Genomic DNA, 121,896 nt, shown 5'->3' on the forward strand with positions numbered 1-121,896 from the left:
TCAGTTCACTGGTAACAGTATTGCTGTCTGTGGGTTCTGTATGCTCACTATACAGCTCAGTTCACTGGTAACAGTATTGCTGTCTGTGGGTTCTGTATGCTCACTATACAGCTCAGTTCACTGGTAACAGTATTGCTGTCTGTGGGTTCTGTATGCTCACTATACAGCTCAGTTCACTGGTAACAGTATTGCTGTCTGTGGGTTCTGTATGCTCACTATACAGGTCAGTTCACTGGTAACAGTATTGCTGTCTGTGGGTTCTGTATGCTCACTATACAGCTCAGTTCACTGGTAACAGTATTGCTGTCTGTGGGTTCTGTATGCTCACTGTACAGGTCAGTTCACTGGTAACAGTATAGCTGTGGGTTCTGTATGCTCACTGTATAGGTCAGTTCACTGGTAACAGTATTGCTGTGGGTTCTGTATGCTCACTGTACAGCTCAGTTCACTGGTAACAGTATTGCTGTGGGTCATGTATGCTCACTATACAGGTCAGTTCACTGGTAACAGTATTGCTGACTGTGGGTTCTGTATGCTCACTGTACAGCTCAGTTCACTGGTAACAGTATTGTTGTGGGTCCTGTATGCTCACTGTACAGGTCAGTTCACTGGTAACAGTATTGCTTTGGGATCTGTATGCTCACTGTACAGCTCAGTTCACTGGTAACGGTATTGCTATAGGTCCTGTGTGCTCACTGTACAGGTCAGTTCACTGGTAACGGTATTGCTGTGGGTCCTGTGTGCTCACTGTACAGCTCAGTTCACTGGTAACGGTATTGCTGTGGGTTCTGTATGCTCACTGTACAGCTCAGTTCACTGGTAACGGTATTGCTGTGGGTTCTGTATGCTCACTGTACAGTTCAGTTCACTGGTAACGGTATTGCTGTGGGTCCCGTATGCTCACTGTACAGCTCAGTTCACTGGTAACGGTATTGCTGTGGGTCCAGTATGCTCACTGTACAGGTCAGTTCACTGGTAACAGCATTGCTGTGGGTCCTGTATGCTCATTGTACAGGTCAGTTCACTGGTAACAGTATAGCTGTGGGTCCTGTATGCTCACTGTACAGGTCAGTTCACTGGTAACAGTATTGCTGTGGGTCATGTATGCTCACTGTACAGGTCAGTTCACTGGTAACAGTATTGCTGTGGGTTCTGTATGCTCACTGTACAGGTCAGTTCACTGGTAACAGTATTGCTGTGGGTCCTGTATGCTCACTATACAGGTCAGTTCACTGGTAACAGTATTGCTGACTGTGGGTTCTGTATGCTCACTGTACAGCTCAGTTCACTGGTAACAGTATTGTTGTGGGTCCTGTATGCTCACTGTACAGGTCAGTTCACTGGTAACAGTATTGCTTTGGGATCTGTATGCTCACTGTACAGCTCAGTTCACTGGTAACGGTATTGCTATAGGTCCTGTGTGCTCACTGTACAGGTCAGTTCACTGGTAACGGTATTGCTGTGGGTCCTGTGTGCTCACTGTACAGCTCAGTTCACTGGTAACGGTATTGCTGTGGGTTCTGTATGCTCACTGTACAGCTCAGTTCACTGGTAACGGTATTGCTGTGGGTTCTGTATGCTCACTGTACAGTTCAGTTCACTGGTAACGGTATTGCTGTGGGTCCCGTATGCTCACTGTACAGCTCAGTTCACTGGTAACGGTATTGCTGTGGGTCCAGTATGCTCACTGTACAGGTCAGTTCACTGGTAACAGCATTGCTGTGGGTCCTGTATGCTCATTGTACAGGTCAGTTCACTGGTAACAGTATAGCTGTGGGTCCTGTATGCTCAATGTACAGGTCAGTTCACTGGTAACAGTATTGCTGTGGGTCATGTATGCTCACTGTACAGGTCAGTTCACTGGTAACAGTATTGCTGTGGGTTCTGTATGCTCACTGTACAGGTCAGTTCACTGGTAACAGTATTGCTGTGGGTCCTGTATGCTCACTGTACAGCTCAGTTCACTGGTAACAGTTCTGTCTCGAGTGCAGCGCACTGTGTTTATTCATTTTTAGAAAGGGAAACTGGAAAGAACAGAAATGCATAACTCTGATTACTGAAACTCTTTACTGCATGGTGATGCAGAGTCGTTATCGGCATGAGATGGGATGTCGGTGTGGTTCAGTTGTGCGGACCATGGGAAAGATTTCTGCATGCGCGCCTGACCCGTATTACTTCAAACATATAATAATAATAATAATAATAATAATAATAAAACGAAGGTTCATTATATTTAACTTGTTAGTTTGTATTCCAGTTAACAAACACAATGGCTCTTCAGTAACAATTAATCACCCTGCGCTCACAGAAAGGTTTCAATAAATATCAGCTACTTGAATAAAAGTGTTTGTAACGAAATAAACCGTTATGTGCTTGCCTCTTACAAATAAGAACTTTTAAGAAGATAGAATTTATTGATAACGCACATCACAAATTGAACATTTAAAATCATTATGACAATTAAATCTGTGAAGAAATGCTTCAATCTTTTTATTTATTTTTTCTCACTTGCAAACACTTTTACCTGGGCGTGACTGATATCGACAGCGCTGATTGGTCGGTTTTGTTCCTGTGATTTCCAGTAAAAGGAACATTTCCATGAAGGAGAGTCTGTAGCGTGCAGGATGACACAGCATTAACAACAAGTCACGTGTGTCTGAAAGCATTCTCCAGTTTTATGTCAGCCCCCCTCCCCCTTAAGTGCTTCCTGCCTCTAATAGCTAGACTCGCTACTGCTCTCTGTTCTTTTGTGTATTTTAGTACAATCATCTGCACTTATGTACAAGACTGTATTAATTTAAATATCGTTTTTGCATTTTAACCTGCTTGTATTACCCTGGAACACTTTGTGTGAGTCACCTTAGATAAAGGAGTCTGCCAAATTAATAATAATAATAATAATAATAATAATAATAATAATAATAATAATAATAATAATAATAGGTGGAGGTGCTGTTGTAAAGTGATCTGCATGTTGTGATCCACAGTTTACAGCCTGGTCTCTGTGAGCAAGCCCCCTTGGATAAAGGAGTCAGCTAAATGAAAATGAATAAACTGTGTGTTTGTAAATAAACACCGGGAACTCTTCTTTTCTCAGATCTGGAAAAGAGATAATATAAAACGGATCAACAAGATCAGAGGTCCGAGCTGATGGCTGGAGTTTCATGCTTTAAGAAAAAGTGCAATAAATATTTGAACTGCAGCATGTAAGTCATTCATTGTACAGACAACCACCTCGGGGTCTGATTAAAACTGAAGAGGGAGGGAGGGAGGGAGGGAGAGGAGGGGGGTTGAAACAGGGATGAGAGGAGAGAAGGGAGAAGAGAGAGAGGTCAAGAGAGAGAAGGGAGAGAGGGAGGGCAGAAATATGTATATTCATTTTATGAATCTGTTCACAAAAATGTCTTATTAAATAAAGTTTGCATTTCAAAACCGTTATTCATTGTGTTCATCAGTCAGACACAGTGAGTATAGAAAATAAAACAACGCTTTCTATCTCTCCTCCTCTTCCTTCTCCCTCTCTCCTCGTTCTCATCTCTCTCTCCCACTTGTCAATCCCCACTCAATTGAATTCAATAAGCTTTATTGGCATGACAAGTATAAACAAGTTTTGCCAAAGCAACGTCTAACAAACATTACAAAACATTAAACATTACTAAACCATTTCCCTCTTTAACATCTTTCACCTTCCCTTTATCCCTCTCTTCTTCCTTCCTCTCTTTCCCTCTTCCTTTTCTCCCTTTCTCCCTTTCGCTCTTTTGCTCTTTCACCCTCCCTTTCTCCCTCTCTTCATCCCTCTCTTTTCCTTCCCTCTTTCACCCTACCTTTCTCCCTTACTCTATTTCCGTCCTTTTCCCACCCTGTATGCTCACTATACAGCTCAGTTCACTGGTAACAGTATTGCTGTCTGTGGGTTCTGTATGCTCACAATACAGGTCAGTTCACTGGTAACAGTATTGCTGTCTGTGGGTTCTGTATGCTCACTATACAGGTCAGTTCACTGGTAACAGTATTGCTGTCTGTGGGTTCTGTATGCTCACTATACAGGTCAGTTCACTGGTAACAGTATTGCTGTCTGTGGGTTCTGTATGCTCACTATACAGGTCAGTTCACTGGTAACAGTATTGCTGTCTGTGGGTTCTGTATGCTCACTATACAGGTCAGTTCACTGGTAACAGTATTGCTGTCTGTGGGTTCTGTATGCTCACTATACAGGTCAGTTCACTGGTAACAGTATTGCTGTCTGTGGGTTCTGTATGCTCACTATACAGGTCAGTTCACTGGTAACAGTATTGCTGTCTGTGGGTTCTGTATGCTCTCTATACAGGTCAGTTCACTGGTAACAGTATTGCTGTCTGTGGGTTCTGTATGCTCTCTATACAGGTCAGTTCACTTTCACTTTCCCTTTCTCCCTTTCCTCCTTCTTCTCTTACCCTGTTCCTTTCCTCCATTTTTTCCTCTCTCCTTCACTCTTTCACCCTCCCTTTCTCCCTCTCCTCTTCCATCCTCTCTTTCCCTCTTCCTTTTCTCCCTTTCTGCCTTTCTCTCCTTCCCTCTTCCACCCTCCCTTTCTCCCTCTCGTCTCCTTTCCTCTTTCACCCTTCCTTTCTCCTAATTGCGTTCTGTCTTTCTCCCACCCTCCCTCACTCTCAGTTGTAGCCCTGTGATGGGATTGTGGTGTGACGTGTTCACTGTGTGTCCCTCAGGCTGGGGCAGGTCTCTACATACTAGCCAGCCAGTAGGGCTGTGATTATGGCCTCCCCCAGCAGGACTGACAGTCTCTGTGTGTCGGGCATGTTTGGGAACTCTGGGACCGAACTGCAGAATTCTGGGGAGAACATGTCCCTTGTTTGGCTGTATTTACTGCAGTGTAATAGAAAGTGCATCTCTTTCTCGACTTGTCCCAGTTCACAGTGACCACATAGCCTCCTGTCTCTGGGCAGCCAGGACTGTCTGTGCCATCCTGTTTTGATGGGCAGGTGGTGGTTACTGAGTCTGTACTTGGTCGGGAACTGCCTCTGCTTTGTGTCTTTCACCCTGACCAGGTATTCTGCCAGGGTGAATTTTCTGTTTAGAGCCGGATAGCACTCCAGTTTGTTTTGTGTTTTAGTGTTTTTATCCCAATGGTCAGACAGGAGTGTTTGAAGTGTTTTACAATTTGGTCAATTCTAATTAGATTTGTTTTAGCAGTGTTTCTTTTTTTGGGTCAAACAAGTCCCCTGGGTCAACATTGTCAATACCTTTTAGGATTTTGAATGTTTGAATCAGATCGCTGCATAGTCTTCTTTGTTCAAGACTGAATAGATTCAATTCTTTTAGCCTGTCTGCATACGACATGCCTTTTAAACCCGGGATAATTCTGGTTGCTCTTCTTTGCACTCTTTCTAGAGCAGCAATATCCTTTTTGTAACGAGTTGACCAGAACTGAACACAATATTCTACCTGAGGTCTTACTTATGCATTGTAAAGTTTTAACATTACTTCCCTTGATTTAAATTCAACACTTCTCACAATATATCCGAGCATCTTGTTGGCCTTTTTTTTATAGCTTCCCCACATTGTCTAGATGAAGACATTTCTGAGTCAACATAAACTCCTAGGTCTTTTTCATAGTTCCCTTCTTCAATTTCAGTATCTCCCATATGATATTTATAATGTACATTTTTATTGCCTGCATGCAATACTTTACACTTTTCTCCATTAAATGTCATTTGCCATGTGTCTGCCCAGTTCTGAATGCTGTCTAGATCATTTTGAATGACCTTTGCTGCTGCAACAGTGTTTGCCACTCCTCCTGTTTTTGTGTTGTCTGCAAATTTAACAAGTTTGCTTACTATACCAGAATCTAAATCATTAATGTAGATTAGGAATAGCAGAGGACCTAATACTAATCCCTGTGGTATTCCACTGGTTATCTCACACAATTTTGAGGTTTCTCCTCTTATCAGTACTTTCTGTTTTCTACATGTTAACCATTCCCTAATCTATGTGCATGCATTTCCTTGAATCCCTACTGCGTTCAGTTTGAGAATTAATCTTTTATGCGTGACTGTCATAAGCTTTCTGGAAATCTAAATAAACCATGCTGTATGCTTTGCAATTATCCATTGTCAATGTTGCATCCTCAAAAAAGTCAAGCAGGTTAGTTAGACACGATCTCCCTTTCCTAAAACCATGCTGACTGTCTCCTAGGATATTGTTACCATATAGGTAATTTTCCATTTTAGATCTTATTATAGTTCCCATAAGTTTACATATAATAGAAGTCAGGCTTATTGGTCTGTAGTTACCTGGTTCGGTTTTGTCTCCCTTTTTGTGGATCGGTATTACGTTTGCAATTTTCCAGTCTGTCGGTACAACCCCTGTGTCAAGAGACTGTTGCATGATCTTGGTTAGCGGTTTGTAAATAACTTCTTTCATTTCTTTGAGTACTATTGGGAGGATCTCATCCGGCCCAGGGGATTTGTTTATTTTAAGAGCTCCTAGTCCCTTTAACACTTCTGCCTCTGTTATGCTAAAGTTATTTAGAACTGGATAGGAACAGGTCGACATGTGGGGCATGTTGTCCGTGTCCTCCTTTGTAAAAACCTGTGAAAAGCAATCATTTAATATATCAGTTTTTTTTTCTTCATCTATGATTTTGCCATTTGTGTCTCTTAGACATTTAACCTCCTCTTTGAATGTTCTCTTGCTATTATAATATTGGAAAAACATTTTGGAATTGGTTTTAGCCCCCTTAGCAATATTGATTTCTATCTCTCTCCTGGTCTTTCTAACTTCCTTTTTGACTTGTGTTTGCAGTTCCAAGTACTCTTTCTGTGTACTTTTGTTTTTGGTCCCTTTTAAACACTCTGTAAAGTGCTTTTTTTGCTGAATATTTTTTTTAATTGATCTATTAAACCATTTTGTCCATTTTGTTTTAGATTTAGATTTGTCTACTTTTGGGATGTAATTGTTTTGCACCTCTAGTACTACATTTTTAAAAAACAGCCATCCTTTTTCTGTGATGTTTTCTCTATTTTACACCAATCTACTTCTGTTAGTCTCTGTTTCATACCTTCATAGTTTGCTTTTCTAAAATTGTAAACCTTAGCTTTAGTCATTACTTTTGGGGTTTTAAAAAAATACTTCAAATGAGACCATGTTGTGGTCTGAGTTTGCCAATGGCTCTCTGACCTCTGTTTTAGTTATTCTGTCTTCGTCATTTGAAAAGACTAAATCAAGGCATGCCTCCCCTCTAGTCGGTGCCTTGACAAATTGCGTTAGGAAGCAGTCATTTATCATTTCCACCATATCAATTTCGTCCATCGTGCTCCCCAACGGGTTCTCCCATTTTATACGGGGGAAGTTGAAATCCCCCATTAGTATGGCTTCTCCTTTTCTACATGCATTTCGAATGTCTCTGTATAACAGATTATTTTGCTCGGCGTCTGAATTTGGCGGTCTATAGCATGATCCTATTATTATGCCCTTTGAATGTTTGTCCATTATTCTGACCCATATGGATTCTGCATTGTTTTCTTTGTCCTGATTTAACACCTGGGCTTCAAGACTATTTCTTATGTATTAGGGTGTGAAGGGTGTAAATATGGTCAGAAGTGTGGTAATTTGGTAGGAATCCAATCTGACTCTTACTGAGGACACTGTGTTCGGTAAGGAAGGCCAGTATTCGAGCATTAATGATACTGCAGAACACCGGTCAAATTTGTCTCCACTTTTATATATGGGTGTTATAAGTCATTGGTTCCAGATCTCAGGGAAATACCCAGCTCTCAATACTAGATTGAGGAGTTTGAGCAGAGCCTCCTGCAGCCTGGGACTGCTGTGTTTCAGCATCTCACTGTTGATGCTGTCGGGCCCGCATGCTTTCCTGGGCTTGAGGGCTTGGAGTTTATCTTTCAGCTCCAGTACAGTTATTGGGAAATCGAGTGGGTTCTGGTTGTCTTTAATTATTGTTTCCAATTGTTTTAGTTTTTTTAAGATTGAATTTTCCTCCGGATTTAGTTCATTTATATTTAATTTTTGGTGGTTTATCACAGTAATCTGTCCAAATATTTCCATTTTTGATTGCCAATTGATTGTCAATTTTTGAAGTATTTGATTTCATCCATAGTTCCCAAACTGTGTTTTGGTCAACGGATTCCTCAATTTGGCTTAATTCTTCTTTTTTCTTATTTAGAATATGTTTCTAATGTGTCAGTGTCTTGCAGTAGCTGAGACGTGATTCTGTATTGTTGGGTTATCAGTTTTTGGTTGTATTGTTGGGTTCTCTGTATTCTGGTTGTATTGTTGGGTTCTCTGTGTTTCTGGTTGTATTGTTGGGTTCTCTGTATTATGGTTGTATTGTTGGGTTCTCTGTGTTTCTGGTTGTATTGCTGGGTTCTCTGTGGTGTAGTTGTATTGTTGGGTTCTCTGTGTTTCTGGTTGTATTGTTGGGTTCTCTGTATTATGGTTGTATTGTTGGGTTCTCTGTGTTCTGGTTGTATTGTTGGGTTCTCTGTGTTTCTGGTTGTATTGCTGGGTTCTCTGTGGTGTAGTTGTATTTTTGGGTTCTCTGTGTTTCTGGTTGTATTGCTGGGTTCTCTGTATTATGGTTGTATTGTTGGGTTATCTGTGTTCTGGTTGTATTGTTGAGTTCTCTGTATTATGGTTGTATTGTTGGGTTCTCTGTGGTGTAGTTGTATTTTTGGGTTCTCTGTGTTTCTGGTTGTATTGTTGGGTTCTCTGTGGTGTAGTTGTATTGTTGGGTTCTCTGTGTTTCTGGTTGTATTGTTGGGTTCTCTGTGTTTCTGGTTGTATTGTTGGGTTCTCTGTATTATGGTTGTATTGTTGGGTTCTCTGTGTTTCTGGTTGTATTGCTGGGTTCTCTGTGGTGTAGTTGTATTTTTGGGTTCTCTGTGTTTCTGGTTGTATTGCTGGGTTCTCTGTATTATGGTTGTATTGTTGGGTTATCTGTGTTCTGGTTGTATTGTTGAGTTCTCTGTATTATGGTTGTATTGTTGGGTTCTCTGTGGTGTAGATGTATTTTTGGGTTCTCTGTGTTTCTGGTTGTATTGTTGGATTCTCTGTGGTGTAGTTGTATTGTTGGGTTCTCTGTATTATGGTTGTATTGTTGGGTTCTCTGTGTTTCTGGTTGTATTGTTGGGTTCTCTGTGGTGTAGTTGTATTGTTGGGTTCTCTGAGGTGTAGTTGTATTGTTGGGTTCTCTGTGTTTCTGGTTGTATTGTTGGGTTCTCTGTATTATGGATGTATTGTTGGGTTATCTGTGTTATGGTTGTATTGTTGGGTTCTCTGTGTTTCTGGTTGTATTGTTGGGTTCTCTCTGGTGTAGTTGTATTGTTGGGTTCTCTGTGGTGTAGTTGTATTGTTGGATTCTCTGTGTTTCTGGTTGTATTGTTGGGTTCTCTGTATTTCTGGTTGTATTGTTGGGTTCTCTGTGTTATGGTTGTATTGTTGGGTTCTCTGTATTATGGTTGTATTGTTGGGTTCTCTGTATTATGGTTGTATTGTTGGGTTCTCTGTATTATGGTTGTATTGTTGGGTTCTCTGTGTTTCTGGTTGTATTGTTGGGTTCTCTGTATTATGGTTGTATTGTTGGGTTCTCTGTATTATGGTTGTATTGTTGTGTTCTCTGTATTATGGTTGTATTGTTGGGTTATCTGTGTTCTGGTTGTATTGTTGGGTTATCTGTATTATTATGCTCTAGAAAGAGTGCAAAGAAGAGCAACCAGAATTATCCCAGGTTTAAAAGGCATGTTGTATGCAGACAGGCTAAAAGAATTGAATCTATTCAGTCTTGAACAAAGAAGACTACGCGGCGATCTGATTCAAACATTCAAAATCCTAAAAGGTATAGACAATGTCAACCCGGGGGACTTCTTTGACTTGAAAAAAGAAAAAAGGACCATGGGTCATAAATGGAGATTAGATAAAGGGGCATTCAGAACAGAAAATAGGAGGCACTTTTTTACACAGAGAATTGTGAGGGTCTGGAACCAACTCCCCAGTAATGTTGTTGAAGCTGACACGCTGGGATCCTTCAAGAAGCTGCTTGATGAGATTCTGGGATCAATAAGCTACTAACAACCAAACGAGCAAGATGGGCTGAATGGCCTCCTCTTGTTTGTAAACTTTCTTATGTTCTTATGTTCTTATTGTTGGGTTCTCTGTGGTGTAGTTGTATTGTTGGGTTCTCTGTGTTTCTGGTTGTATTGTTGGATTCTCTGTATTATGGTTGTATTGTTGGGTTCTCTTTATTATGGCTGCATTGTTGGGTTCTCTGTGGTGTAGTTGTATTGTTGGGTTCTCTGCGGTGTAGTTGTATTGTTGGATTCTCTGTGTTTCTGGTTGAATTGTTGGGTTCTCTGTGGTGTAGTTGTATTGTTGGGTTCTCTGTGTTTCTGGTTGTATTTTTGGGTTCTCTGTATTATGGTTGTATTGTTGGGTTCTCTGCGTTCTGGTTGTATTGTTGGATGCTCTATGTTCTGGTTGTATTGTTGGGTTCTCTGTATTATGGTTGTATTGTTGGGTTCTCTGTATTATGGTTGTATTGTTGGGTTATCTGTGTTTCTGGTTGTATTGTTGGGTTCTCTGTATTATGGTTGTATTGTTGGTTTCTCTATATTATGGTTGTATTGTTGGGTTCTCTGTGTTTCTGGTTGTATTGTTGGATTCTCTGTGTTTCTGGTTGTTTTGCTGGGTTCTCTGTATTATGGTTGTAGCAGTCTTATAGTTGTAATATAGTGATTTCCATTACACGAGAGTAGATGTTAAAACTTCATGCTGATTTGAACTCGGCTCTCGCCAAGATAAGCACCAACTAAGACGTAGCTTTACAGTAAACTAATGTGATCCATATGTGTCTCCATCCATTTCCGTTTCCTTCCATATGATGATGTAGATATCCTTCTGTCTGGTGTTAATGGCTGAAGTGTAATGCTGGCTCCAGAGATCAGCTTATTTTGCCTCCCTGGCGCATCAGCACACACAACGGCTGCGATGCTGGCTCCGGGGATCAACCACAGTGCGGCCTACCCAGCGCATCAGCATGACAACCGTCTGGATTGAGCTAAGTAGGGTACATCTCTGGGGTTTTCAAGTGGGCACCTTCCATCCTCAGTGTTTCGTCGACTAGCCCACGACACCTCAAGAGGGCTCGACGGTGATTCTGGCGTCCCAGCATCACCCCCCTCCGTCCCCCACTCAACTCAGCCCAGCTTACTTACCTGTACATCAGCGTTTCTTTCTTTCTATTGTGCTTGAGATCCCCAGCCAGAATCTTTCCGTCTTAACCACAGCCAGTTGCTGCTCCTCTCTGCTGCTTCAGATAAGTTCTTCACTGTGCGACGCAACTCTTGGCCACTGAATCCGACGTCTCTGAGAAACCGGGTTGTAGAGTGTGCCACAAATCCTCGACAACCCACTTCCACTGGGTAAACCCGGACTCTCCATCCTCGCTGTTCCGCTTCAGTGGCTAGTTGAGCATACCGCAGTTTCTTCCTCTCATACGCCTCATCTACAGCATCCTCCCATGGCACTGTTAACTCTACCAGGTGAACAAGGCGTGCTGATCCAGACCACAAGACAATATCTGGTCGAAGGTTAGTGGTGGCAATCTCAGGTGGAAAAATAAGCTGTTGACCAACATCTGCCAGCATTTTCCAGTCTCTAGCAGCTTCCAGTTGTCCTGGGCGAGGATTGGTTTTAACACCTTTACTTGGTGGTTGCTCTCCTGGGCGGAGGAATGTTGTCTTTTGTGTGTAATGTTTTGATGGAACAGGTGGCAACTTATTGGTCATGTTACGCTTGTCTTCCAATGCTAATATAGTTGTGGCAGTCAACAGCGCCAACAACTCCTTTTATTCCTGCTTTGGTGTAACAGGCTGAGCAGATGTCCCACTGCTCCTCTTCATTTGGCATGGCAACATAAGATTTGTGTAGCGTTGCAATTAGTTTAGTGACCTTATGAAGAGTACGACAAACAGTGTACGCGTTTATTATTATTTTATTATTATTATTTGTTTATTTAGCAGACACCTTTATCCAAGGTGACTTACAGAGACTAGGGTGTGTGAACTATGCATCAGCTGCAGAGTCAGTGACTTGCTCAGGGTCACATAGTGAGTCAGTGGCTGAGGTGGGATTTGAACCGGGGACCTCCTGGTTACAAGCCCTTTACTTTAACCACTGGACCACATTGATCAAATCGCCCCCACAGCGAAAATATAGTTCTAAAAAAATATGAAAAAAAGCAGCCAGACGACCGCTGTAAGATCTCATTCACAGACTTTATTCACAATGTCAGCACACCACAACACAGCACACAGCAATGTGCAAGCTGCCCCTTTATACCCAAAACCCTGCCAAGACATGTAACATTTAGACAAACAAGATACAGGGTGCATGCACGGAGATCATTCGGCACAGAATCTGCACTGAATGATCTCTGTGAATGCACCCACAATGTCGACCCCACAAATCGAACGTGGCACAGACACAACACGACTGGACAACATTAGTAGTAAAGGCGGTACAGCGTCTGTCACTTTTTAAGCCCCGCCCCTTTGATTGATGTATGACCCCCCCCAGCACCACCCCTTTTGATTGAGTTCTGACAGAAGCCCCACCCCTAGTGGTTGATTTATGACCTTGAGCCCCACACCTTTCCACACTTTGATTGATTTATGACCCTTAAGCCCTGCCCCCTTTCCCCACGCTTTTGAGTGATTTATGACCCGTCCCTTTTTACCAGACATTTGTCAAAAATAGCTCTCCCCTAAAAATGGCATCTGTTGTACTCTTAGTTGATAGCCTATTACAAAGAAAAGAAAGTAAGTTGTATTGTAGTGCTTTTTTTATTATTACATTTGAGACTCCCTATAATAATAACTGATTATTAACAAACAGAGCATCTCATAATCCGTACATTATACACATATTACACTGAAAATTAACCCATACTAGCAAGCATCAAATGCGCTGGGCCCTACATTTCGGTTGGATTTCCAGGCCGTGGTAGGTAGCTGTGTCCATTCCATAATACACGTTTCCATCTAATGGTTGATTTTAATATTACAACATATTCTAAAAAACGACTTAAAGTTGTTTTTGAATACAATAAAGGTTAGCACAGGCTGAATTGTAAAGGATTTAGGATTTTTTAGGAGCCTACCCATAATGCACCTGTATTTGCATAATGGTTTCTATTAACATTACAGAGAACTCTAAAAACCTAGTTAATGTTATTTTTGAAGCTAAAAAAATTGACCACCACTTTCTTTGTCTTAATGTGATTATTTTAAGACCATACAAGACGTGGTTAGGTATAAGATTAATATTTTTTCTGTTAAAAAACTGTATAAATGCTGGAGGAACAGCCATACCGCATACTGCCATCTGCTGTTTGATTTTAATATTGCAGCAGACACATATTGAATATGTTGGCTTAATGTGACTATTTTAAGAAGAAAAATACGTGGTTAGGTATAAGAATCCTCTTTTTCTGTTAAAACTGAATATATTTTGGGGGTTCTCAGTACTAGTAAGAAATTATAGAGAAAAGAGTTTGTTTTTTATGTATTTATTTATTTATTTATTTTTTTGACGCATACTGCCATCTGCTGGCTGAATTTAATATTGCCGTGGCCTTGACCTGGATATGTGTAACATACTCTAAAAAAACGATTTAAAGGTATTTTAGACGTTGATAAATGTTACCACTACGTTCTTTGTCTTAATGTGATTATTTTAAGACCATACAAGACGTGGTTAGGTATAAGATTAATATTTTTTATGTTAAAAAACTGTATAACTGCGGTAGGATTAGCCATTCCGCAGATGCCTGTCTGTAGCTCGTTTTTTAATATACTAGCATCGGTTTCTAATTATTTTCAAAAAATATAGTATAGCGCACTTTACCACCGGTAATGAATTAAAAGCCTCTATTGTTGAAAACGAAAACCCTAATGTGTTTAATATAAATAAAGTATTTTCGTCAGCTTCAAATCTCCTACATCCGCGGGCTGTAAAAAAGACGCTGTGTAACGAGATTACCTCTAATTTATCGTTCTGTGTACTGTATTCAAATGCTGCTAGTCGCCTCTTTGAAACAAAGAATCAATCGATGTAAGGGATTTTTATGCCGCCTTCACTTAACAGTATTTTTTTTTTTTTTTTTTAAATCCTGTTATTTTAGACGTTGATAAATGTTACCACTACATTATTTGACTTAATACGAGTATTTTAAGACCATACAAGCCGAGTTTAGGACTAAGAATAATCTTTTTCTGTTAAACTGTATAAACGCGGTAGGAACAGCCATACCTCATAACTTAACATGATATGGCCTGTATGTTATAATGTTTAAGATTTTACTGTATTTAACTAAGTATTTGCATTATTTTAACATATTCATTTTAGATCTTGAAACAAAATGACATACTTAAAATACCTGAAAATCTTATCAAACATCTTAGTGGGATATTTCATCCCTGAAATGTTTTACACTGCGCACCCCTGTTCGAATCTCTGGGCTGTACTTTTATTTTTTTTTGTTACAGTGTGTGTGTGCGCGCTCTTGTTCTTTTAGAAGACCCCTGTTCGAATCTCTGGGCTGTACTTTTTTTTGTTTGTTTCAGTGTGTGTGTGTGCGCTCTTGTTCTTTTAGAAGACCCCTGTTCGAATCTCTGGGCTGTACTTTTTTTTTTTTTGTTACAGTGTGTGTGTGCGCGCTCTTGTTCTTTTAGAAGACCCCTGTTCGAATCTCTGGGCTGTACTTTTTTTTTTTGTTTCAGTGTGTGTGTACGCGCTCTTGTTCTTTTAGAAGACCCCTGTTCGAATCTCTGGGCTGTACTTTTTTTTTTGTTTGTTACAGTGTGTGTGTGCGCGCTCTTGTTCTTTTAGAAGACCCCTGTTCGAATCTCTGGGCTGTACTTTTTTTTTTTTTGTTACGGTGTGTGTGTGTGCGCGCTCTTGTTGTTTTAGAAGACCCCTGTTCGAATCTCTGGGCTGTACTTTTTTTTTTTTTGTCACGGTGTGTGTGTGTGCGCGCTCTTGTTCTTTTAGAAGACCCCTGTTCGAATCTCTGGGCTGTACTTTTTTTTTTTTGTTACAGTGTGTGTGTGCGCGCTCTTGTTCTTTTAGAAGACCCCTGTTCGAATCTCTGGGCTGTACTTTTTTTTTTTTTGTTACAGTGTGTGTGTGCGCGCTCTTGTTCTTTTAGAAGACCCCTGTTCGAATCTCTGGGCTGTACTTTTTTTTTTTTTGTTACGGTGTGTGTGTGCGCGCTCTTGTTCTTTTAGAAGACCCCTGTTCGAATCTCTGGGCTGTACTTTTTTTTTTTTTGTTACAGTGTGTGTGTGTGCGCTCTTGTTCTTTTAGAAGACCCCTGTTCGAATCTCTGGGCTGTACTTTTTTTTTTTTTGTTACAGTGTGTGTGTGCACGCTCTTGTTCTTTGAGAAGACCCCTGTTCGAATCTCTGGGCTGTACTTTTTTTTTTTTTTGTTACAGTGTGTGTGTGCGCTCTCTTGTTCTTTGAGAAGACCCCTGTTAGAATCTCTGGGCTGTACTTTTTTTTTTTTTGTTGTTACAGTGTGTGTGCGCGCTCTTGTTCTTTTAGAAGACCCCTGTTCGAATCTCTGGGCTGTACTTTTTTTTTTTTTGTCACGGTGTGTGTGTGTGCGCGCTCTTGTTCTTTTAGAAGACCCCTGTTCGAATCTCTGGGCTGTACTTTTTTTTTTTTGTTACAGTGTGTGTGTGCGCGCTCTTGTTCTTTTAGAAGACCCCTGTTCGAATCTCTGGGCTGTACTTTTTTTTTTTTGTTACAGTGTGTGTGTGCGCGCTCTTGTTCTTTTAGAAGACCCCTGTTCGAATCTCTGGGCTGTACTTTTTTTTTTTTTGTTACGGTGTGTGTGTGCGCGCTCTTGTTCTTTGAGAAGACCCCTGTTAGAATCTCTGGGCTGTACTTTTTTTTTTTTTGTTGTTACAGTGTGTGTGCGCGCTCTTGTTCTTTTAGAAGACCCCTGTTCGAATCTCTGGGCTGTACTTTTTTTTTTTTTGTTACGGTGTGTGTGTGTGTGCGCTCTTGTTCTTTTAGAAGACCCCTGTTCGAATCTCTGGGCTGTACTTTTTTTTTTTGTTTCAGTGTGTGTGTGCGCGCTCTTGTTCTTTTAGAAGACCCCTGTTCGAATCTCTGGGCTGTACTTTTTTTTTTTTTGTTACGGTGTGTGTGTGCGCGCTCTTGTTCTTTTAGAAGACCCCTGTTCGAATCTCTGGGCCATATATTGTTTTTGTTGCGGTGTGTGTGGGGGGATGTGCGCTTGTGCTTTCGCAGACCCCTGTTTGAAACTCTGGGCAGTAAATTTTTTTTTTTTTATGTTACAGAGTGGGTGTGTCTATTTTATGTTTAAACCCTCGGGTGTTTCTCAGAACTAGTAAAAAATTATAAAGCAAACAAGTTATATTGTAAATGTATTTTTTTTGGACTATGTTTGAGATCCTCTGTAATAATAACTGTAGTTATTATCAAACAAAGAGTCCTTAAACATGTAAAAGAGTTTCATCATCAGTATACTACACAAATATTACACTGAGCTATAACCCACAACAGCATCCAGCAAATGTGCTGGGGGCCCTACATTTCTGTTGGATTTTCAGGCCTTGGTAGGTAACTGTGTCCATTCCATAATATGCATGGTTCTATGTAATGGTTGATTTTAATATTACAACGTATTCTAAAAAACAATTTAAAGTTGTTTTTGAATACAATAAAGGTTAGCACAGGCTGAATTGTAAAGGTTTTAGGTTTTTTTAGGCGCCTACCCATAATGCACCTGTATTTGCATACTGGTTTCTATTAACATTACAGAGAACTCTAAAAACCTAGTTAATGTTATTTTTGAAGCTAAAAAATTTGACCACTACATTCTTTGGCTTAATACGTGATTAGGAGTAAGGGTAATCTTTTCCTGTTAAAACTGAATATATTTTGGGGTTTCTCAGGACTAGTAAGAAATTATAGAGAAAGAAGGAAGAGAGTCTGTTTTTTGACCAAGCAGCAGGGTTATGGGGAACATGGTGAACAGACCATGTCTTTTGGCCAAGAAAAAAAAAGCAGCCCTAGAGAAGAAAAAATAAAAAAATAAAATTAGAAAAAAACAAAAAAAAAAAACAGTTTTTTACTTAGTAAGAGATTTTTCTTAAATAAGAGTCTTAACTACTGTCTTTCAGAAGAATACATCTTACATAAAAGCTTTTTAATCAATATGTAATATTTTAAACTATTACACTGAAAAAGAACCTTATCTAACTGTGAAAAGTCTATTGAGCCTGTTCTTTTTTCGGGGAGGTAAACTTGGGGTGGGCTGTTCACCGTGTAATTATTTATTTTTTTATTATTTATTTCTTAGCAGACGCCCTTATCCAGGACGACTTCCAATTGTTACAAAATATCACATTATTTTTACATACAATTACCCATTTATACAGTTGGGTTTTTACTGGAGCAATCTGAGTAAAGTACCTTGCTCAAGGGTAATGCATGGACTGTTCCCACAAGGCTGTTGGCTGATATTCGAATATGGGATCTTTCTATCTATTGTATACAGGTTCTCTAATTATTTTCAAATTAAAGTTCTAAAAACAAAAAATAAATGAAAATCTTTCAATGTCGGCTGTTTGTTTGTGTGTAAATTCAATTCTTTAATAATTACAATTATTTTAGTTAAGATGAAAACATTTACAAAGCGATGAAATTAATAAATACACAAATAAATAAATACATGTCTGCTGTTCAATTATAGTCTATAATTGTAGACAGTGTTCCAGTTTGTTACAAATATTTTAGTTCAGATGTAAGCAGCAACAAACTATGGACGCTTATCTTTGAATTGATTGAATGGAGGTCAGAAATTGTTTTACAATCACAAATGGTCGGACATTATGTAAAACAAACAAACAAACATGTTTTTAGTACCGTGTTTCTGATTTTACTGGGTGGATAGGCAGCTGCAAATGTGGTTGTCTTTTTATGATACACTTTATATGATCTAACTTAACATGATATTGCCTGTATGTTATAATGTTCAAGATTTTACTGTATTTAACTAAGTATTTGCATTATTTTAACATATTCATTTTAGATCTTGAAACAAAATGACATCCTTAAAATACCTGAAAATCTTATCAAACACCTTTGTGGTATATTTCATACATGTGGATAGAAAAATAATTCTCTACAGAAGTCATTTGGGCCTCATTTATTTTGGAATTGTTTATTTTCTGTCAGATTAAGATTTTTTGCTGTCAAATTATCATAGATATGTTATAAAAGAAGAGAGATTAAACCAAGCATACATTACCTTGTAGAATGACTGGGAATTTACAAACAGTATGAATGAGAACAACAAAGCATATTGCATAAAGAGGATACAAAATACCCTTTACAAAGGGAATCACTTCAACCTTCACCATGGTATGTATAAAGAAAATCAGCATATCTCTAAACTAGCTGTTTTAAAACAGAAAGATTCCTGTTAAATGTAACACCACAGGCAGCATATCTCTAAACTAGCTGTTTCACATTCTTAAAGAATACAACCACCAAAGAATAATATATTTAGAAGCCATGCGAAAAACATAAAATGAAGCAGTACCCATATACACGTGCACTTTATTTTAGGGTTAATAGATTCCTTGTATCGGCTCTTCTGTTTATGTTTGACACGTCTGTGGCGTCGGGTCAGGCAGCCTCAAAACAAGTCCAGAACAGTTGAATAGGGGTGCCGACACCACTTTGAACTATTGAGGATGTTTTCTGTCTTTGTAAAGCAGCGTCATAAAACACCTTTGCTTAATTTACATGTTAAGATCTCGAACAAACCCCCCGGCTGTTTTTGACCCATGACAACGATGTTAATTTTTTTTTTTTTTGAACCCTCCACCCACACCCTAGGTATCTCCACTTGTTCGTTCAGTAACGGGGGTGTACACTTTCAATCGGAGGACTCTTTGAAACGCCATAGGTAATTTAATGTTTTTGTGTTTTCTTTATTTTGTGTTTGTTTTCAGTTGATGTTCATTTGTTTTTAAAAGGCGATCTTTCAGTATAATTTAGTGTATGTTACTTGTATTCATTCTTTCTTTCTTTCTTTCTTTCTTTCTTTCTTTCTTTATTTTAATTAAGTCAATCTATCGTATCTATATATTTTATGTTTTTCAGTGATGCCAGAGACTAACTCCTCGGACATACTAAAAAAATATCAAATTGTTGGTCATTTCTAACTCCGGGGGCAGATTTTCTCTCTTATTTTGCTCAAAAAACTCTTACATACTTTTGTCAACAAACCTTACATTTCTGCAAATGGCATGTAGGTGTGTGGTTACTGTAATCCACGGCTGTACTGGCCACAGGGCGCCCCTGGGGCAAGCCTGGCTTCATTCATTACGCGAGGCAAGCTTCCATATTTATCTCTCTATGACGGCTGCTCGTTCGAGAAGCTCGCCCCTCGCTCCGAAAAACACCTTTTGTACACGGAATTTTTTATTAATAAATTAAGTAAAACAATAAAGATGTTTTTTTGGGGGTTTTTTTATTTAGAAAAGTAAAACTAACTTATTTTTTTTTCGTTTTTGGCTGGGTTATTTTTAGTACTTCAAGTGCGAGTTTGAAGAAAGAAAAAAGGAAGCAAGGCCTCTGTATATGCTTTGCTGTCATGCAAAATCAAATACAGTAGACCTGTTTACTGTAAAATAAATTAGAAGGACGTAATAAAGTGGAGTAGGTTCACGTCTCTATCTTATAGGCCTTCTTCAATTTAGATTTCAGTTTACTAAAGACCCTCTATTTATTATTTATTTTTTTTAAGACATGAGTAGATAGTAGATAATATATTTCCTAAAAACAATCGCTATACTATATTTTTATAAATTAGTAAACGATTACTATAAGCAAGTTTTTTCATTTTAAAATTCTGCGCGTCAGAAGTTTTTACAAGTACTATCACAGACCGTCTTCTGTGTTGAAACTCAATAAGCAAAATAAAATGTCGGATAGTAAACAATTTGTGCACGTAACAAAATGACCTATTTCTCTCTTGCAAAAAGGTATGAAATCATCCATCTGGTGATATTTTAGAAGAGGCTGTTACAGAGCATGCAGGATTCAGGTACACCGTTAGGGTAGGAATACATTTGGCCACCCACGAGTATCACCGTTCCCCTTAATCACTTTTTATCATGATTAAAATACACGTTGTTTTATGTGCATGTAATAGATGATGCTTGCAAACTCTATGCAGGAAGCTTGTATGCAGGAGCACATCGGGGCCAAGTACAGAACTGCATCTAACTTACTTGGTCAAAACAGATTTAACAGGGACAGCTCCATGAACGTTATCCTTCACGTTTATTTATCTATTACCATTTCATTTAAGACTGAGGAGTTTATCAAATGTATTAATAAAGTATCACCAGTACAGAACAGAAATAGTTCACTATGATTATGAATAGTAAATTCAGAGAATCTCTGAAAAACTTTCATAGCCAGTACATAATATAACTCTTTATTTAACATTATTTATAGCATTATCATGTTTCTCAACGGCTATTCTGAACACCATACAGTTCAAATTCAAACTAATGGAACATATTTTGATTTTTGTAGGAAAAATGTAACTACAGTAAGAGCACTTAAATAAACAGTAACATAGCTGTTATAAAACAGAAAGCGTACTGTTAAAAGTAACACCACTTATTTATTTATTTATTTAAATTCATCCAAATATTACTTGGCTACAGTGTATTTATTTAAATAGTAATTTTAAGTATTAATATTTTTGAAGATGCATGACAGCTTTTTTTGTTTAAAAATAAGTTACAAGAAATTACATTTCAGTAATTATTTTTATTTCTGTTGTAATCTGTGCTTCATCTGTTTTAGCCATTTTTTTTATTGTACTCTTATTTATAGTGTACACCATCACTATCCCCTCCTTCATAAACTTTATATTAACAGGCCAAACACACACATACACACACACAGCAATCACTACCCCCAAACGTCATCATTAGAAACAGCCTCATAAATATAAAACTACCCAATTGTAATTACATTTATGTATTTAATCAAAATGCTGGGGCTTTCAAAGTAGTTTAAACTTGTTTAGACTTGTTTATTTTGTCTCTGTACCACAGACGTAACAACACAGTGTGAATATTAGCATAAAAACAGTTGGTGGTGAGGGTGGGTGTAAGGACAGTATGACCTGGTTGATGCAAACAATAGATACGTTAAATCCATTTCTAAGCACAAGCTCCCTGGAAATGTTGTCCCATTGGTTTTCTGTAATTAAATAAAACATAAAATTATCTCCCTGGAAAAAGCAGCCGCGCTCTGTTCAGCAAATAAAACGTTAAAAAATATATTATTATTTATTTCTTAGCAGACGCCCTTACCCAAGGGTGACTTACAGTTGTATACCAAAAATACATATCAAGAATTACAGTATATACCCCTTATGTAGGTTACATTCATGAAACATACAAAAAGACTCTTGTATATATTTATAAAAGAAAGAAAAAATAATGAATTATTTTCAATGTCTAACGTTCGAAATATACACGTCAATTTCACATGTATTACATACATCCTAACTAGTCATATATTTAAAAAACAGCTTTTTAAAAAAAAAAAAAAAAAACTACATCCTTAATGATAACATCTTTACCGCGTCTCTCGAATGCTCTGGCTTCTCTTCAGTTTGAATAAATCTTTCTAAGGACTAAGGCTTAGAGGGCAGTGGCATTGCCCGCTCCCTCCGAGGGTCTGTGAGAGGTTTGTTCAAGGGAGGAGGATCAGACCTTTTTTTATTTTTGACTGGCTTCTCTTCAGCTCGGCAACTTTTTGGAAGACTAATGCTCAGGCTGATTTTGGCTTGCCCAATCCAGGCCGAGGATCTTTCAAGATTTTGTTGACTGTTGAGAGCAGCTTTTCTTTTTCAGGCGGTTCCAGTTTTTTCTTTTTCAGGCGGTTCAAGTTTTTCCAGACGTTCCTGGAGTTCGAGAGAAGGAGGACCTACCATCCAGATGACCTTTGATGACCCTTTGATGACCTAGACGACCTCATCCCCAGCCCTTGATCGTGATCGAGATCCAGACCGAGAGAGCAGCCGGCACCCAGAAGAAAGCGCCATCTGGGAGGAGCAGAGGGTGGCCCCGGACCCCGAGGAGGCGTCACAGCCACGATTCTTCCTGCGTGGTCTCGGTGCCAAGCAGTGCCCCCTATTCTGCCAGGGAAGGACACCAGAAGGGCATTATGGGTAGGCTCCTAAAAAATCCTAAATCCTTTATTATTATTATTATTATTATTATTATTATTATTATTATTATTATTTATTTCTTAGCAGACGCCCTTATCCAGGGCAACTTACAATCGTAAGTAAATACATTTCAAGTGTTACAGTACAAGTAATAATACAATAAGAGCAAGATAAATACAGTGACTTTGGTTCGAGCAAGTACAAGTGTGACAAAATACAATTCAATAATACAGCAGATAACAGTGACAGTGATAATTACATCAGGATATGATTAAATACAAAATACTACAGATTAAACACTTGGCAGATTACAGTACTCTGAAGTACAGGATTAAATGCAGTAAAATAGGGGGCAGATAAGAGCAAATAAAGTGCATTTAAAGAAGGGTGATAAGTGTCCCAGGGGAAAAACAGAGGAGTTCTACAGGTGCTGTCTGAAGAGGTGAGTCTTGAGGAGGCGCCGGAATGTGGTCATGGACTGGGCAGTCCTGACATCTGTAGGAAGGTCATTCCACCACTGCGGAGCGAGGGTGGAGAAGGAGCGGGCTCTGGAGGCAGGGGAGCGTAGAGGAGGTAGAGCCAGTCTTCTAGTGCAGGCGGAGCAGAGAGGTCGAGTGGGGGTGTAGGGAGAGATGAGGGTCTGGAGGTAGCTGGGTGCAGTCTGGTCAAGGCATCTGTAGGCTAGTACAAGAGTCTTGAATTGGATGCGAGCGGTGACCGGTAGCCAGTGGAGTGAGCGGAGTAGTGGAGTTGCGTGGGAGAAGCGAGGCAGAGAGAACACCAGGCGGGCAGCGGAGTTCTGGATGAGCTGGAGCAGACGGGTGGTGGACGCAGGGAGGCCAGCCAGGAGGGAGTTGCAGTAGTCTAGGCGGGAGAGTACCAGGGCCTAGACCAGGAGCTGGGTGGCGTAGTTGGTGAGGAAAGGTCGGATTCTTCGGATGTTGCTCAGGAAGAATCGGCAAGTGCGTGCCAGAGTGGAGATGTGCTGGGAATAAGAGAGGCAGGGGTCCAGGGTGACTCCGAGGTTCTTAGCGGAGGAAGAGGGAGAGAGTGTGGTAGATTCCAGAGCAACAGAGATAGAGAGATCAGAGGAGGGGGAGGAGGAGGGAAAGAAAAGGAGGTCAGATTTAGAGAGGTTGAGTTTGAGGTGATGCGAGTGCATCCAGGAGGAAATAGCAGACAGACAGATAGAGATACGGGATTAGATGGTGGAGTCAGAGGTGGGGAAGGAGAGGAAAATCTGAGCATCATCAGCATAGAAATGGTATGAGAAACCATAGGATGCGATGAGGGGGCCCAGGGAGCGGGTGTAGAGAGAGAACAGGAGAGGACCCAAGATTGGAGAGGGTCGAGCAGAGAGCGGTTGGACAGGAAAGCAGAGAGCTGGCAGTGTACAGCCCGCTCGAGGGTTTTGGAGAGGAAGGGTAGGAGGGAGACAGGATGGTAGTTCTGGAGGGAGGTGGTGTCGAGGGTAGGTTTTTTGAGGATGGGAGTGATAGAGGCTTTTTTGAAGGCAGAGGGAAAGAGACCAGAAAGTAGAGAGGTGTTGAGAAGGGAGGAGATGAAGGGAAGTAGAGCAGGAGCAGCAGCTTGAAAGAGGTGAGTGGGGAGGTGGTCCAGGGCACACGTGGTGGGTTTGTGACCCTGGAGCAGGGAGGAGAGGTCAGAGTCTGAGAGGGGCGAGAAGGTGGAGAAGGAGGATGAGTTAGTAGGGGAGGCTTGGATTACAGATTGGAAATAAGTACATTTAGCAGAAGAGAGAGTAAAGGAGAAGGAGGAGAGTGCAGTAAAGGTCTAGGGCAGCAGGGAGTTTGGTTCTCTTCCATTTCTTTTCAGCAGATCGCAGTGTGATTCTTGCTGAGCGGAGCGCAGAGGAGAGCCAGGGTTGGGGAGGGGAGGGGCGAGCAGGTCAGGAGGTGAGGGGACAGAGGGAGTCGAGGGAGGAGGTGAGGAAGGAGAAGAGGGTGGAGGTAGCAGAGTCTACGGAGAGTTGTGAAAAGGAGTCGATAGGAGGGCGGTGAGAGAGAGCAGTAGAGACAAGGACAGGGGGAGAGAGAGTGGAGGTTACAGCGAGAGGTGACAGTGGGGGTAGGAGGAGCAGGGAGAGAGGGGAGAGACAGAGAAAAAGAGATGAAATAGTGATCAGAGAGGTCAAGGGGGTGACAGAGAGGGTGGAGGGGCAGCAGGCCCTGGAGAAGGTGAGGTCCAGTTGACGGCCAGCTTTGTGGGTAGGAGGGGATGGAGAGAGACAGAAGTCAAAGGAGTGAAGGACAGGGAGGAATCCATCAGAGTGGCTGGGGTTGGAGAGATGGATGTTGAAGTCACCTAACAGGACAGTTGGGGTAGACAGAGAGGGGAAGGAGGAGAGTAGATAGTCGAGTTCATCAAGAAAGTGAGCGAGAGGCCCGGGGGGATGGTACAGTACAATTAGCAGGAGTTGACAGGGAGAGGTTAGTTGGACTGCATGAAATTCAAAGGTATTAACAGAGAGTGAGGAGAGATCTGAGGGGACAGAAAAGAGTAAGGAGGGAGAGAGGAGAAGACCAGTCACACCTCCCCGTCCAGTGAGACGCGGGGTATGGGACAGGACGTAGAGAGAGGACAGGGCAGCAGGAGTTACAGTGTTATCAGGGGACAGCCAGGTTTCAGTGAGAGCAAGGAAATCAAGAGAGAGGTGGGAGGCAAAGGCAGAGATGAAATCAGCATTGTTAGCAGAAGAGTGACAATTCCAGAGTGTACCAGAGAGTGTGCGGGAGGGGGGGAGAGGCAGAGGGATGAGGTTAGTATGGGTTAATTTTCAGTGTAATATGTGTATAATGTACTGATTATGAGACTCTTTTATATGTTTAGGGACTCTGTTTGTTAATAACCTCTGTTATTATTATGGAGGGTCTCAAACATAGTAAAAAAAAAATGCACTACAATACAACTTGCTTTATTTTCTTTCTTTCTGTCTTTTCTTTGTAATAGGCTATAAACTAAGGGTACAACAGACGCCATTTTTAGGGGAGGGCTATTTTTGACGGATGTCCGGTAAAAAGGGATGGGTCATAAATCACTCAAAAGCGTGGGAAAAAGGGGAGAGGCTTAAGGGCCATAAATCAATCAAAGCGTGGGGAAAGGGGAGGGGCTTAATGTTCATAAATCAATCAAAGAGGCTGGGCTTAAAAAGTGACAGATGTTGTACCGCCTTTACTACTAACATTCATAAGCACACTGAGGTCACGACTCGATCACGCTCCCCACCACCCCACAGGTGCACTCACTCACATGCACAGGCACTCAGGACATAGACCAAACACGGAACAGTGTCACAAAACCATATGACACAGAGTGCTACAATATATATATATTGAGAGGAACGGTAGTTCCTCGTACAAGTTAGAAAAACTTGTTTGAAACTACCGAGTCTCTATACAGCTCAAAGAGTTGAGCTGTTTTTACCATGTTGCAGCGGCAAAACTAAATCACTTAGAATTACCATCTGTATCAGTATCAAAAGTCTGAAACTTTCTTACATCAAATGTGAAAAAAAATGTACATACCTCTTATACACAATGAGATATAAGTCATCAAACTAAGGTAAAATTGTTATTCTTCTTCCTCTTCCATCTACTTTTTAAGGATGTGTAGCGACTATTCAAACAGAAAAGCTAAATAACTGGACATCTATCAATCATGTGATTCCACAAGTTGGTCAACGTCAAAATAAACCAGGGAATGCAAGCAGTTTCATACCCACACCATTTATATTAAACCATTTATTTATGTTTTAAAACAGCACATATCGCAGGAAGAAAGAAAAAAAATACTGTGGTTTGAACTTGCAACATGACGTTCTTGAACACACGACCTTAGCCCACTGCACAGTTGTTGAAATGCGTTCATTTTCAGGTGCATTCCAAATTCTAAAATGGGCAGCAGTGTGGAGTAGTTGTTAGGGCTCTGGACTCTTGACCGGAGGGTTGTGGGTTCAATCCGCGGTGGAGGACACTGCTGCTGTACCCTTGAGCAAGGTACTTTACCTAGATTGCTCCAGTAAAAACCCAACTGTATAAATGGGTAACTGTATGTAAAAATAATGTGATATCTTGTAACAATTGTAAGTCGCCCTGGATAAGGGCGTCTGCTAAGAAAGAAATAATAATAAGTGTGTCTGCTAAAATATATATATATATATATAATAATATGTGTGTTTGGTTGGTACTTGGATGGGAGACTGCCTGGCAATACCAGGTACTTCAAACTTTTCTTTGAAGTTTTACTTGTATTATTAACAAATAATAGATTAACTTTTAATTTATTGCTGATTTACTTTTAATTTATTGAAGTGGCTTTTTTGAAGGCAGAGGGAAAGAGACCAGAAAGGAGAGAAGTGTTGAGAAGGGAGGAGATGAAGGCAAGTAGAGCAGGAGCAGCAGCTTGAAAGAGGTGAGTGGGGAGGGTGTCCAGGGCACACATGGTGGGTTTGTGACCCTGGAGCAGGGAGGAGAGGTCAGAGTCTGAGAGGGGCGACAAGGTGGAGAAGGAGGGTGAGTTGGTAGGAGATAGAGGAGGATAGAGAGTTATGTTAGATGCAGATAAGATTTTTTCTTATTTAATTTTGGTTGTTTCACTAAAAAAATATCACATCAATTTCTTTGAGCCCATGAAATGTGCTCATCTTTCTAAACTTTCCACAGTCTTTGATTTTATTTTCTCACTATATTGCATCATATCAATGTACTACATGTTTATAGTCCTGTAAACTGTATTTATTGTCCTATATTGAAAGGCACTGTGTGCAATGGTGTCTTCTGTTATTGATTGTTTTAATCATAAAAAAACACTTTCCGGGCAAGATTCCTGTCATATCAGATTTCAGTGCATTCATTGCTTTAGTGCAAATAACAATGAATGCAAAAACAAATAAAATAATGAAGAAAAAAAAACCCTGTAGGCAGCAGATTTTAATCAAAACCCAAACCAAATGTGTTCCTTATCCCAGGTCTGTAACATATTTCAACATCATTTATTATTCAGCTGTCATGAAACAATGTGATCCAAAAACATTCAAGATTAACCTTTTAATTCATGTTCACCTTTACTGAATTGGTAAGACTAAACTGTGTGTTACTGGAAACTGTGTGTGTGCCATTGTGCTTGACAATGTGTAATGTTGTGTAATATGAATGAGCTGAGGCAAGCAGTTTCCAATGGGATTGGTGTGATTGATGCTGTGACATTGCAGATCCTCATTGATAAATGCTGGACACTAAATAGAGGTCATTTTCAACAGTTTTTGTTGTATGAATGTCTTACCCACTTGTTTACCATAATTTCCCCTCAGCAGTGTCTTTCAGGGCATTAGGGTAAGGAGCTGCTTGAAGGTGTTGAAAGGTGGGGACAGTTTCACTATCAACATGAAATGACGTTGCAAGTGATAGTGTAGCGCTTTCTTTAATCGAGTATAACCTGGAAACGTAAAGAAAGTGGAATATGCGGTTTTAATGTCTCAGACAGACTACAAAAGCCTTGTGTAATATTCTAAAAGGAAAAATGCTTTCAGAAAATTCGAGGAGGGAAATTCATTTTGTATTTCTGCTGGTGTCCTACCTGTGACCTAAAGGATGCTGAATTAATGGGCAGGTCAACAACATACGGTTTATGTTCACCAAGCAAATTAACAAGCACTCAAACTACAATAAATATTTTCCATATATTCAGGTGTTCACATAACTGGTACGCAGGTATGCATGCACTAAATAAGCAGCATACTTCCATGTTGCTTATGCGACGTGGAGGCGTCCATGACGTGGACAGTTTAGGGTAGCAGGATTGTCTTCACTTACTTCCTGTAGGTATGTATCCTTGATAATAATAGTCTGATTTATTTACTTCAATGCCAAAATCGGAAAACATACACAATCGTTGCCTTTCAGACTTAACAATAATAGTAAATGTTGTGGATTATTTAGGCCTACTTAAATATGCCGCTATTTTAGTTAGCTAATTAAAACAGCCTTTGCCTTTATATAATTGTGTTCACCCAAATCTTGTTGATAAAACAAGCGTTTACTACACAGCTGCAAAAACCTTCAGTCATCCAGCGTTTGAAAAACACAGAGAGTGCTGAACACGTAAAAAGTTGTTGAAGTTATGTTGGCTGCAAATCTCAGTCCTGAAGAAAAATCAAGTCGTCCACTCGACCGATGGCAACAAAAAGCAAAAGAAGAACAGAACGTAACTCTTAAGAATATTTTTTTTTTTTGCATTTCATGAGGCCTAACATGCACGTCCTATTCGCAACTATGAAGAAGATGTTGTACTTTTAAAGTGGCTGGGTGTAAACGTTGGAAGTGCTTATCACAGCAATACAGGGGGTGCACAGATACCATTGCAGACGTGATTAATTGTGCATTGCAAGAGAAACTGAAATCCACTGATTTCTGGGGTCTGGTGTTTCGAAAAAAGGGGAATTTTCTTCCGACTTCCTTGGTCTTATTCAACTAGATGAAAAGCGCTCAGGATATTGTGAGTGGAATTGTGAACCTGTTTCATGTTTCAGGATTAGGGGATGCACGGATGGGGCCCGAGTAAATGTTGTACAGAACCTACGCAGCATGGTTGTCATAGGGGATTCCCTTGTTCATATTCTGTGCACTGCACATACGCTAGAAAATTGCTCAAAATCAGCTGATCGTTCAGTTCCATCCTGCGAGATATTCAATCGCTGTGTTGTTAGGCTGCTGAGCTGCTATTTGCAAAAAGACCAGGCAAAAAAAAAAAAAAATAGCAACATAAATATTGTGATAACCGGCAATCCAGATTCCTTCTTAAACATTCATCAGCTATTGTTGTTGTTTCTTACACTGCCATTAAGCAGTGTTGCATCTCAGTTGTTCGAACTGACAGAGGAGGAGGTGGAGCTAGACAGTGACTTGAATGAAGACGCCTAATTTTGCTGAGTACCAAACCACTTCTGCTGGTACTAATGTGAGAACCTAATGAAAAACAAATATGTGAACCCCTGGTAATAGATTATGGAAGCCAAGTTATAGAGGCAGCAATTAAGAGTCAATTAAAGAGTTTAGAAGCAATTCAGGCACAGGCATTAAGAATATGTACAGGAACAATGAGATCATCACCAATTGAGGCTTTGCAAGTAATGACAGGAGAGATGCCACTAAGATTAAGGAGAAAATTACTTAATATAATATATTGGAATAAGATTCAATCTTTTAGTGAGGAACATCCAGTGAGGGGGAGTATTGAAACGAATTGGTATCAAATTGGTAATGGAATATAACATGGGAAAAAGCTGATGGAACATTCACGTTCCATATGACAAACTGACCAAAAGAGATTAAGATTGAGGAAATCAAAAGAATGGAAAATCGAGATAAAATATTGATGCCAAAACAGATGTATAAGAAACCAAAAATATGTAAACTGTTAACCACGATAATTAGCAAGAAAGGAGATACAATGTAAACTAAGATAAAAGGACAGGAATATGTTAGAAATAAGGAAGAGATGTTACATATATACACAGATGGATCAAAAGACCCTAAATCTGGGAAAACAGAATATGCTTACTATATACACACATGTAAAAGGGGAAGATTATCAGATCGTTTATCAGGATTTACTGCAGAGTGTGTGGCAATTCTTATGGCCATAGACAAAATAGAGGAATTTAAAGAAAATGATATTGTGATTTTTACAGATTCTCTAAGCTCGATACAGGCATTAGAATCAGAAACAGGAAATAGGATAGATATTATAAACAAAATTATCCAGAAATTACATACTAACTACAAAAATGGTAAAAAAGATATATATATATTCATTCTGTTAGCCTGGATTCCAAGTCACTCTGGTATCTTAGGAAATTAAATTGTGGATTTTGAAGCAAAAAAAGCATCTCAAATCGATATAACAATACCTTTGAGTCCTGCAGAGATGAATGCTGTGGCTAAATCAAACATAATGAATGTATGGCAAGAACAATGGGAAAACAGTGGAAACAAGATTATATTATAAAAATCACTCAAGTAGGGAAATACAAACAAGAAACTAATATTAATAGACAAAGTTTAGGACACACAGCATTACACCATCATTTCTACAGGACTGGGAGTCATGAGAATGGGTTATGTAGTAATTGTAGTGAACAAGAAACAGTGGAACATATACTCAAGAAATGCAATACATATATTCAGAAGAGACATATTAAACAGAACATTAAGGGAAATAGAAATTGAAGTAACAACAGTAAATGATACTTTGCAGATAGAAGCGAGAGAAAAACAAATGGAGAAAGAGAAATGTATAGTTAAATTTATAAAAGAAACATAGGGAAATGGGAGAAAACATAAGAGAACTAATATATATATATATATATATATATATATATATATATATATAGTGGTTTGCAGAAGTATTCACCCCCCTGCAAAGTTTTCACATTTTGTTGGCACCTGAGCGTACTCCACGACAAATCTACACAAACTACTCCACATTGATAAAGTTAAATAAATGCATATAGAATATAAATAAGCAAGATTTACATAGAAAAACAGATTAATCTCAGTTGCATAAGTATTCAACCCCTTTGCTACTGCAGCCCTAAATCAGCTCAGGTGCAGATGATTTGTTTGAAAGATCATAAAATTAGTGAAATGGTTTTAGCCTGTGTGTACTCAAAGTGGTTTAACTTGTAGATAATTTCCCTCAGGTATATAAAGAATTTCAAGCTACAACTCACATAGTGATCCAATAAAGCAACCATGAAGACCAAGGATCTTTCAAAACAAGTCCGGGATAAAGTGGTAGAGAGGCACAGAGCTGGAGAAGGGTACAAGGATCTTTCAAAACAAGTCCGGGATAAAGTGGTAGAGAGGCACAGAGCTGGAGAAGGGTACAAGAACATTTCAAAGGTGCTGATTATCCCTCTCAGCACAGTGAAGTCCATCAAGTGGAAGATGCATCATACCACCCAGACACTACCCAAATCAGGTTGCCCTCCCAAACTGAGCAGCCGGGCAAGCAGGAAACTGGTTTGGGATGTCACTCTGAAGCCAATAAGGACCTTGAGAAATCTAGAGATCTGCAAAGTTCTGTGTCTGAGATGGGAGTCAGTGTTCACACATCAACAATAAGCCAGTCCCTACACAAAGCTGGGCTGTATGGACAGCTGGCAAGAAAGAAGCCATTACTCAAAAAGCCTCATCTTAAAGCATGTGTGAAGTTTGCGAAAAAGCATGTAGATGAATAGATGAAACTGCAGACATGTGAAAAATGGTTTTGTGGTCAGAAAAGTCGACGAAAATTGAACTTTTCCATCTAAATCCAAGCGTTACGTCTGGTGCAAGCCCAACACATCACCCAGTCAACACCATCCCAACTGTCAAGTATGGTGGTGGCAGCATCATGTTATGGGGATGCTTCTCTTCAGCAGGGACTGGGAAGCTTGTCAGGACAGAGGGGAGAATGGATGGTGCAAAGTTGGAGGCTGTGTGGTCCAGTGGTTAAAGAAAAGGGCTTGTAACCAGGAGGTCCCCGGTTCAAATCCCACCTCAGCCACTGACTCATTGTGTGACCCTGAGCAAGTCACTTAACCTCCTTGTGCTCCGTTTTTCAGGTGAGACGTAATTGTAAGTGACTCTGCAGCTGATGCATAGTTCACACACCCTACTCTCTGTAAGTCGCCTTGGATAAAGGCGTCTGCTAAATAAACAAATAATAATAAATAATAACAGGTGAATCCTTGAGGAAAACCTGTTTGAGTCAGCCAAAACTGAAACTGGGGAGGAAATTCCTTGAAGATTGCAGTCCATCGATGATCCCCAACAAAATTAACAGAACTGGAGCAATTTTTCCATGAAGAATGGGGAAAAATGTCACCATGCTGCAAAAGGTGCTTCTACCAAGTACTGACTTAAGGGACTGAATACTTATGCAACCAATAAATTTCATTTTGTACATTTTCTTTGCAAGTTTTGCTGACATTTAACCTCCTCCTCATATAACAGTGTTCAGTTTAACTACTACAGCTTCGAATAAAAAAGGTTTGTCTGAAAAACTGTGCATACATTATTTGTAATTAAACAAAATGTGACATTATTGGTAGGGGGTGAATACTTCTGCAAATCACTATATATATACATATAAATGCAAAACTTGCTTATAACTAATTTAAGTGCATATTTAATATGGAACACATCTAGTAACCCATATATGCTCAAATGGTACAATATGCTACACAGATTAGTAGAGGACAATGGGCTACTATGCCACGTGTGAAATACGGTCATAGGACACATGGTCTGGCGCTTGGACCCCGGTCATTGCTGCTATATTTATTATTATTATTATTATTATTATTATTATTTTTATGAACAGTGGTAGATACAATTGAGTTTTTCAATGCAGATTCGTTCTTCTGCTTATTTATTTTCCAACGTTTTGCATATCCTTGTTTACAAATCTATAAAAAAAACAAAATGAATACTTTCGTTTTATACTTGGGGGTGTACAATACAATGGGAATTTTGTTCTAAAGTAAAACTTGTTACTTAATACCCGCTGACATACATCCTTTTAACAGTACGTTACTGTAATGCTGTCATTTAGTTATGTCGTTGCTATCAGGTTGTGTGTTAGCAGCTTCATCATGGTTGCATCTCAAGTATTTGAAGATGTTAGTGATCTTACATAATAAACAGCGGGTCTCAAATAGGCGCTGGGGGCTACTGGCAAATATTGTAAATAAACACTGGGGTGTTTAAAGAAGTTTTATGGCATTCAGATGTTTTTCATTAGTAGCTTGAAGTACACTATTAGTATACCTAAATTGTAGGTTGAATTTACTTAAGTATAAAATAATACAACTTTAAGTAAACTAAAACTAAACTATATATATACTGCTGGTATACCTAAAGTGCTCTTGAAACACATTACATAGTAATACTTCAAACAAACAAAAAGCAAACCATATAAATTATAAAATACTATTAGTATTGTGACATTTTTGCTGCTGTGGGTGTACCCAGAAATTACAAGATTGCAACAGACATTGGATCAATCAAGCTCTTTATTCTTCCACCCTGTAACTGCAATGCATAATACAGATAAGGAACCAACATAGTATAGAGAGACACAAACATGTCAATATCAAACTGATTTAAAACAAGGATTATTATTATTAAAAATAAAATGGATTATGGGAAACTATATTACAGTACATGGGAAATGTATGAGATGGGATTTTCAAATACAGTGGTTAGTAATGTGGACATCCTGAAGTTAATACATTTGAAAGGTGTTTGAATGAGCCCCCTTATTAGACAGACTGACCAATACAATACAATACAATACAATACAATACAATACAATACAGTACAATACAATACAATACAATAGCAACAGCAACAGCAAACATGAGTGAAAGTGCTGCATAAATAGGAAACAAAAGCAGATTTTATTTATTTATTTCAAAAAACATCATTCACATTTCATTCATGATTTTCCCCAGTCTTTTACATTATCGCAGAACATTTGTTAGTTTTAGCTTTTTTAGCTGCTATTAATAAGGAACCGGTTAAAGGAACTTCCAACATATAATGCGAAGGTTATAATTCAAAGCCACGTATTGATAATTTGTTTCTGTTTATGCAAAGCTGACGGCAGTAGTGCCCTATAACCTGCTTTGAATACGGGCTATGCCACCGCCTGTCTTCATCGCTCCCAGTCAGTGTAGGGGTTGAATAATAAGAAGTGCCAATTCCAAATTGGGAATAAAAATGGTGAAAAAATGTCTGATTCTAAATTTATTTATATAAATTTAACAAAGAATATACAAGTAGAGGATTCATAATACAAAAAATCATAAATACAAAAGGTAAATCTGTGATAGAGCTGTTTGGGTGTTACTTTTTGTATCTGGGACCACAGCCTTCTCCAACTGGAAATCAATTAAACTTGTGAATGGGCTCAGCGTGCTTCAGGTGTGATATGTGATACTCTACATTCTCTCTTGAAAGGGTTTTGCAGCCATCAGCATTTGACCAACTGCCTCCAACAGCAGTGTTCCTTTTATTTGGTTAATTTTCATCTCCTCAAAGTAGTTTGAAACCACAAGGACGTTGCTCACTGAAATTCTCATGTTCTTTGCTATGTTTTCAATCTGAAAGAGAATGAATAAAGTATTTGTTTAGAAAGAACAGCACATTTCAATGCCTGCTGCATGTGTCGTGTGAAACATGCTGTACTTGATGTCCTCCAGAAATACTGCACAGCGATTTTCAGTTTTATTTTACAGCTTTTTTTCTTTTTATTTCTTTGTTTTATTGCCACACAAACAATCATTGTTGTATTAATAAACACTTGAATATTTGGGTTTACCTTGACCCATCCAAAAAGGATGGCTGTTTTCTGGACGTTTGGGTTTTACCACATTTCACCAAAATCAATCTATGTTTATAAGAAATAATTTTAACTTGTGACAGAGACAGAATGATTCTTGGTGATACATCTCCCTCCTGACCTGTGAGGGCACTGTGTAAAGGGAACAGAGTGCCCTGGACTGGATGGCCAGATAATTCATTCCCAGGGTTGTAAGTCGGCCATCTTAGAAAGGGGGCGGAGCCACAATACTACAAGTCATTGCCCCAAAATGGTCGCCGATGTGTCAATCATTGATTGGAGGAAAAGCGATTGCACTCCTTACCAAAGGAGGCAAGACTGATGGTATAAAAGGGGAAGTGGCCAAGCAATCTGTTCCTTTGTGTGGTTAGATATGCACCAGAAGGAGACCGTAATTTCCATTACACGAGAGTAGATGTTAAACTTCATGCTGATTTGAACTCGGCTCTCGCCAAGATAAGCACCAACTAAGACGTAGCTTTACAGTAAACTAATGTGATCCATCTGTGTCTCCATCCATTTGCGTTTCCTTCCATATGATGATGTAGATATCCTTCTGCCTGGTGTTGATGGCTGAAGTGTAATGCCGGCTCCAGGGATCAGCTTATTTTGCCTCCCTAGCGCATCAGCACACACAACAGCTGCGATGCTGGCTCCGGGGATCAACCACAGTGCGGTCTCCCCAGCGCATCAGCATGACAGCCATCTGGATTGAGCTAAGTAGGGAACATCTCTGGGCTCTTCAAGTGGGCACCTTCCATCCTCTGTGTTTCGTCAACTAGCCCACGACACCTCAAGAGGGCTCGACAGTGATTCTGGTGTCCTAGCATCACTCTCCTCCGTCCCCCACTCAACTCAGCCCAGCTTACTTACCAACACATCAGCGTTTCTTTCTTTCTATTGTGCTTGACATCCCCAACCACAATCTTTCCGTCTCAACCACAGCCAGTTGTTGCTTCTCTCTGCTGCTTCAGATAAGTTCTTCACTGTGCAACGCAACTCTTGGCCACTGAATCCAACGTCTCTGAAAAGCCAGGTTGTAGAGTGTGCCACAAATCCTCGACAACTCACCTCCACTGGGTAAACCCGGACTCTCCATCCTCGCTGTTCCGCTTCAGTGGCTAGTTGAGCATACCGCAATTTCTTCCTCTCATACGCCTCATCTACAGCATCCTCCCATGGCACTGTTAACTATACCAGGTGAACAAGGCGTGCTGATCCAGACCACAAGACAATATCTGGTCGAAGGTTAGTGGTGGCAAAATAAGCCGTTGACCAACATCTGCCAGCATTTTCCAGTCTCTAGCAGCTTCCAGTTGTCGTGGGCGAGGATTGAGTTTAACACCTTTTCTTGGCGGTTGCCCTCCTGGGCGGAGGAATGTTGTCTTTTGTGTGTAATGTTTTGATGGAACTGGTGGCAACTTATTGGTCATGTTACGCTTGTCTTCCAATGCTAAGGCCAAACATCGCAGCACCTGGTCATGGCACCAAGTAAACCGTCCTTGGCTAAGAGCCACATCTGCTAAGAAATGAATAATAATAATAATAATAATAATAATAATAATAATAATAATAATAATAATAATAATAATAATGTTGCAGGTGATGAACACAAAGGACACGAGGGATCCTCTCCTACCCAGAGGTTTAGGTTCTGTGTTAATGGGAGAACATCATATGTTGACCTGATGAGGAAACTGATCCTGCTCTGTTCCATTGACCATAGGTCTTGCCAGCCAATCTTGCCGCTGTATTGCCTGTTAACATTGTTATTATTTACTGCTGTTTCGCCATCAAGCAATTGGATTACAAAATAAAACACCCTTACACCTGGATTATCATTGTCTGTTTGATTATTGATCACCTGCACCTGCACACTGTTAACCACTTTGCCACATAACTTCATACAGTTCTTCTTTCCTGTATCTAGTGTTTACTTGAAAAAAATCACCCATTTATCAGTTCAGGTCTAGTGCTACTTGGACTCTTCTTACTAAATCTTCTTGAATAGCCCTGGATTTTATTAGTGTATGTTACAATCCATGTTGATATTGTTTTGACTCACCTTTTGTTTCATATCTCTTCTCCTGTACAGACTTTTCAAATCCTCAGTTTTCTCAACAAGTTTATCAATGAATGTAACAAGCAGCTGGCATGGTACTCCTGAAAAATGATGAATTAGAAGTGTTGTGTTATAAGTATAGTGTGATGATGGATAGAAAATAAGATCATGTTTCAGGTCAATCACTCACATAACAGACTTGATTAACACTAATCATCAAAAACCTAATGTTCCTTTACCCCTGTAGGTAGCGTTACCCAAGAAAAATGCTTATCAGGATCATTGAAAACAGACCTATTTTTTTTTTTAATTTAGAGTGCCCAACTATTTTACCCCCAATTTGGAATCTCCAACTATCATCGTTTCTCCTCAACAAACAGCGATCTCCACACAGTGCAGCAGATCTGAAGGTTCAGTGAGTATCCTCCTATCCCACAACCAAGCCAACTTCCTTTTTACACCCAACAAACCAAGAGCGGATATCAGCGAGGTACCAACCTCTGGAAGACAAAGACCAGCCCTGCAGATCTCCACCCAGGCTTACCAGCTGTCTGGCCTGTAGAGTTCACTGTGGCTTGATGAGGAGAGACAGTCCCTGACGGCTTTTCCCTCCCTAACCTGCTGGAAGCGTCAGAGCCAATGCAACGCCCCCTTGGACTCCCCAGCGCAGACCGGTTGACTGCGCACAGGCAGGATTTGAACCTGCTCTGTAGGACTCATCCTGCACGCCGCGCGGCACTGCTTTTGCCAGATGAGCCACTCGGGGATTCTTCACCAGACCTATTTTTAAGCAGTCATGTTCAACGCAGCAGTCATTACCAGCTAGATAATCTACCACAGTGAGCTGAAGAAAGGAGCACTTAACCAAACACAAGATACAAATTAGAACATAAGAACATAAGAAAATTTACAAACGAGAGGAGGCCATTCGGCCCATCTTGCTCGTTTGGTTGTTAGTAGCTTATTGATCCCAGAATCTCATCAAGCAGCTTCTTGAAGGATCCCAGGGTGTCAGCTTCAACAACATTACAATTATTTGGGTAAAAAACTGCCTCCTATTTTCTGTTCTGAATGCTCCTTTATCTAATCTCCATTTGTGACCCCTGGTCCTTGTTTCTTTTAGCCTGACTGCATACGACATGCCTTTTAAACCCGGGATAATTCTGGTCGCTCTTCTTTGCACTCTTTTATTATTATTATTATTATTTGTTTATTTAGCAGACGCCTTTATCCAAGGTGACTTACAGAGACTAGGGTGTGTGAACTATACATCAGCTGCAGAGTCACTTACAATTACGTCTCACCCGAAAGACGGAGCACAAGGAGGTTAAGTGACTTGCTCAGGGTCACACAATGAGTCAGTGGCTGAGGTGGGATTTGAACCAGGGACCTCTTGGTTACAAACCTGTTTCTTTAACCACTGGACCACACAGCCTCCTCTTTTTGAGCAGCAATATCCTTTTTGTAACAAGGTGACCAGAACTGAACACAATATTCTAGGTGAGGTCTTACTAATGCATTGTAAAGTTTTAACATTACTTCCCTTGATTTAAATTCAACACTTTTCACAATATATCAGAGCATCTTGTTGGCCTTTTTTATACCTTCCCCACATTGTCTAGATGAAGACATTTCTGAGTCAACATAAACTCCTAGGTCTTTTTCATAGATTTCTTCTTCAATTTCAGTATCTCCCATATGATATTTATAATGCACATTTTTATTGCTTGCATGCAGTACCTTACACTTTTCTCTATTAAATGTCATTTGCCATGTGTCTGCCCAGTTCTGAATGCTGTCTAGATCATTTTGAATGACCTTTGCTGCTGCAACAGTGTTTGCCACTCCTCCTATTTTTGTGTCGTCTGCAAATTTAACAAGTTTGCTTACTGTACCAGAATCTAAATCATTAATGTAGATTAGGAATAGAAGAGGACCTAACACTGATCCCTGTGGTACACCACTGGTTAACTCGCTCCATTTTGAGACTTCTCCTCTAATCAGTACTTTCTGTTTTCTACATGTTAACCACTCCCTAATCCATGCACATTTTAACAGTCTGAAGCTAGCGCACAATATTTATTCTATTCTCAACAGGTGAAGATGTTTACCTGGTGGAGGTGGCAGGGATATATAGTATATACGAGAGAGAGAAAGCAAAAGAAGGAGGAAAAGAAACAAAACAAAATAAAAAAAACAATATTGTATATCGAGCACATAAAGTATATAAATATACACACACACACACACACACACACACACAAGATACAAATTGCACATGATAACAGTCTGAAGCTAGCGCACAGTATTTATTCTATTCTCAACAGGTGAAGGTATATATATGAGTATATAAAGTATATAAATACACACACAGAGAAATTGGCACACACAATGCTAATGATATATTACCAGTCTCTGTGAGCATTCCAATGAATTGTTCATAAAACTGAATCAATGCTGGGTGCATATTTTCAGCGGTATGAAGTGATAGAACCAACACAACACAGTGGATTTTGTCTCCTTCCATTTTTGATTTCAGAATATCGTCAAACTAAAAAATAAAAACAAAAATAAGTTTTAGAAAACAGTTACCATTTCTCAAAAGACACTTAAAATATTACCAAGAAAAGTACCCTTTTTCTGAGATTATTGCATTTTTCTTTTTAATGCCTCCAGTTAGTCATCTATATGCATTGAGAAGCAGAGCAGCTATTCAGAGACTGAGGTCTATTAAAATGACCTGCTGGATATCCAATGAATTTGATGACGATGATTAATAATACATTTTATGTTTGTGATTTATGATTTTTACTGAGAGGGAATGTTTTAACTGACTTATTAAGTATGGTTAATTGCTGTGGTTTTAACTCACACAGTTTTAGTACAATTGAAATAAGCTGTGTTTTCTTTCAGTGTAATAATGGGGAGAATTCCCCACTCCCCCTAAAAAAAAACACGATGCAAAGATGTGTGTGTGTGTGTGTAAAGATCAAGCCTGACATGATACACCTGACATTAAAAAAATAAAAAAGCTAAGGCTGTTTGAAAGTTGTATCTACTTCTGACATGAATTTGAATTTTAAAGGAGCTGAAAGCATTAGTTGTAAATGCATGGTGTTTTTGTATTCACTTGCATTGCATCATACTGTGTGAAAATAGTATTCAATGATGTTACAGCTGCTGAGCCACTCAAAGGAGCCAATGCGCTTTCAAAATGCTTTCTACAAGTCTTTTACACATCACTGCATTAACATTACTTACATACCTTTGTGTCTTCAGCCACTTCACCATCTATGATCTTCTTTAATATTATCGTGGCATTTACTGTTTTCTCCAATTCAAATCCTGCTGTATCAAAGATTTTCATCTTGTCATTGAATGTGTGGCATTTTAGCTGCAAAGAAATTATACAATGATCATATTTATTATGTGTATGCATTGATGTTATGTGTAGCATGCTAAAGGTATAGGTACATTAACACTCAAGCCCAGAAAACCCAATTTACCTGAAGTGCTACAAAACTTACTCGACTGCGCCACCCCCAGGTTAAATATAGAGCAGAAGGAACTCAATCTGGTCTTTTAACAAGAAGTACTTAACCACATTCCGACAACTGCAAACACGTTTCAATTAAATGAAAAGTAGTGAGACATGAATTACAAAAGTGTAGTTTTATTTACAAGTAACAAAATAATGCATTTAGCATAAACAGTTTATTTTTTACTTTTTTTTTTATTTTTTTAAACACATAAATGGTGGATTATGAGTTACAAAATTAAAAAAATCAGAACACATGCAAAACTGTTATGCAGACTCGCTTCAAAACCGTAGACAAAAATGAAAGGAGTGTGTTAGGGACACGTCAGGCACAGATCTCCTATCAACAAAGCAGGGGCGGATCCAGACTGTCATGAAGGGGGAAACCTGATACAAAACATACCATTAAAGTAAACAATATATTGACATTTTTAACGAAAGAGGGGGGTCCGGACCCCCAATAATAATAATAATAATAATAATAATAATAATAATAATAATATACAGTACACATTTTATATAATGCATCAACCTGCAATTAATGGGTTACACATAAATATATATATATATATATATATATATATATATATATATAAAATTATTTTAAACAATACGGTGCATCGACCTGCATAAATCTTATTACAGAGATAAAGATAAACAACATCTGGATAGGCACAGAGTGTGTGGGGGCTTTAGGGCCCGGTCCCAGGGAAAAGTGCGTAACATGTATATTATTTAATTGTGTTGTCAGGTGTATGAAGTGTGTAGCGCTGGCAGAGTTGAAGTTGAAGTATTTGTTTAAACGTGTCATCGCTACACGTACGGTGTACCCTGAAGCCGCCATCGTAAGTCAAAGTCACAAGACGGAATTGTCTGATTCCAGTCAACGCTGAAAATTAAAATAACTACCAGCAGCCGTCGCAGTCTGAATATTTCTGACTGACAAATGAAGAAACCAATAGCGGCAGCTGCAGGACCAATTCTGAGTCTGTACTGGCAGGCAAGATCTGTTTGTTTTTAGATAGATTTTGAGAAGTTGCACCCAGCAGGGAGGTGTAGGACTCTACAGCTCATATCAAGTTCCAGAAAAAGAAGTTAGTTAGCACTGCCCCCATTGACCTACAATGAAAGGTAGGCCTACATAGTATCTAAATATAGACCTCATGGGAACTTACTGTATGTTTCTGGTGCAATAAAAGCATTTAAAAAAATCGTTTTTGTAGTTATTTTTATTGTGAAGTTGAAAATAAATTGTCAAATTTTGTCCTGTCATTTGACGTCATAATTTTTCAACTAAGTTGAAAAAGTCAGTCATATTACTTTACATATTTATATGTGGTATCATATATCTTCTTTTTAATGTTTGTCATTAGTATTTTTAGTGGGTTTTGGCTTTCTTGAAACTCAAATTAACTCTACTTGTCTTGCAATAATTAAGAATGGTTAACCAATTAAAATGGAGAACGCAGTTCATGAAATGTAAAAATGTCTGATGCATTTCCTCGGGTAACTTGACATACACATCTCCTGTTTAGCCAATCATAGCTAACTTTAGTTGGAACCCAAAAGTGACACTCAACAGACGAGTTCTGGATGGGGTCACCGAGCTTTACAGAAGGACCGGGATGAAGTTAGTTACTTATTCCGGATTCAAGGCTGAAGTTAGTTACTGATTCGCACAGTTATGTATGGAATATTAGCTCACATTCTAAGGGGGAAATCACATAGATAGTCTGCATGTGCCACCTCAAGTAAGGTATCATTTTAAAGATTGAGCATTTCTTTTCAACATAAAGTAGATTGCAGAGTGGCACAAGTAGGCATTCACAGGCTATGCTGTGAAATATACACACACACCCTTCTTTTTCTGCATATTAACACACATTGTGAGGGCTTTGCCACCTCAAGCTGGGTGTGATGTTGAAGGTTAAGCAGTTGTCTTGCGAATACAGTATGATGCATAGTGGCATGTACAGTACTATTAAGTGCTGTTTAGTATGAAATTTAGAGCATTTATTACGAATTGTAAGAAAAAAAGGCCTTGTTTAATAGCAGATATTTAATTAAAAAGTCACATGTTGTTTTGAACTAAGCAACAAATACACTATGTGAAACTAACTTCAGCCTCGAATTGGGAATAAGTAACTAACTTCAGCCCTCGAATTGGGAATAAGTAACTAACTTCAACCTCAAATCGGGAATAAGTAACTAACTTCAACCTTTGAATCGGGAATAAGAAACTAACTTCAGCCCTCGAATCGGGAATAAGTAACTAACTTCAGCCTCGAATCCAGAATAAGTAACTAACTTCAGCACTCGAATCGGGAATAAGTAACTAACTTCAGCACTCGAATCAGGAATAAATAACTAACTTCAGCCTTGAATCCGGAATAAGTAACTAACTGCAGCCCTCGAATCGGGAATAAGTAAGTAACTTCATCCCGGTCCTTCTGTAAAGCTCGGTGCCCCCATCCAGAACTCGTCTGTTGAGTGTCAGTTTTGGGTTACAACTAAAGTTAGCTGTGATTGGCTGAACGTGTCGGCAGACAGGAAGAGCAAGCCCCGATTTCCTTAAGTGGAAGTGGGCGAGGCTGAGGGGAATGATTGACACTTTGTGCTTGCACAGTTCAAATAAAACATATTTAAATAAACTGTGGAGCTGAAATACACAGCTCAAATAAAGGTCTTGCGCACCCTAGCGTAAACTGAATTTCAATTTAAGGGAAGCTGTTTTTTGTTCTTGAGTAAACTGAATTTTAAATTGAAGAGAAGCTGTTTTTTGTTCTTGAGTAAATTGAATTTCAATTTAAGGCATGCTGTTTTGTTGTTAATAGATGTATTTTTGTTAATAGATGAGTTTGCATTATATTATTTACTTTTTGTTACTTTCCCCTCTCATATTGTTAGCTCGTAGTTCATGATGACATTCGAACGGGTTTCGTCTGCTTTTCCCTGGAGGAGCATCATCTGCCTGTTACTCCCTGTCTTTAATACAGTTCCTTTGTACAGATGAAATCCTTCACTGACGGATTGCATCAACGGATTTAAGGGGGAATGTGTGGTCACCAAATTGTTTTATTTTAGGGGATTATGTTTGTGTATCACTTGGACTTTCCGACAAAATGGTAAAACATTGCTTCGGTAAAATTTGGTAAAACACACTCAATTACTGATGGTTGAGTATAGAGCCCTATATTTTTCAGGACTTAGGACCCAGGGGAACCCAGTGGCATGCATGCATTCAGGGCGCGGTTCTGGAGCTAGTCGTAGTAGTATACATTACCACGGTCGTCCTAAAACCCGTCCAGAGGCGCCCGGAGGCACCGGAGATGCCTGGCGGAGCCCGGAGACGCCCGGAGTCTATTATTATTATTATTATTATTATTATTATTATTATGCTCCAAGCAGAATGGCTGGAAGCATATTGTTCTTCAAGAGATTATTATTATTATTATTTTCTTTCCTTCTGCCGCAATGGTAAATCTTTAAAGCCCATAAAATGAAACCGTAGGTCAAAACTTATCTCCTCCGAAACCGCTTAAGCTAGAGCTCTGAAACTTGATGTACATGTTTATGAATGGTCAATCTTTAAAAGTTATTCAAAGAAAACGTTTTCGTCAATGACGGCCATGTTTATGACATCAGAGGTCAAAAGTGAAAGTAGTCGATAACTCCTTATAGAATGCAGATAGGGCCACTGTTACAATGGACCACATATAGGAACCCATATGTGTTCTATCAAAAACAGTTATTGCCTGTGACCTTTGACCTCTCTTATGATAGGATTATCACTATTGTTATTTCTTATCGTCTGCCAAGGACTTTAACAACCCATAAAATGAAAACCGTTGCACGAAATCGCTCGCAGTTTGGTACATGACTACTGCTAGTTGACCCTGAAAAAAATGGAGCGAATAGGTCACATGGTTTGGCAGCCATATAGGATTATGTATTTTTGGTAACTCATTTTGAAGACACTAAAACAACAAAAAACATTGCTGCTATTGCCCTCAAACTTCTCACATATGTTGGGGAGGGGTGTGCAATTATACATATCACGTGACGTGACATATAGCCATCATTTTGGAATTCTACATTTAGCTTTAAAATGCAACTCCTCCAGTTACTATGGAACACTTATAACAACCCATGTTTGCTCTATAAAATAATGTTAGCCTGTGACCTCTGACCTTTACTAATGGTCAAATGGCTTGTTACTCATTAGAAAGGGCCATGTTTACTATGGAACACATAGTCTAACGGTTCACTAGTACCTTGGAAGCCTTATAGTTGCTGGCAACTCTAGTTATTATTATTATTATTATTATTATTATTATTATTATTATTATTATTATTATTATTATTATTATTAATGAAAATAATAATCACGTATTTATGTATTAATGTATCGGGAAACAGACAAAGCAAGTACGTTTCACGTTCTTTAGCCTGCAGCAAACCTGCAACCAAACAAAGAACATCAACTTCCTTCTATGTGTTTCATTGCCGCTTACTTTTAATAATGATTTAGGCAACTCGATACAACTTTAACAACAACACACGTGTTGTTATGTCTCTCTGTTCCGTCCACAGCTGTGACCCAGTACAGAAACATCTCAAACAATATCTATATTGACACACTATGTTTCTCCTTCCTGCTTTTACATTCCAGTCAAAAAATCTACAGCACCATGTACTGTGTGTATTATAAATGAAATAACAATACAACACTAACACCCCTTTTAACATTAGGATACTTTTTCCATTAAGAATAGGTCCATTTTTTAAAATGTGTAGACTATTTCTGTACCAGAAATAGTTTTACAATTTAGGATATAGTATGTCACTAAAATGTAAAACCTAGCTAACAATTTTACGTTGTTACGTTTCATTGCCACAGCCCACTTTGTCCGTGACGTCCTGTGTCCTGTGTCCTGTGTACACCGCCAGCTCTCTGCTTTCCTGTCCAACCACTCTCTGCTCGACCCTCTCCAATCTGGCTTCCGCTCTGCTCACTTCAACTGCCCTCCTGGCTGTCATTAACTCACTAAACTCTGCCAGAACTGCCGCTCTCTCCTCTGTCCTAATTCTCCTCGACCTCTCTGCTGTCGATCACTCTATTCTACTATCCTCTCTCGCTGACCTGGGAATCTCTGGCACTGCTCTGGCCTGGATCTCCTTCTACCTCTCCAACCGCACTTACCAGGTAACCTGGCGTGGAGCAACCTCCACACCTCACCCTCTCTCAACAGGAGTCCCCCAAGGGTCAGTCTTGGGTCCTCTCCTGTTCTCTCTCTACACCCGCTCCCTGGGCCCCCTCATCGCATCCTCCAGCTCATCCAGAACTCCGCTGCTCGTCTGGTGTTCTCTCTGCCTCGCTTCTCCCACGCAACTCCACTGCTCCGCTCGCTCCATTGGCTTCCAATCACCACTCGCATCCAGTTCAAGACTCTTGTACTCGCCTACAGATGCCTTGACCAGACTGCACCCAGCTACCTCGAAGCCCTCACCTCTCCCTACACCCCCACTCGACCTCTCCGCTCCGCCTGCACTAGAAGACTGGCTGTACCTCCTCTACACTCCCCTGCCTCCAGAGCCCGCTCCTTCTCCACCCTCGCCCCGCAGTGGTGGAATGACCTTCCTACAGATGTCAGGACTGCCCAGTCCCTGACCACCTTCCGGCACCTCCTCAAGACTCACCTCTTCAGACAGCACCTGTAGAACTCCACTTTTCCCTCTGGACACTATCACTCTTTCTTAAAGGTGCTTCACTTGCTCTTATCTGCCCCCTATTTTACTGCATTTAATCCTGTACTTTAGAGTTCTGTAATCTGTCACAAGTGTTATTTAATCTGTAGTATTTTGTATTTAATTATATCCTAATGTAACTATCACTGACACTGTTATCTGCTCCGTTATTGAATCGTATTTTGTCATACTTGTACTTGCTAGAACCGAAGTCATTGTATTTTATCTTGCTCTTAATTGTATTAATACTTGTACTGTGATTCCTGAAATGTATTTTTGTTTACGACTGTAAGTCACCCAGGATAAGGACGTCTGCTAATAAATAATAATAATAATAAATAAATAAATAAATAAATAAATAAATAAATAAATAAATAAATCAGTGTATTCCAGGAGATACTGTCTCACTGATATATATACGTATATGTATACATATCTACCTAGCCTACCTCACTCGCTCAGAAGCTCAGGAACACAACACATTGAAGTCAATACCCCAGTTAAGGGGAAATGTATCCTTATGTGTTGTGCTTAAATGTAATAGTTCAGGTGTTTTGTGCCCCCTCCAGCCCCTGGAGTTTATTTCAGTTAATCACAGCGCCTTCAGTAGCTTGCAACAGTTTAAGTGACGGTTGTTACACTGACACAAAATAGAAGAAAATAAACGAAAGAACAGATATAAGCAGCTCACAAACCACTAACATAAAGAACAGGATTTATAAGGGGGGTGTAAACTCAACAGATGTGTTTTACAAAGTGTCTGGAAATTGTAAAATGTTTTTATATCTAAGTGTTTGCAGTAGGCTATATTTCCTGTCACGTGTTATGAGGCACTATGATCTATTTTGGGCTAATTGTAGACGAAATAGGCTAAAAAGAAAATATACTAAAATATTTTAAGTCACCTTTTATTATCTATGTGTCAACAATGTGTACAGCGTATCAGCACAATGGATTTGTATTTGATTTATTACTGGTAGCTTATAGACTAAAATAAATAAAACAGAAAGTGTACTATTTGATGTGTAGCTTACTGCCGTACTGTATAAGCCAATAACAGCTTTACATTCGTACATTATGTCATTTTAGCACAATGACTTGTACATTTAAAATAAATACACAAAACGTGCGTGTGTGTGCGGTTTGTTTTAAACTGGACACATCGACATTTCGGAGTTGGACTTATACAGAATCACTTATTTATGTATTAATACATTGGGATACAGTGTTTCTGTACTGGGCCACAGCTGTGGACAGAACAGAGAGACGTAACAGCAGAAGTAAAGTGTTTAGAGAGAAGGAAAAAGAACAGACAGAAGCATGCTAGCAAACCTGTAAGTGAAGCCAACTGCTTCATGAACGTGTGTTGTTGTTAATGTTGTATCGAGTTGCCTAAATCATTATTAAAAGTAAGAGGCAATGAAACACATAGAAGGAAGTTGATGTTCTTTGTTTGGTTGCAGGTTTGTTGCAGGCTAAAGAACGTGAAAGGTACTTGCTTTGTCTGTTTCCCGATACATAAATACATAAATATGTGATTATTATTGTCATTATTATTAATAATAATAATAATAATAATAATAATAATAATAATAATAATAATAATAATAATAATATGCTCCGGGCTCCTCCGGGCACTTCTGGACGGGTTTTAGGATGACCCCACATTACCATTTACAATGGCTTTCTATGTGACAAGTGCAACTGGTCCGGTTAAAAAACACAAGTATTAAATCACGCAAACAGTGGAAGGTAAGCGTTCACAGTTTATATTAAAATTGCAACATGATGGGTTTGAAATAATATCGATTTATATACTTGTGTTCACATAACACTGCAGCTAACTGTAGTTACAGTCCTGATTGGCAGGATATATGTATACAAGAAAAATATCTCCCTTTCTACATTTTTCTATCAACATGTAGACTAGTGTCCCCTCGGCTTAAAGCACCTGAACCTCATGTGCACTTGCTGCTTTTTTTCTCTGCTGTTACTGCCAGTGAGATGACAGGACACAGTAATTAAGCACACTAGATGAGAAGTGTAGGAGGTGTTGGAATTTAAACACTTACATGTTGTGTGACGCTTGTTTGTGCACCTGGTCTCACGGCTTGAATGTTTTGCACTCTGCCGTTGAGTTCTTCTCTCCTGAGTTCTGAGAGCACAGAATTTAGAAAGCTTGACTTTCCGGAACCCACATTGCCCGAAATAAGAATATTTGTTGTGGAAGCCTTAGGGTGTGGTTGGTGGTTTTTTATTTCTTCTTGAAGTTTCATGTAAGCACTGTAAAACAAGTAAAAAATGAAAAGAAATGTCAAACTTTAAAAAGCTCAGTCTTACAAATATTTCAGAAAATACAAAAATAAAAATATAGCTGCAAGCAGCAATGTAGGGGGCCAAGTATGGCAGTATGGCTGTATGGATATGATATATGACTATGGATATGGCTGTATGGATATGATATATGACTATGGATATGGCTGTATGGATATGGTATGGCTGTACAAATATGACATATGGCTGTATGGAAGCAGCAACGTACAAATCTGGTCACATAGTTTGGCAGCCATATTGAAATATTGCCCAATCATCTTAATTCATTCATAGACTTTATTTCTCACAGTCTTCTACTATTCTGTCAAGTTTCATCAGTCTACTATATTCTACCATAAGATTATACTGAAATATATGGATATAGACCATAGCTGATATTTGATTGGATTGTGGCAGCCATGTTTTTTAATGCAGCGACTTACCTTGAACAAAGTGTGCCAATTTATCAGTTATTACTTTCCAGTGGTCTGTGCAATTGTGTTGACATTGAAGTGCAATGGTGTTCTTGTTATGGGTTGCAAAAGTTTTTTTACAATTATCAATATGGCCGCCAAACCATGTGACCAAAATGTGTCATTTTCACCAGTACTTCACGTGAGTCTATATGGTCATATAAAGTTTCATGACTGTAGGGTATTGCACTTTGGATTTATGCACAAATGTATGAAAATAGAGCTGTCAATTATTTGCAAGCCGCGGCCATGTTTTTTAACAAAAAATTTTGCATTGAACAAGCGTAAAAAAGGACCTTGCCGTGAACATGCGTGCCAGTTTAGGTGTCGATTGACGTTGTGGTTTAAGACAAGAAGATTATTGAATATTTGGCGCCAATCCAGCATAGCGGGCAAAGTAATTGTTCAATCGACCTCGATTGAACATATGTTTTTTATAGGCCATTGCTGCACTATCTGCTGCCATTGTCACAGTTCCACCTTAAGTTGTTTTTAACGGCAAGAGTTTTGAAAAATTCACAAAATTTCCACGAGATCCAATATTGCGGTCGAACCATGTGACTTTTTCATTTGGGGACATTATCTGCACATAGCCAGCTACCTACATACCCGATTTCATAAGCCTGCCATGAGGTCTCGGAAGAAAGAAAAATAATAATAATAACTAGAGTTGCAAGCAACTTTACGGCTTCCAAGCAGTTAGCGTGAAATTTAAGCGCATTGGCTGTTATAGATGGAACGTTATCATCACAAATCATTTTGGACACAGCTGACTCTCAATTTTGGCAAAAATATTGGAATCACTGGTTAGATGATCAATACTGAAATCTTACTGGCCCACAACAGCCATGTTTTGTACCATAGCAACTTCCCTTGAACAACTGTAAAAGATAATCATACGTAGATCATTTATGCTAATTTTGGCTTCAATCAGAACTCTGCATGTTATATAACAACCATCTGCAGTCAATAAGAAATGATGGGAAGTTTTAAAGCCAGCTTTAAATTTGACCTTTAGCAGAACTTAACCATACTATATAAACCTATTTATGTATTACACATTACACTACTTGCATTACCTATAGTGCTCATATAAACACACCAGTTTTGTAAAACAACAACAGTCACTTCTAATAAATTACAAACATACAAACCTTGCAATTCTGTTCAATCCACAACAAATCAAAACCAATTGATATCAACACACATCCTATATTAAATGATAAAACATAAATACTATATATAAATAGTGAGTATTTCAAAACTACTATCTGTAAAAATCATACATGCACAACACACTGAGATATTTCAGTATAACGTTTAAAAGGGACAGTATTTAATACAGGGTTATAGTAGGTTTAAGAAAGAGCTGAAGTTAATATTCAGATATAAAAGTAGCATTACTGAACTGCTTTCATGTAACGTTTACATGGGGCAGTATATAATACCAAATTAGTCGTGGGTTTTTAAGAAATGATTACAGTTAAATGCTTTAGCTAAAAAGTATTCACAAGTTAGTCACCATGCATATAAAACAAAGAGGATGGAGAGAGAAATGTGAGATTTGAGAGACAGTCTTACTAAACTCTATAGTTATTGCGTGATCACTTCCAGAATTTGTTTCCGAAGCATGTCTGGGTTTGGTCTGCGGAAAAGGTGGCAACCCTACTTACAGTGTGTGTGTCCGTATGTGTCGCCTACAGTTCTGCATATGCCTGCATGTCCACGAGGATATTTAAAGTAAACAAACAACATTACTCTGGTCAGCTGCAATTATACTAAAATGTCCGCTTTTTGGGGGGATTCTCCGAGGGAGCTTTACCGTTACAAGTGTATTTCATAGCGCAAGCGATTCTGAAGAGTTTTGTGTATACTTTTTTGTTACCTAAAATGACCTATATTATTAATTATAAAAGCCAGTCAATCGAAATTGTTCAAGTGTACAGGTGGAAAATGTGGACGTGAAATGTGTATGTTTTCATCTGCAGTTCACGTTGAGCTGCTAAACAGCGATTAAATAATGATACACAGTGTTTTAGAGAATATTTATAGTAAAATGTCCGTTTTTTGGGAGGATTCTCTGTGAATAGCCGTACGATCTTCACAGATACAATTCTATTTCATAGAGCAAGCGATTCTGAAGAGTTATGTCTATAGTTTTCAGTAGAGATTAGCTCAATGAAAGATGCGCTCACAATGTTGCGCCACCCCGTCTCATGTAGTCTTTTAAATAGGTTACACGCGCGGCTTCGTTACAACACATTCAGGATTTGTGATTGTTTTATTATCAGTTAAGTCAGTAAAAATAATTTTATTTAAACAAACTGTATTAGTGTGACTTGTAAAGCTCATGTATCAGACATGTTATTGTTTCGATTGTCTTTTGGTTTAAAGGATGCATTTTTTTTTCGAGTACCTTCTGTTTAGCTTCAATAGCGTTTCACAAAAAGAAAAAAAAATAATAATAATAATCCTAACAAAAACAATAGGTTTCCCCAGACTACGGCTTGGAAGCCTAATAATAATAATAATAATAATAATAATAATAATAATAATAACAACAATAGATGTCCAGCAACTACGTTGCTTGGCCCCCTAAAAACTGATCACTTACTCATCACTGAATTCAACTTCACGCCATGGATTAGGGAGAAGTGGCTCTGGTCTCGGCGGTTCTGCAAAATAAGGAGAGATACATAAATACGCACAACTGTTTTTTTCTGTGGTAAAGATGAGGCTTTTAATATGATTTACCGCATGATGGTGATCCTCCCATTGCAGCAGATGTTGAGATGAGGATATGTATTGTGGTAGGTGCTCTGAGGTTACAGAAGTAATGATGCTATTAAAGAAAAACAAACTATATATATGGTAGATGAGGTGACACCCCCTGACGAAAGGAAATCTAAATCCAGTCTATATTTGGTTAAATGGGAGGGGCATGGTAAGATTCTTCTAGTAAATGACTGTCTGTTTGCTATATGTAGGATCTGATGCTGTGAACACACAATACATTGTCACCAGAATCCTGTATTTCCAGTTGCAGAGAGGAGCAAGAGAAGAAGGTAGGGCACACTTTATCTACTTATACTTATTGGGTGCTTTGGGTTGGTTGAAATTTGACAGATTGCATTAAAAAAAAAAAAAAAAAAAAACGCTGATAAATTCAGACAAACTACTATTTTGGGATCATCTGATAGCATTTCCACTCAGGTTTTAAGATTTCAGAACTTCTAGGGCTTAGTTGGACAGAAACTGTTTTGTTTTTGAAATGTTAAAGTATTAAGGAAATATTTAGCCTCTGTCAATTCTAGATTCTAGAGAACTTATTTCTGGTATATTTCTTGTTTTTACTAATGACACAAACCCGCTGGTCAGGTCTTTTTGCATGTGTCTGGCTGCTGCTGATTATTATTATTATTATTATTATTATTATTATTATTATTATTATTATTATTATTATTATTATTGTTATTATTAATTAGCTTAGCAGACTTACCGTGGTTGCAAAATATCAGAATACAGTTAAGTGCTAGTACACATGAGAGGTGGCCCTGGTCTCTATAACCAGACAGCTATTTACAGATTTAAAGAGATAGTGTACATTTACAGCTCCCCACAACTCTATCTTTGGTTAGGTGAGTTTAGATAAAAAGGTAATTGGAAAGGGGCTCAGGAGGCTGAGAAATAAAGAATATATAAGTCTGTAATATGCTTTTGCAGAATTCAGCATGCAGGTGTTTCTACTGGATGTTTAGCCCATTTTGTGTAGTCTTGTTGACTGACTGGACTCCACACCTCACTTCCATATAGTACAATGGGCTGGATAACACTGTCAAATATTTGAATCCTAGATTCTAACAGGTGTATTTATTTTATAAAGCCTCATTTCGATGGCATAAAAAGCTCTGCAGGCTTTTTCTTTTAATGCATTCATTGCCGGGTTAAAGCTCCCTGACGCACTGATGGTCATGTCTAGGTTTGTATATTGTGTGGTGTGTTCTAGGGTGGAGTGGTGTAGAGTGAAGGGGTACCTGCTTCCTTGAGATCTGGCCTTTTTTTGGAAGATCATCATTATGGTATTTTTCATGTTTAATGTCAGGGCCCAGGTCTGACAGTACTGCTCTAGCAGTGACAGGCTCTGCTGTAGCTCCTGCTCTGTGGGTGACAGCAGGACCAGGTCATCTGTGTAGAACAGGAATTTCATTTCTGTGTCGTGTAGAGTGAGGCAAGGGGCTGCAGACTGCTCCAACACCGTTGCTAATTCATTGATGTAAATACTGAGCAGTGTTGGACTCCAGCCCTGTCTCACCCCACTACCCTGTTTGAAGAATTCTGTTCTTTTGTTGCAAATTTTTATTCCGCACTTGTTTTCTGAGTACATTGACTTTATTATGTCGTAAACTTAACCCCCTACACCACTTTGTAGAATTTTATAATTTAAACCTTCATGCCAAATGGAATCAAATGCTTTTTTAAAGTCTATAAAACAAGAGAAATGTTCCTTTATATTTTTGTTGTACATGTTTGTTGATTAGGGTGTGTAGGGTGTAAATATGATAAGTGCAGTAATTTGGTAGGAATCCAGTCTGACTCTTACTCAAGACACTGTGTTCGGTAAGGAAGGCCAGTATTCGGGTATTGAAGATACTGCAGAATACCTTCTCCAGAGTACTGCTTGCACAGATGCCTTGGTAGTTGTTGGGGTCGAATTTGTCTCCACTTTTGTAGATTGGGGATATAAGCCCTTGGTTCCAGATGTCAGGGAAGCAGCCTACCTTTAGTACCAGGTTGAATAAATTCAGCAGGGCCTCCTGCAGTTTGGGGCTGGTGTGTGTGTGTGTGTGTTTATATATATATATATATATATATATATATATATATATATATATATATATATATATATATTATATTTTTTCTCAGTTTTTTAAATACAGAAATTTTAAATACAAAACAGTAAATAATGCCAACTGGTTTAAATTTGTGTGTTTTTTAAGCCTTTTATTATATCTATCTATCTATCTATATACTGTATATATATATATATATATATATATATATATATATATATATGATTTTCTTTATATATGTATTCTCTATATGCAATGCCAGAACAGAAGCGCAATCAATCCTTATTGTTAAAAGCTCATTAGCATATGCAAGACGGGCGGATCGGTTGTTAAAAGCTCATTAGCATCTGCAAGACGGGCGGGTCGGTTGTTAAAAGCTCATTAGCATATGCAAGACGGGCGGGTCGGTTGTTAAAAGCTCATTAGCATCTGCAAGACGGGCGGATCGGTTGTTAAAAGCACATTAGCATATGCAAGACGGGCGGGTCGGTTGTTAAAAGCTCATTAGCATCTGCAAGACGGGCGGATCGGTTGTTAAAAGCTCATTAGCATCTGCAGGACGGGCGGATCGGTTGTTAAAAGCTCATTAGCATCTGCAAGACGGGCGGATCGGTTTTTTTCAGCCGGGTGGCGACAGACGCTTTGCTGGGCGGCCAGCCCAGGTGAAAAGGCCTGGGGAGAACCCTGTAATGTTTCCACTGCTGTTCTAGCTTTAGCTGTGGGATGTGTAGCACGGCACTGGAAAATGTGTGTATTTTGTGGGTGTTTAAACTGTGTTTTGGTGTTGTGTGAATTAATTAATTAATTAATTGTTTGAAAGCCGGGCGCTCCGTGGGGACAGCCTAGCTGTTGTGTTTGGTTGCGGAGAAAGGCAGCGTGTGATTGGCTGTGCCGATCCCTAACCAGCAGGTGGCCGTGTATTGGCGGAGTTGCGGTTAGCTTAAAAACAAGCTGCAGAGGTTCTTCTGGGCTGCTGAAAAGCCACAGGACTTGTGACAGTCTGCTGCGCTGCTCCAGAGGGATTGGAATCCCGCTGGTGAAATACAGGAACTGAAGACCGCTGACGGCTGGGTGTTTAACCAGGGTCAGGGTTGCAGTGTTTACAGAAGAAGAAACTGCAACCGCTGGTGAGCGAGTGTATATCTAGGGTCGGGTAAGAGCAGGGAATAGCTCCAGGATATAATGCCCGCCTGTGTAGTGAGATCACAGCAGGACCTCCTGTTTTAGGGAGCAGCGCTAGCCGTCTTCACGTCATCTTTTATTTGTAGTTTTTGTATTGTTTTATTTTTGCCTTCTGTACTGTGTGCTGTATGTCCTCTGCGTGCTATCATTGTTGGTAGCGTCACATGACTCTTCTGTTCATTCATGTATGTATGTATGTATGTCTGAATCAACACCTGTAACAGCTCTCATGATAACATTTCCGCTGCTATTCACTCTTTGGCTGAGGGTTGTCACGGTAACGTTCCCGCTGCTCTTGTCGCTTTGTCTCCAAGTGCCGTTGATCCTGTTTTTGCTGCTTTTGTCTTTGAGAGTGTGGATCCTGATGGCTGTGTTCTAGCTGTTGTCTTTGACAGTGTGGATTCCTGATGGCTGTGTTCTAGCTGTTGTCTTTGACAGTGTGGATTCCTGATGGCTGTATTCTAGCTGTTGTCTTTGAGAGTGTGGATCCTGATGGCTGTGTTCTAGCTGTTGTTGCTTTGACTCTGGGTTCTTACAATGACATTCCTGCTGCTGTTGTTTTTGCTTTGCCTCTGGGTTGTACTGAAACACTGAGGCATGATGGGTGTGCTGTTGTAGTTTCATTTTTTGTGGCTCTGGTTCTTGATAGAGTCGTGCTATCTCCACTCTTTTGTGCTTTTTTGTGTATATTAATGACAATTAGGAAGTTTGTCCTGTGGCTCATGGCTGATCCTGGTGCTGTGTTTGATTGACTGGGTCATGGTAGTACTGCTGAATGGGCTTTGGTCGATCCGGCGGTGAGTTTCTTGTTTTTGGTGACTTACTGTTGGTGTGCAATTATCCTTTCCCTGTTTGTGCTTCATATAATACTCATGGCTTTGTTTTCTTTTGAATTTTAAGGTAAATGGCTGATAGTAGCAGTGTTTCAGACCCTTGGAAAATTAAAAGAAAATATCATAGTTAATATTATGAATATGTCCATATTGTTATTCAAAGTAGTTTAAATCAGCAATTTTATTGGCAATTCCAAAAGAGCGGAGATAGCACGACTCTAATAGAGACAAATAAATACATTTAGAAATAAATTAACTGACAATGTGAGTTGCCGCTCAAAAGATAAAGACAACGAAACTTCATTTTTTACAATACTGCAGAAAACATTGGCTAGTCTTTACAAAAATAAAGAGATGTAGCATTTCATATGAATGGCATCTAGTTTAATTCAGTAGTATTAAGAGTTGTAATGTTCTTACATTAGGGTTGCCACCTTTGAGATACAAAATACCGGACGCCCTATCCCCTCCTATTGTCTTCTTCTTCATTTGTCTCTGCCATTGTGACTAACGTTACAGTATGCTACTTCATAGTTTCGCGCTTAGCGTTACAGTATGCTACTTAATAGTTTCGCGCTTCTTCATTCAAAGGGCTGTCAAACTTAACAGCAGCGCACATGCTCACACCAGATAACACACAGCGGTGAGCACACAAGAAAAACATCACGGTACAGCGTTTTGGTGGCTTACGTTGTTACCTCAATTCATTCTGGTGCATTTACACACCGCTGTGTTATAGTATTTGATTCTTCACTCATACAAGCACAACATGTTATATTAAATTGTTTATTGTAACACATTTTTTTAAGAACATATCCAATACATTAGAATGCTTAGAATTACCGGACATCTTCCAAAATAAACGGACAGGGGTTCAAAGTACATAAAAATACCGGACAGTCCGGTAAAATACCGGCGGGGTGGCAACCCTGTCTTACATATTCTTCATGATTAGCATTGAGGGGAAATGCAGTTTGTGTTTTTTTCTTTATAGGAGAGGAAGAACAAAATGGCATGGGTTCAAACCAGAGAGTTTAAAGGTAATATCATTTATATGTACTTCATAAAATAAAACTATATTGGGTTTGTTTTTGGAGTAGCTGGATTCAGCTCTGTAAATGTTCCCTTCTTGTCTGATCAGAATCAAGCCCAAATTCAAGGGCAGGTGGAGAGCTGACTCAGGAATAGAAACATCCTGGAGATATAATAATAAAACAAGAGTCAATTCTGAGGATGTAGATAATTGACCAATATACATCTCCCTGGCTGAACATAATAGTAAAAAGGAAAGTTATTACAATTAAGAGGAAAGGTGCGGAAAGGAAATTGGCTGTGCTGTAAGAAACTGTTGTACATTTATATCAATCGGCTGTATTTCTTTTTTTTCTGAATTTTAGTGTATGAACATGGAGGACGAAATACAGAGATCTGTGAACAATTTACAAGGAAGATTGAAGAAAAAGGATATTTTAAAGTATCAGTTCGTACTGACATTAAGTCTTTTCTCTATGTTCATGAAGTTACCCGGGTTTTTCATGACATTAAGAGTGCACTGAATAGTGCTGGAAATATCAGTAAGTATATTAGCCATGTTAATTGAACATCTCTTTAATAAAGCTGCAAAATGCATAACCATACCTGTCACATAGCTGAACTGGAAATGGATGAGACTAATATATTACATTTTTTTAAAGTTTCATATCCAAGGCTTTCAAATCCTTGTTATTGCCTCTTATTGGCAAATTATTGCTAGAAAGAGGAAGCAACTGAACACTCGTTTATACTGCCACTTTAAATACCCCAACCTCCCCCCCTGCAGAGAAAATGTAAATTCATTTAAATCTGGCTGGTGCCACTGTTGAGCTGGTACTGAGATTGACTTCAATAGAAATAAATCTATATTAAATCAAATACCCAAGTTAGGTACTGCATTTATATTGGAAAGACAGCCTGGATTGATATAAAACTGCTTTATTTGCTTCATCATACACTATGCTGGTACAGAGCTTTTAAAAAATAAAATGAAATACCAGTACCTGTAATTTAAATAAACTATGCTTTACTGTGTATGTCTATGGGAGGTAAAAGTAACAAATTAAATAATGAATTAATTAAATGTTAAATTTAAGCAAGTATCGAATATTTAATTTTAGCACCATATAATAAATACTAGCATTAAATATTAAAGTCATGTATCAAATGTTAAATTTCAACATCAAATAATAAATTCAACATTGAATATTAAATGCAAGCATTGAATGTTAAATACTACCATCGAATGTTAAATGCAACAGTGAAATGTTAAATACTAGCATCAAACATTAAATATAAGCTTTATACATTCAGTGTGCCTTTCATCCATTCGATGTAGGCTTTATCCAGTCAGTGTGTCTTTTATGCATTTGTTGTGCACTTTGTCGTTCGATGTGGTTTTTATCCATTCGATGCTTGCACTTGCAAACTGTCAATCAATCCCATCCGCCCCACCCGTTCCCACCCCTTCCACATCGGGGAGATCGATGTTCCTCCTTGTTACCTGTTAACCTGTTCAGCCAATGAGAGGCTTCGATTTTCAAACTGAAATACGGTAGCTGTCTTGTGCCGTCTGTAGAAATTAAAAATTGTCTTGTTGTTTAACATTCGACTGTTGCATTTAACATTCAATGGTAGTATTTAACAGTCAATGTTTGCATTTAATATTCAATGTTGAATTTATTATTTTATGTTAAAATGTAAAATTTGATGTTAAAATGTAATATTTGATACATGAATTTAATATTTAATGCTCGTATTTATTATTTGAGGCTAAAATTCAATATTCGATACTTGCTTAAATTTAACATTTCATGAATAGTCATTCATTATTTAATCTTTGTTACTTTCACCTCCCATATATGTCTACCTTTACCAGGATACAGGATTTCTGTGGGGCTCGTAATACAGTAAAACTTTCTGGCATGCAATATCGATCCATGTCTGGTGGTGGCTAGCCATCCTCTGATGAACTAAGCTGTGTGTGCAAGTCCTTTCAAAGCAGAGCTCGCCCTTTAGTACCAAAGCTGAAAGAAGAGAAACAGAAAGATAATGCTTTCTGGGTTAGTTTAAATACTCAGTGAATGGCTAAACTTTTAACAGTAGTAAACCCAACCTGGAGCTTGTAGTATCTAAACTTGACACCACAAATCAGCAAGGAGTGCATGGCAGGAAAAACTATGTCATGTTAATACAGTCAGCACTCGGATATCCGTTACCCAGATACACGTCAGTCACGTTTTACCAGCCTTGTATTAAGAATAAAATCAATCCCATTTATATATATATATATATATAAATATATATATATATATATATATATATATATATATATATATATATATATATATATATATATATACACACAGACATGCTCAAATTTGTTGGTACCCCTTAGAAAAGATAATAAATAATTGGATTATAGTGATATTTCAAACTAATTAGTTTCTTTAATTAGTATCACACATGTCTCCAATCTTGTAATCAGTCATTCAGCCTATTTAAATGGAGAAAAGTAGTCACTGTGCTGTTTGCTATCATTGTGTGCACCACACTGAACATGGACCAGAGAAAGCAAAGGAGAGAGTTGTCTGAGGAGATCAGAAAGAAAATAATAGACAAGCATGGTAAAGGTAAAGGCTACAAGACCATCTCCAAGCAGCTTGATGTTCCTGTGACAACAGTTGCAAATATTATTACAAAGTTTAAGGTCCATGGAACTGTAGCCAACCTCCCTGGGCGCAGCCGCAAGAGGAAAATCGACCCCAGATTGAACAGAAGGATAGTGCGAATGGTAGAAAAAGAACCAAGGATAACTGCCAAAGAGATACAAGCTGAACTCCAAGGTGAAGATACGTCAGTTTCTGATCGCACCATCCGTCACTTTTTGAGCGAAAGTGGGCTCCATGGAAGAAGACCCAGGAGGACTCCACTTTTGACAGAAAAACATAAAAAAGTCAGACTGGAATTTGCTAAAATGCATATTGACAAGCCACAATCCTTCTGGGAGAATGTCCTTTGGACAGATGAGTCAAAACTGGAGCTTTTTGGCAAGTCACATCAGCTCTATGTTCACAGACGAAAAAATGAAGCTTTCAAAGAAAAGAACACCATACCTACAGTGAAACATGGAGGAGGCTCGGTTATGTTTTGGGGCTGCTTTGCTGCGCCTGGCACAGGGTGCCTTGAATCTGTGCAGGGCACAATGAAATCTCAAGACTATCAAGGCATTCTGGAGCGAAACGTACTGCCCAGTGTCAGAAAGCTCTGTCTCAGTCGCAGGTCATGGGTCCTCCAACAGGATAATAACCCAAAACACACAGCTAAAAGCACCCAAGAATGGATAAGAACAAAACATTGGACTATTCTGAAGTGGCCTTCTATGAGTCCTGATCTGAATCCTATCGAACATCTATGGAAAGAGCTGAAACTTGCAGTCTGGAGAAGGCACCCATCAAACCTGAGACAGCTGGAGTAGTTTGCTCAGGAAGAGTGGGCCAAACTACCTGTTAACAGGTGCAGAAGTCTCACTGAGAGCTACAGAAAACGTTTGATTGCAGTGATTGCCTCTAAAGGTTGTGCAACAAAATACTAGGTTAGCGGTCCCATCATTTTTGTCCATGCCATTTTCATTTGTTTTATTATTTACAATATTATGTTGAATAAAAAAATCAAAAGCAAAGTCTGATTTCGATTAAATATGGAATAAACAATGGTGGATGCCAATTACTTTTGTCAGTTTCAAGTTATTTCAGAGAAAATTGTGCATTCTTCGTTTTTTGTGGAGGGGTACCAACAAATTTGAGCACGTCTGTATATATACAGTGCCTTGCAAAAGTATTCAGACCCCTGACCAATTCTCTCATATTACTGAATTACAAATGGTACATTGAAATTTCGTTCTGTTTGATATTTTATTTTAAAACACTGAAACTCAAAATCAATTATTGTAAGGTGACATTGGTTTTATGTTGGGAAATATTTTTAAGAAAAATAAAACTGAAATATCTTGCTTGCATAAGTAATCAACCCCCACACATTAATATTTGGTAGAGCCACCTTTCGCTGCAATAACAGCTTTAAGTCTTTTGAGGTAAGTATGTACCAGCTTTGCACACAGTGTCGGAGTGGTTTTGGCCCATTCTTCTTGGCAGATTTGCTCCAGGTTGTTCAGGTTGGTTGGACGACCCTTGTGGACCGCAATTTTCAAATAGTGCCACAGATTCTCAATGGGATTGAGATCAGGACTTTGACTGGGCCACAGTAGGACGTTCACCTTTTTGTTCTTGAGCCACTCCGATGTTGCTTTGGCCTTGTGCTTGGGATCATTGTCCCGCTGAAAGGTGAATTTCCTCCCAAGCTTCAGTTTTTTAGCGGACTGAAGCAGGTTCTCTTGCAGTATTTCCCTGTATTTTGCTCCATCCATTCTTCCTTCAATTTTAACAAGATGCCCAGTCCCTGCTGATGAGAAGCATCCCCACAGCATGATGCTGCCACCACCATACCTCACTGTAGGGATGGTGTGTCTTGAGGCATGGGCAGTGTTAGGTTTGCGCCACACATAGCGCTTTTGAGTTTTGGCCAAAAAGCTCTATCTTGGTCTCATTTGACCACAAAACCTTTTCCCACATCGCAGCTGGGTCACTCTCATGCTTTCTGGCAAACTCCAGACGTGCCTTCAGATGGTACTTTTTGAGTAACTGCTTCTTTCTTGCCACCCTCCCATACAGGCCAGTGTTATGCAGAGCTGGTGCACCATTTGACTGGTGCACCATTACTCCACTCCCAGCCATTGAACTCTGTAGCTCCTTCAAAGTGATTGTTGGCCTCTCTGTGGCTTCTCTCACAAGTCTCCTTCTTGTTTGAGCGCTGAGTTTTGAGGGACGGCCTTTTCTTGGCAGTGCCTGGGTGGTGTGATGCAGCTTCCACTTCCTGATTATTGATCCAGCTGTGCTCACTGGGATATCCAAACCCTTGGATATTATTTTGTACCCTTTCCCTAATCTATACATTTGTATTACTTTATCTCTAACTTCTGTAGAATGCTCTTTGGTCTTCATTTTCCTTCAGATTCACAGCCTGACCAATGATCCTTCAACAGTGGGGTTTTTATCCAGAAAATGTGACAGCAACTTTAATGGTTCACAGGTGGAGGCCAATGGTGAGTAATTGTGTCCTTGTTAGGACAATTTCTTTCATCGGTATAAACTGGGAGCTTCCACAGCACAGGGGTTGAATACTTATGCAAGCAAGATATTTCAGTGCCACTCAAAATATTTCCCAACATAAAACCAATGTCACCTTACAATAATTGATTTTGAGTTTCAGTGTTTTAAAATAAAATATCAAACAGAACGAAATTTCAATGTACCATTTGTAATTCAGTAATATGAGAGAATTGGTCAGGGGTCTGAATACTTTTGCAAGGCACTGTGTATATATATATATATATATATATATATTGTGACGGCCCGGCACTCACTCGGGTTCGTTGCCCCTTTAAAATTACGACCCAGCACACAGGAAATGGTGAGTAATTGTGTCCTTGTTAGGACAATTTCTTTCATCGGTATAAACTGGGAGCTTCCACAGCACAGGGGTTGAATACTTATGCAAGCAAGATATTTCAGTGCCACTCAAAATATTTCCCAACATAAAACCAATGTCACCTTACAATAATTGATTTTGAGTTTCAGTGTTTTAAAATAAAATATCAAACAAAACGAAATTTCAATGTACCATTTGTAATTCAGTAATATGAGAGAATTGGTCAGGGGTCTGAATACTTTTGCAAGGCACTGTGTATATATATATATATATATATATATATATATTGTGACGGCCCGGCACTCACTCGGGTTCGTTGCCCCTTTAAAATTACGACCCAGCACACAGGAAATGGAGTTTTTAAGCGCAGACGTGCTCTTTTTTAATACACACAAAAATAAACAAACACAAAATAAACACCTAACTCCCACTGGAGCGCTAACTAAACAGGTTTTTCCCTCACTACCTTGCAGGACGGCTAAGCCGTTTACCTGCTAGCAAAAACCAAACGAACTTAACACAGCACTTACTCAGGACTGCTCGGAAACAGAGCACGTCTTCTGTCTCCTTCTACTCAGCAGCCCTGTGCAGACAAGCTGCACGTCTTAAATACCCTGCACCTGGTTTTAATTTACAATCGTACCCAGGTGCGGGTGATAATTAATCAATAAACAAATTAACAAAATAATAAAACAATTAAACCAAATGTGCATTCCGCACATGATTCTCGCGCAGGGAGGTTTTAACCCCCTCCCTGCTGTTTCTCATAACCCGCTACTTCACAATATATATATAACCAATGAATGCTCTTACCCATCACACACGATTTCCAGCTCGTTCACCAGTTTTCTGATACAAAGCCCATCTCTTCAATGTTACAATTAATTTCATTATCCGTCACAACCCGCGTTTTTTTTTGGTCTTTATTATTGTGCAGTTACACAGCGCTTCCTCCAGTTTCACCTGATGAAAATGCAGCCAAAACAAAGTGAATAAGACCAGTAATGTAAAAGTTACTCATTAAACAGTTTTAGAGACTGTGATGCATTTTTTTTAAAATCTGTGATCTTTAGTTGCTTTTGTGCATTTTCATTTGGAAGTGAACTGTGACATTAGGGCCTTATCGAGCACTATATTCTGCAATTTTGAATACTGACTTTGGATACTGTTTTAGTTCTGGAAACTGGTGTTTCTTTTAATCTTTTGCTAAATTGCATTGCCTTTTATGTTTTACGCAGTTATGGTATGGGTAACATTTTAATTTAATTTTGCTGTTGGGTTGCTAATTGGGGAATTTTATATACTGCTACAATACGTACCGGATTTAAAAGTATGTCCTGTATTACAGTCAACGTGTCGTCTCTTTTGGCAAGTGATATTTTCAGAATCATATCGTTCTGAATTAAAATACTTCTGTTTAAAATATAGTACTGTACCAACAAAATTAACTACAGTACATCAAAATACTTACTGTATTTTAAAACACAGTCCTTTCAGTTATGTATTTGACGTTATATCTTTTTTGTGTTCCCTGAAAAAACTGACAAGTCTTTGTCTTTTACTGCTGTGTTATTCCCCCAACTCGTGCGCAAACAAATTTCAATGACAGAATCAGTGAAAGACCCCTCCTGATGAAAAATAAAACTAACAGGAGAACCGTCTTCAGATAGTTAAAGATTCGAGACAGATTGCTGTAAATATCCTGCCTTGACCCTGCTGAATCAAATCTTCCATGAACGATCTACCATCATCATGAGCCATCTCATGTGTTATGTCAGATATAAGAAAAAAATAAGAAAAAGAAAACGGCAACAGTGCCAAAGAAAAGAAGAAAACACACTTCAATATACATCTCCCAGTGCAGTCCTCAAACCCAAGACATATTTTTTCTTTCCATATGAAATGTGTTTGTGTATTTGTGTAGGGCAGGGGGTTGTGGTTACAACGTGCTCACCTACATACATGTCAAATCAGATGAAATGATCAGATATGCGTCACACTCGTTTATTAGTCACTGAAGTCAAAATGTTATAGGGTCGGATATGTGAGTGCTGACTGTAGAAAATGTGGATGGATTGTACATTTTTAAAATTAAAAACAAGTTCTGTTTTGTTTTGTTTTTAAGATTCCTATGCTGCAGTGGTTATATTTAGGAAATTAACACCATATGAAAAACCAGACTCCAGTGATCTCTACTCCACACCCCTGCCCTTGGGGATCCCTAATGAGTTACCCATCGTTGCATGCTACTGGTTTGAAAATGACTGTAAGCAACAACTGTGTGACTGTGAGGAAAACAAGGAGTCTGTGAAGAAGCTTGTTCGCTTAATAAAAAGAGAGCTGCAAACAGTAAGAAGCTTCAAATATAATTGTCATTCTTTATTGTTTGATAGTCTGTGTTTAGGAGCTGCTCTGCTGTTCTAGCTGCCTGCAACAGACATTACATTGTCTGATCTGCTTACTCTGTCTTTGGTTAGGTGAGTTTAGATAAAAGGGTAATTGGAAAGGGGCTCAGGAGGCTGAGAAATAAAGAATATATAATATATCCTGTTTAACACCAGACAGAAAGCAGAGTGACATTTCTTTCATTAACTGCTTTCATGCGATCTGGCTTTCTGTTGTACAAGGTAATGTGCACAGATTCTGGCTGCTTTTCTGTAACATGCTAATCAGACACTAGTGCTACAGTATGTAGATCTTCTCTGTAACTGAGCTGCAGTGACTCACTCAATCGAGGTGTGATAAATACTGCACTGGAAATAGAACACATCTACTGCAGAATATCATCATTGTAATTCTCAAGATGAAATGTACAATATGTTTCTGTGAAAACTTCTTCTGTAAATTAGTGGGTGTTATCCTGTATAGTTAAGGATCAGCAGGCTAAAGGAAGGGTCCTGATGGTGCTGAAGACTGAAGAGTTCTCACATAACAGAAGTCCAAAAACTGTTTTTATTTATTTGAAAAAAAAATCTTTACAAAACAGAGAGAGCTCCTCAGGACCACAGCTAGTGTGGTTTAAAAGCAAGGGACAGTCAAACTATTTACAGGCAAAACAAGAACAAAACAAAAAAATAAAATTAATAAATGCATAGAGCATGCATTCAAACTGGCCTGTAAGAGAAAAAAAAAACTCTAGTAGTCACAGCACCCTTACAGCAGCAGTAGTTCCCAGTCCTATTCATCAATGGGCACACACCCCTGCAGGTCTAAATACCAGGGTGGACACATGCGTGCACACGTTCTTTCTCATGAAGCCATGCAGCCAACAATACGAGAAGCTGCCACTCAAAAGAAAATTAAACTTAACTTTTAAAACACTGCAGAAAACATTGGGCAGTCTTTACAAAAATAAAGAGATACAACATTTCATATCAATGCTACCCTTTTCCCATGCAATATCCCATGGTCTTCAATTTTGTTAAAACACTCAACTTTTCCCCTTTTTTTGTTTCCTATACAAGGACACGGACAGCGGGTCCCCTAGCAGCAAGTCAAGGTAAGTACTATTAGGTTTTACTTACGCTTTACTAACACTGCTCCACAGTACCCTAGAGCAGCAATAGTTCCCAGTCTTTTACAGTAACAATATTATACCCAAAACACCAAATAATATAGTTTTATAATTTAGTAAGTGAATGTCAACAAGTGGCAGCATTTACATTCCAATGATTAGTTTTTGTAGGATATTTATAAGTCAGTGTAATGACAATTTGTTGCATGTGGTAAGTGCAGACCGGTCTGGGAAAGATGCTCTTCCGAGGATTCCTCAGGGAAATATGAAGTAGAGGTGTGTGACGTACTGGAGTTTAATGGCACATTTGAGGGAGTATGCGCCAAGGTCTGGGTGCAATCCATCTGCAACATGTCATAGAGAAGCTGATGAATTCAGAACCTTGCCAGGGATCTACTTCACTCAGAGAGTTTGCTGAGAGAAACGGAGATGAATTTTGCAAAAGATTCATCCTTTTTTTTCTTTTGATGTATCTATATGTTTTAGCCTGTCTAGCAAAGCTTCTTCCACAGGATCTAAACTCTTTTTCTTCTTCCTAGCAGGTGGACCAACTTCTGGAACAGGTGTGTAATCTAGCTGAGCTACAGATGCACTTTCTGTGTTGCTGCAAATACTTTCACTCTCTTCAGCATTGTCTGGTGGTGCTGGGTTCTAAAATAATAATCATAACTTCTTCACAGCATAGGCTACTTGTAATAAAATAATAATCATAAGAAAAAAACATTGGAAACAAAGGTTTCAAACTTCATTGTTATGTCAAAGTATATTACTTTTAACTAAAAATGAATAAGACATTAACATGATTGTATCTATCAAACACATATAACAATAAGATATCTTCAAGTTCATCTGTGAATGTGTAATTATATCTAGCCTATATATACAAACTTATATGTAATATGTCATGAAATAAATATGTCTGTTTTTATTTTGTGACAAAGAAATGAACGCTAGATGGGGTAAAGATTCTGTCAAGCTAGAATTATTTTCTGTTCATGAATATTTAACGTATTTGTTTATTTCTTATTACTCCTACTCCTTATTTCCTTATGGCAAGCCTGCATATACTGTACTTGTTTTATTTATTTATTTCAATACATACCTCATCATCCTACTCTGGCACATTTAAATCTGTGTCCCTGTGTTTGATAAATTCAGTTAGCAGCTCAAAGGTGTTTTTTTACTTCCACCTGCGTCCCCACTCTTTCCCCTCATTTTTTTCTTATTTAACATATCTGTCCTGTATATACATCCATGTCTCCCTACAGAAATGCAAGTAAAAAGTTACAAAATTTCAACTTAACGATTTGATGCTCGCGTCTACACCTTGCGCTTCACACATCTCAAGACGCGCACCAATTATTCTTCGATTGTTCTGCGAGTAGGTTGCGTGTCCTGGACCCTGAATAGCCCTTAATGCTGCTGCTGCTCTGCTGAGCTGTGAGTGCAGACTGTTCCCGCACGCTGCAGACCTGGATGAAACACGAAACCTCTCTGGTTGTCTTTTTAGAGTTTTATTAAGAAGAAACAGCATACAAAGATTACGAACACAAAGTCTAGTTTCAGAGTTGTGAGGCTCTGAACATAACAGTTCACGGGGATTACAGACAGTGTGCCTGGGTTCAAGATGGATGGTAGATTCTGAACAAACTACAGACAAAGAAACCCCCTTTTTATACGGATCCTAAAGAAACCCCCCATGCACATGAGACTCTGGAGACTGACCAGTCATTCTAGAACATCTGGTTCACCTTAACAGGGTACTTGTTTTTCTCCTGCTTTGTCCTGTCAATCCTCTCACCTTAGCTGCTCCTAGCTAAGTATGTCCAATTCAATCTGTTAAACACATCTATCTCATCCGATACTAGTGTTCCAGGGGACCACAGCCATACAGATCCCTATTCTATATGTGCACCACTGGAGATTTGTGCTCCAGGGAACCATAAGCTTAGCGAGCTGAAAGGCCCTATCCTTGTAGGAAAGCAGACTGTCCTGTATCTGCAGCCCCTGCAACTTGCACCAGGAAAACACACAAAAGAAGAAGCTGCTTCCAACCTTAAACACCTGTCTTCTCCTGGCCCCTCCCTCTGGCTAGCCCATTTTACAGGTATTCTTTTTCACATAATTAAACAACAAATAACATTGTTATTTCTTTAAATATATATATGGAGACCAAAGCCACTGAGCACAACAGTTAAAAGGTTTAATGTTGAGACTTGGTGAAGTAGTAATAGCAAAATCATTATTTATTCACTGGATGCCTACGAGGGCTTGAGAGGAGGCGAAATTGGGAGTGAGATATTAAGAATGCGACAAGATGAGAGGATTTCTCCGGTTGGTTAGGAGGCTTGAGAGGGGCGAGAGATTTGAGAGTTTAAGAGTGAAACGAGTTTGAGAGGGATGGCGAGATTGGGGATGGAGTTTGGGAATGGTGCTTAGTAACATTGAGGTTAGATACTGATAGCAGGACGAGATAGGGAACAAAGAGTTTTCCCTTCTCGTCGGGTCAGGCAGCATCCTCTGGCTGCTGGGCGACGTAGAGAGGGAGACACGAGAAGAGCAAAGGATTAGATATAAACACTTTCCGCCGGGTCAGGCAGCATCCTCCGACTGCTGGGTGACATAAAAGTGAGAGAGAGAGAGCAAAGTTTAGACACATAACATACAACAAACTGACTCTCGCTACCGACGGGTCAGGCAGCATCCTCTGGCTGCCGGGCGTTTAGTGGAGCAAGAGACAGGAAGGGGACGAACAGGACAAAAGGACAGATCCTCCGCAACTCAGTGCAGCATCCTCAGGCAGCTAAGCTGGCAGCTGGGTGGCGTGGAGAGCTTAGGAAAAGTGTCTTAGATCCGTTTAGGAGAGACGAAAAACAGAGAAACCCCCCCCCCCCCCCCCCCGGTCGGGGCCCGCTCGGCAGGTGGAGGCACGGCCTACTGCATGAGGGGGCTGAAATGGTCCTGGACCTGAAATGGAAGAGAGGAGATGGGACAACAAGGTTGAGGCCTGGAAGGCTTAGCGCATAAGGAGCAGAAGAATAGGATGTGGCCGGGGGCCCCCTCAGGCCGGCGAGGAACAGCCGTGCGGCAATGGTTGAGACGAGAGGCTCACCCGGACAGCCGGGGGAGTGAGGGAGGAAACCTCAGGTGGGCCTGGCAGAGAGGGCGCCCCCCACTCCGGGCAAGCTAACGAGTGCTTGGTGAGCTGTGGCGATGTCTGCAGAGGATGATCTAATATAAAGTTCAACAGCTAAAGAGATCCAGCACCCCATAGACTTAATCAAGTGTTGATTGATTCCTGCCCTGGCCGTGGAGGTAGCTGCTCCGATCCGGAATGAATGGGGGGAGAAATAGTTTGAAGCCCAATCCGTGACAAGAGGGTGCATAAACGGGATGAGAACCAGTGTCTCGTAAGTATAGATCTGGAGCTGTCGATGAAGAGGGGATCCGATGGAAGACACAGAATCCTTGGCTTAAATGGACCGTTTTTTGAAGATCTGATGTGGAGGATAAAGTGGCTTCCGGGGATTTGAGAGAGATCGGAGCGCTTAAGGCCTAGAGCTGGGAAGCTGGAAGTTGATGGAGTTGAGAATTCTGCACAGCGGAGGAATCCAAAGGCAGCGGTCAGGCACAGGGTTTCCATGACTATGTTGTTGAATAGGTTGAAGCATCCTTGCTGGATAGCAGTGATGAGATAAAGGAGAAGGTCTATAGAGATTGGTTAACTTGATGGAGAGGAGGGGAGCAGGCTTTTCTCCATGCCTCTGAGCATTCTCTCTAGAGATCCGCCATCTCTAGAACGGACGAGAGGAGATAGATTGAAGGCGAAATTGATACTGAATGCCCGCTAGGTAGCATCTAAATAGAGGAGGGGGCTAAATGTAGAGACAGCCTGAGGTGAGTGATGAAGGCAAGGAGGTGCTGTACGTTGAAAGAAGTATGAGAGATCTGTTTTTGCTCGCAAATGTGAGTAACTGAAGACCAGGCAGTTGAGTAGGAGGAAAGGGTAGATGGGGCGAGAGTGTACTCCATGAATCCATGTGGTGATTGAAGGAGGCCGGAGAGAGAGTTATTCAGTTGAATATTGTTTTGCTGAAGGGTGGTACGAGACGAGGGTTGGGGTCTGCTCCTGGGACCAGGTTGCGGAACTTCTGGATCTTGATGTAACTGTCTGTTTTGAGTCCTGATGAATAGGAGGAAGTTATTTCCGGGGACTTGAGTGAGGTCAAAGTGCCGCAGGCTGATGGCTGGGAAACTGGAGATTCCGAGGAGGTTGGTTGTCTTGATGGAGAGGAGGATGCAAGACTCTCAGACGGACCTCCGGGATTGAAAGGAGCAGGGGGGGACGGGGGGGGGACGGGACGGAGGAGGAACTGTTACTGGATACCTGAGAGAATTCCTGATGGAGGAAGGGGCCAGGTTAAGGGATAGCCTGAGGTCTGTCATAAAGGCAAGGAGGTGCTGAAGGTTATAGGTGGTGAGAGAGAGAGATGAATCTGGGCACAGAATTGGTGAAGGAAGACCAGGCAGTAGAATAAGAAGAGCGAGTGGAAGGGGCGAAGGCAATTCTCCCTGAAGCTGCAGGCTGACTGGAGGAGGCTGGAGAGTGTGGAGTTTAGTGGAACACCAGCTGTTTGAAAGGAGGAACTTGCCACGGGTTGGGGTCTGCTTCTGGGACCAGGCTGTGAAACTTGTGGACCATCACACAACCTCCACCATGTTTAACACTGGGCATGGTTAACTTTTTTTTTTTTACTGCAAGGGGTAGTATTCTGTAGTAAAATTACTACAGCTGGCCAAAGTCCAGTATCTGGGTGCACGGAATGGTTCACAAAACCTCATAGTTCAAATGGCTTAATGCTCCGAGTCTATCCATTGTATTCCCCTTGATGTTCTGGTAACTCTTGCTTTTTATTTATTTTTTTTAAACCGGTAAATCACTGGTGTTGTCACAGTAAATTCACAGGGTGCACTCTGTTCCTTCAGGAGTCTTGCAGAGGAAGTGCTTCACAAGAGCAGTTAGACATAATACTTCCATGGTCAGGACATTGCATAGACAGAGCAGCTTTTTCTGAGGGTAGAGATTAAAGAGTGAAGGATGTCTATTGATATAGGGAGCCAGGAGGGAGCAGCTGGGGGGGGGGGGGGGGGCTCTTGAGGATCTCTCCGAGTGTCAGCAAACTGATGGGATGGATAGGAGCGTTGGAGAAGGGACGGAGACGAGGCGGCAGAAATACTGAATTCCGGAGATGTAGGCTTTAACGGTAGTGGGGGCTAAGTGAAGAGAATCCCTTGCATGGGCGATAGAGGCTAGAATCCGCTGCTCATTAAATATGAATGGGATGTATTTTGTTTTGAGTGCAGAAAGTTGTAAATGTTTTCCATCCAGTGGTAAATGAAGATTTGGTCGCTGGGGCTAAGTGTGGCCATGTAGTGATGAGCAGATTGCAGAAGGTTGTTGTATTTAGTTGAACAGCAGATGTTGGTGTTGCAGAGTTTGAGGGCTGAGGTGGCAGCTGGACCTGAAAAAATATATGAAATCGACTGCCGAGTTGTTTCTAAAAACGAAGGCAGAGAGATGAAATGCCGACCGTCCTGTGTTAGTTAATACAGGATTGATCAGCGGTTTGCTACCATCATGTCTGTTTGGAATGGAAAAGGTGAACTCATAAATCAGAGATTAGGGTTTCAATACTCCAATCATTCTCCTTAATTCATAAATGGATTTCCGGTCTTGTACCATGTATTAAAGCTTGTAGTATCTGAGAGGATGAGCGGACATATGACTAAATTGCTGAGGAAGTCAAGCTCTCTGTGTGTGTGTATATATATATATATATATATATATATATATATATATATATATATATATATATATATATATATATATAATATATATATATATATGGGCAGCAGTGTGGCGCAGTGGTTAGGGGCTCTGGACTCTTGACCGGAGGGTTGTGGGTTCAATCCATGGTAGGGGACACTGCTGCTGTACCCTTGAGCAAGGTACTTTACCTAAATTGCTCCAGTAAAAACCCAACTGTATAAATGGGTAATTGTATGTAAAAATAATGTGATATCTTGTAACAATTGTAAGTCGCCCTGGATAAGGGCGTCTGCTAAGAAATAAATAATAATAATAATATATATTATATATATATAGGGCTCTGGACTCTTGACCGGAGGGTTGTGGGTTCAATCCCCAGTGGGGGACACTGCTGTTGTACCCTTGAGCAAGGTACTTTACCTAGATTGCTTCAGTAAAAACCCAACTGTATAAATGGGTAATTGTATGTAAAAATAATGTGATATCTTGTAAGAATTGTAAGTCGCCCTGGATAAGGGCGTCTGCTAAGAAATAAATAATAAATAAATAAATAAATATATATTTGTGATCCAAGTATTGGAGGAAAGCTGGAGCGTTGGAAGCTCTAGAGGAGAGCAGTTGCAGATTTAAACAGTAAACTAAAGCCACTTTTGTATGCTGCAATAGTGAGCAGATCTGAAGAGGGAGCCTAGATTTGCTGTAATGAGGAGATATTAACAGTAGAGGCAATATCTGCTGAACGGGCAGAGATCTGAGGGAGTAGCCGATGGAATGCTGTGAGTAGTGTGCAGCGGCTTGCTGTAGAGAGCAGAGAGCTGCTGAATGCGGTGAAAATTGGTATTTGAGAGTTAAGGCGTTTTTAGATGATGTCGGAGATGGGGCTGCCTTTGGGCAGAGATGAAGAATGCATATATCTAAGGCCGCTGCAGAACCTGAGAGGATGGGAATGCGTTGCTCGGAGGCTGCTGCAAAACCTATTGATATGATCAGGAGCAGTCTAAGAGTGTATTGTCTATTGCGGGGTAGGACGACGCTTGACTGAAATGTTTATAATCGTAGCACATAGTTTCCGTATGTGACTGGTAGCTCAAATTGAATGAAATGGACTTTGAAAGTTATATTAAGTGCCTTGATGAAGTTGGGGGCAAATGAGGAAGTGCAAATCCAGGAACAAGAAGGTTGCAGGAATGGCCTGATGCAGGGAAGCTGGAAATTAATGTGACGGTGGATTCTTAACATCTCAGAAAGCTGATAAGCTTGGCTTCATGACGAGGTCCTCGAGGGGATGGGGTTTGGATTTGAAAAATTCAGGAGGGTACTGAGAATCCCTTGGAATGACAATGAACTGCAGGAATTGATAGAAAGTTTGGAGTGTGCAAGATTCACAGCAATAGCAAATCAGCTTAAATTATATAGAGCTTGTGGTGTTATGCTGCCATCTAGAGGTTGTGATTGGAATTGAAACTATTGGCTTCAGTGAAGCAGGGTAGCATATATTTGGTTATTGCGATTAAAATCCTTGTCTATGTATAAAACATTAGCTTTAGAACAGTTAGTGATGATATAAGTAAGTTAACGTAGGTCTAGAAGAGGAGCCTGCAGTATTTAGATGTCACAATTCGTTGAAGCTCTCATGTTGCAAAAGCGCAGCAGCAGGAGCCAGAAGATTGCAGTAGTGAGGCACAGGCTCGCATTGCCTGTTAAAGCTGCCTGGTCGCCATGGCAACTTACCACTCCCAGTAGTCACTCGATGAGGCGTTGCCGTGGTAACCGTGGTGTGCGAGGCACCAGTGGGAAAGAGTTGCAGTACAGCGGTGACGTTAGAACAGTCTTTCTGATGAAAACGAGGACCAAGTTGAGAATGACGCTGTGTTTTGAACGGCGCAGACTGAGCAGGTAGGAAAATAACTGAAACTATCTTGCGAGCGCTGAGCAAAGAAATGGCCTGCAGTGAAAGGAGTGAACAACAAAAAACAAACACAGACAAGGAAGCGGAAATAGTGCTGGGTTAAAGTAGAAAAAGAGAGAGATAGACAGGAGGGGCAGCCAATAACATACATGCCCTAATAATTGACGAGGCGAGCGCTGCATTGTGTGGTTGGCTGGAAATACTAAATGAGGCTGAACTGGGATCAGCTTCCACCCGGAAGAGATCGGCGGACATTACCGGGAAGGACGCCATGGAGGGAAGGTAAGACAGGCTAAAGAAAAGGATATAGGATAAGAAAAAGCAGCGCAAAGCGGGAGAGAGCCCTCTACGTCATCCCCCGAATTACGCCTAAAGGCTAACATTAAAAAGCACACCACGCAAAAAAAGTCTGGGTTTTCAAATAGATTGCAAATAAAATAGGTCTGGTCATGTAAGAAAAGTTCTATTTGGCTACCAATACAAAAAGGATGAATTGCATTCACAAGGTGAAATTATAAAGGTAAGTCTTGCACATAATTAAACCCATTCCATGAGAGTGAGAGAGAAAGAGAGCAAACAGTGAACATAAAACAGTAAATCAAATAAACAAAACAGCATCAACAAAAATATAGTGTAAACAAAAATAGTGCTGTAACTACTGTTTTATAGCAGTTAACAATGTTTCTCCTAGATTCAGAAATAGACTGGCGGAATACTATAGTTTTAATTATTACTAATTCAATTGCAACACACAAGTGGGATTCGTTCTGGTAACAATTTATTACCTTAAACAAAAAATGAGTGTTGTCAAAAACTAGAATCTATATTCTCATGTGCAGTGTGACGGATTGCTTGGGCGGTGATGTCAGACCAGGAACTAGACAGACAATGGTGATTGAATGCGCCAATGCGTGGATTTAATTATAAATGAACAAATAAAACAGTTGAACAAAACAAAAACACTCAAAATAAACGGCACAATGGCCAAACAAACAGACAAACAAAACACTGACCTCTAACAGGTAGCGGGCGGGTGTAGACCCAGCACGCGTAGCATTTTTGTTAGTAATTTATTTATATTTCTCCTGACTCTCTCCCGTTCTCTCCAACCTCAAGAGTGATTTGTGCATCTATATATACACACACACACATCTGTGCCGGGATTCAATTACTAATTAATCACTCACTTGAATCTCAGCACATGAACTAATGTGTGCACTTCCTGTGCTTCCATACAGTTACCCATTTTAATCAGCATAGCCCCATTATATCCCGTGCAAAAATACATATACACCAACAATAAACACACTACATACAACATATAACACAAATTACACACAGGGGCGGGGCACTCTGCCACATATCCCCCCCCCCCCCCCCCTTTGTGCGCAGCACACATGGCCGGCCACTTCCCCCTTAAAAGCCCAAAAGTCCCATAGTCCTGAGCCAGAGACCTTAAGGGCCCCATGGGCGGCAATGTTCCCCATACCAATGCTGTCAGCGGAAAGGCCGACAGCTTCCAGGCTGGCTCCACCAGCTGCGTTAATTCCTGCAGCAGAAAAGCTGCTAAGGGCACTGCTGTCAGCGAAAATGCTGACGGTTGGGAGAGTTCCTCCTCCCGTGGCACCACTAGCAGTGGAAATGCTGTCAGTGGCAGTGCTGTCAGTGGAAAAGCCAACGGCTCCCCGGCTGGCTCCTTTAGCTGGGGCAATTCCGGCAGCGGAAATGCTGCTAATGGCAATGCCATCGGCAGAAATGCTGACAGCTCCAAGACTGGCTCCTCCAGTCTGGGCAATTCCGGCAGTGGAAATGCTGCCATTGGCAACGTTGGCCGCGGTACTGCTGGCAACGGTACTGCTGGCAACGGCATTCCTGTCAGCAGACGTGCTGACGGAGGCAGACTCCAGCAAATGCCACAGCAAATCCAGAACTTCCTGCAGTGCAAATGCTGCTGCTGGTTATAGCAGATATACAATTTACACAGTACACAGCGTTGTAATCATTCCACAGAACAAATAAGACTCAACCAGATTCCCAGTTTTGCTTGATATATCCTAGGATATTTGAATTCAATAGTACTACTCGGGTTGAGTCTAGACCATAGCATGCAGAAACAAAAAAACGTAGATCTCCACTTCAAACGGCCTTTCGGGTTCTCTGATTGAAATTCTAAACCAACGCAGCCAGATTCCTGGCTCGCCATCTCAAATTTCAATTGTAAAAAAATACAACTGCAGTTCCAAATAAGATGGAAAAAAAACTCAAAATGTCTGCAAAAAATCTGCCCCTTCTTTTAAATGGAATAGGTTTTCTTTTTCTTTATTAATTATCATCGTCTTTTTCTATTTTGTTTTTCTCTTGGCAACAGTCTTATAGGACAGTCATCTGTTTCGGAAAAAGATGGTAAGTCATATTAAAAGCCTCATCTTTACCACAGAAAGAAACAGAGCTGTGCGTATTTATGTATCTCTCCCCGTTTTGCAGATGAGCCGAAACCAGAGCCGTGGCGTGAAGATGAATTTAGTGATGAGTAAATGATCAGTTTTTTTAAATTATTTTTGTATGTTTTGAAATATTTGTAAAACTGAGCTTTTTAAAGTTTGACATTTCTTTTCATTTTTTACTTGTTTTACAGTGCTTACATGAAACTTCAAGAAGAAATAAAAAACCACCAACCACACCCTAAGGCTTCCACAACAAATATTCTTATTTCGGGCAGTGTGGGTTCCGGAAAGTCAAGCTTTCTAAATTCTGTGCTCTCAGAACTCAGGAGAGAAGAATTCAACGGCAGAGTGCAAAGCTTTCAAGGCGTGAGACCAGGTGCACAAACAAGCGTCACACAACATGTAAGTGTTTAAATTCCAACACCTCCTACACTTCTCATCTAGTGTGTTTAATTACTGTGTCCTGTCATCTCACTGGCAGTAACAGCAGAGAAAAAGCAGCAAGTTGAGGTTTAGGTGCTTTAAGCCGAGTGGGCACTAGTCTACTTGTTGCTAGGAAAATGTAGAAAGGGAGATATTCTTTGTAGAAAGTGATGTGGAAGCTACAATTTCGAGCAACTTTGTTGCAAGCAACTTCAAAGGACTTTTGATTTTGTAGAAGCAACATTACATCATAAAATTATTCAACCAATGAAAGTTGTGGGAAAGTCATGTGACTACCTGCTTCACTGCCAAATAAAAACAAATGGCAGAGAAAATGAATGCGAAACCGAACAAAAACGACAGTTAGGGGGGACTCCTTATCTTTTTTTTTCAGGGTGGTATATATTAGAGGTCGACACGGGTACCCGTAAACTAAATTACCCGACGCTACCCGGGTCTCGTTTTACTATCCAGGTTTACTGATTTGAAAATTTATAGAAAATGTAGAAAATTGACGATACAGTTGTAAGCGCTAGTCTCTGGTCAGCATAATAAAGACAATGTTAAAACAAGCTTTTAACGTCGACAGGAAGGGGTTAACTGACAGGATATCAATGTTTTACAGAAAACAATAACACTTATACAGCGAGCGGCAAGTACACCTCAGTAATAATAATAATAATAACTGCGGCAACTATTCCTGTCAGGAACTAAATTGGAAACAAAACATCCTAACAGAGCTCTACAGTGCGACTAATTTGTTCGCATATGCAGGCGCGTAGGCAGTTCTTCATTGTGAAAACAACAAAAAAAAAAGTACCCACTTTATTTTTTAAGAGTGTAAAATTGAGATATATAAAATATTATTTTTAATTTCTTCACATTACTGTGATCTCGGGCTGTACAGACACTGGGGTATGTCAAATTCGCTTCACAAAGACGTTTCTCATTAGTCAGTTTCCCAAGTTACTCTGTACTCTGGTTTACAGTGCAGCGCTAACATGAAACAGAGAAAAAAACAACCAATTACACATTTCTTTCTAAAGAAGCCAACTCTTGGTAAGAATCAATGTTCAGTGAATTTATCATTTATATTTGTTGTTTTTTTCCCCATACACAATGATGTTTAGCTGCTATACATTTTGATAAATCTTTTTTTTTTTTTTTCATGTAGAATGCTTTAACGTCAGCACAGCAAAAATCCAAGAACCTGTTTTTATGATGACATTAAATGTGTAGGTAAACCGGGATAGCTGGCTGTATGTTTTTTTTTTTTTCTCATCACTTTAACTGGACAGTCAGCTTGTCCAAGTATCACCCTACCTGCTATAGCATAGCGTTTTATTACAGCATAGTAGCTGTGTATTTGCATGTATAGCGACCCGGCCTGTGCGCTAGGCAGCACCGGGACCTCTGCGACTGGTTTCCCCCGCCTGAAGTACTGTACTGCTTCTTATCGTCGATTTATATTGACAAAAGAATATTAGAATTGAGTGAGAAACTGTGTATTATTATTATTATTATTTATTTCTTAGCAGACACCCTTATCCAGGGCGATTTACAGTCGTAAACAAAAATACATTTCAAGAATCACAGTGCAAGTAATAATACAATTAAGAGCAAGATAAATACAATGATGAATACAATGACTTTGGTTCAAACAAGTACAAGTCTGACAAAATACAATTCAATAATACAGCAGATAAAAGTGTCAGTGATAGTTACATCAGGATATAATTAAATACAAAATACTACAGATTAAACACTTGGCAGATTACAGTACTCTGAAGTACAGGATTAAATGCAGTAAAATAGGGGGCAGATAAGAGCAAGTAAAGCGCATTTAAGGAAGGGTGATATGTGTCCCAGGGGAAAAACAGAGGAGTTCAAACAGGTGCTTTCTGAAGAGGTTAGTCTTGAGGAGGTGCCTGAAGGTGGTCAGGGACTGGGCAGTCCTGACATCTGTAGGAAGGTCATTCCACCACTGCGGGGCGAGGGTGGAGAAGGAACGGGCTCTGGAGGCAGGGGAGCGTAGAGGAGGTAGAGCCAGTCTTCTAGTGCAGGCGGAGTGGAGAGATCGAGTGGGGGTGTAGGGAGAGATGAGGGTCTGGAGGTAGCTGGGTGCAGTCTGGTCAAGGCATCTGTAGGCTAGTACAAGAGTCTTGAACTGGATGCGAGCGGTGATCAGGAGCCAGCGGAGTAGTGGAGTTCCGTGGGAGAAGCGAGGCAGAGAGAACACCTGGCGAGCAGCGGAGTTCTGGATGAGCTGAAGCAGATGGGTGGCGGAAGCAGGGAGGCCAGCCAGGAGGGAGTTGCAGTAGTCTAGGCGGGACAGTACCAAGGCCTGGATCAGGAGCTGGGTGGCGTAGTTGGTGAGGAAGGGTTGGATTCTTCGGATGTTGCTCAGGAAGAAATCGGCAAGTGCGTGCCAGAGTGGAGATGTGCTGGGAATAAGAGAGGCAGGGGTCCAGGGTGACTCCGAGGTTCTTAGCTGAGGAGGAGGGAGAGAGTGTGGTAGACTCCAGAGGAACAGAGATAGAGAGATCAGAGGAGGGGGAGGAGGAGGAGAGAAAGAAAAGGAGGTCAGATTTAGAGAGGTTGAGTTTGAGGTGATGCGAGTGCATCCAGGAGGAAATAGCAGACAGACAGGTAGAGATACAGGAGGGGATGGTGAAGTCAGAGGTGGGGAAGGAGAGGAAAATCTGAGCATCATCAGCATAGAAATGGTATGAGAAACCATAGGATGCGATGAGGGGGCCCAGGGAGCGGGTGTAGAGAGAGAACAGGACAGGACCCAAGACTGACCCTTGGGGGACTCCTGTTGAGAGAGGCCGAGGTGTGGAGGTTGCTCCACGCCAGGTTACCTGGTAAGTGCAGTTGGAGAGGTAGGAGGAGAACCAGGCCAGAGCAGTGCCAGAGATTCCCAGGTCAGCGAGAGAGGATAGTAGAATAGAGTGATCGACATGTCAAAGGCAGCAGAGAGGTCGAGGAGAATTAGGACAGAGGAGAGCGAGGCAGCTCGGGCAGAGTTTAGTGAGTTGGTGACAGACAGGAGGGCGGTTTCAGTGGAGTGAGCAGAGCGGAAGCCAGATTGGAGAGGGTCGAGCAGAGTGGTTGGACAGGAAAGCAGAGAGCTGGCGGTGTACAGTCCGCTCGAGGGTTTTGGAGAGGAAGGGTAGGAGGGGAGACAGGGCGGTAGCTCTGGAGGGAGGTGGGGTCGAGGGTAGGTTTTTGGAGGAGGGGAGTGATAGAGGCTTTTTTGAAGGCAGAGGGAAAGAGACCAGAAAGGAGAGAGGTGTTGAGAAGGGAGGAGATGAAGGGAAGTAGAGCAGGAGCAGCAGCTTGAAAGAGGTGAGTGGGGAGGGGGTCCAGGGCACACGTGGTGGGTTTGTGACCCTGGAGCAAGGAGGTGAGGTCAGAGTCTGAGAGGGGCGAGAAGTTGGAGAAGGAGGGTGAGTTAGTAGGGGATGCAGTGGGTGTAGGGGTTGGAGCAGGAGGGGGTGCGGGGGAGGGAGGGAGAGGCAACGTCATCAGAGGAGATAGAGGAAGGAGGAGGAGGGAGGGAGGGTTTAGGAGAGAGGAGAAGGTAGAGAATAGTTTACGTGGGTTGTTAGTGGAGGCTTGGATTACAGATTGGAAATAAGTACATTTAGCAGAGGAGAGAGTAGAGGAGAAGGAGGAGAGGAGAGTGCGGTAAAGGTCTAAGGCAGCAGGGAGTTTGGTTCTCTTCCATTTCTTTTCAGCAGATCTCAGTGTGATTCTTGCGGAGCGCAGAGGAGAGCCAGGGTTGGGGATGGGAGGGGCGGGAAGGTCGGGAGGTGAGGGGACAGAGGGAGTCGAGGGAGGAGAAGAGGGTGGAGGTAGCAGAGTCTACGGAGAGTTGTGAAAAGGAGTCGATAGGAGGGAGGTGAGAGAGAGCAGTAGAGACAAGGACAGGGGGAGAGAGAGTGGAGGTTACAGCGAGAGGTGACAGTGGGGGTAGGAGGAGCAGGGAGAGAGGGGAGAGACAGAGAAAAAGAGATGAAATAGTGATCAGAGAGGTCAAGGGGGTGACAGAGAGGGTGGAGGGGCAGCAGGCCCTGGAGAAGGTGAGGTCCAGTTGACGGCCAGCTTTGTGGGTAGGAGGGGATGGAGAGAGACAGAAGTCAAAGGAGTGAAGGAGAGGGAGAAATCCGGCAGAGTGGCTGGGGTTGGAGAGATGGATGTTGAAGTCACCTAACAGGACAGTTGGGGTAGACAGAGAGGGGAGGGAGGAGAGTAGATAGTTGAGTTCATCTAGAAAGTGAGCGAGAGGCCCAGGGGGACGGTACAGTACAATTAGCAGGAGTTGACAGGGAGAGGTTAGTTGGACTGCATGAAATTCAAAGGTATTAACAGAGTGAGGAGAGATCGGAGGGGACAGAAAAGAGTAAGGAGGGAGAGAGGAGAAGACCAGTCCCACCTCCCCGTCCAGTGAGACGCGGGGTATGGGACAGGACGTAGAGAGAGGACAGGGTGGCAGGAGTTGCAGTGTTATCGGGACAGCCAGGTTTCAGTGAGAGCAAGGAAATCGAGAGAGAGGTGGGAGGCAAAGGCTGAGATGAAATCAGCTTTGTTAGCAGAAGAGTGACAGTTCCAGAGTGCACCAGAGAGTGTGCGGGAGGGGGGGAGAGGCAGAGGGATGAGGTTAGAGGGGTTGGAGGAGCAGCAGCGGAGAGAGGGCAGAGGACGAGGACGAGGACGAGAGGACAGAACAGGGATGTGAGAGACAGTCATAGCAGGACAGGCAAGACAAATAGGCACAGTGGGAGCAGTGGGGTGGAGGGTACAGACCTGACTAGTAGATGGCATCTTCCAGAGCGCTGTTAGGTTTGAACAGTGTCTCGGCGCAGGCCTCCCCTCGCTGGACTCCCACAGCTAGACTCCTGGCTCTTTTGCTGAGACGCTTCGGTTTGCTGGCGCTTCTTGCTGGCGCGGAAATAAGCTGCCAAATATATATATATATATATAACAACTGCGTGGCAAAAGAACCAACTAAACTGTGTGGAAACCAATCAAATAGCAAATCAACTTCTATTCAATTTAACCACTCACCTGGTACTAATCACACACCACCTTAAAGTTATCAAATGTAGTTAATTTAAAAATTACTTTAAGCAGGAACTTGCCTATCTGCATTATTATTATTATTTATTATTATTATTATTATTATTATTATTATTAATTTTGGTGAATACCTTGTCAAAGTACTATAGAGCTGTACACTAACAGCACCAGTCCCAGTGTCAGTACCAGTCCCTGTGTCAGCATCAGTCAGTGTCAGCACCAGTCCCAGCAGTGTCAGCATCAGTCCCAGTGTCGGCACCAGTCCCAGCAGTGTCAGCATCAGTGTCGGCACCAGTCCCAGCAGTGTCAGCACCAGTCCCAGCAGCGTCGGCACCAGTCTTACCAGCAGTGTTTGCTCCAGGACTTACAGACTGAGGGTCAATGTGGCCCCCTCTCAATTTTAGGGGGACATTTTCTTCAGTGAGAGGGTCAATATGTTTGATTCAGAACCAACCACCATTTCTTATTTTTGTTTGTTTTTAAATATGCCAGCAGTTTACTGACATTTTGTTTCTGAATAAAAAATAAAATTGTAAAGCTGTAGATACAACCAAGGTGTCTCTGCAATACTCACTGTCACTTTTGGGGACAATATTGGGAAATGTATCACAGTGATGCTGGTGTATCGCTGAGTAGAGGATATTCATTGTACCAGATCACATTAGAACAGGGGTTTTCAATCTTTTTAAGCTGCGTAACCCTTTCCAAAAAATGTAGTCCACTGAGAGAGTCATAAAATGAAAACAGAAAAAAGGTCTGTACAATAGCATGATACAACAAAACACACAAGCCTTGGAGTGTGTGATGGATACAATTAGAAAAGTTACAGTATTATAAAAGAAAAAATATATATTAGATTTACTTTTGGCTAAAAATAGTCCCTCAGACAGGTTCCTAGTTGTTGGAAACATCATCATTTTATTGTAAATATTAATTAATTAAAATCAACGAAGCCTCCGCGCTAGCCTCAAATCACTCAGAAATAACATAGGACAATTCCATGATAGCAAATGGCAGTCATGTATTTTTATTGATAATAAAATTACAGAAAAGGCGGCAAAGAAAAGTTCACTATCCACGCATCTCTACAGCTGACCTCATTACCAAAACATATTATTGGCATTTTTAAATTCTTGATGATTAAAACATACAGTACTGATGCTAATTAAAAAACAATAATAAAACGCTTACCTAGTATGTGATGGATGTCCCTGCTTGTTATCACACAAATCACTGATGAGGGCGGGGAAATTGGAGAGAGCTTCAGTCGCAAGACATTTGGCGTTTTTAATCTCTGACGGTATTTCGTCTTGATCGCCCTTTGCTAGTAATGTTCAAGTATTGAGCCAACAATCCATATTTTTCACTGGATTGAAAACTAAAAACTCTTAACTCTCACACCAGACTTAACGCATGGCAATACTAGACCGCATGGCAATACTTTGGTTTCTGATTGGCCATTCTGTATTTTGAAATGTAGTACTTAAGTTACAATAAACTTTAAATCGGGTCATTGAAAAAAAAAAATATCGATTTGCAGGCACGAACGCACACAGGAAATAAAATGAGTTAAAAACTAGTCTTTGTTTTTTAAAATATGTAAAAAAAAAATTATCTCTGACAGACCAACTGTTTATATGACATTTAAACAACAGGGCTTATTTAAAACGTACATATTTAATATGTAAATTAGTCATGTGTGCACTGAAGGCTCCGTCACAGCACATCAGTCTGGTGTTGGCGAATAAACGTTGATTTCATGACAAAAGTTTGCAATAGATTGGCAAATGGTACTAAATAAAATGCGTTGTCTGACATTTCAGAATTCTCACGTACCCCAGTTTGAAAACTGCTAGAAGAAACCACATTCCTATACCGTTTAAAAGTAGTCGTATTTGAATGCCATTGTCCTGACTGGTAAATTCTTACCTTCCCCTTTATTTTGACAATTTCCATATGGAAAATTGCATTTTTTTTTTGTTTACATTTTTCATTCTTAGACCCCAAGTAAATATTTTGGACAGTTTTCAAGGCAATTGATTTATTTTTACAACACACGTTGGTGTTGTTGATATGATAAACGCGTATATCTGCTTCAGGTACTGTATTTAATTTTTTTTCAAAGGTAAACGATGGCCCATGTTACACAGAAAACTAAAAATAAAATGTCAAATATACAATACATTTCGTTGGTTGTGTGGATTTTCTATATATTTTTTTTAAACTTATTTCAATACTGCACATAATGATATGTTTTTGAAAATGCTACTTACCAAAACCGTGACTGCACGTGAACTGAATTACATAATCATTTCCTTTATTCCGATTCCAGTGGTGTATATACAGTGCTGTATAAAATGGGACAGACTAAAACGAGACAAAACGGAATGCCCATTGACTACAATGGGGGAGTGGAATGCCCATTGACTACAATGAGCAAAACAGAAGGACGGTCAATATCTCCAAATCCCAGACAGGAATCTTAAAATCCTGAATACACTTTTTTAAAAATAAACTAGTACACAAAATAAAAGTGGAATGACAGGGAATGACAGCTGCTTTCTATGGAATGACAGGCCTGGAATACCGAAAACACACTCAAAACATAGCACAAATAGGAATGGCAGCCTATATCTCAAAATCTCTAACAGGAATCCTAAAATCCTGAATACTGTTTCTTCAAAATAAAGTAATACACAAAAAAAAAGCACTGAGGGTGTTTTTTCACTTAATCAGCTGAACAATAAAGGGCTGGTACCCCCTAGGTGTAAACAGTTATATCTCAGAAACTATTCGGAGTTGAATGCTGATATTTCAATTTTCCATCACTTCAATCACTTTTACTAACTTTGTGTCGATTTTCACAAAACAGAAATATTTTGATTTACATGCAGGTCTCACAAATGAAATACTTTGGAAGTTTTATGGTGTTTGTTGAAAGGCAAGCTCCATGATACCACTTGCATTGACAACAAAGAACCATGCAATCGTCAGTTGAAAAGTTGCCAGAACACAAGCTATCTGCACAGGTATACCATCTGCTGCTATCATGGTTAGGAAGTGTAGATAAGTAGTGTATTAGTGGTTTTTCTGTTACAGGCATGCACATATCTTTTGCCACAAGGGTTTTGTGCAGTTTTGAATACGAACGTGGAGCTATCCTATCCTGCCTTCTGCACTTGCAGTGTTTGTGATCTGAAATAATCACTGCAACCCATTTACGTACAGATGTACTCTCAATATATCCATACGTTTTACCTGTGATTATTGTAAATGCATTTAAAATTGTGTACAACCCACAGTCATCTGAATTGCTTTGCTGCACAGCATCGGAACACAGGATCACATTCCACTCATCTTTATTGAAAGTTGCGTCGGCTATCTGGTAGCAGGCAGCAACAATACGCAGCAACACTTCACCATGTGCTTTGGATCTTGATTGGTTTTTCATAGAATCAAGAATGACTAGTTCATGTGTAGAAAAGATTACCGCACCAAAACACCAGTGGAATCCAGTCCCCCAGACATCAGTGTTGAATGGAATTAACAAAATGTCTTTGTTGAGAGCTGCAGTGCTTTCCAGAAAAGGATAGAAAACGTCAGGTGTATCAGCTTTCACACACTGATATATGTATGTTGGGCATGCTAAAACGTTGCTGTTTTGCTTTGTATTGCAAACAAGAGCAGAAATTGCATCTTCAATCACCGAAGAATTGAGCCAATTTCCAGGCTGTAATGCTTGCATGTCATTAGTTTGCGGAATTCCCTGATATTTGATTTCAGGCATGTCCCATGGAAAGCTATTCACTTTGTTGCTTGGCTTTGGTGTGGAATGTTTAACTGGATTTTCATCTTCATCACTGAAGTCAAAGTGTGATGCACATTCAGCTATTTCACTGAAATTTAGTGTTTCACATTGTACTTGCTTAATTTCCTGTGTGTGAGTTAAGCAAGCAGAATGTAGTGCATTTCCTATGCTGTGCATTTACTCAGTCCTATTCTGCTTGGGTTTAGGATTATGCATTGTGTCTTCACATTGTTTTCTCTTCATTGCACCCTTTGAAGAGTCTGGCGCTGGTTCCACATCGTAATCATAGTCATCTTTCCTGGGCTTTTTTTTCCCAGACTGGTTTGCTCTTCCACGTTTACTTTTGCGCAGCACTGAGAGTGAATATGTGCGCTTATCTTCAGCTTCTCTGTAACCAATTGCCATCTGAGCAGCAAAAATGTGGTAGCATTTACCAGTACTTGGACAAGAGCAAGTAGAAGGCTCAGGTAGAAGCTTTACTGCATGAAAATGTGTTCCATCTATGCTTTTTACTACAAAAGTGCTACTTTGTGCACAGAGTGAAACATTTCCAGAATCTACACAGTATCTGGCCATAGATGTTTGTGATATCCGGTACTGTTGTCTTTTCTCCACACATGCCACTTGTGTTGCAGTACTACCTTTAATCTGTTCAATGATTGTTTCCAGAGGATAAAACACTGGAAGTGGCATGTGAATAGGACTCTCGGCCAGGTGTTGAAACTTCTTCTTGAGTTCATAGTTTCCAAGCCCAATGTGTGCATGTCTGAACTCATGGATGTAATACATCTGCATGTAGAACATTGCCAGTACCATGCTGTCGACAGGCATGGTTTTCCAATCAGTTTGCTGCTTTATCACTTTATGCATGCTTTCACTGATATTGTTTGTCGCGGTCATGTTATTCTGGAAGGCAGCAAACCTCTCTAACAAATTTTGCAGCATGCTGTGCAATAGGATCCTTGATTTGTTGGTCAAAATACTCTTGAAATGGAATGCTACATTCCAGACAAAAATGGTCATACAGCTCCTGAAAAGAATCCAATGAAGAACTATTGATGAGTTGTTTTACATGATCTTTTAAAACTTTTGTGTCATCCTTTAACCCTCCATGCTGTTTGATCCAATTGTCTACATCTGAAATGATGTGATTAGAACAGAAGATGTGTGGGAGGTTTGGGTAACCTTGCTGAATGGAATCCACAATTCCTCTTTCTCTGTCACTCACAAAAGGAATGGCATGTATTTTGTCACCATTCAGCAGGTTCAAAATATACCTCAGAAAGTTCTGATGATAGGTTTTAAACTTCCTTTCATGTAACAGGAAGGCAACTGGAAACACTGGATCCCCAATCAAAGATACATTGCGAATTACAAAGGGTGATATGTAGAAATCACCAAGATTAAATGTTGTATCACATGACATCAGCTGAGGAAGAGCAAGATCGTTGCTGCAGATGTCAATGAGGACCTGAGCATCGCTTATGAGAGTAGGGTGCCCAAATGAAACCAAAAGATCTGGGTAGAGTGTCATGTTCCACATAATCTTTCAGATGCACTGCAAGTTCAAACAAGCTGAATATTACATCATTGGAAATTCGTTGTTTTTTTGTTTCTTGGTAAATAACATTTTTCACTTGCTTCAAGTTACGTGGGCGATCCACAGCTATGTGCTTGTCAGAGCCTGTGTTGGACTGTGTACTGAGAACTTTTTGATATATTTTAAGAGGCTCCCCCTGTGACTTTGCTGCCTCCTTAATATGCGTCAGGGTAGACTTCATGGTAGGGATGAATGGTTTTTCAGAATGTTTTTGTAAACCGTGTGGTGATGGTTTGTACAAAGCTTCATTTCCAAGTAATGTATGACATACATTTGTCTGTTTTGTGGCTCTCGTAAACAGTAAATATGACGGCGAAAACCAAAAATTGAATCTTTTCCTTTGCTGTCTTTTAAATAATAGTACCGTTTCAACACAGCTGGAGCATTCAGTCGTCTAGGATGATAGTTTGATCCTTTGGATATCCATCTATACTGGTCAAAACGAACATCAAATGCATTCTCAGTAGAAGAGGATAATGAACAATACACATACAGTTCTCCTCCCTTTGGTTGCACGGGAGGCAGATTTATGATTCTAGCATCATTAAAATCTGTTGTTGTAAGAATGCCATGCACCTGTTCCATAGACAGATCCCTGTCTTGGTTGAACATATATGGAGTATTAAAATACGTCATTTTGTATATTTTTCTCCAGTGCTTCAATCTTTATACCATACAAATGCACCAATAAAATACCACTAAATTGAGCAGGTTAACTTAAATGTGTTTATTTTCTTTTATCTGTGAGAAAATAATATTACAATGTTTTCTCCGCATTATATTGTATGTAAAAGTACACTATAAAATGTAAATAATTCTGTCAAGGGATTTTTTTAATGTGATGTATAACTGTATTATTTTGTGGTGGGGGTTTTTCTACTAACATTTTAAGCCAGTAATTCTTAGGCTTAAAACTTAATAAAACAAAAATATATTCACTTCTTTTTCTATGAACAAACTAATCCAAATTAACCAGGAATCTGTTATAGTTCTTAAAGACAGCTACTTGCTTTGCTGAATACAATATAAAGAATGTTCAGAAGAAACAGCTTGAAACAAAAAAGAGCTCAAACAGATCAATGTTAGCAGAAAACAAACTAGATGAGGATAAAACAAATCCTTGCATTTAAACTATTTCCCCCCCAAAACAAGCCTTTTTTTAATCTAACTAAGACTGCACAATGCAAAAAAAAAACAAATTAACAGTTTTATATTAAAACTAGCAACAGCATTTTTTTTAACAAAATGTGTTGATGCATCTTAGCACTTTTTTTACAGTGTACACAATAACCTGTAGATATTGTGTACAATTTGAGAATTTGAATTGTTAAAAAAAATATGTATAACAATTTATCAAAAAAAAAAAACATAAAGTCTTAATGTGCCTAAGCACAGGTCCACAATAACCTGTGGGATATTAAGTAAAATAAAAAAATAGAAATACAAAAAAATTGTTTAATATTAATATTTTAATAACCACATTTTTGCAAGAAAATTAGTTGTTTGAAAATGAAATCACAGCAGAATCTCTTTGAATCTGTCTCTGAATGCTTCCTTCACGAAGAGCAGTGTCATACACTATAACTGTCACTAGCTGCAACTGAACATTTGGTACCTCCCCTTTCTCATTTGATTGATTCATTTACTTTCAAAACTAAACAAGCCTTATCTACAGCAAAAAAAAAAAAAAAAAGCACAATACTTGATATTTGATTTAATAAAACCAAATGCTTTATTTAATATTTAAATAGAAATTACTTAATGATAGACAATTACTGTGAAGAAATGGATTAACAATTTAGTTTTCTGAAGTATGCAAAGCTAATGAAAAGAGAGTTAATCAGTTAATTATTGTAATGCTGTCCATCTCTTTATTGCTGTTAATTTCTTCTTATTTTTTATTATATTTCTAAGCAGACACTTAGATTTAGACACTTTATTAAGGGTGAATTACAATTGTTTCAAGATATAGCATTATTTTACATACAATTGCCCATTTACACAGTTTATTTTTTCAGATAAGGTTGAACTGCAGTGTACATAAATGTAGATGACAGAATAAAAATAAAAAAGTTTGTTGATGTACTCAAAGTAATTAAATTATTAAAAAATAATTTATTGCTGGACATTTAAAAAAAAGAAAACAGGACCTTTGTGCCAATTTCTATGCCGATCAGCATGACGGTTTGAAACAAAAAGATCTCTGCAGATTTTTTGGCCAATCCAACATGGACCTGGTTTTAACAAATCTCACTCTATAGTGGAGCAGATAACAACATTTTTTCACAGGAATCGTTCAAATTGTGATACAAGTATGAAACTTGCAAGAGATATTCACATAGGTGTATCTTTTCAGAAACAAACGTTAGCCACTTGAAAATCCAAGTTGGCAGACATTTTTCAAGATGGCCGCCAATTATCTCTATTCTTGCTAAGAAATCAACCTAGTTAGTCCAGCAGAGAAACTGAATTTTTCTCTAACATTGAAAATGTTTTTTTTTTTATTATTATTATTGTTGGTTTTGTTTAAGGATATATTCTAGAACTTACATTTACAGGATGACATGATTTCAACTTATTGCATGTTAAAGAAGGTGCGTTCTTAGTAAAGAAATCGATTTTGGTGATTTTTTTTTAAAGTTTATAATATTTCTTAATAGATTTCTGTAGAATGATAATACATACAAATAGTGTTGCATCTTTAAATAAAAAAGAGGTACATTCCTTCCATTTGATAGTCAAAAACTGAGGTCCAAATATTAAAATGTGTTGATAACAACTGTGGAATCAACTGTTTGATTACAGCTATGTGGTACTTTAGCCTCACCAAAGTGGCAGAATGCAACTTAAAAAATCCAAAACCCCCAGATACCAAAATGTTTTGCTTGATTCTTGTAGAGCTCATCAAAATCTATTACAGCAATACTAACATTTTATTATTAACATTACCTGCAGGGTTGAGCTAAATTTGAAATAAAAATTGTCACTTACATCTGACAACTTGCTAAAAGTGAGTTAAGTGTTTGTGGTATTTTTTTCTTTAACGCTCTATTCATTACGAGTCACTCAAGGTGCTACACATGATGGTAGCGTATAAGTTAAGCCCAGGGTGATTTTTTTGGTCTAGGACCCTTTTCCCTTTTGGTTGACCTTTGCAAGGCAACAGGTCAAAGGGGACATTTTTAAAAAAATAATGACCATCATTTCTGAACTCAGCATATCAGAAAACCTCCAGGGGAACCTGAATATAATTTTTAAAAAATAGCTGACACTTGATATTGATGAAATGCAGTTTATTCATCACCAGTTCAAAGAAAATAAAATTAGCTGGACAAAAACTGTTGCAAGAGGATATAGCGCGTTTAGTGAGAATTTTAAATAAATATTTTGTATTATTTAAATCAACTCTACAGCTCAGAGACTTAGACTCAGCTCTAGTGTTCATTCTTTGGAATGGTGGTGTAGCTGATATGTTATTTGGTCCAGATTTAACATGAACAGTATGTATCTGTGGTCTACACAGCACTAAGTTTCTCCACAATAGCCTGCCAAATAAACATTTTCTGACCTTTTTTTTTTTAAGTCTTTATTTTGTAGAACTTTTATTATTACTATTTTCCTCAGTATTAGCTCCCCCCCCCTTGATTAAATAATTTTGTCAAAACTTAAATTCTTATGTACACCTGATTGAGTTGCAGCATTTCATACCCTATATCCTGTGTTAATGCATGATCATTTATTAATTTTCACATCACTGTGATATTTGCAGTTTTTCCAGTTTTTTAAGATTTCATTGACTTGCTATTTTACTTTAAACATTCAAAATGGCCATTCCTGCTAACTTTCAATTTAAATGGAAGACTAATAAATTAATAAATGTTCCTTTGTTTCATGCTGTCAATGCTTTACCCATCATCCTGGATCCAGCCAGATTAGATGAAGGTGCTGGTATAGAAGACTCATTAATAAGGAACAAAGCAAAATATCATCAAACCTGTAGACTGATGTTCAACAACATCAAGTTACAGCGAGCTCAAAAAAGAGCATCTATTGTTGAAAAAGACACAGTTCCTAGCCGCAGCAAAATATTGAGAACTAGTACTTCTCAATTGTCCTAATGCATTTTATGTGAGAAAGAGGCTCCACTGAGACAAGCAATAACCATGAAACTCAATGATAGACTAAATTAATGTGCAAGGACTCTGAATGATGGAAAGCTCTTGGCAAAACTCAATGGTGGAGATGCTGTGGCACAGGAGCTGAAGTACCATCCTGCTTGCTTGGCAGGATTGTATAACGAGACACAGCCCACCTTAATTATGAGAAGAGTGGTCAAGATTTACCTGGCAGGGAAGTCTATCCACTGGCATTTTCTGAACTAGTCACCTATATAAATGAGCTGAAATCTTGTTCTGAAGGTACCACTCCCACCATATTCAGACTAAAAGACCAGTTATTGTTGCATATGCCAGAATCGCCCCAGAAATATTCCTGTTAGATTTCAAGATAGAGGCTGTCATTCCTATTTGTGCTATGTTTTGAGTGTGTTTTCGGTATTCCAGGCCTGTCATTCCATAGAAAGCAGCCGTCATTCCCTGTCATTCCACTTTTATTTTGTGTATTAGTTTATTTTGAAGAAAATATATTCAGGATTTTAGGATTCCTGTTAGAGATTTTGAGATATAGGCTGCCATTCCTATTTGTGCTATGTTTTGAGTGTGTTTTCGGTATTCCAGGCCTGTCATTCCATAGAAAGCAGCCGTCATTCCCTGTCATTCCACTTTTATTTTGTGTACTAGTTTATTTTTAAAAAAGTGTATTCGGGATTTTAAGATTCCTGTCTGGGATTTGGAGATATTGACCGTCCTTCTGTTTTGCTCATTGTAGTCAATGGGCATTCCACTCCCCCATTGTAGTCAATGGGCATTCTGTTTTGTCATTCATTTTAGTCTGTCCCGTATAAAATCACATACACTCTGTGTGTGTGTATATATTACAAATTTCACATATTTTATAACGTTACCGTAGCTTTTTTTTTTTTTGTCAATGATGCGGTTTTCGTTTCGCAAATCTACTGCACACAGTATTTTTAAGCACAAATATAAAAGCCTACATTTCAACAGTCAATGCCGAAGCTGATAACTTATTCTTCCAGAAGTAATGGTCGGGTTTAACAGGGATACTACTTGCGCCGGGCCACGTTGTTAACAAGCCTGTTGTCATCCAGGCTTTACTGTGAAACTGCCTGTAACCAGGGAGGGTGTGAGCGCATTCTACTGGACTGGAGAGAATAAAAGGCACGGGAGTTTAATTATGAAAACGCAAGTGTAAACAAACAAGTAAAAAAGATTAGCCTGAGGTCACACATGTCATGGTAATACAAAATGCATTAATTTACTGTGTATTGGTATTGCGTCTGGTCTGGGAAGGGGGACACACGAGTGCGTTAAGAGAATTTCAGCGGGATGTTTTTTTATTTCAGGGGGTATTGGCGCGGCCTAGCGTGAACACTATACCAGTCAGCAGCAGTTACCAGTCCCAGCAGTGTAAGGCAACTTAAGTAGCAGTGAACCAAATGCAAGTCATTAAAAGTATGAACCCATCTACTTATTAATATTGATGTTATATTCTTGTCTTTTTAAAATCACATTTCTGACAGTGTGAATATGGTCATTTTAGGTTGCTGTGGTTTTGCTGGGAGACAATTAGTTTTAATCTTTGAAATAATATGGGTCATCAAATTTTAACATTAACATCATCATCCAAGGGACTTAATACTGCTTTGCAGTTTGCATGAACAGTCTCCAGGCTTTATAAGATGATAACTTTTACCTTTGTAACATGAACAGGATCTACAAGAGGTTTGTTCAACTTTTTTTTTTTTGCCTCAGTAAAAATCTAATCCTAGCTACGCCCCTGATATGAGACTAAACATTTGCTTGTGCAAACGTAAATTTTAAATTTAGGCGCACGTGTGCCACTAGAAATTGATAAAGGTTGACAATTAAAAAAAAAAAAAAAAAAAAAAAAATCAAAACGTGATTTCTTTTTTTTTTTTTTGCTGAAATTATAAAACATTTAAAAAAAAAAAAAAAACAACACACATCGAAACTGTCATCGCTCAAATCGTAATGTACTCTGGGAATGTAGTTTATTGGTAGCCACTGCCCACTGTTAATCACACATTAAAAACTACAAATCCCATACCCCGCCAATTTCACTGATTCATCAGTGAGATGGCTAAATCAAGATGAGGAAAATAACAAATTATTTTCCTGTGATTGGAGAAGTTTCAAAAGAAAACCGCGATGAACAAAATTCAGATATGTTGGCGTCCTTTACAAGAAATGAGCAATGAAGGTATTTATTATTATTATTATTATTATTATTATTATTATTATTATTATTCCGATGTTTCCAGTACTGAAAAAGGTTACACAAATCTACAGATCTGAAGGGACTAAATGTATGTGTACTATATAGTGTTTAAATATGTGTCATGCACTTAATATATGTTAAGATATATCTTAAGATCCGGGTACACGGGCATTTGGCGGGTACCCGATCCCAAATTATTTTACCTGTGCCGACCTCTAATATATATTAATGCCTCGAGATGAAGTGGAATGACATTAAAAAGTTTGACAATTATCTTCCTTGAATGACCCAATGGAAAATAGTTAGACACTTGCTTAGAAAATATTTTATGTTAAGGTTCCCAAGTTTTATAGTCGTTTGATACATCTTAATAGTAATGGCTAAAAGGCAGTAGACTCTATACTCAAAACTGTCGGTCCCAACATTTCTTAATGACGGTCAAAACACAAAACACTTCTTCCCACACTCCGACTATTTACGAAACAGTTTAGAATGAAACACTGCAGGTATTCACAGCACAGAGAGTTTACTCAATTCCACTGTGTGGCTTGTCACCTCATTAACTGGTCACTTAGGACAGTGGTGCGCAAACTGGGGGGCGTGGAGAGTCACACAGGGGCGCGAGTATGACTAAAGGGCAGTTCTGTAAATACATATTTTTTAAAAGGATAAAACATTTTATATAAATATGTAAATGACAGCCAAGTTCTTGCCTTTCAAATGAACCGTTGATGATCACTTTGTTTTTATTTGTTTTTATTTAGCAGACGCCTTTATCCAAGGCGGCTTACAGAGACTAGGGTGTGTGAACTATGCATCAGCTGCAGAGTCACTTACAACTACGTCTCACCCGAAAGACTGAGCACAAGGAGGTTAAGTGACTTGCTCAGGGTCACACAATGAGTCAGTGGCTGAGATGGAGTTTGAACCGGGGACCTCTTGGTTACAAGCCCTTTTCTTTAACCACGGGACCACACAGCTTCCTTGTAGTTTGTTTAACCAGGTTTAAGCGTGTTCTCTATGGAATCGGCGGGCCAGCTGGATGTCTGGGCATGATGGTAACCCTCTTGGCGTGAATAGAACACAGGTTGTTATCCTTGGGGAGACCGACCAAGTAAGCCTCGCTTGCCTCCTGCAGCACCGTAACACTGAACTCTGGAAGCGCAGATCAGTCTTGAAATCCTGGGTGATTTCCCTAACAAGACACTGGAAAGGCAGCTTGCAGATCAGCAGCTCAGTAGATTTCTGATAGCGACGGATCTCTCTCAGAGCCACAGTACTGGGCCTGTATCGATGAGGTTTCTTCACATCGCCAGTAGCAGGAGTGCTCTTTTGGGCAGCTTTAGTTGCTAGCTGCTACCTGAGCGCTTTTCCTCCGGTGGACTTACAAGCTGTTTGCTTGGTTCTTGCCATCTTAACACACTCACAACCTCACACGAATCACAACTGTGTACACTTGTAGAACCGGAGAAATTATGTTTGAAGTGGTGAGTGTGTCACTGAAAACTGCAGTGAACAGTGGCAACAAGTAAAAAAAAAAAAATGTTTTAACAGTCATTTTTTTCCTGGATTTAATGTAATCGCATATTTTTTCATAGATAACAAAAAAAAAGTCCAGATTTAGCTAAATACATAAATGTTAACAAACACATTCTTAAGTCGGAGTGTAAGCCAAATCAAACTCGTCAATGGGCATGGGTTTGCATGTTAAGAGCTATGCACACCGGACATGAGCTTGCGAATCAAAAATTAAAACTATCGATTTAAATGAGGTAATGCACAACGCAAGCAAAGAGAGTGGCGTGAATGAAGCGAGCAAATATAGAAATACATTTGTTTCATTTGTATTTTGCTACACTCTGTTCGCGTCGCAATGGACCAATCAGAAATAAGGTCAAAGCTAGTGGCTGTCAGATTGTCAGTGTCTCGCTCACGCAGAGATTACCACAGAAATTAAAACAAACAAAAAAAACAAGAGAATTATTAAAGTCAAAAAATATAATTGCTTTATGATGCCCGTGTCCGTGGTTATTAAGACAATAAAAAGTACGGCACATGTCGAGAAATAACAGAACAAATGGAAATTGATGGTACGTATCTCTTTATTTCACCTTTAATTTTAGTCATTGTGATCTCGAGTCCACTCGAGAGGGGTATTGCTGCAGAACGAAGGCTCCCAGTTGCGCACGCAGCACTACCCTGTGTGAGCTCCCTGCGAGAGCTATGCTGTGGGAGCCTTCATTCTGCAGCTACACACTTTTGGTCCACTCAACAGTGCAGCAGCAGACAATGAAGTACGGGAAGTTAAGAGGATCAAAACAGGACTGCGATTAACAAGCGTTAAAATTAACGCATTTAGGTTTTTTAGTTAAATCGCATAAATTAACTGCGATTAATTGACAGCATATATATATATATATATATATATATATATATATATAATGTATTTATTTATTTTTTTTGTGACCCAGAGACTCTCTCAGGTTCTTTTCCCTTCCAAATCACGACCCAACACACAGAATTTGAATTTTAAGCTCTGACTCGCACTTTTAATTATACAAAATAAATAAGACAAAACAAACACCTAGCTCCTTCGGAGCACTTACTAAACATTCACTCTAATGAAGCCGGACAGCTAAGCTGTTTACACAAACGCAACTAAAAGGTTTCACACAGTACCTTTTGTATTTTACAGTCAACCGGGCCCCTCCATACAGCAGCAGCCCTGAAGGGACTGGCTGCTCTCTTTTTATACCCTGCACCTGGCTCTAATTTACAATAACAGCCAGGTGCAGGTGGTAATTAACTAATAAAACAATTAAATTAGGGCTTTTCAGCCTGTGTCCTTCTGGGAGGTGTAGTCCTGTGTTCTCCCCAGACTACACTGTCTTTATATATATATATATATATATATATATATACACACATACACACACATATACAGTACCAGTCAAAAGTTTGAGTACACTTGCTGGAAACTAGGTTTTTTTCATAATTGACAATGTTTATGTTGTATATGTTTCTGTAAATACTTGAAAATGAAAACACGTGTTACAATATACAAAACATAAGGAGTATCAAAGTAATGTTCAAGAAAATTGAAAATTGTCTCTAAATCTTGGATTCCTCAATATAGCCACCCTTTGCCTTAACAGCCTCACAAACACGAGGCATTCGGTTAACAAGTTTCAACAGGAAATCACCCGACATGTCTTCCCAGTTCTTCTGCAGCAACTCCCAGAAGTAGCTTTGCTTTGACTCTTCTGTCCAATTCGTCCCATACAAGTTCTGTGGGATTGAGGTCTGGAGACTGGGCAGGCCAGGTCATTAGATTGAGTTGTCCTTCACTTTCCTTCTTCGCCAGATAGTTCTTGCACATCTTTGAGGTGTGTTTCGGGTCATTATCTTGCTGAAGAATGAAGGACTGCCCATCTAGCCGTAATCCTGATGGAATGGCATGCCTCTGAAGTATGCTATGATAGCCATGCTGGTTGAGCTTGCCATGGACTTGGTAAAGATCGCCAACTCTGTCACCAGCAAAGCAATCCCAGACCACGACACTGCCTCCTCCATGCTTGACAGTGGGAACCACACATGCAGAACTCATGCGCTCACCCTCTTTGCGTCTTACAAATACTCGGCGGTTGGACCCCAATATTTCAAATTTTGACTCATCGGTACATAAGACCGACTTCCACTCCTCAAACGTCCAGTTTCTGTGTTTTTTGGCCCAGGCAAGTCTCTTCCTCTTATTCTGCACTCTTAACAATGGTTTCTTTGCAGCAATTCTTCCAGTTAGGCCAGCTTCACGCAATCTCCTCTGAACAGTTGATGTTGAAACATCTGTACTTCTAGTAGCATTTAGCTGAGCTTGTATTTCAGGGGCAGTTAATCGCCGGTTTCACAGACTTATGACTCGAATGAACTTGTTCTCTGATTCTGAGGTCACCCTTGGCCTGCCTGACCTTGTTCGGTCCTCATGAGTGTCAGTTTCTTCAAATCGTTTGATGGTCTTGGCCACGGCAGTTACAGACACTTGCAAAGTTCTTGCGATTTGTCTTAAAGATTGACCTTCATATCTTAAAGTAATTACAGACTTTTTTCTTTGCTTAGCTGAGTGTATTTTGCCATTTTCTGCTCCCTTACATTCAGGAATGACAAACTTGTGCCTATGCTACCTATATTTATAGTAATCATGGACCCTCACCTGTTAACAATAATTGGTGACAAAAGGTTAATTAGGTAACATGCTAGTTAACTCGGAGAACATCTAACAAAGACACTTTTATACTTAGGCCAGTGTTCTAACACCGTGTTATACACATTTCAGACTTTTAACTGACTTGGGCTTCAGACTGAAATCCCCTTGCTTTGGGTGACCATTTCATTGAAATTGACAAGATTTACATTTTCATTTAAAAATAAAATTTTTGAATGCAATTCACGTATGATTATCAGCTTAAATAAGTACACGTATCATATAATGAAATATTAAGTGTTTATAGACAAGTTTATACAGTTAAAAGCATAGATAATCATGAAAAACCTGGTTTCAAGCAGGTGTACTCAAACTTTTGACTGGTACTGTATGTATATATATATATATATATATATATATATATATATAATTACACACAGTGTCGTGAAAAAGTATTTGCCCCGTCTGATTTTCTGCATTTTTGCATATTTTTGACACTGAATGTTATCAGATCTTCAACCAAAACCTAATATTTGATAAAAGGGACCCTGAGTGAACAAATAACACAACAACTTGATACATATTTCATTTATTTATTAAATAAAGTTATGCAACACCCAATGCCTCCGTGTGAAAAAGTAAATCGCCCCATTAGACTCAGTAACTGGTTACGCCACCTTTAGCAGCAATAACTGCAACCAAACGCTTCCTGTAGTTATTGATTAGTCTCTCACAGCGCCGTGGAGGAATTTTGGCCCACTCCTCCATGCAGAACTGCTTCAACTCAGTGACATTTGTGGGTTTTCGAGCATGAACTGTTAGTTTCAGGTCCTGCCACAACATCTCAATGGGGTTTAGGTCTGGACTTTGACTAGGTGATTCCAAAACTTTAAATTACTTGTTCTTCAACCATTCTGATGTAGACGTGTGTGTTTCGGATCATTGTCTTGCTGCATGAACCAGCTGCGCTTCAGCTTCAGCTCACGGACGGATGGCCTGACATTCTCCTGTAGAATTCTCTGATACAGAGCAGAATTCATGGTTCCTTCAATGATGGCAAGACGTCCAGGTCCTGATGCAGCAAAGCATCCCCAAACCATGACACTATCACCATCCATGCTTGACCGTTGGTATGAGGTTCTTACTGTGGAATGCAGTGTTTGGTTTTCGCCAGACATAACGGGGCCCATGTCGGCCAAAAAGTTCCACTTTTGATTCATCTGTCCATAGAACATTGTTCCAGAACTCGAGGATCATCCAGGTGCTTTTTGGCAAACTTGAGACGAGCATTCATGTTCTTCTTAGTGAGCAATGGTTTCCGCCTTGCTACTCTGCCATGAATCCCATTTTTGCCCAGTGTCTTTCTGATGGTGGAGACATGAACACTGACCTTAGCCGAGGTGAGAGAGGCCTTCAGATCCCTGGATGTTGTTCTAGGGTTCTTTGTGACTTCCTGGACGATTTTACGCCTTGTTCTTGGAGAGATTTTGGCAGGACGGCCACTCCTGGGAAGATTCACTACTATCCCAAACTTTCTCCATTTGGACAATGTGGCTCTGACTGTGGTTCGGTGGAGCCCGAGCCTTAGAAATGGCTTTGTAACCCTTTCCAGACTGATGGGCATCAACAACTTTTTTCCCCAGAGGTCTTCAGGAATTTCTTTTGTTCGTGGCATGATGTGCCTCTAGAACCTGTGTGCTGACAACTTCACTCTGATGGTAAGGGCCAAAGTTACCATCAGAGTCAGATTTATATTGGGCAAGCCTGGTTGTTAACCAAAGTACTCAAACAGCTGACCATAATTATCCCTTTAATTGGGTTGAGTTAACTAGGGGGGCAATAACTTTCACACCTGAAGATTGCATGTTTGATTACCTTGCACACCAAACAAATAAAAGAAGCACCAAATTTTGGTGTCATTATTTTCTCTCAGACTCCCTCTATATACAACTACAACCCACAAAAAATCTGACCAAATAAATGTGCAAAAATGCAGAAAATCAGACAGGGGGCAAACACTTTTTCACGGCACTGTATGTGTAATATATATATATATATATATTGTGAGCCAGCTCACAAGTTTACCACCAGGAGTTAACGGGCCAACAGGCTGCAGGTGTGGATAGGTAGGCAATTTTGGCTTGACTATTGTTAGACTATCATTGGCCTTAATTGGCCCACACCTGTAGCCTGTAACAGCCAAATGCCTGGCTGGTAAAAGGGAGCATGTGCCGGCAGTCTGTTGGGCTGTTTGTTTTGTTTTCCTGCCTGAGAACCTCTGGGGCTTATCTACCACAAGACTGGAATAGAATAACAGGAATCAGTGTCGGATAACGTTGTGGTCCTTTGCCTCTGCAATTCCCTGTTCTCTACAGGGGCTACGAGGAACGGCCTGTCCGCTGCTGGGATCCATGAAAGACTGGACTGCTGAGTAAGGGTAGAAGAAGCCCAAACCCCAGGTGGAATGACCTATTCACCAACTGGACGTGGTTATTGGCCCAGTTGGTTTACGTCGGCATTTTTGTTTTGGTGGTTTTGTTTTGTTTGAAATCTTGTTTGAACTGTTTACTTTTGTTATGGACATGGCTCGATAACGCAGCTGACATTGCACTATAAGAGCAAGCCTTATAAAATACTGAAATAAAACCGTGCTTTGTTTTGGAAACTCCTGTCTGTTTTCTCTGTGTGCACCCACCCGCTCACAAGTGGTACCAGAAGTGGGGCTCTATTGTACACAGTGGTCAGGATGTTTCCAGTAAACCCCCATGATAAGGAAGATGCTGCTTGGCCAGCGGGAGCCAAAGGAGCTGCGGCAGGAGTCGCTGGTGAACTCACCGCTACAGTGCAGCATTTGCTGACAGCTATGCAGCATCAACAGCTACAGTTCCAGGAACTCGTCCTGAAAACCCTGGGGACTCATCGACAAACTGGACCCAGCCAGGTGCTGTCCAAGATGACCCCCGACGATGACATAGAAGGCTACTTAAGGGTCTTTGAGCGGACCGCCGAGCGTGAGAAATGGGCCCCAGCAGAGTGGGCGACCATACTAGCGCCGTTCCTGTGTGGGGAGGCGCAGAAAGCCTATGTTGACCTAGACCAAGAAGCGGCTTGCAACTATCCAAAGTTAAAAGCGGAGATCCTGGCCCGACTGGGGGTGACTACAGTAGTTCGAGCTCGGCGGTTCTATGACTGGCAGTACAACCCTGAGCGGCCGGGGCGTTCCCAGCTATTCGACCTGCTACACCTGGCGAAGAAATGGCTGAACCCTGAGCTCAATTCACCCGGACGGGTGGTCGAGTTGGTGGTAATGGACAGGTTCATCCGGAGCCTTCCTGTGGCAGCCAGAGAGCGAGTAGCAGAAACAGACCCCAGCACCCTGGATGACACCATAGCTGCTTTGGAACGCTATACCGCAGCACAGGTTCTGGGGCATGCGGACCGGCAGGTCCAGGAGAAGAGAGGGACCATTCCAGTCAAGTCACGTGTCCGCTTGGACCCAAAACCGGCGCCTGGAGACGACCGCCATAGAGAACCACAAGGACCACAACGGCATGTGCCGGCAGTCTGGTGGGCTGTTTGTTTTGTTTTCCTGCCTGAGAACCTCTGGGGCTTATCTACCACAAGACTGGAATAGAATAACAGGAATCAGTGTCGGATAACGTTGTGGTCCTTTGCCTCTGCAATTCCCTGTTCTCTACAGGGGCTACGAGGAACGGCCTGTCCGCTGCTGGGATCCATGAAAGACTGGACTGCTGAGTAAGGGTAGAAGAAGCCCAAACCCCAGGTGGAATGACCTATTCACCAACTGGACGTGGTTATTGGCCCAGTTGGTTTACGTCGGCATTTTTGTTTTGGTGGTTTTGTTTTGTTTGAAATCTTGTTTGAACTGTTTACTTTTGTTATGGACACGGCTCGATAACGCAGCTGACATTGCACTATAAGAGCAAGCCTTATAAAATAGTGAAATAAAACCGTGCTTTGTTTTGGAAACTCCTGTCTGTTTTCTCTGTGTGCACCCACCCGCTCACAAGATATATATATATGTATATATATATATATATGCTATTCCTAATATACATTAACGATTTCGATTCTGGTATAGTAAGCAAACTTGTTAAATTTGCAGACGACACAAAAATAGGAGGAGTGGCAAACACTGTTGCAGCAGCAAAGGTCATTCAAAATGATCTAGACAGCATTCAGAACTGGGCAGACACATGACAAATGACATTTAATAGAGAAAAGTGTAAGGTACTGCACACAGGCAATAAAAATGTGCATTATAAATATCATATGGGAGATACTGAAATTGAAGAAGGGAACTATGAAAAAGACCTAGGAGTTTATGTTGACTCAGAAATGTCTTCATCTAGACAATGTGGGGAAGCTATAAAAAAGGCCAACAAGATGCTCGGATATATTGTGAAAAGTGTTGAATTTAAATCAAGGGAAGTAATGTTAAAACTTTACAATGCATTAGTAAGACCTCACCTAGAATATTGTGTTCAGTTCTGGTCACCTCATTACAAAAAGGATATTGCTGTTCTAGAAAGAGTGCAAAGAAGAGCAACCAGAATTATCCCGGGTTTAAAAGGCATGTCGTATGCAGACAGGCTAAAAGAATTGAATCTATTCAGTCTTGAACAAAGAAGACTACGCAGTGATCTGATTCAAACATTCAAAATCCTAAAAGGTATAGACAATGTCGACGCAGGGGACTTTTTTGACATGAAAAAAGAAACAAGGACCAGGGGTCAAATATGGAGATTAGACAAAGGGGCATTCAGAACAGAAAATAGGAGGCACTTTTTTACACAGAGAATTGTGAGGGTCTGGAACCAACTCCCCAGTAATGTTGTTGAAGCTGACACCCTGGGATCCTTCAAGAAGCTGCTTGATGAGATTCTGGGATCAATAAGCTACTAATAACCAAACGAGCAAGATGGGCTGAATGGCCTCCTCTCGTTTGTAAACTTCCTTATGTTCTTATATATATATATATATATATATATATATATATATATATAGTAAAATAAGCTAAAAGTGTGTTTTCATGGTGTGGTGCCCTTTTGCTTGTGGATAAAAAAAACAGGCCAGAGTCGGAGGACCTCAGCTTGTGGGCAGGGACATAGCGGGTCAGCAGGTTGAAGAGATACTCTGGACCTGTGTGATGAAGGGCATTGTATGTGAGCAGGAGAATTTTGAAAATAATCCTGAACCCTACAGGTAGCCAGTGCAGTTGTGCAAGACGGGGGGTAATGTGTTCACGTTTTTTACATCTGGTAAGGATCCTGGCGGTGGCATTCTGAACTAGCTGCAATCTGTTGATGAGCTGAAGAAAACTGGCAGACATTCCGGCATCGATGTCTTGAATGCAAGCCGAGAGCCAGACAAATGACTGGGTTTGCATCACCACTGCATCCAGCATAGAAAACTGCATGCGTCCAGATAGGTAAGATGACATCCAGGAGAGACAGGTTCCAGAGATACCAGCATACTTCTGAAGGCGGTCAAGAAGAATGCTATGATCTATAGTATCAAAAGCAGCAGTTTCAGTACTTGATGCGGCAGGAAGACAGACTGCAGAGATTCAAGCAGATTGTTATCCATGAGATGTTTCATCAGCTGGCTGGCTACAGCCCTTTCGAGAATTTTGGAGGGAAAAGGAGGATTGGACGGAAATTAAATAAGACAGCCGGGTCAAGGGAGGGTTTGAGTACTGGTGTTACTCGGGCAAGCTTGAGGGCAGCAGGAACTGAGTCTGAATCCAGGGACAGGTTGAGAGTGTGCATAATGGAAGGAGCAAGATCAGAAACACAGAGACAGACAAAATTAGTCTACCAGGGGTCCAAGGGGCATGTGGCAGTAGTTGATTTCAACAGTTGGCCGGAAACATCAGTAATGGAGAGTGGATAGAAGGAGGAGAGAGCAGGAGGGGTAACCGGAGGCAAGTCAAGGTGGTCAAGTACAAAACTGTGTTTGTGGCAAGAGAGCGTAGAATAGATGTTGTCAATTTTGTTTCTGAAAGAAGGAGGCAAAATCATGACAGGTAAGAGAGGAGGATGAATGGGAGATGGATCTGTCGGTGGCTGGATGTAGGATTTGGTCAATGGTCTTAAAGAGAATATTGGGTTTACTGTGTCCCATAGTTATGATTTCAGAGAAGTACTTCACCCTGGCAGCAGGGAGTGCACACCAGTAGCTACCAAGATGGTCGGTCCAGATCTCTCTGTGAACCGTTAATCCAGATGACCTCCACTTGTGCTCAAGCTTGCGGCAGGCAGACTTAAGCACTCGAAGTTCAAGGGTGTATTATTATTTATTTATTTCTTAGGAGACGCACTTACCCAGGGCGACTTACAGTTGTACCATGGGCAGGTGCGATTTTTCCTCACCGTTCTTATTGTAAGCGGGGCAATGGTTTCAATGATCTGAGTAAGGGGGCGTTGTAGAGGGTCACCACATTGTCAACCAAGGACGGGAGAGTGCCAGTTAGAGGGTATGAAGAGACACATTCTGCGGGTTTTAGAGGATTTAGGTGCTTTAAGATTAATATTAAAACTGATTAAGAAATAGTCAGCGTGAGATATCTGAGATGGAGAGATTGGAGAGGTTAAGTCCTCTGGTGATGAGCAGATCCAGGTTGTATCCACGGATGTCAGTGCGGACGTTGACAGATTGAGATAGCCCAAGACAGTCCAGGAGCTTGATGAAGTCAGTCACTAGAGGTGAAGAAGGCTAGTCGACATGAATGTTGAAGTCACCTAGGAGTTGGATTTTGTCAGTAGAAGTGCATACGAGGGAGAAGAATACCGAAAACTCAGCAATAAAAGCCGTAATTCTTTGGTGGACGGTAGATAAGTGACGGACATGGGAGAGGAGAGCTTGATTACGAGATGCTCAAATTGCTCAACTGAGAAAGCGAGCACAGATTTAGCAATAACAGCCCCTGCCTTGGCCAGTGAGACGAGGCTTGTCAAAGAGAGAATAGCCATTTGGGGTGGCTAGATGTAGTAAGTGCACATCGTTTATAGAGTGCCGGGTTTCAGTTAGACAGAGAAGATCAAGATTAGCATCAGTTACAAGTTCAGTAAGAAGCAGAGATTTGTTAGTCAGAGGATGACAATTGAAAAAGCAGGCAGTGTAGGGGAGAAGGAGTTAGTAGCGGTATCTGGAGCAGGTACTTACCAGTGTTTATTCTAGGAGAGGAGAAAGAGTGAGCACGCTTTGTCCAGGGGATCCAGACGTTAGGTGTCAGAGTAGGAATGAGGCCTGTAGCCGCCATTGGGAGAGATTGGGAAAAGGTCCTCGCTCGGACTGCCACAGCTCAGACTGCCCTTGGACATGTGGCCCTTAGACTGTCACAGCTCAGACTGCCCTTGGACATGTGGCCCTTAGACTGTCACAGCTCAGACTGCCCTTGGACGTGTGGCCCTTAGACTGGCTGGTGCTTAGAACGCCTGGCGTTCTAAGACACTGTTTGCCAATTTATACTGTCCTGCAGGTCTAGAGCTGGTCCAGTTTACACGCTATCAAAATAGATTTCAATCTACCACAGCTCAAACAGTTTAGAAAATGTATTACTACAAACAGCAGCTGATGTCATTAGCAAACTAGCATTTAGACTCACTTACCAATCTGTAACAAACTTACCTAGTATAAAATAACTAAACACCTAGGTCATAGGAGTATACTGACACAGAGGATAAAACACCAAATACTGCGGCCCCAGCAAGTAAATCAGTACAGCATAAAACAAGGATTTCACAGGAACCAAGAGAGTAAACTTCAACAGGATCAGGATTTATTAGATACTACTATTAGCAAATATAGCAGTAATGAAATGTGTGTACATGGAGAAATCAGTGTAGTAGGACTTAAACAGTATCAGAAAACTTTCAAGCACAAACCACCATTTCAATGTTAAATAAACCAATCATTGCAGCTGGTAGAAAAGATACATTTATATATCATGTGTTTTAATAGCTACATGCATAATACCGTTTAGAAGGACCGTTAATTGCAAACCATTACTACAGAAACAGAAGCAAACTAAAGATATGCCTCTAAATAATTAGACTGCTTATTCAAAAATCTACACAGCTGCACTTTACATGTATACAGAAATAGTTGCACATCAATGTTTTAGTCCCGGTCTTATAGCAAAAAGTACAAAAAAAAAAAAAAGTCCAATACAGTTCCCAAAAAATAACAAAAAGATATCCAATAAAACAACAAAAAGAAAACCACTCTTCAAACAAAAACAGAATGGCCATTCAAAAATATATATTTGTAATATCCAATATCCAGTAGAAATAAAAAAGGATTGATCTCACCCGGTCACAGTGAATCCGCTGTGTAGCTCCTCCAGTTCATATCACACCGGAAATCTCATAAGGTTGAAACTTATTCTTGGTCCATAGCAATTGAACAGTGATACAAAGTAGCAAATCAAACCGAGAGGTTGTTAGAACGGCACGTGAAACAAGAGCTGTGTGTTAGTATAACTGCATGTTTGCAGCGCTATTCTTAGTCCCAACACATACTGAAAACATAGGGGGAAAAAAGTAAAAAAAAAAATAGCTGCACGCAAAACACAGGCTAACACTTTTATAAGGTTTTGGAAACCAACTACGTTTTCGTCACCCATAGAAGGAACAGGGAGTCCCCATACCTGGCTTTTTTGTGCTTTTATACCTTACCAGTAACATGCTCCCAAAACAAAGGAATCTCCACCCCCAACTACGGATAGCAGGCGGGGCCAAATACAACCATGCATAGCATAGCCAGAAAATTACTGTATAAACCGTAATAAAATGGGGTAGTAAAACATGAATTATACCACATGCCAGAGTATTAAAAAACTAGGCAACAACAAAAAGAATATATGGAGCTGAAAAAGATGCATTGACAGTGAACTAGACTGCCTGGCCAGGCTTACTGGCGTTCACTTCAGAATGTGCAGGTGCTGCGCTTCTTGCAGCACATTGTGTGGCGGTGGCTGAGTGACGTCAGCCCGAAAAGCATATTATTAATAACTCAGAAACAATAATAGCAAAAACGTTTGTTTCAACAGCACAAACCGGCACAAACGAATGAGGAAAGTTTGGTTCAATTCCGGTATTGCAGGGGGGCTGAGTGACGTCACTGCCCAAAAAAATAATTGTTAATATCTTAAAAACTATAGTGGCACAAACATTTGTTTTAAACGAATGATATATGACTCAAAGTTTGTGCTGTTTGTAGGGGGGGGGGGGGCAACTTCACAGAGCTCTATTATTGCTCTGAGCACACTCTTAAACTCAGGAGAGACGTTTAAGGAGTACAGAGATGTTTTAAACTCCTGTAAGTGGTTTTGTTTGTGCACTAGGCTTACAATATGTCCAGGCAACTTTTTAATAATCAAGAAAATCACACTGACTCATTTAATACAGTGGAAGGTAAGAACAAGTTTGAATTTATATCTCATTTATATTGATACATTGCTATAAGGTATAGGAATTATATTTTAGCTTTGGAGAGTGATATATTGGATGTTTTAGGATTTAGCGGGCCTTTTATGTTTAAATACGGTGTTTCTGCTCTGCAAATGTTAGATATGATGTTCATGAACAACTCGAATGTCTTTTGAGTTGTATCCGATATTTTCTCTTTCATTTTCATATCGAAGCTGTTTAAAAATGTAAACGTCAAATTGAGGTGCGCTGTGGTTCTAGTTAGTCAGAAACTATGGTGGTTCTAGTGTTAATACTTGTGTTTTTTAACCGGAGCAGTTGCACTTGTCGCACAGAAAGCCATTGTAAGTGGTAACGTGTACTACTACGACTAGCTCCAGCACCATGCTCACCTTGCACCCTGAATGCATGCATGCCACTGGGTTCCCCTGGGTCCCAAATCCTGAAAAATATATTCCGGTATTGCACTGCGGTCACCATGATTTTAGAACTTGAAATGTTATCAAAGAAAATTCCTTTTCAAATTATATTTAAAATACGGGAAAAAGTCTGTCCTGGGAGCTGTCTTCGACTGACTCCCGGTAAATAAGAGAGAGTTGACAGGTCTGAGGTGAGGATTTGCTTTGTCAGGACAAGACGTGTGGTGATACCGGACCTAAAGCCTCCAGGAAATAAGGATTAGTGCCAGCCACTGTTTTCTAGGGTTCTATTTTTGTTTTGTATATTTTTCAAAAATGTGTGCGATATATAATTCTATTGTGTGCTCTTGCTTGTGTTTTAGGTCTGTAAATCGAGAACACCCGATAAATAGTGAAGTCTTGCTAAACCGAGTGTTTGTCTGTCTTGCTGCATAGAATAAACCAAGGTGTTTCCAGTCCAGTTTCCAGCACGTGTTTCCCTTCTCTCGCAGGTGTGGGGATCCGTAGTGAAGGGTGTTGCTTTGTTTATTTTTATTCATTTATTTTTGGTATTTATTACGTATGGTTTGCATGATTTATTCACTTTGATTTGTCACGTTTTAGATTCTTTGGAGCACGGCTTTTTCTATCTTGTATTAACATTTGTTTTTTCTGTTTTGTTTGATTGCTGCACGGTGTGTTTCTTTCTTCATTCAGGCACCTTTGCATGGGGGGGTCCAGGGGGTCCGGACCCTCCTCTTTCATTAAAAATGTCAATATATTATTTACTTTAACGGTATGTTTTGTATCAGGTATCCCCCCTTCATGACAGTGTGGATCCGCCCCTGCTTTGGTGATAGGAGATCTGTGCCTGACGTGTCCCTAACTCATTTTTGTCTATGGTTCTGAAGCGAGCCTCATAACAGTTTTTTTTTAAAAAATTTGTAACTCATAATCCACCATATATGTGTTTGATTTTTAAAGAAAACAAACAAAAAAAAACAGTTTATGCTAAATGCATTCTTTTGTTACTTGTAAAAAAAAATTGCACTTTTGTAATTCATGTCTCACTACTTTTTATTTCATTGAAAAGTGTTTGCAGTTGTCGGAATGTGGTTAAGTACTTCTTGTTAAAAGACCAGATTGAGTTCCATCTGCTCTATATTTAACCTGGGGGTGGCGCAGTCGAGCAAGTTTTGTAGCACTTTGTTAATTTGGGTTTTCTGGGCTTGTGTGTTAATTTACCTATACCTATAGCAGGTTGCACATAATATCAATGCATAAGGATAATAAATATGAGCATTGTATAATTTCTTTGCAGCTAAGATGCCACAAATTCATTGACAAGATGAAAATCTTTGATACAGCAGGATTTGAATTGGAGAAAACAGAAAATGCCACGATAATATTAAAGAAGATCATAGATGGTGAAGTGGCTGAAGGCACAAAGGTATGTAAGTAATGTTAATGCAATGATGTGTAAAAGACTTGTAGAAAGCATTTTGAAAGTGCATTGGCTCCTTTGAGTGGCTCAGCAGCTGTAACATCATTGAATACTATTTTTACACAGCATGATGCAATGCAAGTGAATACAGTTCTCTCTTCCATCATTTACAGTGGCATACAGAGAAACAAACACACCATGCATTCACAACTAATTCTTTCAGCTCATTTATTATTATTACTATTATTTATTTCTTAGCAGACGCCCTTATCCAGGGCAATTTACAATTGTTACAAGATATCACATTATTTTTACATACAATTACATTATTTTTTACACGTTATTTTTACATACAATTACCCATTTATACAGTTGGGTTTTTACTGGAGCAATCTAGGTAAAGTACCTTGCTCAAGGGTACAGCAGCAGTGTCCCCCACCTGGGATTGAACCCATTACCCTCCAGTCAAGAGTCTAGAGCCTTAACCACTACTCCACACTGCTGCCCATATATTGTGACTTTCAGCTCCTTTTAAAATTCAGATTCATGTCAGAAGTAGATACAACTTTCAAACAGCCTTAACTTTAATTTTTTAATGGCAAATGTAGCGTGTTGGACTTGGGGGGGGGGGTAATTCTCCCCATTATTACACAGCTTATTTCAATTGTGCTAAAACTGTGTGAGTTAAAACCACAGCAATTAACCATACTTAATAAGTCAGTTCATTTATTCCCAGCAGGTCATTTTAATAGACCTCAGTCTCTGAATAGCTACTCTGCTTCTCAATGTATATAGATGACTAACTGGAGGCATTAAAAATAAAATTGTAATAATCTCTTTTAAAATTGACTTTTCTTGGTAATATTCTAAGTATCTTTTGAGAAATGGTAACTGTTTTCTAACACTTATTTTTGTTTTTATTTTTTAGTTTGACGATATTCTGAAAACAAAAAGCTCAATGGAAGGAGACAAAATCCACTGTGTTGTGATGGTTATATCAATTCACAACGCTGAAAATCTGGCCTTGATTCGGGTTTATAAAGAATTCATTGGAATGCTCATAGAGACTGGTAATATATCATTAGCATTGTGTGTGCCAATTTCTCTGTGTGTGTGTATATATATTTATATACTCATATATATACCTTCACCTGTTGAGAATAGAATAAATACTGTGCGCTAGCTTCAGACTGTTATCTTGTGCAATTTGTATCTTGTGTGTGTGTGTGTGTGTGTGTGTGTGTGTGTATTTATATACTTTATGTGCTCGATATACAATATTGTTTTTTTTTATTTTGTTTTGTTTCTTTTCCTCCTTCTCTTGCTTTCTCTCTCTCGTATATATTATGTATCCCTGCCGCCTCCACCAGGTAAACATCTTCACCTGTTGAGAATAGAATAAATACTGTGCTCATGCCCAATTTGTATTCCAATTAGAATTTGTACATGCCACTTAGCAAATCCATCTCCAAGTGTGACTCTTGTTTATTTACATTCTAGTTACCTACTAAACGTCTGTGTACTCACACAATTACAGTGTCCATAACTACAATGTACTTGATACAAGTGCACAATTGTATCAGAAAAGGGTTAAGGTTAGTTGTGTTAGGGTAAGGTGTAGTTATGATTAGGGTTGGTGATAGGATGAGATAAGGTTAGGATTATATTATGCATACATGTAAGTACACATGCATTGCTACTAACCATCTACTACATAAATACACAGTAATTAGAGACACTTCATGTAAAGTGTTATCACAGTTAGACACCCTGTAAAGACTAACAGGATCTTAAAACTCGCTTTAAACACACCCAGACCAAAGTACTGTAAAACCCTTAAACCACACCTTAAAGAACACCACAGTTTCTCATTTCCCCAAAAATTGTTTTAATATCATTACCTGAAGATAACTTACCTTGTGTTTGGTTAAGTGCTCCTTCCTTCAGCTCACTGTGGTAGATTATCTAGCTGGTAATGACTGCTGCGTTGAACATTACTGCTTAAATAGGTCTGGTGGAGAATCCACGAGTGGCTCATCTGGCAAAAGCAGTACCGCGCGGTGTGCAGGATGAGTCCTACAGAGCAGGTTCAAATCCTGCCTGTGCGCAGTTAGCCGGTCTGCGCTGGGGACTCCAAGGGGGCGTTGCATTGGATCTGACGCTCCCAGCGGGTTAGGGAGGGATAAGCCAGCAGGGACTGTCTGTCCTCATCAAGCCACAGTGAACTCTACAGGCAGCTGGTAAGCCTGGGCAGAGATCTGCAGGGCTAGCCTTTGTCCTCCAGAGGTCAGTACCTCACTGATATCCGCTCTCGGTTTGCTGGGTGTGAAAAGGAAGTTGGCTTGGTTGTGGGATAGGAGGATACCCACTGAACCTTCAGATCTGCTGTGCTGTGTGGAGATCGCTGTTCGGTGAGGAGAAACGATGATAGTTGAAGATTCCAAATTAGGGGTAAAATAATTGGGCACTTGTGGCAATGTGCCCCGCCCCTGTGTGCATTTGTGTGTTATATGTTGTATGTTGCGTGTGTTAATGTTGGTGTATAGAGATTGGTACACGGGATATAAACGGGTCTGTGTTTCACGTGTATTTAAAAATGTAGATTTGTATTTAGGCACGAGGAGGGCACAAATCACTTCACGTGCTGGTTAAATGTAATATGTGAGCACGGGGTTGCATCTAATGAATTCACGTGCTGGGATTGAAGTGAATAATTAATTAGTAATTGAATCCCAGCACAACAGTATATATAGACACATTTTCATTCACTCGGGGTTGTGTGTTCGGTGAGTGGAGAACGGGAGAGAGGAGGAGAAAGAAAGAAAAATAACATAACGTAAATAAGTGTTTAAACTCACCGTGTGTGTTTGTCCGTGCACCGTTTGTTAAGTGTTAGTGCGTTTTGTTTGTCTGTTTTATTTTGGCGTAAAGTGCCGTGTCCTGTTTTTGCGTTCTGTTTAAACCTTTTATTTTGTTAATAAACGCTGAGTGCTACCATTTGAACTCAGCTACTCATCACCACCGTCTGTCTGTGTGTTTCTCTCTCTCTGGTCTGAGTTCCTCCCTGCAGCCAGCCTGTCACACGTGGTGTCAGAACCGGGACAACAGCACCTCCAGACTCAGGCCAGAGAGAGTACTACAGGAATAAAAAAAAAAACCCACCAACCAAAAAAAAAAAAAAAAAAAAAAAAAGTGGGGGTGCAATGGCAGATGACACATCAAGCTACAGGACTGGATCCTGGAAAATGCTGGGCTAGAGGCCCAGTCTATGCCAGTAGCCATCCGGATCCTGTGGTTGATGGACAGGGAGCGATGGGAGACCTATGAGAGGGAACACACCCTAAGCACCTGGGAGGAAGGTGTGGAGTTGGTCCTCAGCTACCTGGAGGCAGCTATAAGTGGAACAGCAGCCCAGGTAGCCGGGTCTCCAGCAGGAGGATTCATGGCCAGCTGCACCTTCCTAGAGATGGGGGAGGAACCCGAACGTCCTACGCCTGAGTGGGAGGAGCCCGAACGTCCTACGCCTGAGTGGGGGGAGCCCGAACGTCCACAGCCCAAGAGGGGGGAGTCGGTGCGTCCACAGCCCAAAAGGGAGGAGTCGGTGCGTCCACAGCCCAAAGAGAGGGAAGTTGGGGCTTCTACAGCCCTAGGACCCAAGCTGCCAGCAGAGGAAGAATGCCTGCTGGTTCCACCTCCACCAGCAGAGGAAGAATGCCTGCTGTCCCCATGTCCACCAGCAGAGGGAGAATGCCTGCTGTCCCCATCTCCACCAGCAGAGGGAAAATGCCTGCTGTACCCGTCTCCACCAGCAGAGGAAGAATGCCTGCTGGTTTCCCCTTCAGAGGCAGAGCCGCACCAGTCTCCTGCAAGAGAGGCAGAGCCGCACCAGTCTCCTGCAAGAGAGGCAGAGCCGCACCAGTCCCCTGCAAGAGAGGCAGAGCAGCACCAGTCCCCTGCAAAAGGGGGAGACTACATGCTGCTCCCATCTCCATTGCCAGGAGACTACACGCTGCTCCCACCTTCGTTGCCAGGAGACTACACGCTGCTCCCACCTCCACCAGCAGGAGCAGAGCAGCAAGAGCTGCCTCTGCCTCCGCCACCTCCACCGGCAGGAGCAGAGCAGCAGGAGCTGCCTCTGCCTCCGCCACTTCCACCGGCAGGAGCAGAGCAGCAGGAGCTGCCTCTGCCTCCGCCATGTCCACCAGCAGAGGGTGAATGCCTGCTGGGTCCCTGTCCACCAGCAGAGGGTGAATACCTGCTGGGTCCCTTTCCACCAGCAGAGGATGAATGCCTGCTGGTCTCACTTTCCCCACCATCACGAGGAGAGGAGCGGGAGCTGCCTCTGCCTCCATCACCATCAGGGGGAGAGGAGCAGGAGCTGCCTCTCCCTTCACCAGAAGGACCAGGACTAGATGCTGGCGGTCCTCAGCAGCCCTTGCATAGGCTGCTGAGGGAAGCACGGGGAAGAACCGCCCGGCCGCAGAGGCCGAGAAGAGGGCCAACACCCGCACCCCAGCTTGTCCTGACTGCCTGCCTCGCTTCGCCCAAGGATGCCTGCCTCGCTTCGCCCAAGGATGCTTGCCACGCTTCGCCCAAGGATGCCTGTCTGGCATCGCCTGGGGCTGCCTGTCGCGCCACATCGTCTGGGGCTGCCTGTCGCGCCGCATCGCCTGGGGCTGCCTGTCACTCCGCATCGCCTGGGGCTGCCAGCCACTCCGCATCGCCTGGGGCTGCCAGCCGCTCCGCAACGCCTGGGGCTGCCTGTCGCTCCGCATCGCCTGGGGTTGCCAGCCGCTCCGCATCGCCTGGGGTTGCCAGCCGCTCCGCATCGCCTGGGGCTGCCTGTTGCTCCGCATCGCAGCAGGAAGTACTGTGGCCGGAACCCCACCAAGGGGAACTGCCGGCCACGAAGAAGGTGGGGGAGGTCAGGAGACCTGCTCCCACTGCAGCAGTTTTGCTGCCGGAGATCGTGGGGGAGGTCCGGAGACCTGCTCCCACTGCAGCAGTTTCGCTGCCAGAGATCGTGGGGGAGGTCCGGAGACCTGCTCCCACTGCAGCTTCTTCGCTGCCGGAAGTACTCTGGTTGGAGCCCCACCAAAGGGAGCTACCGGCTACAAAGACAGGGGGAGAGGTCAGGAGACCACTTTCCCCAGCAGCAGTTTCGCTGCAGGAGTGGACCAGCATGCTGTCAGCCGTGCCACTACCGGCAGGGGTGCTGACAGCATTGCCAGCCATGGGCCCACTGAAGCCTCCCTTCCCAGCCCGAGACTTTGTTCTGGACTGCTGGGTCTTTAAGGGGGTAGGTGGCCGTTGAGGCCATGTGTGCTGCGCACAAGGGGGGGTATAAGTGGCAATGTGCCCCGCCCCTGTGTGCATTTGTGTGTTATATGTTGTATGTTGCGTGCGTGTGTTAATGTTGGTGTATAGAGATTGGTACACGGGATATAAACGGGTCTGTGTTTCACGTGTATTTAAAAATGTAGATTTGTATTTAGGCACGAGGAGGGCACAAATCACTTCACGTGCTGGTTAAATATAATATGTGAGCACGGGGTTGCATCTACTGAATTCACGTGCTGGGATTGAAGTGAATAATTAATTAGTAATTGAATCCCAGCACAACAGTATATATAGACACATTTTCATTCACTCGGGGTTGTGTGTTCGGTGAGTGGAGAACGGGAGAGAGGAGGAGAAAGAAAGTAAAATAACATAACGTAAATAAGTGTTTAAACTCACCGTGTGTGTTTGTCCGTGCACCGTTTGTTAAGTGTTAGTGCGTTTTGTTTGTCTGTTTTATTTTGCCGTAAAGTGCCGTGTCCTGTTTTTGCGTTCTGTTTAAACCTTTTATTTTGTTAATAAATGCTGAGTGCTACCATTTGCACTCAGCTACTCATCACCACCGTCTGTCTGTGTGTTTCTCTCTCTCTGGTCTGAGTTCCTCCCTGCAGCCAGCCTGTCACAGCACTAAATTTAAAAAAAAAAAAAAAAAATAGGCCTGTTTTCAGTGATCCTGATTAGCATTTTTCTTGGGTAACCCCTCCTACAGGGGTAAAGGAACATTAGGTTGTTGATGATTAGTGTTAATCAAGTCTGTTAAATGAGATGATTGACCTGAAACATGATCTTTTTCTATCCACTATCACACTATACTCTATATAACACAACACTTCTAATGTATCACTTTTCAGGAGTACCATGCCAGCTGCTTGTTACATTCGTTGATGAACTTTTTGAGAAGACTGTGGATTTGAAAAATCTGTACAGGAGAAGTGATATAAAACAAAAGGTGAGTCAAAACAATATCAACATGCATTGTAACATACGCTAATAAAATCCAGGGCTCTTCAAGAAGATTTAGTTTCCCAGAGTCCAAGTAGCACTAGACCTGAACTGATAAATGGGTGATTTTCTTTTCAAGTAAACACTAGATACAGGAAAGAATAACTGTATGAAGTTAAAATCATTTCTTATAAACATCAACTGATTTTGGTGAAATGCAGTAAAATCCAAACGTCCAGAAAACGGTCATCCTTTTTGGATGGGTCAAGGTCAACCCAAATGTTCAAGTGTTTATTTTTAATACAACAACGGTTGTTTGTGTGGCAATAAAACAAAGAAATAAAGACAAAGAAAAGCTGGGAAATCAAAATGAAAATCGCTGTGCAGTATTTCTGGAGGACATCAAGTACAGCATGTTTCACACGACACATGCAGCAGGCATTGAAATGTGCTGTTCTTTATAAACTAATACTTTATTCATTCTCTTTCAGATTGAAAACATAGCAGAGAAGATGAGAATTTCAATGTGCAATGTCCTTGTGGTTTCAAACTACTTCGCGGGGGAGAAAATTAACCAAATAAAAGGAACTCTGCTGTTGGAGGCGTTTGCTCAAATGCTGACGGCTGCAAAACCCTTTCAAGAGAGAATGTAGAGTATCACCTGTCACACCTGAAGCACGCTGAGTCCATTACTCAATTGGTTAATTGATTGCTAATCGGAGAATAGTCACTTGGTATATAGGGAAGTTGATTAATTTGTTTGGAGAGAGACTGGGAGCAGCAGGAGGCTGTGGTCCCAGATACAAGAAGTATCACCCAGTCAGCGCTATCAAAGAGTTGCTTTTTGTATTTATGAAAATTCAAATCATATTCTTTGTACACTTTGTTAAATCCATTTCTAAGCTGTCAGCTTTGCATAAACAGAAAAAAATGTCAATAAGCAGCTCTGAATTATTCAGCATGTAATCTACTGTTTAATCTATCATTTTATGATTTTTTTTTTTTAAATACTCTACTTGAGTACTCTTGTTTAAGTCTAGTTCTAACGTCAATTAATGATCTTTAAATTAATCAGCAATAACCTTTGCTGAACCTTACAGCTTACAGATACTCTGCAATAATGTAAAAGACTGAGGAAAATGAAGAATGTAAATCACAGGTGAGCATGAGTCTTAGTTTTCATAATATCATAAATGAAATGGGAATGATGTTTTTTTGAAATAAATAAATAAAATATGCCTTTGTTTCCTATTTACGCAGCACTCATGTTTGCTGTTGCTATTGTACTGTATTGTATTGTATTGTATTGTATTGTATTGTATTGTATTGGCCAGTCTGTCTAATAAGGGGGTTCATTCAAACACCTTTCAGATGTATTAACTTCAGGATGTTCACATTACTAACCACTGTATTTGAAAATCCCATCTCATACATTTCCCATGTACTGTAATATAGCTTCCCTTATAAAATGGCTTGGATAAATTAAGTGCTGTGATTGGCTGAACAAAATCACATGACTGTGGTAATAATTGTCTTACCGCACGGCTATGACATCATAGACCAACTTACTTACCTGATCTATTAATATTACTATGCCTTAATAGTAACAATGATCTAAACAGTGTTTCTGTAGGTAAAAATGTCAACATACAACTGAAACAGCATTTAAATCACCCAACAATCTGTTTTTTCATCTCTGTCACTTAGAATTACAGAAAAAATGGCAGATATACTGTGGTATTTATTTAGTCAGAGAACAGAACAAAGAAAACTCTGAGGCAAGCAGCAGCAGTAACACTATTCAAAAGCCATCTGAGAAATCACCACGCAAGTCTCATTCTGCATGTTATATATACAGGCACCCTTGATAAAGATGAGCAAAAAAGGCTGTATAAAATAAACAACACAGGTAATGAGCTATATTTTATGCTCAAATATATGGGAAAACTATATTCTTTTATTCTAATACAATTGCTCAGAGAAAAAAGTTTTTTTTTTTATTAACAAGTAATAGGGCAGCAGTGTGGAGTAGTGGTTAGGGCTCTGGACTCTTGACCGGAGGGTGGTGGGTTCAATCCCCAGTGGGGGACACTGCTGCTGTACCCTTGAGCAAGGTACTTTACCTAGATTGCTCCAGTAAAAATCCAACTGTATAAATGGGTAATTGTATGTAAAAATAATGTGATATCTGTATAATGTGATATCTTGTAACAATTGTAAGTCGCCCTGGATAAGGGCGTCTGCTAAGAAATAAATAATAAAACATTTTCTCAAAAAGATAGGTGTCAGAATTATTGGCACCCCTAAATATTACTATAAATAAAATTAAAAAAAATTAAATATGCATTAACATTCTACTTCTTTAAGTTCATCCCAGTCTTAAGGAACTGTATTGTGGCCTTCCAAGGCTTTTTGTTTCACTGGCGTATAAAAATGAGGTAACACGCATATGAAATCCATTTGTCATCCATCACCATGGGGAAAGGCAAAGAACTCACAAATGAAAAGAGACAAATTTTTGCTGACCTTCATAAATCAGGCAATGGGTATAAAACAATAGTTAAAATATACCATTTACCACTATTAGGGCAATAATTAAGAAGTTCAAAACCACTGGAACAGTGGTAAACTTGCCTGGTAGAGGACGCAAGTGTATCTTACCCCCACACACAGTGAGGCAGATGGTTTGGGAGGCAAAGGGAAATCCAAGGGCCACAGTTGGAGAATTACAGAACTTGGTTGCATCTTGTGGTCACCAAGTCTCCAAATCTACAATTAGACGCCACCTCCATGCCAATAGGCTATTTGGAAGGGTTGACAGAAAAAAGCCTTTATTGAGAGCAACCAACAAACGTAAGCACCTGGAGTTTGCTAAACGGCATTGGCACTTCGATTGGAACCGGGTGCTATGGTCAGATGAGACGAAAATAGAGCTCTTTTGCCATGCACACCAGCGGTGGGTTTGGCGTCGAAAGAAGGATGCGTGTGCGGAAAAGAACCTCATACCTGCTGTAAAATATGGTGGTGGAGCTTTGATGTTATGGGGGTGTTTTGCTTCCACTGGTCCTGGGGCCCTTGTTAAGGTCATTGGCATCATGAACTCTACCCAGTACCAGGACATTTTAGCCAAAAACCTGGTTGCCTCTGCCAGGAGGCTGAAACTTGGCCGCAAGTGGATCTTCCAGCAAGACAATGACCCCAAGCACACAGCAAAATCAACACAGAAATGGTTAATTGACCACAAAATCAACATTTTGCAATGGCCAGCTGAGTCTCTGGACTTGAACCCCATTGAAAACCTGTGGTTTCAATTGAAGAGGGCAGTCCATAAGCGCAGACCGAAGGATATCAAGGATCTGGAAAGATTCTGTATGGAGGAATGGTCTAAGATCCCTCCCAATGTGTTCTCCAATCTCATTAAACATAGAAGACAGTGCCATTATCCTTGCAAGGGGAGGGTGCACAAAGTACTGAAAACAAGGGTGCCAATAATTGTGACACATTTTTTGGAAATAAATTTATAATTTGAGAAATGTGTAATTTTGGTTGATTCCATTGAATCATTAATAAGTCAAATATATTCCACATGTTGGAAAATTACAATATAGCTCAGTACTGGTATTATTTATTTTATAGAGTCTTTTTTGCTCATCTTTATCAAGGGTGCCAATAATTTTGGAGGTGACTGTATATGTGAAGGGTGTAGCTAACACCACTCCTTCATGTTCTATTGGGTCCCACATTTTACTCTAAATCATACTCATCAAATCATACATATCAGTACTGCAAGCTACAACATTAACTGTACTGTACTAGGGATCTGATATCCATTAACTGCACTGTACTGTAGATCTGGGATCCATTAGCTACAGCACAGTCTAAATAGCTCACTGTTGTCACTAAGGGGGCAATGGTAGTACAGTGCAGCTGCAATGGGGAGAGGCTGGTAGAATGGGACCACAGTGTACTAACTGGAATCTAAATGCAGAGACGCCGAGCAAAACAATCCTCTCACCTCCTATTGTCTTAATTAACATCATCACTGACCCCTCTCTTTAAAATCCACTATCTTACATCTTATTAGCTGTATTAACATGATCACTGGTCCCTCCCTTCTTTAAAATCTCTTACCTGCTATGGACATGTGCGCTTTTATGAGTTTGCGTCTTTCTCCCTCCATTTCACATTCCCTCTCTCCACTGACGAGCTGGGTTAGATTGCCGTACCAGCTTTTTCCACAAGGGGGAGACAAAGATACAGCTCTTTCGACTGTGCTGTAGTTAATGGAGCTCAGATCCCCAGTACAGTTAATGGAGCTCAGATCCCCAGTACAGTCAGTGGAGCTCAGATCCCCAGTACAGTACAAGACATTCATTTTTTATTTTGTTTTATATTGACTTACATTTACATTTATTTTGGCTGATGCTTTTAGTCAAAGCGACTTACAGTACCCATTTATACAGTTTTTTTTTTTTTTTTACTGGAGCAATCTGGATAAAGTACCTTGCCCAAGGGTACAGCATCAGCAGTGTCTCCACCTGGGATTGAACCCACGACCCTCCGGTCAGGAGTCTAGAGCCCCCCTAACCACTACTCCAAATATTATTATTATTTGTTTCTTAGCAGACGCCCTTATCCAGGGCTACTTACAGTCATAAACAAAAATACATTTCAAGAATCACAGTACAAGTATTAATACAGTTAAGAGCAAGATCAAATACAATCACTTTGGTTCTAGCAAGTACAAGTATATGACAAAATACGATTCAATAACGGAGCAGATAACAGTGTCAGTGATAGTTATATCTGGATATAATTAAATACAAAATACTACAGATGAAATGACACTTGACTGATTACAGTACTCTAAAGTACAGGGCTAAATGCAGTAAAATAGGGAGCGGATAAGAGTGCATTTAAAAAAAAGTGCATTTAAGGAAGAGTGATAAGTGTCCAGATGGAAAAGAGGAGTTTCTACAGGTGTTGTCTGAAGAGGTGAGTCTTGAGGAGGCGCTGGAAGGTGGTCAGGGACTGGGCAGTCCTGACATCTGTAGGAAGGTCATTCCACCACTGCGGGGCAAGGGTGGAGAAGGAGCGGGCTCTGGAGGCAGGGGAGCGTAGAGGAGGTAGAGCCAGTCTTCTGGAGTAGTGGAGAGGTCGAGTGGGGGTGTAGGGAGAGATGAGGGTCTGGAGGTAGCTGGGTGCAGTCTGGTCAAGGCATCTGTAGGCGAGTACAAGAGTCTTGAACTGGATGCGAGCGGTGATCGGGAGCCAGTGGAGTGAGCTGTGCAGTGGAGTTGCGTGGGAGAAGCGAGGCAGAGAGAACACCAGGCAAGCAGCGGAGTTCTGGATGAGCTGGAGCAGACGGGTGGCGGACGCAGGGAGGCCAGCCAGGAGGAAGTTGCAGTAGTCAAACAGTATATGCACTACACTGTGTTAAACTCCATGTTGTAATGTTGGACTGAGCGTCCTACAAGTGCTGCTCTGATTTCTAACCTAATAGAACTTTTGATGCTGCATATAGATTGTGTGGCAGAGAAGGGGGAGGAGACAAATTGTAGTGCGAGAGGGTTTGTAGGACTATAATTCCCAGAATGCCCCGGGACTGCAAGGGAACTAGGAAGCATAGTGTGACGTCACATCCGCTGCTAGGTGTTTCTAAACAAGCAGGCGAGTCAATGGCAAACGGCATTAGTGTGTTTTGAAACCTCTGTAAATTAAATTGTAAGACGTCATTTTTAATGTAAATCAAACAAGCGTAAACAGCGTGGTCTAGTGTTGTGCTGCAGACTGCAACCACCATTCAGAAACTCTCTGAGAAAGAGAAAACTGCAGTTTCGTTACGTCGATTTTATTCTTGCTGGTCCCTAAATGGCAAGACATGCCGTTTTGTAGGAAACTGTCCGAATAATAGGCTACTAATAAAAAATAAACAGCACAATGTGTGTATAGACATGTCATTTTATCATGTTCGTTGTTATTATTATATTACTGAGTTGAGTGGGGGACGGAGGGGGGTGATGCTGGGACGCCAGAATCACCGTCGAGCCCTCTTGAGGTGTCGTGGGCTAGTCGACGAAACACTGAGGATGGAAGGTGCCCACTTGAAAAACCCCAGAGATGTACCCTACTTAGCTCAATCCAGACGGTTGTCATGCTGATGCGCTGGGGAGGCCGCACTTTGGTTGATCCCCGGAGCCAGCATCGCAGCCGTTGTGTGTGCTGATGCGCCAGGGAGGCAAAATAAGCTGATCCCTGGAGCCAGCATTACACTTCAGCCATTAACACCAGACAGAAGGATATCTACATCATCATATGGAAGGAAACGTAAATGGAGGGAGACACATATGGATCACATTAGTTTACTGTAAAGCTACGTCTTAGTTGGTGCTTATCTTGGCGAGAGCCGAGTTCAAATCAGCATGAAGTTTTAACATCTACTCTCGTGTAATGGAAATCATTACTGTATATTACAGAGATGAAGCACAATTGTTAAAATGCACTGCAGAATAATACATCGGTGTCAGCTAGTCCAGGTATCTTTCATTAATCAACTACTAGAATTCTTGTTTAAAAATACATTTTAAATTATTTATATGTACTTTACACATAAATTATAATAAAATCCGAGCGTGAATTTAGCGAGAAACTTGCCTTGACATCGTAGGTTTGAAACTGTTTTGGTTTTCAAGACACTTTTTTTTATTAAGCTCATAGTAAAACCTGGAATGGAATAAAGTGCTGTGCAATGGGAGTCTTATTTTCATCCCTGCGTTGTAACTGCAATTTAATATCATTAGACTAGACCAGGGGTCTCCAACCCTGGTC

The 121,896-nt window shown here is 40.3% G+C and overlaps 2 protein-coding genes across 4 annotated transcripts; one reads left to right on the forward strand and one right to left on the reverse strand.

Moving 5' to 3' along the window:
* Nucleotides 1–33,975: 33,975 nt before the first annotated feature.
* On the reverse strand, nt 33,976–51,792 carry LOC117965554 (interferon-induced protein 44-like). The gene is made up of 7 exons (XM_059008258.1): nt 51,611–51,792; nt 51,471–51,531; nt 48,143–48,353; nt 40,050–40,178; nt 39,194–39,335; nt 36,788–36,885; nt 33,976–34,483 (listed from the first exon to the last, which is right to left on the reverse strand). The coding sequence occupies exons 1-7, from the start codon at nt 51,630–51,632 to the stop codon at nt 34,322–34,324; spliced, it is 825 nt and encodes a 274-aa protein (XP_058864241.1). The 5' UTR covers nt 51,633–51,792; the 3' UTR covers nt 33,976–34,321.
* LOC131706682 (interferon-induced protein 44-like) lies at nt 51,552–117,340 on the forward strand. Of its 3 annotated transcripts, none has more exons than XM_059008254.1 (14): nt 51,552–51,666; nt 51,844–51,921; nt 56,716–56,761; nt 57,119–57,295; nt 64,426–64,649; nt 65,765–65,799; nt 66,354–66,377; nt 75,922–75,956; nt 76,038–76,083; nt 76,189–76,399; nt 108,664–108,792; nt 109,715–109,856; nt 114,978–115,075; nt 115,560–117,340. In XM_059008254.1, the coding sequence occupies exons 3-14, from the start codon at nt 56,731–56,733 to the stop codon at nt 115,719–115,721; spliced, it is 1,314 nt and encodes a 437-aa protein (XP_058864237.1). In that variant the 5' UTR covers nt 51,552–51,666; nt 51,844–51,921; nt 56,716–56,730; the 3' UTR covers nt 115,722–117,340. The 3 variants fall into 3 exon arrangements, with proteins under 3 accessions (XP_058864237.1, XP_058864239.1, XP_058864238.1); XM_059008256.1 differs by having other exon boundaries at nt 66,357–66,377; XM_059008255.1 differs by lacking the exons at nt 51,552–51,666; nt 51,844–51,921 and adding an exon at nt 55,410–55,685.
* Nucleotides 117,341–121,896: the final 4,556 nt, after the last annotated feature.

The sequence above is a fragment of the Acipenser ruthenus genome, chromosome 36, assembly GCF_902713425.1.
Source record: "Acipenser ruthenus chromosome 36, fAciRut3.2 maternal haplotype, whole genome shotgun sequence".
In the NCBI taxonomy this organism is placed as follows: Eukaryota; Metazoa; Chordata; class Actinopteri; order Acipenseriformes; family Acipenseridae; genus Acipenser; species Acipenser ruthenus.

What these genes read in the sequence shown, in the direction of transcription:
- LOC117965554 (XM_059008258.1), bottom strand. Translation starts at nt 51,632, where the DNA reads ATGGGAGGATCACCATCATGCG. An exon ending in AAGTGGCTGAAGACACAAAG is followed by an intron (nt 39,336 to 40,049) that starts GTATGTAAGTAA and finishes TTTATTTTTTAG; the next exon opens with TTTGACGATATTCTGAAATC. An exon ending in TGGAATGCTCACAGAGACTG is followed by an intron (nt 36,886 to 39,193) that starts GTAATATATCAT and finishes ATCATTTTTCAG; the next exon opens with GAGTACCATGCCAGCTGCTT.
- LOC131706682 (XM_059008254.1), top strand. Translation starts at nt 56,731, where the DNA reads ATGGCATGGGTTCAAACCAGAGAGTTTAAAG. An exon ending in TCAAACCAGAGAGTTTAAAG is followed by an intron (nt 56,762 to 57,118) that starts GTAATATCATTT and finishes TCTGAATTTTAG; the next exon opens with TGTATGAACATGGAGGACGA. An exon ending in GAAGTGATATAAAACAAAAG is followed by an intron (nt 115,076 to 115,559) that starts GTGAGTCAAAAC and finishes ATTCTCTTTCAG; the next exon opens with ATTGAAAACATAGCAGAGAA.